Source organism: Balaenoptera musculus, chromosome 8, assembly GCF_009873245.2.
Source record: "Balaenoptera musculus isolate JJ_BM4_2016_0621 chromosome 8, mBalMus1.pri.v3, whole genome shotgun sequence".
Classification (NCBI taxonomy): Eukaryota; Metazoa; Chordata; class Mammalia; order Artiodactyla; family Balaenopteridae; genus Balaenoptera; species Balaenoptera musculus.
Genome location: NC_045792.1, coordinates 11,621,970 through 11,745,060, shown reverse-complemented (window position 1 = coordinate 11,745,060; position 123,091 = coordinate 11,621,970). Strand labels below are relative to the sequence as shown.

The window sequence follows — 123,091 nt, the reverse complement described above, 5'->3', positions numbered from 1 at the left end:
TCACTTAATAATCTCTAGTTGCATCCATGTTGCTGCAGTCATCAAAGGCATTTTAGAAGAGGCTCTGCTTGCCATAGCTTCTGGCAGCGTTGCTTCCTACAGTGGAAAGAAGAATGTTGTTGATGGGAATTCCCAAAGTTAGGCTAAAATGGGGGTGAAGTAACTTTTCTAGGTGAAGAGGTGATCTTTTTTTTTTTTTTTTTGATTTGTGTGTGTGTTTTATTATATATTAGTCTCTTAAATCAAATAGAAGAACAAAAAGTGGAGCTACAAACCAAAGTTACAACTAGTACTAGCTTTTCTCATCGCCCGTCTATCTACTTTTACCAGAGGTCTTTATTTCTTCATAAGGCTTTGAGCTACTGTCCTAGGGTCCTTGACTCAACCTGAAGAACTCCCTGTGGCAGGCAGGTCTGGTGGTTAAGAACTCTCTCAACTCTTGATTAACTGGGAATGTCTTCATTTCTCCCTCATTTTCGAAGGAAAGTTTTGCTAGGTCTAGGATTCTTGGTTGACGGTTTCTTTCCTTCAACACTTCAAGTACATTGAGCCATGCCATCTGGCCTCCGAGGCTCCTGATGAGAAATCTGCTCATGACCTACCTTCCTGGGAAATCTTCTCTCAGCTTCACAGACTTTCATAATGTACCTTATCGTGTCTTACGCAACAGAACATTTTGTATAGTATCATGAAGTCAGTTAAGTTGTAACATTATTTTGAGACCAGAATTTAAGGAAAAGGAATTGAATATTTCAAGTGTAGACATTATGAGGTCTTTAAAATTATTACACATTTTCAAACTAGAAATAAAAAGGCCACTGAAGTATCCTATAGATTTTAATTTATAACAAAGTGAATACCAATATCTAATAACACACGTAAAGAAAAATTTCTTTGGGATCCTTTTTCCTAAGTGTAAAGGGGCCTTGAACTCAAAAAGTGAGAAAACCACTGTGGTTTATCCCCAGCTGTGATGGGTCCATTTCTTGCTCTGACCTCATAGTGCACCACTGTGATGTACTTCACAAAGCCCTATAAAAGAGAAAGCTGGGCCCAGGTTTTGGTCCTTAGAGCCCAGGAAGCTGCTTTTGGTGACCTGACGGCCTTGGACCTACAGTTAGCTTGTTTTTGCCATTTTGTTGATTTTTTTTTTCTCTTTTCTCTACTCTTTTTTATTTGTCTCATTTTTCTCTCTACAGTTAGCATAGTCAGTATTGTTGGTATAGTTAGCACAGCTGGTATAGTTAATAGTTTATTAGCATAGTTAGTGTAGTTAGTACTAGTTAGCGCTGTTGGCATAGTGAGTATTGTTGGTATAGTTAATAGTTTATTAGCATAGTTAGTGTAGTTAGTACTAGTTAGCGCTGTTGGTACAGTTAGCATTGTTAGTTAGTGTTGCTAGGTAGTGCTGTCAGTCAGTGTAGTTAGCAGATCACCATGATGCCGGGCCTCACAGCCAACTCTGCTGACGAGGAGATTCATATTGATGACTTCGAGATCCTCCGCACCATTGGTGAAGGCACCTTTGGTAAAGTGAAGTTGGCCTGGCACATTCTGACCGGGACAGAGGTGGCTCTCAAGGTCGTTAAAAAAAGGTATCAGAGCTTCTCAAGTGCCCAGGCACTTTTCCGGGACGTGTACGGTCTGAAGGCTCTCGATCACCCCAATATTGTCAAACTGCTGGGGGTGATTGACACAGAGAAGACATTTTTCGTGGTGATGGAGTACCTCAGTGGGGGGAACATGTACCGCTATTTGAAGACCCATGGCCGTATGACAGAGTTGGAGGCCCGAGGCCTGTTCCGGCAGCTGCTCTCCGCCCTGCAGCACTGCCACCAGAGGGGCATCGTGCACCGGGACCTGAAGCCAATGAACCTCCTCTTTGATTCCCACATGAATATCAAACTTACAGACTTTGGCCTCAGCAGCAAGTGTGATGACACTGGCCAACTGGACATGCGCTGCGGCACAGCCCCTTATGCTGCCCCGGAACTCTTGCAGGGGCAGAGGCACAGCGGCCCTGCGATGGACGTGTGGAGCCTGGGAGTAGTGCTCTACGCCATGGTAACTGGGTCCCAGCCCTTTGTGGGAAAAGACTTCCAGGAGCTGCTGAAGCAAATGCTACGAGGGCGATACCCCATCCCACCTTATCTGTCTTTGGAGATAAGGGATCTATTACAAAAAATGATTGTCCTCAACCCCAGTGACAGAGGCACCTTACCTGACCTCATGAGGCATCCATGGGTCAACATGGGCCAGAAGGAGCCACTCCAGCCACCCTGTGCAGAGGACCGGGAGGTGACAACGGTGAGGACTCCGGGCTTGACTTGCGACCAGATCCAGGACACTGGGACAGGCAGTGTGAGCTCCAAGAAACCCAAGGTGGAGGTCTCCATCATAACTCTGAAGGCCTTCTCTTGCGGGAACCTCTGTGGCAGTGAACGTGAGCCTTCTCCAAGCCCTGTGGTGTCCTCCCTGCAAACCAGGTGGCTCTACCAGAGAAAAAATGTGCAGCTGCAGGAAGACCAGCAGGCAGGGCAGAAGACCGGTGAGTCTGCCTGTCCCCCACCCAGCCTGGAGTCGAGGACTGCCACCCCCAGCCCAGCCCCCCAGTGTGGCACTGGGACATCCACCTCCAGCAGCAGCAGGATTGGAGCCCCAGAGGGAACCAGCTGCCCCCTGGGTGTGTCCAACACTGGAAGGTCCTCCCACACTGGGCAGCCTGAGAGTGTGTCCTCATCCACTCTCTCTGGCCACAGCCAGAAAAAGCAAGGGGTGGCTGGGAGAATCTGGAACTTTATTTTGAAACATCTTTGTTGCAAGCTGCCCAGCATGAGGCGTCATAATAAAGTGAGCCCATGTGAACCCCATGGATGACCGAGGCAGGAAGGTCAGGCCGCCGCGCTCCCTGGGGCCCAGTCCAGTGGAAGATGAGTGTGTTCTCTGCACGGCCTTCAGAAGCATCGTATCCAAGACCCTGGCCAGCTCAGAGGATGGATGGTCCGGAGCAGCCCGGGCGACCGAAAGCGAGGCCGCCGTGGCTGCAGGTCTGCCCCTTAACCCCCACCTGGGTGAAACTTCAGAGACTGGGCTGTCATTCCCGGGGCACGTCTCCCCTCCCCTACTCTTCTGTCTTCCGTGTTGGTGGGGGAGGGGGATAGTTCTTGTTCCAAGAACTCCTTGGTTCTTCCAATTCTAGTTAATAAATTTGATGCTCCAGAAAGATGTATCACACTCTGCTTTGCGTCGTCCCTGCACAGAATTGGGGCTGTGCATTTTCCAGTTAGACAAGTGTGTAGCCATGTAGTGCCTGGAGTTAATCAGAACAACTGGTTCCCTGGTTCAATAAGCCCCTGAACACACGGGTGACGTAGGGCCCGGGAAGGTACATTTTAACCTGATTCTAAGATGATTTGTAGTCACACTTTTTTTTTTTAAGTTTTTTTGAGGGATAATTTACATACAATAAAATTCATCAATTTAAGTGTCCAATAAATACAATGGCATTTTGACAAGTGTGTCCAGTTGTATAACCATCACCATAATCAAAACATGGGACATTTCTATTACCCCCAAAATCTCCCTCATCTCACTTTGCATCAATACCCTCTCTCCACTTGCAGCTCCTGGCAACCACTGATCTGCTTTCGATCACTATAGTTTTTCCTTTTCTAGAATTTCATAAAAATGGAATCATAGAATATGTATGTAGTCTTTTCTAACTTCTTTTACTAAACATAATACCTTTGAGATTTATCCATGCTGTTGCATGTTTCAGTAAGTACTTAATTCCTTTTTGTTGCTGAGAAGTGTTCCATTTTCTGGATATACCAAATCTGTTTTTCCACTCAGTTGCTGATGGATGTTAGAGTTATTTCCACTTTTTAGCCATTTTTGACTATGAAAGTCTCTGTGTGGACATATGTTTCCTCTTCTCTTGGGTAAAGACTTAGAATTGGGATTGCTGGGTAGTATGGTATGTGCTAAGTTTTATAAACTGTCGAATTATTTTTCCCAAATGACTGTACCACTTTGTATTTCCATCAGCAGTGGAGTTCCAGTTGCTCCACAACCTCATCAACGTTTTTTTCTTTACGTCTTTATTGGAGTATAATTGCTTTACAATGTTGTATTAGTTTCTGCTGCATAACAAAGTGAATCAGCTATACATATACATATATCCCCATATTCCCTCCCTCTTGAGCCTCCCTCCCACCCTCCCTATCCCATCCCTCTAGGTGGTCACAAAGCACCAAGTCATCAACACTTGATGTTGGCAGTCTTTTTAATTTTAACCATTCTAGTGGGTGTATAGGGATATCTCAATATGCTCTTAATTTGCAGTTCCCTAATTAATTATGATGTTGAAGATATTTTCATGGTCTTATTTGCTGTTTGTATGCCTTCTTTGTAAAGTGTCTGTTCAAATATTTTGTCTGCTCTTTAAATCCAGATAGTTTTCTTCTTTTTATTAAATTATAAGAGTTCTTCATATATTCTGGAAACAGGTCCATTACCAGGTGTACATTTTATAAATATATTCTCCCAGTCTGTGGTTTGTCTTTTCATTTACTTAAACTGTCTTTTGAAGAACAAAATTTTGAAATTTTAATGATGTCCAATTTATCAGATTTCTTTCTCTTATTCTTCATGCTTTTTGTGTCCTAACTAAAACCTTTGCCTCACCTAAAGTCACGAGTATTTACTCTTATGTTTTCTCCCGGAAGTTTTATAGTTCTAGCTCTTTATTTAGATCAGTCTCATGGTGAGTTCAACAAGGTCCAGGTTATAAGGTCAATATGCAAAAGTCAATTCTATTTCTATTTACAAACAACAAATAATTAGTATTTGAAAACCTTTAAATAGAATTTTAAGAACCATGAAATACTTAAGGATAAATTTAGCAAAATGTGGGCAAGATCTGTATACTAAAAACTACAAAACATTTCTGAGAAACAGTTTTTTTATATTTCTTGTACTTGAAGTTCATCAAACTTCTTGGACATCTGGGCTTATAGTTACCATCAAATCTGGATAAATTTCAGCCATTCTCTCTTTACATATTTTTTTTCTGTCTCCACTTCTCCTTCCTGTCACTTCAATTACACAGATCTTAGACTGTTTGATATCTCACAGGTTATTGTGAGTATGGTTGTTGTTGGTTTTTCCTCTCAATCTGTGCCTCATTTCAGATAGTTTCTGTTGCTATGTCTTCAAGTTCACCCATCTTTTCTTCTGCAGTAACTTATCTATCCTTCCCATCCTAATAAAAGTCCCAGCAGGTTTTTAAAAATAGATATCAAGAAGCTTATTCTAAAATTTATAGGGAAAAACCAAAGGACCTAGAATAGCTATTAATCCTATCCATTGTAGTTTTCATTTCTCTTATTGTGTTGTTCTTCTCTAGAAGTTCCATTTGGGTATCTTTTATGCCTTCCATTCCTCTTCTCATCATAGCTGCTTTGTTTTGTTTTTACACTCTCAAGCACATTTATAATGTTTGCTGTAACATCTTTGTCTAAGTCCATCATCTCTGTCATTTCTGGGTCTGTTTCTAATTACTAATTTTCTCCTAGTTATGAATCATATGTTCCTGTTTCTTTACATGCTTGATAATCTTTTACTGGGTGGCAGGTACTGTGAATTGCATGTTGTGTTCTGGATTTTGTGGTATTTCTTTAAATAGTACTGTACTTTGCTCTGGTGCACAGTGACATTGTTTAGGATGATTTGGATACTTGCAAGACTTGCTTTTAACTTCTGTTAGGGTGAGTCCAGAGCAGCCTTTATTGTGGGGCTAATTCAGCCCCAGGGCTAAGGTGCTGCACCTCTGAGGACTCATCCTACTGCCTTGTATATTAGAAGGTCTCTGCACTCTTGATGGTGGAACACAAACTATTGCCAGCTCTGTTTGAGCTCCAGGTACTGTGAAGCCTCATGTTTTCTGGTAATTTTCTTTCACATGTGTACAGATTAACACGCAGCCAAAGACTGAGGGGGAACTTTATGCAGATTTCCAGAGCTAGTGAGCCCTCATCCTCCCTTCCTCTTTCTCTTCTTCCTTCAGTCTCTCTTCCTCTCTGCAGTTGCCCTTTTTCTAGTTTTGTGCCTGGCACGTTCTAGCTGTCCTGGCTCCCTGATCTCCAATTCCCATCTCCTCAATTCAGTGAGGCTGACACCAGGCAATTGTAAGGCTCACATCAGTGTTTCCTCCCTCAGTAATGACAGTCCTACATGACCTGTTGACCAATGTCTGGAAACCATTGTTTTATATATCTTGCTTATATTTCTAGTTGTTCAAGGTGAGAGAGTAATATGGTCCCTTTTACTCAAGCATAGATTTTTAACAGACGTAATCTGTAAGTAGAAACGAACATGTGAACAAACATATATATTTATTGGGGGGTGTGTGCTCAATATGTTTCCTGATGAGGTAGCAATCAAAAAGTTTAGAAAGTGGTCTAAGATAAAGATTATACAGCTTGGCATGTATGAATTCTTTTGCTGATGGTCCCTTCTTTTATGCGTTCGTTAAATTGGAATGTTTAAACATCCTCCCCCCAGTCCCTGCAGTCTCCCCTCCCCACCCAGCAAGTGTTGTCTCCTACATTTTTTACTAAGCATTGCATGATAACATGTTTCTCTGGGTTATTTACTAGTCCTCATGGGACATCTCTGTGGAATACTGAGGTTTTGTACTATGTTTAAAGTTAATCTGTTAGTCATTATTTTGTTTTGTTATGTTTTACTTGCGGAAGATCTTATATAAGGAGGAATACCTCTAGATATGTTTCTAACTTCAAGAGAATTGGTGAGGTTTTTTTCTACTGTTGAGTTCACTGGAACTAGATCTTATTTGGCTGGTTAATTATCACAAGGTTGCCATGAGTAAATTCAAATTCCTATGCTAAACATAGTTTATAAGTTCAAGTAATCAGACACAGTTTTCTACAAAAAACATTCAAACACATATAGTTTACTATAAGAAACATCCAAAGCCTTAAAGCACCAGTCAACAGTCTTTGGAAGAGAACAATTAAACCCTAGAATGTTGTAGTAAAGCTTCTTGCCCTTTCTTGTAAATAACGATTAAAGCAAATATTTATATAGCATTGACTTTGTTCTAAATGCTTTTAAGTAGATTAATTCATAAGAAACTTGCTTTTATGATGACAGCCTAAGGGAAAAGTTTAGATTTAATTTAAAGTTTCTAGTTACTGGTATATAAATATTTGCTGTTTGCTTCTTCCTAATCTGTGTAAGCAAAGGGTAACAGCTAACCCACTGCTTTGCCTTCTCAAAGCCACTTGAGTCAACAACTCTGTTACCTCAAATTTCTTCCAAGGTTTCTCATTGCAGCTGAAGCACACGGCCTCTGATTTCAACTTTAATCGTATACCGAGGTTTGAGTTAAAGAATTTGTGGTTTATAATTTTTAATTTCTATAGCTTAAGCTTCAATTGTGCTGTTTGAGTTGAGTCTTTTACTCTATCCCATAATAGCTATAGAACCTTGGGCACATTGCTTTGCTTCTATCTCCTCATCTGAAAAATATGGATACTACTAAGTGCCTACCTCATAGGATTGTTGTGAGGATTGGGTGAGAGATCATCTGTACAGCACTTAGAACAAGGGCTGGAGCTTAATAACTGCTCAGTAAATTTAGCAGTAGTAGAAGTCGTACTAATAGTAGTAGAGGTGGTAGTAGTGGTAGCAGTAGTAACTGCTCAATAAATTTCATAGTAGTAGCAGAAGTAGTAATAGTAGTAGTAGTAATTGCACCATAAATTTAATAGTAGTAGTAGTACCAGTACTAGTAGTATTTAATGGCTACGTAATGCATGGTACAGTGGTTTGCCGTAAATTATCTAACCATGCCCCTACTACCGGACATTTTGTTTATTCCCAATTCTCCACTATCATAAGTAAAGCCGCAATTAATATGCATGAGCACATAGTTTTGTTTTCCCCTTCCTTTGGATGATTTCCTTAAGAGAGTGTCCCAGAAATGGGAGGACTGTCTGGAACACGCTGTCTTGGAGAGAGCGAAAACCTCCACAGTGCCTCCTTCTCCCTCCCACTCTGATGTCTCGTTCTCTCCTTTCTTACCCCTGTGTGGGGGAAGGGGGGGGGGCAGTGACTCTGAGGAAGAAGGGCCAGGGCTCTCTCAGGTGGGCATCCCTTACGGAACCTCTCCTTCCCTCCTGCACCACCACACTACTCAAGTTCAGTGATGTGTGAAATAAAATGTGGTGTCCCTCCTAGGGCCATTTGCATTTTAACAGTGGCTGAGATCTTGAGCCAAAGGAAAAGTGGGCTAATTGTGGCATATGAAACAATAGAGAACAAGCTGGGATGGCCTGAATCCTTTAGGGACAGAGAATCCTTTAAGGATAAAGGATTGTCAGCTCATGAATCCAACATGGTAGATGAGGCCCCGCCGTTTCTGGCCTGCATTGTGGCAGGGGTGTGGGGCAGAGCTGGCCAGTCTTCTCCCCATCACGGCACACCGGGAAAATGACAACATTTTTTTGCCACCTCTGGGAGAATGGAGGAAACTTCTTGAGCACAGAGGTGCCCACCTGGATGTACCAATTGCCCTAGAGCTGGCGGGATCAGTATCTCACAAACCTGTCCCATTGCAGGCACAGAGCTGTGGACGCTCAGGCCTCATGGGTCTCCTAGATGCCAGTCTCTGCCCTGTCCCTTCAGTCCTCTGACTCCCCTCCCTGAAATGCTCTTTTCATCTCATCATGCCCTGCTCCAGTACCCTCTCCCTGCCCCCATTCCCTAGCTGGGCATTCCAGATTCTTCACATTCTGGCCTCAGTGCGTATCCAGTCCTACCCGCTGTTGCACCCATTCAAGGATGCTCTGCTCCAGCCGGGCAGTCACATCATGCCCCACAAACTCCAGCCTCCCACCTTTGTCTCATGCTACTCCCTTCTTAGGGTGACTTCCTTCACCTCCCCTTTGAGTCTCACCCCTCTTCCAAGACCTCGCCCAATCCCCACCGTCCCAGGAAGTGGCTCCGTGTGCTCCAGCCTTCCCTGTGTATCAGTAGCATTTGCCATCTGATCCACTCACTCAACCCTTGACTCTTTGGTCTCAGTGGTCTTTCCATGTGTGCATGGCTTGTGTCCCCAACTAGGCTGAGCAGACACCGTGAGGCACAGAAGGGCGTGAGTTCAGAGACCAAGGACAGCCATGCTGCCCTGGGATTCATTTACCTTCTGTAAAGATAAGGTCCAGCTCCTGGGGTGGTTGTGAGACTTACATTAGACGATGGCTATACGATAACTCGTCTATGCCGTGCACAGGGCCTACCCAGCTCGAGCAGCTCAAGATAGCCATCTTTCCTGTCTACGGCGCTGGTCAGATGGAGGTACTGGGTGAATACGGCTGGCTGACAGTGTGAGTGCCCCTTCAAGCCCCGGGACAAGGTGGCTGGCACCCTGCCCTGTCCCCATCGTGGGCGCTGGCCCCTCAACCCTGCCCTCTCCTCTGCTCGAGTCTGGGATTGTAGATTGCACCTTTCTTTTCTGTGGGTTGGAAGTACTTGGCGTAGAACAAGGTAAAGAAGCTGGTGACAACCATGATGGTGACACCCGTTATAAAGGGCTGGGCATCCAAGGGGGAGGGCGGCTGGGATGCAGCCGGTGAGGGGAGTGCAGAGGACGAGCAGAGAGGGCCCTTGGAGTCATCTTGCGGATGACAATGAAACAGAGTCGGTGGCAGAAGTTCTCTTCAAAAAGAAGCAGCAAGCAAAGGGGATGGTGGATGAGGATGTTGAAGTGCATCTTGGGGCAGAGGGTGCAACGCAGAGTGAGGACTGAGACAGAGAAAAGACGGGACACAGGACGTCGTATTCAAGATGTGGGAGGAGCAGGGGGAAGAATACAAGAGGAAGAGTGGGACCCAGCTGTCAGCTCTGGGGTGAAGGAGGCAACCACGTGCCGTATGGAGGGCAGGAGGACGGAGAACTGGGCTCAGGGAGCCTCTCCTGGGGCTGGGAGCCAGCATATCTGGGAGGCCTTGGGTTGGGGCACTTGTGCATGATCGTGTTTAATTTCCAACCAGCCTGGGATAGGCGCCCAACTCACGTGGAGAAACTCAGACCAAGAGAAGTTGTTACCAGCTTAACTGGCAACACTCTTGGAACCCATTTCCTCCTGTTGAGTGTGTGTTTTCCCCTCGTAATCAGACTTGGGAAGGCTTGGAAAAACAAAAACAAGAACAAGAACAAAAAACAACTGTCACTCTATGGAGGGTAGAGAGAGGTAAGCTAAGGGGTCCTGATGGGCTGGGGTATCTAAAGAGGATATAGCAAAGTCACGGGGGGAGTTGGCAGGGCAGAGTCTGTTTAGCACAGGACTTCACACACACACACACACACACACACACACACACACGTGACTCATTTTTGTGATCACTTGCTCTTGCCTTATTAACACTATTTGCAATCTGCATTTTCTCTGTAGGGAATCTTTTTAAGCTACTTGTCCCTTCTGAGGGGTGGTTAGCTTACTTAAGTTAAAAGCAGTTAATGTAATCTGCAAATGCACGTATCAGGGCATGCATAAATACATTGAAGTAAACGAGCAAGTGAGGGGACCTTCATCATAAACCCCTTGAAAAGCCCCAACTGCCCCCAGGACATCTCGAGAACCACATGTGACATGGTGCCAGTCTGACATATGACTAAATGAGGGCACCATGTCTACACAGATACTAAACATTAGTAAAAGCTTATGTGCTTCCCACGTGTTGAGATAAAAGTGATACCAGCAGACATTCTGTAACATTTTTTCTTCACCAATTCTGGAGATCCTACTTTGCAGACCCCCAGCTTTGGACCTAGGGGAACAGCGGAGGCTTGGGGGCAGGGGAGGTGGTGACAGGGCCCCGTTTAGGGAGCACAACAGGCTCAGGGTAGGGGAACAGCTGCTGGGGAGCAGAGGACAGGGCGGAGAGCGAGCCAGGTGGGGCTCGCTACCGCTTTGCCCGGCCAGGTGCTGATGCTTAGGCGCTGCCTCACGTGGCTGCGGGCCACGTGGCTGGCTCAGGTCCTGCCGCTGCACCACAACCTCCAGTTCCACCAGCTTATGGGCTACGTGGTGGTCGGGCTCTCCCTCGTCCACACCGTGGCCCATGTGGTGAACTTCGGTGAGTAGCCTGGGGCTGGGGGTGGGGACCTGGGCTTTCCCCAAACAACTCGGTTATCCTGCCCCTGTGTGTCCTGCCGGCCCGATGGGCAGAGAAGGGGGAGGGGTGGGAACCCCAAAGGGAAAGTGCAGTGGGCAGAGCTTGTCTTGTGCTCGTCTCCAGCACTCCGGGCTCAGTCCAAGGCCAGCCCCTTCCAGTTTTGGGAACTGCTGCTCACCACGAGGCCTGGCATTGGCTAGGTCCGCGGCTTGGCCTCCCTGGCCGGTGTGGCCCTGCTGCTACTGCTGCTTCTCATGTCCGCCTGCTCCAGCTCCTGTGTCCGCAGGAGCGGCCACTTTGAGGTGCCCCAGCCCTTGCCCCTTTGCCTGTCCCATGCTGGGCTCCCAACTTCATTTCAGACTGTGTTCCCTCTAAATTACTCCAGAGCCCAGGAAGCTCCAGACGGTCTACATACTATGGACATGTGATTTGGGGTTCTGCCATTGGGCTGTAGTTTATGTCTGCTGAGTGAAAATGTTCTGCTCTAGAAGATTCTCCTGGCTTTTTTGCTGGCTTATCCCCTTGCTCTAATTGGATTAAACTGGGCACAGGGAGGGGAAGGAACACAGGCTTTCGGGATCCTAATCCCCACCCCACTACTTGCGGGTCACTCACTGTCCTCATCTGTAAAACAGAGCTATAATTCTCTACCTTTGAAGTTATTAATATTTTAGGAAGTAAGTGAGATAATACATGTGAAGCCAATAACTACACACACCTGGCACATGGTCAGTCCAAAAGTATTAGGTCTAGCTTTGCTTTCCTCTCTCTAGCCTCCTCGAGATACAAGAGGTCACAGAGGATTTGGTTGGGAGACCAGAACTGTCCCTTGGACTGATCTGGTCACATCAGAAATAGACATATATATATATATATATATATACACGGCACCTACTTGGGGCCAGCAATGATCCTTTGAAGTCAGAATCAGCATCCTCATTTGACCCATGAGGAATCTGACTCTCAGAAAAGTAACTTACCAGGCCGAGGTCCCACAGCTAGTAGCAGAGCAGGCATTAAAACTCAGGGCTTTGCTTTCTCCTCCACTCCCAGAACACCATTGCTGTCTTTCCTTCCTTCCCCCTGAGAAAGGGTCCGTGGGCTGGGACATTGATGCTCATGAGCCCATCGGAGGGGGCAGTTCACTCTGCCCAGAACACCCCCAGGCAGATGTTCCAGATGTTTGCCACTAGCACCAAGAATCTTCCCTTACAGACTTTCTGGGCCAAGCCCCCAGAACAGAGAGGCAACGAAGCTTCCCACCCCCAACCTCCTACCCAAGCCTGTTCCCAGGAGAGGGTGTGTGTGGCCAAGGCTCTGGGCACAGTCCTGGCTTTAAGGATGGCCATGAACCTTGGCTCTGTTCCACCCCCAGGCCTTGACTCTGGCAACTTACTCCCCACCCCCACAGGTGTTCTATTGGACCCACCTGTCCTACCTCCCATGTCTGCACGGGCCCAACTTCTGGAAGTGGCTGCTGGTCCCTGGCACCTTGTTCTTCCTGGAGAAGGCCGTCGGCCTGGCCGCATCCCGCATGGAGGCCCTGTGCATCGTGGAAGTCAATCTCCTCCCTTCCAAGGTGCAAAGGGGGCCTGAGGAGCCAAGGGGAGTCACAGGTGGTGGGGTGCAGCAGCTGAGTACTCTGTTAGACCCCCGCCCCCAAGGAAATGGGGAGCCCCATCACAGTGGAGAAGATAAGCAAAGTGCAAGACTCGATCCAGCCCTCCGGGAGTGACACTTCTGGAAGGGGAATGACAGGTAGGCAGGGTACCACTAAAGGCCAGTGTGCACAGAATACCTTCAGTAAGTATATATTAGTGTCTACAAGGTGGCAGGCCCTGTGCTAGGTGACAGAGATGCAGAGAAGGCTCAGGCACTGTCCCACTCTCCACGGGCACACAGGCTAATAGGAGAGTCAGCCCTTCCGTTACAATGCAGGGCTGTGCTGGTAAGAGAAGAAGAATCCCAGGAGGTGTTAAAACTCTTTGTCTTTGAGAGATCAGAGAAGCTTCAGAATGAGAGGGGAGCTGCCTTTTCAGGGTTTTGAAAGATGAATAGGAGTTTGTTGGATAGACAAGATAGGGAAGGGTTTGCTTGGATAAGGAACAGCATGGGCAAAGGCACAGAGTTATGAAAGGGCATACTGTGCTTGGGGGGCTACAGGTAATTTGGCACAGCTGGAGCCAAGGTGCCTGGGAGAAGCTGGAGGGGTGGGCAGGGCCTAAGGGTGAGTGGCCTCACTCTGCAGGCCACAGGGAACCCTTGAGCAGAGTGGGGGCGGGCGGGCGGGCGGTGGTACTGAGCTGCTTTATACTCCAGCTGCATTTCTTTAGTCGCTCTGTAGAAGATGGCTTGGAGGGGACCACTGGGGAGGCTGTCGCACACATGTAGATGAGAGCTCACGAGATCCTTGACCTTGAACTGGGTGGGGAGGGGGCATGTCACAGAAAGACTCAAGAGGTAACTGGCTGCATTTGCGGTTGAGGTGGGGAAGGCGTCTAGGCTGTCTTGCAGGTGCCTGAGTAACTGGGGCCATTTTTGGAGAAAGGGAAGGCAGTTCTGGGTGGGTTTGACTCTGGACAGCTTGAGAGTGAGGACACGGAAGCTGACTAAGAGGCCGAGGTTTCTGTCTAGACCCTGGCATCAGACAGAGTGGTTGGATTCAAATCCCGTGGTTTCTTAGCTGGTGGCCTTGAGCAAGTCATTTAACCTCTCTGAGCCTCAGCCTCTCCTGCGTAAAGTGGAGAAAGAATGACACGCATCTCAGAGAGTCTCTGTGAGGACCAGAGATAGCACTAGAAGAGCTCCACACAGCTCTGGCACCAAGTAAGTGCTCAATAAACTGAAGCTACTATCCGGGAGGCTGTTGTATCCTGGAGAGATGCCCGTTCACGGTCGGAATACCACCCAAGTGCCACAGAAGTTCCAAGAAAGGGGCTGGAGCAGTCAGGGGCTTCACAGAGGTGGAGGGCCACTGAGAAGCAGTATTTATACCACAAGAAGTGGGATCACACCATGAGCCCCACTTCAGACACAGCCTGACTTCCCTTCTCTGATCACTGCCACCTCCTGGTTCACAGAGGTGCTGCAGGGGTGAGACCCCACTCACAGGCACAGAAGAGTCTCATGTCCGGGGCCGGCCTGGCTTATGGTGGAGAAAGACGGCCCAGCCTCCATCCTCTGGCACTGGGGCCCCTGGCAGCTCTGGGCCTGCACAGATGACCCTGGTCTCTTTCTTCTCTCCCCAGGTCACTCACTCACTTGTATCTGAACATCCCCACCATCGCGCACCACGAGTGGCACCCCTTCACCATCAGCAGCGCTCCTGAGCAGAAAGGTAGGCCTGCGCCAGCCCCACCGGTCACTCAGCAGGTATTACTGAGTCCTTGCCGTGTGCCAAGCAAGGCTGGGAACCAGGAACACAGAGGTGAACAAGACCAGACACACAAAGTCAACCTCCCAAAGCTCCCTCTGGAACACAGAGGCAGACGTGCAGATGCTGACTGAATGGGGTGTTTGGGGCTGTACCGGCTGCCGTGAGGGTCACAGGGGAGGGCCTGGCCTGGTGGGGGAAGTGGGCAGGGTGGCATTTCAGCTGAACTTTGAAGGGTTCGTAGGAGTTTCCTAGGTAGGGAAGGACGAGGGGGTGGAGGCGGAGGGAGAAGCATGAAAACGTGGAAACGTAGAAGGGTCTGATGTAGTTTGGGCTGAGGGTTAGGTGGAGTAGGGAGGAAGGAAGTAGGGGCAGGGGGGACGGGAGAGAGGGTCAGAGAAGGGACTGAAGGCAGACAACAGTGGCTGGCAAAGTCGACGGGAACCAGGGTGGGACTGGAAAGACTTCGAACGCAGAGTGGAACGCAGGATGGCGCAGGCGGTTGGGAGCCCGCAGGGGTCTTAAGCAGAGGAACAGCGGCTCAGAGGAGAGGGGACCAGGACGTTTCCCAGGGGGCTGTGACAGGAAGCCAGGCTTCCGCACTCCATGTGGCCATGAGCCCTGTGGGGAGCCAAGGCAGCAGAAGCCCTCGCACCCTTCTCCCCCATCCCTGGACCACCCCTATTCCCTCTGGATACCCAGCACCCATAGGACCGCTCAGCTGACCCTCCCTTTGCCCAGCTGTCCTCTGACTCGCAACCATGCGTGGGCCTGCCTTCTGGTCCTGAGCTGTTGGTCGGGCCACAAGCTGGACCTCTGACCTCCTGGCCGGGCATTGGCCTTCCCACCTCAAGCGGTGCTTCTGACAGAGGAGGCCTTGCGTGGCCTGTTACAGCGAGACCCTTGCTCAGCTTCATGAGGAGTAAAGGCTTCTGGTTGCCAGGGTTCTCTGACCCACCCCCACTAAAAGCTGTAGCTTCACTCAGGATGCCTCCCACCCCCTGGCCCAGCTCCCTCAGCTCAGGGCGCAGACCCAGGTCCAGGGTTCCCCACCCGAAGCTGCACAACACCTGCCCTGGAATCATGTGAGTGGTGGCCTGGATGTACAATGGGGTGAGGGTGTGGGTTAGAGAGGGTGGGTTATTTTCTTCCTATTTTTCTCTCCTTTGCTGTTTTGTAAAGAACAGAGATGCTTCCAGAAAATTCAGACAGTATAGAAACATGTCCCGAAGAAAATTAAAATCCCTCAAGTAATTCCACCCAAAGAAATCCATTGTCCCAAGGGGGAAAGGGGCGATGGGATGAATTGGGAGATTGGGATTGATATATATACACTCTTGATACTATGTATAAAATACATTCCATAATGAGAACCTACTGTATAGCACAGGGAACTCTACTCAATGCTCTGTGGTGACCTAAATGGGAAGGAAATCCAAAAAAGAGGGGATATATGTATACGTATAGTGATTCACTTTGCTGTACAGTAGAAACTAACACAACATTGTAAAGCAACTATACTCCAATAAAATTTTAAAAAGAAAAAAAAATAAAACCATTGCCTTCCAGATCTCAGTACATCTCCATGGATAATCAGAAGCAGAGATAATTCTGCATGCAAGGGATCACTGTTCACACTGTTTTAAAGCCCACTTTTTCTCCGTGAATAGTGTGTCATGAAAATCTTTGCATGTCAGTTCTTTTAAAAGAAGAACTTTTCCTTTTTGTGGCTGCATACTATTCCAGTGTATCAATACTAATATGATTATAATGACCATGTTTATTTTATGGATATGTTATTTATTTGACTAATTCTTGAAGGGGTTTCTTCAGGGTCTCAGCTTGGAATCTGCCCATCTCTTGGGCCCGAGTCCTCTACAGTGAGCTGAGTGAGTCCATACGGGGGCTGGTAAATCCTCCAACTTTGTTTGCAGAGCTGGCTTACAGGATTAGGAGTGGGACTCAGGCTGGCAAGTGCGGCTGATTGAATTCAGCTGACATGTAAGAGGCCTTCTCCATATGAGTCACTGTGTGAGGTAGTTCAGGGAGCATCTGTGCCACAGGGCATAGCCCAGCCCTCCTGCCTCTTTGTACCCTGAAGGGTGAGAAAGCGCCAGGTAGGCGCATGGGAGTAGGGATCCAAGCACCTGACTTTTCAGTCCCCTCCTCACAAAGCTGTGAGAGCGTGCCTCACCTCTCTGTAAACACAGGGTCCAACCAGTTTATTTAGGAACTTAGGTGGGCAAAAAAATGTGACATCTTTGTTTTTACTAACCGCTAACTAAAATTTAGCCTTTTCTTCAGGTATGAATGCAGGTAACAAACCATAGTAGCATTACCAATCCCTGTGCCTTTTTCGAAATGAAAACCATGGATTCTTCTTCATATCACGTTACGCTTGCTGTCCATACTTTGGGATATCATTCATGCTTATTGCTAATTCATGTTTCCAGTGGCCATGTGACTCCTGCTGCATCTCGTTATTTCATGTATTAACAAAAATGCACATGTATTCTTAAATCAAAATTTTAAAAAATATATTTTGATAACTGTCTCATTATCATTGGTTTCATCTGTAATTTCTACATATGTTATTCAATGTATTTAAAAACCTTACTCTGAGAAGGAGTCTATCCATTTCCTTCATAGGACTGCCAAAAGAGTCCGTGGTTTAAAATAAAAGAAAAAGGATGAGAACCCCAGACCAGGAGATCTCCTAGGGGCCTCCTTACTCTCATGTGGGTTCTTTCTGGTACCCCTCAATAGAGGGGTAGCCCCCCCAGGCTTGTCCATCAGTCATCCACTCAACAGGGAACCTTAGTAAGCACCCCCTGCATCCCAGACACTGGGGGCAATGCAAGCTGTTGTTCCCACCATTGATTGAGCACCTACTGTGTGCAGAGCCGTTGACAGACACCCGGTTGAATGTGGGAGGGAGAGGGTCCCCACCTTGGTGAGACCCTGGCTTGATGGAGGAGGCCTGGCCCCCACCCCTAGGGAGCTCCCAGTGTGCTCAGGGCCACTCTGACCCCTGCCTTGGCAAAGGAGACTGAACCCTTAGGTTGACCTCACCGAGCAAGATTGCCAGGTCTGCACAGAGAGCTCGGCTCTCCAAGTCCCATGACTGTGACTGCTAGTTTGGGCCTGAGGAAGGACATTCAAAGGAGGACTTAAGGGGCGGACGCCCAGTCCCAATCCCTCCAAGTGAGACGGGCCTGTCCCTGCTGGAGAACAGTGCTGAACCCTTTCCTCCCTCCCTGTCTCTTGCTCAGACACCATCTGGCTACACATCCAGTCCCAGGGCCAGTGGACAAACAGGCTGTATGAGTCCTTCAAGAAATCAGACCCAGTGGGCTGTGGTTCCGAGAGGCTCTCGAGGAGTTTGAAGATGAGAAGGAGTCAGAGGAAGCCGCAGGTAAGTAACTGCAGGGAAGTAAGGCTCCACCATGGTGACAAACCCATGGGGACCAAGTTGCCTTCTTAGTTGGCAACCACTGAGCAGCTGTCGTGTACACCGGCTGGACGGTGGCGCACAGGGCGAGGCAACTCCAGACGGTGTGGTCCAAGAGCCTCCTCGAAGCCTGACCACTCCAGACCCTCCCCGCTCCAATGTGCTCCGTTAGAAAGGAGGGGACAATGCAAAGAGGGGGAAATCGAGATGAGAAAAACCCACCCCCACCTCTCTGCTCTAACGCTTTCTAACTGTATGGCCTTGGCCACATCTTTTAGCCTTGCTGAGCCTCAAGTTGTTCATCTACGAACTGGACGTGCTTCCCACCGTTGGCTTTCCTTTTACACGTGATTCTTTTACGGACCAATGGAATGAATGCATGTCAAGTACTGAGTGAACTGAGCAACATGGTCCAGAGGGATCATTCATTATCACCATCACCATCATCACCGCCACCATCATTAGCATCATCACGTCACCATCATCATCACCGTCACCATCACTCTCACCATCATCATCACCATCACCATCAGCATTGTTCTCTTTTAAGCCCTGATGAACTGCACAAAATTGACAATCCGCCAGCGCCTGGAGTGAATACAGGTTCTGGGAGGTTTGGGAGGAATACAGAGAGATCAGAGCAGCACCTGAGGAAGCAGGGATAGATGTAGGAGGCTGAGGGTGCCTGAACACTTAGTAGGCTGTACCACTAAGCCGGGAGACTGGTTAATATGTGGGAACCCTGTTGAAGGTCAAAGGAAGAATCATGTCATGTGGAATCCTGCCTGGTCAGACCAGAGGGACCTTCTTGAACAGTGCCAAGAGCAAAGCTCTGGGAAATGGAGAGGTAGGTAGAAACAAGCGGAGTGTTCTCTCCTATTAATCAGGGGAAATCTCCCAAAGCAGAAAGCTGATTTTCAAAACTGGGTGAGTCTTGGCACCCTGAGATTGGTGGGTAGATACACTAAAAGTGGTGTTTCCTTGGGGTCTTAAGCACCGCTGCCAAAGAATAAATTGGCACAATCTTTCTGGTGGGCAGTCTGGCTATATGTGTCAGCATTTTAATATCTATACCCAATGGCCCAGCAATGCCATTTTTAGGGATTTAGCCTAAAAAGCTAATTGGACACGTACACAAGAAGTGCATTAACCACCTTGTTTATTCATTTAGCAAATATTTATTGAGCATAGGATCTACTGTTTTCCAGGTACTGTTTTAGATGCTAGAGATATGTCAATAAGCAAAATAGCCATTGGCACTGCTTCCCTTCTGGAGGGGGAGATAGACAGTAAATGCACAAATAGATATAAAATGTGTCACGTGGTAATAAATGCTATGAAGAAAATAAGTTAGGGTAAAGGGAAAGAGCTAATTTATATAATATACCGTAGTTGTTAACAAGAATGAGAAAAAGAGGATAACCAAAATGCCCAACAGTAGGGAAGCAGTTAAATAAATTACTAACCTCCCTTCTAATAGAATAGTAAGTTGCCTAAAAAAGACTATGTGAATGTATATGCATTAGCACGTAAAGCTGGTCAAGATGTAGTAAGTGGAAAAGGCAAGTTACAAAGCAGTACGTTCCATTTATGTAAAAGAGTGTGTGTGTGTGAAAAAGGTCTGGAAGGACAGAGAAAATGTTTAGGGAAGTTGTGTCTTCCAATTCAGGGTACTTTTTGACATTATTCTTTAAAGTTCTGTAGTTTCTGAATCTTTAAAAAAAACGAACACGTACTGATCTTGTGGTTTAAATCATAAAGCACTGTTTTTTTGGAAACCAAACAGGGTTTGCAGCCCCAGCCCATCCACACTGGAGCCTCGGCACAGGGCGCAATGGCCTCCAACAAGGATGTCTCTGTGGAGCTGATGTCCCACAGGCCCAAGGGAACTCCACAGCAGGGGGATGAAGGCCTGGTGTACGTGGGGACAAAGGACGGGGTTCAGGCACAGTGGGAAGCTGCAGCCGAGGACCTGGGCCGGGTAAGGCTGAGGAAGCTGGGGCTGGAGCCTGGAGAGCCAATGATTTTTCTTCCCAGGAACGGTGGGTGGGTCCTTGGAACTTGGAAGAGAAGGCCTCAAGGGCAGGCCACACTCAGGAAGGACCACACGCCATGTGGTGTTTCTGTAGCCAGTCACCTGCATGGCACCTTCATAACTTTTGCCATATTTACTTCCCACAGGTAATACTTCCTACTGAATCTCTCTCCTTACATCCCAACATTACTGTCAACTTAATCGTATTTTAAAAGGACTCTTTAGATTGCCATGTTTAATGAAGAACCAGTTATCACGTGCCATAAACAGAAGGTAACTCTGAAAGCAAAAACAATGTAATTAAATTCTTGCCAGATGTTGCTGCCTGCTAAGTGAGGCTCGGAGCCTGAGCTGCAGCCACTGCTTGTTCCCTCTCTCTCTGTCATGCTCTCCATCTCTTTCTTTCTCAGCTTGTTAAAAGAAAAAAAGGAGGAGGGATTAGTAAGTGTTAGAGAGATGTTAAAGATCTAATAACCATGATGTAAGGCTTTCTCCTTGCAATCAGAAGGATTTTAAAAAATTGTAAGAGAAGTATCCCTCTCACAGTGTACTTCCTAAAATAATCCTCACAAGTAGTTCACATCCAGCACTGTGGAGGACACAGAATTCAGTTGCCCCCAAAGAAGCAACGTGGTGTGACGCGGTGAGTGCAGGAGGGGCAGCTGGAGACCCGGGCTCCACCCCGAGCTCTATGGGAACTTGGGCGAGTCATTTCCACACTCTCGGGTGCGGCTTCTCTCTGTGAAATAAGGGATTTGCCTGGATGGTCGTGAAGGTCACTCCTCACCAGAGAGAAACGATCACAGGCCCCTGCAGCCCTTTCGGTGGGGGGGGGGGGGCTCTGTTTCCTTCATCTTCAGGAAGGAAGCACTTTGAACTCAGGGAATCTGGTCTGCCTGTCCTCGGGGCTGGAGGAGTTAGGCAGAGCAGAGGAGACCTGCTCCCTGCCCTCAGGCAGCTCCCTGTCAGCAAGCCCAGAGCAGGGTCCCAAGGGCAGGGGCGAACTCTGAGCCAGGCCCATGCGTGGCTTTTCTGCCTGGAGCAGCCGGGCAAAGCTTCCAGGAGGGGCAGCCGCTCCAAGTGAGCCGCACCCTGAAGGATGCACAGGAATTTGCCAGCTGCGCAAGAGGAGAGCGTGCTCTAGGCACAGGGAAAGAACGTTCAAGGCCGGGGCTGTGTCTAGAAACATGAAAGCTATCGGGAGCGGCTGAGCCCAAGAGGCGGCTGGGGAGAGTCTTCTCCCATCACACCCTGAAGCTGACTTGTGTTGGACCTCTAGAGCGATTGTTACATTTTCAGGAATTTTGAGAGCCAGTTGTTAAGCACGGTCATTGGTGGGAGCCATGATGGCAGTGTTTACACCGGAAATCTAGACACTGACAATCAGGAGTTCGTCGTTGCTGGTGGTGGTGCTTTCTTTTTCTGAAGAGTCCGTGTACCGGCACACCACTGATGTTCTCCGTGAAAAGTGCCCCATGCTCCCTGGAATGGTTGGGGCAGAAAAGGCAATTCCCTTTTGGTAAGGTTGCTCCGACTGGCAAGGGCGGGGAAGCCTCTGAGAAATGCCTGGCCCGCCCACTCCCAGAGACCCACCTTCTCTGCTCTACTCCCTGCAGGTCTCCGAGGTGTCCTCTGAGAACCACCGGTTCTGTAACATCAAGGTGAGAGGCTCAAGGGGGTGGCCCCAAGCAGAGGAATCGAAGCCTCTGCCCACGGGGAGGGCTTGCTGTGGCTCTTGGTACCCGGGTTCCACAGTCCCCACGGTCTGACTCCCAGGTCTCCAGATAATGGAACCAAACCCCTGCCCTCACAGGGCACACGGGGCGTGCTGGCTGGGCCCTGCTCTCACCAGCTCTGCACGCGAACATACTAGGGCTCTCCCAGACTCGGGCTCAGAGCACAGCGTGTAGAATGTGCTCTGAGTGGGAGCCACTTACTCCTGGGTTCCAACCCAGGAGATGACTGCCTGCATATAAAGGGAGGTCCTGAAGCGTCGGGGTCTGCTTCTCCCTCACCCACCGACCCTCTCTTTCCTCTAACCCCTCCTGCATGCAGTGCTACATCGATGGCCCTTCCGGGACCCCCAACCGCAGGATCTTCGCCTCCGAGCATGCCGTGCTCATCGGGGCGGGCGTCGGCATCACCCCCTTTGCTTCTATCCTGCAGAGCATCTTGTACAGGTGGGTGGACAGGCTGTGGCCCTGCCTGCATCCCGGGTCAGAGTCCTGAGAGACGGCCTCCCCTCCCCGCCCTGCCTTCTCCCTCCTGTCACCTGTCTCCCTCTCCCCTTTTCCCTCTTTCCTCTCCTGCTCTTTTTTGGGTCTCATCCCTCCCCCTCCTCATGGGGTGGGCCCTGCCACCCCACCTCCCTCCCTGTGCCCTGCACTGTTCTCTGGGGTCCTGAGAAATCTCATACTCACCCCAAACTCAAAAGCCCCTCCTCTCTTCTCCCCTCAGGCACCAGAAGAGAACGCACATCTGCCCCAACTGCCAGCACTCGGGGAGGGAGGGTGTGCCGGATGCTGACAGGAAGCTCCTCAAGGTGAGTGAGCACCGCCTCCTGCAGGAAGGACTGGGGAGCTCCCCAGACACCAGAGCTAGGTGCCCCCTGTGCAGAGGCAGGGGAAGGATAGATGACCTCTCCCCAGCTTGGATCCGCTGGTCTCTGTGTTCAGGGCTCCCCCAGAGAGACATTCTGGGCCCTAAAGGCGGGCATCTCGTTAAAGAACACGGAGTCTGAAAGTCAGGCAGCCGGGATTCAGTTACAGCCATGATGCTTGCTAGCCATGACCTGATGGTGGTTTTAAAAACGAAAACGTTTGCCGTTTCAAAATTTATTATTCTGTGTAGGCCACTTCAAAGTGTTTCTAAAAAAAAAATAATGAAGTAATGTTTTTCTGGCTGTCCTAAACTTAAGATCTCAGAATACTGCTTGCTGTAAACAATAGATTATTAGAGAAAATCCTGCCCTGGTTGTCAGGACCCCGAGTTCTGATCCCATGCTGCTCTGTGGCCTGGGCAACGTTCCTCACCTCTGCGAGCCTCGGTCTCCCCATCCCTTAAATGGGGGCGATAATGTGTGCCCTGCTAACAGCAGGGTGGTTACACCAGGGCCCTGGGGATCACAGATATGAGTGAATGAGGTAGGCCCCCCTCTGAACTGGGCCCTTCTCCATAGGTGGACTTCATCTGGGTAAACCGAGGCTAGCGGTCTTTCGAGTGGTTTGTGAGCCTGCTGACCAGACTGGAGATGGACCAGGCCGAGGAGACTCAGGAGGGTAGGAGAGGGGCGGGGCCTGAGGAGGATGGAGGTGCGGCCGCGGGGTTCAGGGGCTCTTTAAGAAAGTGTTTAGATTATTCTATTTCTATCAAAAATGTGGGGGAGAGGGGGCTGCTTTTCTCCCCCAACAAAATGTAAAATTTTGTGAAACTTAGAAGAGAGAAGAGAAAAAAAATTCATAATCCCATCTAGGTATCCAGGCATTTTAAAGGATTTCCTTCTGATATTTTCTCTTATTCACATTTTATAAAAATGTATAGCCTCCCCCACCCCATTTCTCTTTTTTATGACATTTCTTTTTATTCAAAATGAGCACTTAAAAAGTTAGATTACCATGGGCTTCCCTGGTGGCGCAGTGGTTGAGAATCCGCCTGCCAATGCAGGGGACACGGGTTCAAGCCCTGGTCTGGGAGGATCCCACATGCCGCGGAGCGACTAGGCCCGTGAGCCACAGCTACTGAGCCTGCGCATCTGGAGCCTGTGCTCCGCAACAAGAGGGGCCGCGATAGTGAGAGGCCCGCGCACCGCGACGAAGAGTGACCCCCCCCACTTGCCGCAACTGGAGAAAGCCCTCGCACAGAAACGAAGACCCAACACAGCCAAAAATAAATAAATTAATAAAAAAAAAAAAAAAAAAAAAAAAGTTAGATTACCAGACCTCATTCCAGACCTTCCAAGTCAGATTATCTGGGAGTAGGGCCCGGGAAGGTACATTTTTTTTTTTTTTGATTTGTATGTGTGTGTGTTTTATTATATATTAGTCTCTTAAATCAAACAGAGAACAAAAAGTGGAGCTACAAACCAAAGTTACAATAGTACTAGCTTTTCTCATCGCCCGTCTATCTACTTTTACCAGAGGTCTTTATTTCTTCATAAGGCTTTGAGTTACTGCCTAGGGTCCTTGACTCCAACCTGAAGAACTCCCTGTGGCAGGCAGGTCTGGTGGTTAAGAACTCTCTCGACTCTTGATTAACTGGGAATGTCTTCATTTCTCCCTCATTTTCGAAGGAAAGTTTTGCTAGGTCTAGGATTCTTGGTTGACGGTTTCTTTCCTTCAACACTTCAAGTACATTGAGCCATGCCATCTGGCCTCCGAGGCTCCTGATGAGAAATCTGCTCATGACCTACCTTCCTGGGAAATCTTCTCTCAGCTTCACAGACTTTCATAATGTACCTTATCGTGTCTTACGCAACAGAACATTTTGTATAGTATCATGAAGTCAGTTAAGTTGTAACATTATTTTGAGACCAGAATTTAAGGAAAAGGAATTGAATATTTCAAGTGTAGACATTATGAGGTCTTTAAAATTATTACACATTTTCAAACTAGAAATAAAAAGGCCACTGAAGTATCCTATAGATTTTAATTTATAACAAAGTGAATACCAATATCTAATAACACACGTAAAGAAAAATTTCTTTGGGATCCTTTTTCCTAAGTGTAAAGGGGCCTTGAACTCAAAAAGTGAGAAAACCACTGTGGTTTATCCCCAGCTGTGATGGGTCCATTTCTTGCTCTGACCTCATAGTGCACCACTGTGATGTACTTCACAAAGCCCTATAAAAGAGAAAGCTGGGCCCAGGTTTTTGGTCCTTAGAGCCCAGGAAGCTGCTTTTGGTGACCTGACGGCCTTGGACCTACAGTTAGCTTGTTTTTGCCATTTTGTTGATTTTTTTTTTCTCTTTTCTCTACTCTTTTTTATTTGTCTCATTTTTCTCTCTACAGTTAGCATAGTCAGTATTGTTGGTATAGTTAGCACAGCTGGTATAGTTAATAGTTTATTAGCATAGTTAGTGTAGTTAGTACTAGTTAGCGCTGTTGGCATAGTGAGTATTGTTGGTATAGTTAATAGTTTATTAGCATAGTTAGTGTAGTTAGTACTAGTTAGCGCTGTTGGTACAGTTAGCATTGTTAGTTAGTGTTGCTAGGTAGTGCTGTCAGTCAGTGGAGTTAGCAGATCACCATGATGCCGGGCCTCACAGCCAACTCTGCTGACGAGGAGATTCATATTGATGACTTCGAGATCCTCCGCACCATTGGTGAAGGCACCTTTGGTAAAGTGAAGTTGGCCTGGCACATTCTGACCGGGACACAGGTGGCTCTCAAGGTCGTTAAAAAAAGGTATCAGAGCTTCTCAAGTGCCCAGGCACTTTTCCGGGACGTGTGCGGTCTGAAGGCTCTCGATCACCCCAATATTGTCAAACTGCTGGGGGTGATTGACACAGAGAAGACATTTTTCGTGGTGATGGAGTACCTCAGTGGGGGGAACATGTACCGCTATTTGAAGACCCATGGCCGTATGACAGAGTTGGAGGCCCGAGGCCTGTTCCGGCAGCTGCTCTCCGCCCTGCAGCACTGCCACCAGAGGGGCATCGTGCACCGGGACCTGAAGCCAATGAACCTCCTCTTTGATTCCCACATGAATATCAAACTTACAGACTTTGGCCTCAGCAGCAAGTGTGATGACACTGGCCAACTGGACATGAGCTGCGGCACAGCCCCTTATGCTGCCCCGGAACTCTTGCTGGGGCAGAGGCACAGCGGCCCTGCGATGGACGTGTGGAGCCTGGGAGTAGTGCTCTACGCCATGGTAACTGGGTCCCAGCCCTTTGTGGGAAAAGACTTCCAGGAGCTGCTGAAGCAAATCCTACGAGGGCGATACCCCATCCCACCTTATCTGTCTTTGGAGATAAGGGATCTATTACAAAAAATGATTGTCCTCAACCCCAGTGACAGAGGCACCTTACCTGACCTCATGAGGCATCCATGGGTCAACATGGGCCAGAAGGAGCCACTCCAGCCACCCTGTGCAGAGGACCGGGAGGTGACAACGGTGAGGACTCCGGGCTTGACTTGCGACCAGATCCAGGACACTGGGACAGGCAGTGTGAGCTCCAAGAAACCCAAGGTGGAGGTCTCCATCATAACTCTGAAGCCCTTCTCTTGCGGGAACCTCTGTGGCAGTGAACTTGAGCCTTCTCCAAGCCCTGTGGTGTCCTCCCTGCAAACCAGGTGGCTCTACCAGAGAAAAAATGTGCAGCTGCAGGAAGACCAGCAGGCAGGGCAGAAGACCGGTGAGTCTGCCTGTCCCCCACCCAGCCTGGAGTCGAGGACTGCCACCCCCAGCCCAGTCCCCCAGTGTGGCACTGGGACATCCACCTCCAGCAGCAGCAGGATTGGAGCCCCAGAGGGAAGCAGCTGCCCCCTGGGTGTGTCCAACACTGGAAGGTCCTCCCACACTGGGCAGCCTGAGAGTGTGTCCTCATCCACTGTCTCTGGCCAGAGCCAGAAAAAGCAAGGGGTGGCTGGGAGAATCTGGAACTTTGTTTTGAAACATCTTTGTTGCAAGCTGCCCAGCATGAGGCGTCATAATAAAGTGAGCCCATGTGAACCCCATGGATGACCGAGGCAGGAAGGTCAGGCCGCCGCGCTCCCTGGGGCCCGGTGCAGGGGAAGAGGAGTGTGTTCTCTGCGTGGCCTTCAGAAGCATCGTATCCAAGACCCTGGCCAGCTCAGAGGATGGATGGTCCGGAGCAGCCCGGGCGACCGAAAGCGAGGCCGCTGTGGCTGCAGGTCTGCCCCTCAACCCCCACCTGGGTGAAACTTGAGAGACTGGACTGTCATTCCTGGGGCACGTCTCCCCTCCCCCACTCTTCTGTCTTCCGTGTTGGTGGGGGAGGGGGATAGTTCTTGTTCCAAGAACTCCTTGGTTCTTCCAATTCTAGTTAATAAACTTGATGCTCCAGAGAGATGCATCACACTCTGCTTTGCGTCGTCCCTGCACAGAATTGGGGCTGTGCATTTTCCAGTGAGACAAGCGTGCAGCCATGGAGCGCTTGGAGGTAGTCAGAACAACTAAAGGGAAAAATGACCTAAGAGAATTAGCACAGTGACTCCCAACAGCAACAACTGCTGCACTGCAGGGCAGAAATGCAGAAAGTGTGTATTACCTTCCTGCACTACCATTCCCGAACATTTTCAGAAGGGCCGAGGGGAACTTTTGGTCCCTGCGGCCTGTGTTAATTACAACAGAGAGGCCCATTAACAGGATCACAAGGTCCCGTGAACCAGCCTCTGCGCGGTGTGGTAAGGTCCCTGTGCAGCTGAGTTTCATGACTGTCGTGCAGCAATAAAGCAGTCTTTATTGAATTTGTTACCAAAAAAAAAAAAAAAAGAAATTGGAAACGTCATACACCGCTGTGGGGAGGTAAAATGGTGTAGTTCCTTTGGAAAACATTCTGGCAGTTCCTCAAAACGTTAAACATAGAGTTACCATAGGACCCGGCAATTCTGCTCCTAGGTATACATCCAAAAGAATTGAAAACACATGTCCACACAAAAACTTGTACACTAATGTTCATAGCAGTATTATTCATAATAGCCAAAAAGTGGAAACAACCCAAGTGTCCTTCCACTGATGAATAGAAAAATAAATATGGTATCTCCCTACAATGGAATATTATTCGGCAATCAAAAGGAATGAAGTACTTAAACATGCTGCAACATGGACATACCTTGAAAACATCATCAGTCACAAAAGGCTACATACTGTATAACTTCTTTAATGTGAAATGTTCAGAATAGTCAAATCTATAGAGACAAAAAGTAGAGTATTGGTTGTCTATGCTGAGGGAAAATGGGGACTGCCAATGGGTATAAGATTTAATTTTGAAGTGACGAAAATGTTCTAAAATTGAGTATGGTGATGATTGTACAACTCTGTGAATATATTAAGAACTACTGAATTGTATACTTTAAATAGGTGACTTGTATGGTGTGTGAATTATATCTCAATAAAGCAACAACAATAGATGAAATTGGGCAAAGGATGTAGGGATCTATTATCTTTTCAACTTTCCTATAAATCTAAGATTGCTAAACTAAAAAAGTATATTTAAAAAGATTATAAAAGTAATAAAACTATTTGTACGAACATTAGAAAATACAGTAAGAAAACATGAAGGAAAGAAATAATTTCCATACCTGGCCTTCACAAACAACTTTATTAATATTATTTTGATACATGTACTTCCAGATTTTTATCTTTGAATTTTTTAACAAGAATGATATTATAATATACATGATTTTTGTTCTTCTCTTTTTCTTTTTACTGAATAACTCTTCATCCTTATGACATACATCTATAATAACATTTATAATGGCTACTGAGCATTTTATTACCATAAGTTATCTAAGTAATCCCCTAATTTATACATTTAGGTTGTTTTAAATTTTATTATTTTATTTTATTTATTTATTTTTTTAACATCTTTATTGGAGTATAATTGCTTTACAATGGTGTGTTAGCTTCTGCTTTATAACAAAGTGAATCAGTTATACATATGTCCCCATATCTCTTCCCTCTTGCGTCTCCCTTCCTCCCACCCTCCCTATCCCACCCCTCTAGGTGGTCACAAAGCACCGAGCTGATCTCCCTGTGCTATGAGGCTGCTTCCCACTAGCTATCTATTTTACATTTGGTAGTGTATATGTCCATGCCACTCTCTTACTTTGTCCCAGCTTACCCTTCCCCCTCCCCGTATCCTCAAGTCCATTCTCTAGTAGGTCTGCATCTTTATTCCCGTCTTGCCCCTAGGTTCTTCGTGACCATTTTTTTTTTTTTTTTTAGATTCCATATATATGTGTTAGCATATGGTATTTGTTTTTCTCTTTCTGACTTACTTCACTCTGTATGACAGACTCTAGGTCCATCCACCTCACTACAAATAACTCAATTTCGTTTCTTTTTATGCCTGAGTAATATTCCATTGTATATATGTGCCACATCTTCTTTATCCATTCATCTGTTGGTGGACACTTAGGTTGCTTCCGTGTCCTGGCTATTGTAAATAGAGCTGCAATGAACATTTTGGTACATGACTTTTTTTGAATTATGGTTTTCTCAGGGTATATGCCTGGTAGTGGGATTGCTGGGTCATATGGTAGTTCTATTTTTAGTTTTTTAAGGAACCTCCATACTGTTCTCCATAGTGGCTGTATCAATTACATTCCCACCAACAGTGCAAGAGGGTACCCTTTTCTCCACACCCTCTCCAGCATTTATTGTTTGTAGATTTTTTGATGATGGCCATTCTGACCGGTGTGAGATGATATCTCATTGTAGTTTTGATTTGCATTTCTCTAACGATTAATGATGTTGAGCATTCTTTCATGTGTTTGTTGGCAATCTGTATATCTTCTTCAGAGAAATGTCTATTTAGGTCTTCTGCCCATTTTTGGATTGGGTTGTTTGTTTTTTTGATATTGAGCTGCATGAGCTGCTTGTAAATTTTGGAGATTAATCCTTTGTCAGTTGCTTCATTTGCAATAAATTTTATTATTTTAAACACTTTTAATGAATATTCTTGTAGATAAGTTACTGTATACACTTACGATTACTTACTCTGGATTAATTTCTAGAAAGGAAAGTGCTGGACAATAGGTATGTATATTTCTTCCAGAAAGACTTCTGCACCCACCAATCACGTATGTGACTGCCTGTTTCTTCACATAACTTCCCAAACTCCCCAGCTTACTATCATTTTTGAATCTTTGCAATTTGATGGGTGGAACACAGTAGCTTTTCTAATTTAATTATCTGACTGTTAATGACTGAACTACCTTCTTTTCTCCCTCCCTCCCTCCCTTCCTTCCTTCCTTCAGCTATATGTGTGTTTTCTTTTGTAAATTGGCTGCCTTTAACCAATTTCATAATTGGGAGCTTGTCTTTTACTATGGATTTACTGATATTGAGAATATATCTTAAATAGATATATAAATGTACATTGCAAAGTTTATTCTCAGGTCATTCATTTACTTTTTAATTTGTGTGGGGGGGGTTTAAAAAATCTATACAATTTAAAATTTTATAGTTCGGGACTTTCCTGGTGGTCCAGTGGTTAAGACTCCATGCTCCCAATGCAGGGTGCCCGGGTTCAATCCCTGGTCAGGGAACTAGATTCTGCATGCTGCAACTAAAAGATCCTGCGTACTGCAACTAAGACCCGGTGCAGCCAAATAAATAAATAAATATTTTTTAAAAAATTTATAGTCCAAGGTTTCTGTTTGATGTCATATTTAGAAATCCCCCCCATTACATAAATATTTACCCATCTTATGATTTTATCCATGCCTTTTTTTCATAAGGTGATTCTCCTTTTTTTTTTTTCTTTTGCTCAGTTTAGATTTATTTGTTTTTTCTTCTTATTATTTTTTTTTTTGGCTGCGCCACGCAGCATGCAGAGATCTTAGTTCCCCGACCAAGGATTGAACCCGTGCCCCCTGCAGTGGAAGCGTGGAGTCTTAAGCACTGGACCACCAGGGAAGTCCCTCTACTTTTTCTCTGGCACTATTTATAATGCTCTGTAGCTCTCTATGTTTACGTATCTTCAAACATATCCAGTGTCCCCCATTTCCATCAATGGTATCACCAGCAGTAGCCAAATTTGTCAATTCTTCCTTTAAAATTTAGCTCACATTTCTCCTTTCCTCTTCCATTTTTCTTAGTTAAGTCTCCCTGAGGTCACTCTGCTTCCAAATTGTCCTCCACGTAGAGTTCTCTTTCGAAATAATATTGCTGCACTGTTCAAAACCACCAATGACCTGTTTGCTGATATAAAATAACATCAAAATCCCTAGACCCTGTGCTCAATATCCTCCCCAGTCAGGTCATTCTAACTGCACATCCCTTGAAACACCTTCGCGAGGCTAGCTCGTCAAGGTACCTGTGCAAAATCAAGTGCAGGGCAGTGGGAGTGACACGCACCATGGAAACTGAAGCTGACCGTCCCCTCCCAGATACCACTTGTATTTTATTTTATTTTACATTTTTATTCTGGTTAAAAAAAAAAAAAACCCCACACATATCACAAAATTTGCTAAACATTTGTTTTGGACTAATTTCAGACTTATAGAAAGGTTTAAAAATAGTTCAAAGAATTTTCCGATATCTTAGAAGATAAATCTTATGCCTCTTCCCAGATTCCCCAAATGTTAACATACTTAACAAAGAAACCATGCTTGCTCTAGCATTCTCTTACTTTCTCTCTCTCCATGTTTGGACACAATGCTCCTTGTATTGTGGATACAGAGGAGGATGTGCCCGCACCCTCCCACCCTCTTACCGCCTGCTGTTGGCTGTGATTCATTTTTTCAGGGGTCTCTACCCAACTCGAATGAAAAGTCCCAACCTAGGGTTTTAGCATTGAAACTGAACTGAGAAAGAGTTCGGCCTCTCCTGTAGGAAAGGCATACTTGTCAAATGCTGGTGGCCTGTTTCCTGCCATGGAGGCGGGGACCATGGGGAGAGGTGGGTATGGGCTCAGCAAAGAGGGCAATTCCTCAGAGGAATTGGGACAGAGGGAGTCTGGGACGGAAATCCCCACACATGTTTACTCCTGCTGGAGTTCTTAGAGTTCTTAGAAATAACTTCATTAAAAAGCATGGGAGATTAATCCTTTGTCAGTTGCTTCATTTGCAAATATTTTCTCCCATTCTGAGGGTTGTCTTTTCGTCTTGTTTATGGTTTCCTTTGCTGTGCAAAAGCTTTTCATTAGGTCCCATTTGTTTATTTTTGTTTTTATTTCCATTTCTCTAGGAGGTGGGTCAAAAAAGGGTCTTGCTGTGATTTATGTCATCGAATGTTCTGCCTATGTTTTCCTCTAAGAGTTTTATAGTGTCTGGCCTTACATTTAGGTCTTTAATCCATTTTGAGTTTATTTTTGTATACAGGGATATATGTATACCTATAGCTAATTCACTTTGTTATAACAGCAGAAACTAACACAACATTGTAAAGCAATTATATTCCAATAAAGATGTTTAAAAAAAGAAAATTAAAATCACCTGTTTTCCCACCACCCAGAAAAAAAAGGAAAAAAAAAAAAAGCATGAGAATTAAAAGCTAAGTGCAGATGTTTGGATACAACGACACAGGAAAAACTGAGCAAGTGCACAGGTGTTTTAGGAAGATGACCTCTAGCAGTGATATTCAGAATGGTATGGAAGGAAAGGCCTGGTGACAGGAGCCCACCACCTAGGAGGCTGTTACTGTAGCCAGGCAACTAGTCAATCTGCTAAATGCTGAATATTTTTCCTTTGATATGGCTCTTGAGCTCACCACTTATTACGTAATTCGAGCCCTCCTCCTAGCACCCACTGTGGTCTTGTACCTGTTTGTTGAGAGGTCTACCTCCCTCCACTGGGTGATACCATTCATGGGGACCATTCACCTCTGCGTGTAGCAAGGATCGTTGTAGGGCAAATAGGACATAGTGTGCATGCAGAAACCTCAGAGTCAACTTCAGACTTTTGAACCCCACTTGTATTCAGTTTTAATAACTATGAGATCTTAGGCAAGAATTTTTGAACCATAATCTCTTCATCTTAGCTTTAACCCTTTATCTGGCTACTGTGAAGAGTAAATTAGATTACACAGTCAAAGCATAAATGCCTGGAACATAATAAGATTCAATTAATGTTAATATTGATATTAATATTATAGCTAGCCAAGTGTCTGGCACATGGTAGGTATTCAACACGGTAGGTAATTGTTTTTAATATATTTATTAATAATATATTTTTTAAATTTGAGTGATACCACAAGTAGAAATGAGGGTGCTGGGCACGAGTGTCTGCCCCACACAGTAAATGGGGTCTTGGCATAACTCTGAATAAAAATAGTTGGATCAGGCTTCCCTGGTGGGGCAGTGGTTGAGAATCCGCCTGCCGATGCAGGGGACATAGGTTCCATCCCTGGTCCAGGAAGATCCCACACACCACGGAGCAACTAAGCCCATGTACCACAACTACTGAGCCTGCGCTCTAGAGCCCGTGAGCCACAACTACTGAGCCCGCATGCCATAACTACTGAAGCCTGCGCACCTAGACCCCGTGCTCAGCAACAAGAGAAGTCACCAAAAAGAGAAGCCCGCTCACCGCAAAAAAGAGTAGCCCCTGCTCACCGCAACTAGAGAAAGCCCTTGTGCAGCAAAGAAGACCCAACGCAGCTAAAAATAAATTAATTAATTTAAAAAAAAGTTGGATCTTTGGGCCACATATAACATAGTTAATAAGGTTCAGCTGTTATTTAATCCCTTCAGTAGCAATTGCATTCACAGTGCTGTAAATGGCTGTTTGCATCAGGTTATCATCAAAAAAATCCTTCCAAACACTTTTAATCCCATCAGCAGAGAGCTCTCAAACTTTACTGATCCAGCAAAACATGATTAGGTGATTCAAGGTAGACTTGAAATCAATAAAATAGAGAGGAAAATTCAACACTTTAAGAATGTGTATACAATCTATTTTGTTTTCCTTCCTTCTCTCCACCTTCAAAACTATATAAAGGGGGAAATAGTATTTAGCGGTTCAGAATAAAGACAAGCCAGCCATCAGACTTCACAACTGCTCCCCTTCCGTGTGGTTGTCACCTACTGAGTCCTACTTGGTCACTCACTCTCATTTACTCGTACCTCTAGTCCTGGCTCACTTGCCCTCCTTTCTATCTCTACTCCTGTCATCATGCTTACTGATTTCAAATGCCTTGGACTTGTCAGGTCTCTGACTTCCACCTCCCCCTCAGCCATCATTTCCATTGTCATACCCTAACCCTCATCATCTAAAGAATTGAACCCAATCTCAAAGCTTGATTTCAAGCTTCACACTCCTGGACTACCATCTCTTAGCCTTTCAGCTCATTTACTCCCATTCTAGCAATTCTCTGATCCCGGCAGAGCCTGCAAGCTATTGATCTGACCACTTCTCCATCCATCACACCCTTCTTGCCATCATTCCCTTGTTACCTACCTTAGATTCTATGGTCCATTATATAACCACTCCCTTGCAACCACAGTAAAACCTCTGCCCAGCTTTTTCTGCATAATCACCTGCAAAGTGTCAACCTTAGTTCAGTGCAAGATTCTGTGTTCTACATGCCTGCAGCCCATAAGCTGAGCACTGCTAGAGAAAGCCACACACATTTGCTCATTGGTTTCCCTTTGAATGAATGATTAAAAATTCTCCAGTGGGCAGTCATCTCAACCAGTTGTGCTATATTTTCTAGTGAATTCTCTCTCTCTCTCCAGAGACTGTTTCCGACCTTAATCTCCCTCCTTAAGCCTCCACCTTCTACCCCACTCATTCTCATTCACTGAGAAAAACCAGCCATCAGATGAGCAATCCTTCACTCTCCCACCAGCAAATCTACCAATCTCCATGCATCTGTACCCACTTAACCTGCCTTCTCTCCTGTTACAGTGGACAGTGCACACCAGCTCCTATAAGAGGTAAGTATCTCCTCTTGTGCTTAATATCCCGCATGCTCTCGCCTTCTCAACAACTTTCTCCGGCAATACTTTCTTTTTCTCCTGTATCATCAATCTCACTCTCTTTACTGGATCATTCCCATCGGCATACAGTTACGCCTTAATAACTTTCCCTTGACTTTCTGCCCCAATCTTTCCCTTGACTCCCACATGCCTCTCAAGTACCACCCAATTTCTCTGCTTCCGTTCATAGCAAAAATCCTTGAAAGAATTATGTACAGCTGTATTTCCACTGTCTCAACCACCATTCTCTCTTCAACCTGCTTCAGTCAGGTTTTGGTCTTCATCCCTTCATTGAAACTATTCTTAATTAAGTCACCCATGACTTTTAATATTGCCATTTGCAATAGTCCCTTCTCTGTCCTTGACTTACCAAACTTCTCAATAGCAATGGACACACTTTTTAAAAATCAAATTTATTGATGTATAATTTACAGATAATAAAAGGTACACATCTTAAGTGTACAGTTTAATGAATTCTGACAAATATATACATCTCTGTAGCAACCACTACCACAAGTAAGATATAGAACATGTCCCTCACCCCCAAAGGTACCTTTATGCCCCTTCCAATCAATCCCCACAACCACCCTGATCCTAGACAACCACTGATACACTTTCTGTTATTATACTTTAAATTTTTCCTAGAGTTTTATATTAATGGGATTGTATATTATATTTTCTTTTTTTCTGACTTATTTTGCTCAGCATGCTTCTGAGATTTATCTATGTTATTTCATCTATCAGTGGTTCATTCCTTTTTATTAGTGAGCGGTATGGAAGCCATCTGCCTGTTGATAGACATTTGGGATGCTTCCAGTTTGGGGTTTCTACAAAGAAAACTGCTATGCACATTCATGTACCAGTCTTTGTGTGGACATATATTTTCATTTCACTTGGATAAATACTTCGGATTGAATTGCTGGGTCATAAAGTGGATCTTTAATGTATGAGAAATGCCAAGTTGTTTCCAAAGTGGTTGTACCATCTTACATTCTCCTCACCAGTCATCAGAGTTCTAGTCACTCCACACCTCACCACACTCGTCATTGCCCATCTTTTTTAGTCATTCTAATAGATGTTTTGTGATATCTCATTGTGGTTATAATTTTCATTTCCCTGATGACTAACGATGTTTAACATCTCATGTGTTCATGGGCCATTTGCATATAGTTTTTGTAAAGTGTTTGTTTAAATCTTTTGCTTATTTTTTATGGGCTGTTTTCTTATTACTGAGATACAAGAGTTCTCTATATTCTAGATAAGGCCTGGGTCACTTACATGTATTGTAAAATTTTTTCCCCACTTTACGGCTTGTCTTTCATTTTTTAAATGGTGCTCAAGAGAGCAGATTTTAATTTCAATGAAGTTCATTTTACGAATTTTTTTCTCTTATGATTCATGCTTTTGTGTCCTATCTAAGAATTATTTGCTGACTCCAAAATCTCAAAGATTATATTCTGTTTTTAGCTAGAAGTTTTGTAGTTTAAATGTTTACATTTTGGTCCATGATTTATTTTGAGTTAATTTTTATGTATGGTGTGAGGTAAAGGTTGAAATTCTTCCTTTCTATAAAAATACCGTGCTGTTCTAGTACCGTTTGTTGAAAAGACTGTCGTTTCTTCATTTAATTACCTTCTCTCTCTAATCAAAATCAGTTGACGATACATGCATGGGTCTACTTATGAACTCTATTCTGTTCTAAGGGCTTGATCAGAGGCTTCCCTCTTTTCTTCTGTCTATACCTTCTCCTTCCATCAGAGATTAGTAGGTGTTAATTAGAAAACATGAGTGGGAGCACAAGTGGGTAGAAGTAAGTGATGGAGAGGAAAAAGAATAATAATGTGTTAGAATGATCAGCATGGACAGAGTCCTGGAAGTGAGAGAGAACATGATACATGGAAACTGACTGAGTATGCCCTCAGTCTAGAACATAAAGGAGGAAAAAGAAGCATGAGACAAGGGAAGGGAAAGTTTAAGAACAGTCTCGTAGGCCATGCCAAGTTTGTACTTAAACCTGAGAGCAATGGGGAATTGACGTAATCAGATGTGTGTAAAAAATAATATTTAATGGTCGTATATAATAAATAAGTTTGCAGTCTTTAAAATAAAGTTTGTGAAGAACATTTTGCCACTTCAGAAAATTCACATTGTTTCATTTGAAAATTAAGATCTGTATGAACTACGTAAAATTTATATTTTAATATGAGCATTTAAAAAAGACTAAAAGGAAAGTGTACCGACTGGTTAACAGTAGTTATTTTTGAGTATTAAGATTGCAGATGGCTTCATTTTCTTCTTTTTACTTTTCTGTAGCTTTAAATTTCTTACAATTAGTCTGTATTAAATCTGTAATAAGATATTTTTAAAAGCATGCTAGAGTATGTGTCTTATTTTTAGAAGCGGTGCAAAATTACCGTTAAGAAAGATTATGCTGAGTGACATGACCATCGTGGCAGAGCAGGAGACACCACCCTCCAGCCCCCGACAAAGACCAACAATTAGACAGCTATCCACAAACAAAAATGGCTCTGAGAGAGTTCAGAGTCCACTTAAGAAACTTCAGCAACACAGTAGAACAAAACACCTGAGAATAACCACACAAAAAAGGAAGGAAGAACAGAATCATGTTGCCTGCATCATCCCAGCCCTCAGGCGAACCCTGCTCAGCACCAGGAGGGAGCTCCCCAGCTTGAAGAGCTCCCCTCGCTGGGAAAGGGAGAGTGAGAGCTTTATCAGCTGCTTAGGGCACCGCACAAGGGACTCACTTTGGTCTCACCCCACCCAGAAACTGAAAAAGCTGAGACATATAGAGATAGCTAGGGACAAGGAAGAAAAGCAGGGCTACCAGTATTAGCCACATAGCGGAGCGACCGTGGTTCCCAGTGACCTGCTCTGCAGAGGACACCAGCAGCTTTTGCCACTGAAGAAACCAATGCCCAGCAGAGCCAGCATGGACCCCCTACAGAGTCCACCATTGAGACTTCCTCCAAAGGTTTTCCTGATCACAGATGCCAGCCACCTGAGCATCCATCCTCAACTTCCCTCACCCCCAAAGCCGGGATCCATACTGGCAGCCAGCCCCAGCCTCTGTGGCTATATGAATACAAGATGCCAGCCTAGACCCAGGCAGCGGACCCCTCCACACACTCTGTGCACATCTGGGGCTAGCTAGCCCCTCCAGCTGTGCACCTGCACACGCTTGGCCTGACTTCCATCACTAGTCTCCACTGCTATGTGCACACCCTTGAGGAGATCCTGCAGGCACAGGAGTGAATGCCAATAGCCAGGGGCCCTACAGTGGCTTGTGGGCCTGGATCCAGCCCTGTCTCCTGACCCTGGCCTGTCCTGCTCAACTCACCTGCAGCTAGACCTTCCACCTATGCACTTGCCTGTCCCCAGGCCAACTCCTATTGCTGGCCTCCACAGCTATGCTGTGCCCATAGGGAGACCCTGTAGCCACAGAGTGGACACTGATGGCCAGGGCCCCTGCAGCTGCCAATGCACCCACAGTTGGCCCTGGCACCTTGCTGCTGACCCTGACCACCACCACTATGTGCTTTTCTGTACCTGGCCCGTGCCACTACAAGGCATCTGTACCCAGCCCCCACAGACAAGTGTCTGCACATCACCAGCTCTGGCCACCACCACTGCCTGCCCTGGTCCCTAGCCACTGGAACTGGAGGCACCAATGAGGACTCTAACAGGCCTTGCAGCCACTGCAGACCCTTGCAGTCCTTGTCTAGGACCACGCAGTTGTTGATGTCATGGACCCTAGCAGCCCAAGCTGATGAGACATCATAACCCCCCGACGTGGACCATCACAAGTTCCCACATGTGTAGACCTAGAGTCACAACATGCTCCAGCATGCTGTAGAGGTCCTTCCTTACCAAGGTCAGTCCATAAAATCTGAAAGGGACTGTTTCTTCACATACAAGGCTAGAGAGATCACAAAGAATCAGGGAACCATGACACCACTGAAGGAACACAGTAAACTTCCAGTAACCTCAAGAAAATGAAGATACATGAATGCCTGATAAAGAATTCAAAATAATTGTTCTCGAGATGCTCAGAGAGCCACAAGAGAACACAGATAAACAATTTAAGAAAATCAGGAAAACAATATGAAAAAAAATGAGAAGTTCAACAAAGAGAAAACACAAGAAAGAACTAAACAGAAATTTTGGAGATGAAGAATACAATGACTGACCTGAAGAATTCAACAGAGAAGTTCAATAGCAGACTGGATAAGCAGAAGAAAGCATCAATCAATAATTCAAAGACAGATCATTTGAAATTATCCAGTCAGAGGAACAAAAAGAAAACAAATTAAAAGGAATGAAACGAAGCCTACAGAACTTACGGGGCATCCTTAAAAGAAACAATTGATGCATTATTAGAGTCCCAGAAGGGGAAGAGAGGGAGAAAGGGAAAGAAAACTTACTTGTGCTCACTTTGGCAGCACATATACTAAAATTGGAACCATACAGAGAAGATTAGCATGGCCCCTGCGCAAGGATGACACGTAAATTTGTGAAGCGTTCCATATTTTCTGAATTGGGAGACTGGGATTGGCATATATACACTAATATGTATAAAATAGATAAGTAATAAGAACCTGATGTATAAAATAAATAAATAAATAAAATTCAAAGAAAAATAAAATAAACTGAGAGAACAAGGAAAAAAAAAAAAAAAAAAACTTACTTAAAGAATAATGGCTGAGAACTTCCCAAAACAGGAGGGAATTAGACATCCAAGTTCATGAAGCTAACTGGTCACCCCAAAATTTCAACCCCAAATGATTTCCCCAAGATATATTATAATAATGCTGTCTAAAATCAAAGACAAAGAGAGAATCTGGAGAGCAGCAAGAGAACAGAAGCTTGTCACTTACAAGGGAATCCTCATAAAGCTATCAGCTGCTTTCTCAGCAAAAACTTTATAGGCCACAAAAGAGTGGGATGATACTTTCAAAGTGCTGAAAGAAAAAAACCTGCCAGCCAAGAATACACTACCCAGCAAAGTCATCCTTCAGAAATAAAGGAAAGATAAAGACTCTTAGACACACAAAAGCTGAGGGAGTTCACCGTAACTACACCTTCCTTACAAGAAATGTGGAAAGGAGTTCTTCAAGAACTTCATGAAATGGAAGAATGTTAATTAGTAACATGAAAATATATATGAAAATACAAAACACACTAGAAAAATATATAATCAAATTCAGAATACTCCAATACTGTAACATGGTGGGTGCTAATATTAAACTCCAGCATAAAGGTAAAAGGGCAGAAGTATTAAAAATAGCTATAGCTACAATAATCTGTTAATGGATACACAGCATAAGAACATGTAAATTGTGACATAAAAATAATAAGATGTAGAGGAGGGAATAAAAGGGTAGAGTTTTTATATGCAATTGAAATTAAGTTGTTATCACTTAACATAGACTCTTAAACCTGTCTATAAGAAGTTTCATTTAGGGACTTCCCTGGTGGTCCAGCAGTTAAGATTCCATGCTACCAATGCAGGGGGCCCAGGTTCGACCCCTGGTCAGGGAACTAGATCCTGCATGCTGCAACTAAGAGCCCGCATGCCACAACTAAAGATTCCACATGCCACAACTAAAAAGATCCTGCAAGCTGCAATGAAGATCCCATCCCCTGCAATGAAGATCCCACATGCCCCAACTAAAGACCCAGTGCAGCCAAGTAAATAAATTAAAAAAAAATTTTTTTTAAATTAAAAAAAAAAGTTTCATGTAAGCATAAGGGTAGCCACAAAACCAAATCTATAATAGGTAAAGACAAACTAAAAAGCAGGAAATCAAAGTACACCACTACTGAAAATACTCAATGCACAAAGGAAAACAGCAAGAGATGAAGAAAGGAACAAAAGAACTATAAAACAGCCAGAAAACAATTAACAAGATGACATTAATAAGTCCTTATTGACCAATGATTAATTTAAATGTAAATGGATTAAATTGTCCAATCAAAGTATATAGAGTGACTGAATGGATAAAAAAACAAGACTCAACGACATGCTGTCTACCAGAGACTCACTTTGACTTTAAGGACACACTCAGGGTCAAAGTGAAGGAATGAAAAAAGATATTTGATGTAAATGGAAACTAAAAGAGAGCAGGGGTAGCTATACTTACATCAGACAAAATAGACTTAAAGTCAAAAACTGTATTAAGAGACAAAGAAGGTCATTATAAAATGATAAAGAGGTCAATGTATCAAGAGGATATAACAATTATAAATATACAGGTATGCAACATTGGTGCTCCTAAATATATTAAGCATACACCAACAGATACAAGGGAGAAATAGACAACAATACAATTATGGTAGGGAAATTAAATATCCAGTTTTCAGCAAAGGATAGATCATCAAGACAGAAAATTGATACAGAAACACTGGACTTGAACTATATTTTAGACCAAGTGGATCTAGCAGAAATATATAGAGTATTCCATCCAAAAGCAGCAGAAGACACATTCTTAAGTGCACATGGCACATTCTCTAGGATAGATTGTATGTTAGGCCACAAAACAAGACTTAGCAATTTTAAAAAGACTGAAATCATACCAAGTACCTTTTCCAACCACAATGGTATGAAATTAGAAATCAATAAAAAGAGAAAAACTTGACAATCCATAAAAATGTGGTTGTTCACTCCTGAACAACTAATGGGTCAAAGAAGAAATCAAAAGGGAAATAAAAAAATATCTTCAAACAAATGAAAATGGAAACAACATACCAAAACATATGAGATACAGCAAAAATTGTTCAGGTGGGAAGTTTATAGCAATAAATGTGTATATTAAGAAAAAAGAAAGATCTCAAATAAACTACCTAACTTTATGTCTCAAGGAACTAGAAAAAGAACAAACTAAGCCGAGTCCAGTGTTAACAGAAAATAAGGAAATAACAAAGATCTGAGCAGAAATAGAGAATGGAACAAAATGGTTTTATGAAAAGTTAAATAAAATTGAAAACTTCAACTAGACTTACTAAGAAAAAAAAGAGAGGGCTCAAATAAATAATATTATAAATGAAAGAGGGGACATTACAACCAATACATAGAAACCCAAAGGATTATAAAAGACAACTACGAACAATTATATGCCAACAAATTGGACAAACCTAGAAAAAATGGATTAATTCCTAGAACTTACAACCTACCAAAACTGACTCAGGAAAAAAACAGGAAAACTGAACAGACCAATAATGAATAAGGAGAGTGAATCGCTAAACAAAAACCTCCCAACATAGAAAAGCCCATAACAAGATGGTTTCGTGGATTAATCCTACGAAACATTTAAAGAGGAATTAATATCAATCCCTCTCAAACTCTTCCAAAAAGTTAAAGAGGTGGGAACACTCCCAAACTCATTTTATAAGGCCAGCATTACTCTGATACCAAAGCCAGATAATATCACTACAAGAAAAGAAAACCCTGATCAATATCAACAGGTCAATATCCCTGATACATAGAGAGGCGAAAAATCTCAACAAAATACTAGCAAACCAAATTCAGTAGCACATTAAAAGGATCATACATCATGAGCAAGTGAGGTTTATCTCTGGGATGCAAGGATGGTTCAACACATGCAAATTAATAATGTGAATCACATGATCATCTCAATAGATGCAGAAAAAGCATTCGACAAAAGTCAACATAGTTTCATGACAAAAACTCTCAACAAAGTGGGTACAGAAGGAACATACCTAAACATAATAAAGGCAATATATGGCAAGTCCACAGCTAACATCATACTCAACAGTGAAAGGTAGAAAGCTTCCCTCTAAGATCAGGAACAAGACAAGGGTGCCCACTATTACTGTTCCTATTTAGCATGGTACTAGAAGTCCTAGCCAGAGCAATTAGACAAGTAGAAGAAATAAAAGGCATCCAAATAAGAAAAGAAGAAGTAAAATTGTCTTGGTTTGCTGATGACATAATCTTGTATATAGAAAATCCTAAAGACACCATCAAAAAACCATTAGAGGGAATTCCCTGGCAATCCAGTGGTTAGGACTCAGTGCTTTCACTGCAGGGGCCCAGGTTCAATCCCTGGTCAGGGAACTAAGATCCTGCAAGCTGCATGGTGCAGACAAAACAAAATTAGAACCAAATGAGTCCAGTAAAGTTACAGGATGCAAAATCAATATACAAAAATCAGTTGCATTTCTGTACACTAACAATAACTATCTGAAAAAGAAATAAAACAATCCCATTTACAATAGTATCAAAAAGAATAAACTACTTAGGAATAAATTTAACCAGGAAGTGAAAACTGTAAGACATTGATGAAAGACATTGAAGATGACATAAATAAATGTAAAGATATTTCATGCTCATGAACTGGCAGAGTTGACATTGTTAAAATGTTTATACTACCCAAAGCCATCTAAGGACAGACTGCAAACTCCATCAAAGTTGTATTTTTTACGGAAATAGAAAAAACAACCCTAAAATTCATATGTAACTACAAAAGACCCCCAATAGACAAAGCAATCTTGAGAAAGAACAAAGGTGAAGACATCACACTTCTTGATTTCAAGGCAATTACTTCATGATACAGGCATAAAAAAAGACACAAAGACCAATGGAATAGAACAGAGAGCCCAGAAATAAATACACACATACACTGTCATCCAATATTTGACAACGGATCCAAGAATACTCAATGGGTAAAGGACAATCTCTTCAATAAATGGTGATGGGAAAACTGGATAATCACATGCAAATGAATGAAAATTGATCCCCTATCTAATACCACTCACAAAAATTATCTCGAAATGGATTAAGAGCTTAAATGTAATACCTGAAACCATAAAATTCCTAGAAGAAACCATAGATAAAAATCTCCTTGATACTGGTCTTAGCAAGGCTTTTTTGATATGACACTAAAAACACAAGCAGCAAAGGAAAATAATCAGTAAGTGGGAGTACATCAAAGTAAAAATCTTCTGCACAGCAAAAGAAACAATGAACAAGATGAAAGGCAACCTATGGAATAGTAGAAAATATTTGCAAACCATCTCTCTGACAGGAAGTTAATATCTAAAATATAAAAGGAGCTCATATAACTCAATAGCAAAATTAAAAACTCACAAATAGTCCTATTAAAAAATGAGCAATGGGCCTGAATAGATATTTTTCCAAATAAGACATACAAACGACCAACAGGCACATGAAAATGTGCTCAACATCACTAATCATCAGAGAAATGCAAATCCAAACCACAGTGAGATATCACCTCACACCTGTTAAAATGGTCATCATCAAAAAAGATAAGGGCTTCCCTGGTGGCGCAGTGGTTGAGAATCTGCCTGCCAATGCGAGGGACACGGGTTCAAGCCCTGGTCTGGGAAGATCCCACATGCCGCGGAGCAACTAGGCCCGTGAGCCACAATTATTGAGCTTGCGCATCTGGAGCCTGTGCTCCGCAACAAGAGAGGCCGCGATAGTGAGAGGCCCGCGCACCACGATGAAGAGGGGCCCCCACTTGCCGCAACTAGAGAAAGCCCTCCCACAGAAACGAAGACCCAACACAGCCAAAAATAAATAAATAAATAAATAAAATTTTAAAAACAAAAACAAATAAAAAAAAAAGATAAGAGATAACATGTGTTGGCAAGGATGTGAAGAAAAGGGAACACTTGTGCATTGTTGATGTAATGTAAATTGGTGCAACCACTGTGGAAAGCAGTATGGAGTTTCCTCAAAAAATTAAAAATACAACTACCATACGATCCAGCAATTCCACTTCTGCATATAAATCCAAAGGAAATGAAATCACTATTCTGTGTTACCGCAGCATTATTCACAATAGCCAAGACATGGAAACAACCTACATGTCTATAAATGGATGAATCTAGATTTAGATATAAATAGATATAGATATACACAGTGGAGTGTTTATTCAGCTTTTAAAAAAATGGAACTCTTGCCATTCTTGACAACATAAATGGACTTTGAGGGCATTATGCTAAATAGAATAAGTAGACAGAGAAAGACAAATGCTATATGATCTCACTTATAGTAAACTCTAAAAAAGCTGAACTCATAGAAGCAAAGAGTAGAAGTATGCTTACCAGGGGCTGGGGATGGGGGAAGAGGAGATGTTGGCCAAAGGGTACAAACTTCAAATTATAAGAGGAATAAGTTTGGGGGGGGCTAATGTACAGTATGGTGACTATAGTTAACAACATTGTATTGTATACTTGAAAGTTGCTATATATAAGGTTAGATTTTAAATGTTCTCACAATAACAACAATGGTAATTATGTGAGGTGAAGGATGTGCTAACTAACCTTACTGTGGTAAACATTTTGCAATATATACATGTATTAAATCATTACATTGTGCACCTTCAACTTATACCATATTATATGTCAATTATATCTCAATAAAGCTGGGTGGGGGGAGAATAATTAAGCTGTAAATTTCTTGGATTACAAAGTTTGAGTCTTACGGTTTTGTTTATTTCTAGTTCTGAGCTCAGTGTTTTGTAGATCTTAGGCACAGCAGATGAAGAAACACAACTTTATGGGATCTCAATCAGTTGGTAAAAAGCAACATTTCTGAATTTAAAGAAACATTCCCTAAGGGACATACAAATCACAACACCCATGTCTGGTTTAAACCAATGTAGACTGCTGGGTATACTTCTCACCAAATCATGCTTTTGAAATATTTATTTATACTTTCTCTGCTTTGAATAAATGGCTGTAAATGAATGAGAGAAAATTTTGATATGATCTGATCACTTAGGATAAATATTCTACTTATATAAATACAAACTGCTGTTATTATTTTTGCACCTCACTCTAGAGGCCTGAGCCAGCTTTTAAAATTTTACATATAAATTTGCTCACGAACTGGTTAGCCAAATGGATAAAGCAAAGGCAGTGAGCCAGGAAAATTTGCATCTGGATTCTCTGTAAGACTCTGGGAAAGTGTTGCCTTGCAGTCTCAGAGGCAAATTTATTTGTGTAGTACAGATGGTTGCCTCAGAACAGTTTGTAACACAAATTGCTATTATAGTGTGTCATTCTCATTAATTTAGAACCATATCAGTTTTGTCCCAGTTACAAATGGATAAAAAGTCTGTTGATTTCAAACTTTCAATTATATATACATATATATATAAATATAATAATATATATACACATATACATGTATGTATGTAGATATCTTAAAATATATCTACTTTAAGTCAGGAGGTAAGATAAGGATATGTGAATGATTCTAACCCAAGTGTCTGCCTCCCTTTTTTATTTATTTGTTTATTTATTTATTTGTTTGTTTGTTTGTTTTTGGCTGTTGTTGGGTCTTCGTTGCTGTGTGTGGGCTTTCTCTAGTTGCGGAGAGCAGGGGCTACTCTTCGCTGCAGTGCACAGGCTTCTCATTGCGGTGGCTTCTCTCGTTGCAGAGCACAGGCTCTAGGCGCATGGGCCTCAGTAGTTGTGGCACTTGGGCTCAATAGTTGTGGCTCGCGGGCTCTACAGCACAGGCTCAGTAGTTGTGGCGCATGGGCTTAGTTGCTGTGCAGCACCTGGGATCTTCCTGGACCAGGGCTCGAACCCGTGTCCCCTGCATTGGCAGGCGGATTCTTAACCACTGAGCCACCAAGGAAGTCCCTTTTTTTTTTTAATTTATTTTTTAAATTGAAGTATGGTGAATTTCCAATGTTGTGTTAATTTCTGCTGTACAGCAAAGTGATTCAGTTTTACATATATATACATTCTTTTTTATATTCTTTTCCATTACGGTTTATCCCAGGATATTGAGTATAGTTCCCTGTGCTGTATATACAGTAGGACCTTGTTGTTTATCCGTTCTATATATACTAGTTTGCACCTGCTAATGCCTCCCTTTCTTGAGGGAGCACTTTCCTCTAGCATATTTAGGGATTGGTATTAGGTTGGTTCCCGGGTCAGTCCTTGTAACATCTGCTACCTACTCCTCTCTTCTGTTTTCTGCTCGTTTTATATCTGATCATTACTCAGATTAACTTCTCCTGATGTGAAGCTGTTATATAGCCAAGAGGGTCTCCATGGAATCGTGCTTATGTGGATTCCGTTTGATGGAGAAGATCATGGGAAGCTCCTTAGAGGTACTTTCTCTTGAGCCAAGTCTTGTAGGATGCAAGGGAATAAGCTAGACAAGTGAAAATACTTTCCAGGAAGGGGACAGCATGATGTACTTATTCATTCAGGCGAAAGGGTGAATTTGGAGCTGAAAGGCAACATTGATCACCAGCACAGTATACCCGTAGACACGTGAATTGTTTGGCTTAGCTGGAGTTAAGAGATGAGCCTGCAGAAGTGACAAGATCATGAAGGGACTAGAGTATGTAATGAATATGATTATGCAGATACAGGCACTGTTTGCAGAATTTAGTGTGGTCGACAACTATTTCCCTTTACTTCATATTTTGATTACTTTTTTTCTGCCTGAGTTGAACCCACCTCAGTCTTTCTGGCATGGGTGACCTAGCAGTCTAGTTCTGTCTCACCTAGTTAGCAGTGCTCTTGAGAGTATTATTAAAAGCCCTCTGGCTTGTCTCACATTCTCCCAGCCTCTTTTCCCAACAACTGCCTGATTTGCTCCCTATTTCTAAAATTAAACCAACAAGAGTGAGAATTTAGATAATTCATCTCCTTTCTGGCAGAGCATTCCATGACAGACCATATCATGAGCTACTAGCCTGACTCTGGATTGGCTGCCCTTAGGTGAGGCCCCAGCCTCGGTGGTGGTAGGAGGGGTGGGTGGGGTAAAGATGCAGAAATCACATAGTACAGAATGTGCTACCAAAGGCTGTTCCCTCAGCAGGAATTGTGAGCCGGGCCTGTCCCCTTTGACCAGGCCCTGGGTGTGGCAGGCACTGTACTGGCATGGGATCAAGGCCCAGCTCCATCACTCACTAGCTATGCTGCCTTGAATAAGTGACTTAATATCACAGAGCAACTGGACCCAGATTCTTTAAACTGAGAATGAAAAGTACTTAACCTGCAGAGTGAATATGAGCTTTGGAAATAAATATATATAAAGTATCTGCTTCATAGCCAGTGCTCAATAAATGGTGATACACACACACCAAACTTTACTTTTTTAATTTTTAAGAAGCACATCATGCTTAACCCAGTTTATAGATGAGGCTTTTCCTAATCACTGCATTTATTGTTGAACAAGTTAAGTTTTTTCCAATTTCAACTTTATAATTTGACACTGTAGTAAACATCATCATGAATATAGTCTTATCTTTTGAATTATTTTAAGATAAATCCTTATGATATGCTTCATTAGAACAAAGGATATGAATTTCTATGGATTTTTAATGCATATTGTCAAATAGGGATTCAAAATGAATTAAAGAATAATTCTTAAAAATGTTGAGCTTAAAAATTATCTTGGAGACACACCTAAATAAATATTACACTTGCTTTTTTTACTTTTTTCTTATTTATAGATGTAAGTGGTATTTTATTGCTGTTTAGATTTGTGTTACTATGATTACCAATATTAGATTTAAAAATGTTTATTAGTTGATTTTCCTTTTGTGTAATTGGACTGTTCATGTACTATACTGATGAGATTTACAAAGTGTATATATTATATGCATATACTTATACACACACAAATACATATACACACATATTAATCTCATTTATGATACTCATTATAGATTAAATTTTTATGTGTAATTTCATATATTTATAGATTTTCCACTTTGCCATACTATTTGAAATTTCTGTTTTTATATCAGTGCTAGATTTAAAATGCATTCTAATATATGGAATGAATAGTCCCTTTTCCTTACTTTCTTTTCTCTTCTTTTTTTTTTTTTGATTATTTACCATCATCAAGATGGTTGCTTAGTGGGACTTCCCTGGTGGCACAGTGGTTAAGAATCCGCCTCCCAATGCAGGGTACACGGGTTTGAGCCCTGGTCCGGGAAGATCCCACGTGCCACGGAGCAACGAAGCCCATGCACCACAACTACTGAGCCTGCGTTCTACAGCCTGCGAGCCACAACTACTGAGCCTGTGTCCCACAACTACTGAAGCCTGTGTGCCTAGAGCCTGTGCTCTGCAACAAGAGAAGCCACCTCAATGAGAAGCCCGCGCACAACAACGAAGAGTATCCCCAGCTCGACACAGCTAGAGAAAGCCCGCACGCAGCAACGAAGACCAAATGCAGCTAAAAATAAATAAATAAATTTATAAATTAAAAAAAAAAAAAAAAAAAAGATGGTTGCTTAGTAAGACTAGTAAAGTGAGAGAAAATAACCCTGACATCATGACTAATAAAGAAAAAGTCAGGGAGAAAGTAGAAAATTGTTGGAATAAAAAAGGATATAACAAGTGCACCAGGGATTTTTAAAATAAAACAATATTGTGGATAACTTTCTGCCGATAAGTTAGAAAACATAGACAATTTCCTGCAAACACAAATGTTACTGACTAAAACTGACTTAAGGAAAAATGGAAAATTTCAATGTATCTAAAACCACGAAAGGAATTGAATTAGGAGTTTACAATCTACAATCAGCAGAGTATATAGATACATAAGTAAAAAGCCAACGAACTTATATGTAGCTTCTGAGTCACAGTGTTAGTTTCTAAATTAAGGATCAGGACATAATGAAACCTGATATAAGATTGATTTTATTAAAATTTGAAAGAGCCCTGTGATGCCCCTCTTTCTCTAGTGCCCTAATGCTATAGACTGGATATTTGTGCCCTCCCCCAAATTCATATGTTAAACCCTAATGTGATGATATTAAAAGGAGTGATTTGGGGGGAGGTGATTACATCATGAGGGTGGAGCCCTCATGAATGGAATTAGTGTCCTTATATAAAAGGCCCCGGAGAGATCTCTTACCTCTTTCTCTGTGTGAGGATACAGCAAAAGAAGATGGCCATCTACAAACCAGGAAGTGAATGTCTTCCATGTCTGTCTCACCAGACAGTGAATCTGCCGGAGCCTTGATCCTGGACTTCCCAGCCTCCAGAACTGTGAGAAATAAATGTTTGCTGTTTATAAGCCAACCAGTTTATGGTATTTTTGTCATAACAGCACAAATGAACTAAAACACCTGAACATGTGCTTATTTTGCTTAATGGTTAATCTAGGGTTCTTTCTCTGTCTCTAACAATAGAAGATTTATCTAGATTAGTGTTTAATACTATTCATGTTATACTCCATTCTATGCACTGAAAGTTTGTCTTTTCCAAATTCATATGTTGAAGCCCTAATCCCCACTGTGATGATATTTGGAGGCAGGACCTTTGGGAAGTAATTAGGTCATGAGGATGGAGCTCTCATGAATGAGATTAGTGCTCTTATAAAAAGAAACATGAGAGAGATTATCTCTCTCTCTCTGCCATGAGAGGATACAGCAAAAAGGTGGCCATTGTAAACCAGGAAGAAGGCTCTCACCAAGAACTTGACCATGATGACAAGTTGGACTTCCAGCCTCCAGAACCATGAGAAATACATGTTTGTTGCTTAAGCCACACAGTCTATGGTATTCTGTTCTAGCAGCCTGAACAGATAAAGACACTCTACCATACTAATACGAGAATGTAAAATCCAATCCTTCTTATGAATATCCATACTCTAAAATATATTTACACTTCTATAATTAAAATATTCAAGAAATTCATCCAGAGAAGGGTATTCAAGATCTAGCCTAGACATTGTGTAATTTATATATTGAGGGTTTTTCTTACTGTTCTATTGAAATATGCTCCACCATGCTTCCAGTTGGAAGAAATAGAAAAACCAACCAAGCGCATTTGACTCAAACACTCAAAAACTGACCAGCTGGCATTTACACAAAGTCCAGAGATGGGGCAGCCTGCAGGGTTGGTTGTTTGAGCAACTCACTTGTGTCATCAAGAACATAGGTTCTTTCTATCTCTTTGCTCTGTAACCACAGGGTTTGTATCATTCTACGACTGGTGACTGGTTCCCCTCTGGGTTGTAGGACAGCTGCTGGTTACAGTAAGGCCCGCTGACTTCTTTATTTACATCCAGCAGATGAGAGAAATTGCCTCTCCCTAAGACAACAAATGGAAAGTCTTTATCTTCAGCCTTTGGGGGCCAGTTTACATCCCCCCACACAACGGTAAGGCTAGGTCCTCGAAGTAATCCCTGGCTTCCTGACCAGAGGCCACCAATGGAGCTCAGCTCACTTCCTCAGAGCTCATTGCTGCCACACAATGGGAAGGGAGACGGAATGTTGAGGAAACAAGCATGCCACCCACTACAAAAGATCTGCTCAGAAAACACTCATGCTTTTGCTGAAGTGACACTTGATTGCATGTTCATTTGGGAGTTTGCTTTACAAAAGGAATTGTAGTGTTTCTTCCAATTAGAGTCCAAAGTAGATCGTGCAAAGGTCAAGTGCCGGTCAGAAATCGCTGTTAGATTTCAGGCAATTTATAAAGTATCAAGGCTCCAACATCAATGAAAAGCGTAAACTGATTTTTTTCAACCTAATTGGAAAAACATGTCAGTTGTCAGATAAATCATTTAAAGCTAAAGGTGCAGCTAAGTATTAAGGGCAATGAATATATCCAAAGACATGCAAGAGAGATTCTTTCAATCCAGGCAAGACCATTCCACTGACAATCTAAGGCTGCCTTATACCACAGCGTTGATGTATAACCACTAAGACATAACACCCATTAGAAAGCATCAATGCTCTTTATCTGTAGGAAGCTTATTTATCAGTGTGATAGCATCTACATATATAGAACACACTATTTTCTCTTTAACATTTGTATTAAGTCATACATGCACATTGTAACAAAACTCAATCAGCATCAATAAATGGTAAAAAATCAAATGTAAGTTTCTTTCTCACTTAATTTCCCCAGAGTGCCCTTCCCTAAAGGTTTATCAGTTTCTTGTGTGTCCTTCCCCAGATATTCTATATAGGTGACAACATATACATCCTTTTAAAAAATATGAATGGGAACACATGCTATGTGCAGTTCTGTCCCCTGCCCAATTTCATTTAACGATATGTTCGTACATATAGAGGGACCTAAATCTTGAATAGCTGCCTGAGTACACCCCATGACTCTAAAGCAGAGGTGAGAGCAGCACTGAGCTCAGATGAAGAATGGGGTAGGAAAGAGTCATCCAATGCTCAGGCAGGGAAGATGCAGTTACTGACAGGAGGTCTGGAGGAAAGCACCGCAGCACCTGAAGTGAGGGGGGAAACCTGCCAACAAGGGGCAAAAGTGATGCAGATAAAGGGGGTTGGGGTCTCACAAATTACCTGAGGTTGAGTTTTAGTCTTTCAACCAGTTAGAGACAAACCAAAGAATTTTACCATGCGTCTGGAGACAAAGAGTTCTTCACTCAATCAATCAAGATTTTTTTTCTATTTGTGTACGTGGTTTTTGAATGGGCTATTTTTTTTTTTTAATATCTGGGGAAAACTGTAATTCGAAAAGATACAGGGACTTCCCTGGCGGTCCAGTGGTTAAGATTCCGTGCTTCCAACGCAGGGGGTGCAGGTTTGATCCCTGGTCGGAGAACTAAGTTCCCGCATGCCGCGCGGTGTGGCCAAAAAAAAAAAGATACATGCACCCCAATGTTCACTGAATGGGCTATTTTTGAGTAAACGCCTTACATCCCAGTGTATTCCTTCAACTGGAGTATCCCTGTATTTGAGATTCTCTAATTCACCACTAGATGGACCTATTTGATATTTTGTCTTCCAAGAAAGAGAATGGTTTTTTTATTCAGTGAGATCTTCCTAGCAAGGATTTAGGCCACTGACCTTAACACAAGATTTATTTGAGTTTTTAAAAATATAAACAATTCATTCATACAAAATAATGAATAAACTGTACTCATATACTTAAGTGATGTTACTAAAAACAAATACCTCTATGTTAAACCTCCTGGTTTAAGAAATAAAACACAACCCAAATCTTTTAAGCCCACCATGCCCCCTCTCTGAGCTTTTCCCTCCCCTTTTCATCCATAGGAAACCAGCATTCTGAATTATAAATTACTAGCTACTTTAAAAAAGTTTTATTATGTATCCCTAAATAATATAATATCTAATTTTTACAGGTCTTGAAACTTATATAAAGAACTCATATGTATTTTTTAACATTTTTCTCACTCAACTTTCTATTTCTGAGATTCCCCCATCTTGATATGCGTATTTCTAGTGCATTTTTAAAAACTGCTCTATGATATTGTGTGGTATAAATGGATTAAAATTCATTTACCCATTTTACTGATTTGGGACTTGCTTTTATTTTCATTCAGTGCTATGATTTTAAGATTCTCATTTTCATTCATGCAGCTAAAATTTAGATAGATTAAACGTTCTTGCTGTGTAGTCTAATAATTCCAATATCAATCTTGGGAGTCTGACACTTTAGTTTCTTATATTTTTTTCTGCTGACTTTTGTTTATTTGGGCTTGTTTCTTCATGTGTTTCAGTAATTTTTTTTTTAATTGTGAGTGCATGTTCCTTTGGTGGTAATTCTCTGAAAATAATGTTTTCTTTTTGTTTTCTCCTCCATGCTAATACATCTTTAATTAGCCAAAGAAGCTCTCTACTTCTCTCCTCTGGAAATCATCTCACCCATTGCTCTGTTTGGCTAATAGTCTTTGTCTCTGTCTTCAGCAATACTGAGGCAAGTACTCTTTCTTTGGTGCAGGGAAATCCATTGTTTGCTGTTGTCTCCAATGATGAATATGCTGAGAAAGCCTGGTGGCAAAGCTATTGCCATTGGCTTCCTACACATGACTCAGGTCAAGAGTCAGGTTCTCTCTCTTTCTGTGTGTGTGTGTGTGTATGTGTGTGTGTGTTGGTGATACCATCAATCTGTCCCAGGTTAGCACTTTCCATCAATGTACATGGGTTAGCAGAACTTGATGAAATGGCTAATTGATTTGGCCAAAGTCCAAATCAATCCAGAAGATTTCCATCTGGATGGTGCCCACAAAGATCTTCCTCACTTCACAGAACTTATACTTGGCCTCCTCAGGCACAATTTGATGAACAACTTGGGTCACAGATCAGACGGAAATTCCCACCACTCTTGTCAATGTTGATGACACCCATGAAACTGGCAGGGTAGCTTATAGCAGGGTGCAGCCTGCCCTCAATCTTAAGGAACCATGGTGTGCAGATCTTCTTTACTTTCTCTCCTGTACTGACACACTTGAGTCCCTTCCTTAGTAAAATGATGAGAGGGCCCAGTTGATGCATGAATGGCAAAAACATCAGTTAGGATGTCCAGCATCGAATGATTTGGAACTGCTGTGTACTTCAGGACCATAGGTCATGACTATCCTAGGCATAGGAAGAGCTGAAATCAATGTTTCACATGAATTACACAGGGAAGAGTTGACCCATTAGTGCCAGGCATCTGGTATTCAGACCATGTAGGTAGCATGAATTATGTCCCCAAATCAGCACTGGTGTGAGCTTTCTTTTCTTTCTTTTCTTTTCTTCTTTCTTTCTCTTTCTTCCTTCCTTCCTCCCTCCCTCCCTCTTTCCTTCCTTCCTTCTCTTCTTCCTTCCTTCCCTTTCTTTCTTTTTCTTTCTCTTTCTTTCTTTCTTTCTTTCTCTCTCTCTCTCCCTCTCCCTCTCTCTCTCTCTCTCCCTCTCTCCCTCCCTCTCTCCCTCCCTCCCTCTTTCCTCCCTCCCTCCCTCCTTTCCCTTTCTTTCTTTTTCTTTCTTTTTTCTTTCTTTCTTTCTTTCTTTTCTTTCTTTCTTTCTTCCCTCCCTCCCTCCTTTCTTCCTTTCTTCCTTCCTTTCTTCCTTCCTTTCTTTCTTTCTTTCCCTTTCTTTCTTTCTTTCTTTCTTTCTTTCTTTCTTTCTTTCTTTCTTTCTCTTTCTTTCTTTCTTTCTTTCTTTCCCTGCTTATCCTAGAGCCACACACAAACAGACAAACCTCCCTTTGAAACATTATTTTCCACATCAACCCTTCTTACAGTTCTGGCTTATGCTAGAATCTTGGATTCTACTTCCCACCATTCTTTGGATCCAGACTTTGTCTCCTATTCATTAGAGGCCGTTAAAAGCTGAGGCCTTCTCAGTTCAAGTCACAAGGGTACCCTAACAATAACAACAAACCAGATAAGCTACAAAATCACAATTTTTTAAACCCACCAGAGATCTGAGGATAGAACGAAATCTAACCAAATGAAAATCTAGAAAGTAAAGAGGCCTTTCTTTAAGAGTAGAGACCTATAGGTGTTTTCATTCTAGCAGAGCAACTGAAAGAGGACAGAATACATCATAGTAGGTGATAAAGAGAAACCAGCCATATTTTAATGAATTTGTAAAGACCGCATGTGAGCTACCATGATGCATTAGAATCCCAAGGAACCCCAACCACAGAAAGAGTATGCACCTACCTGCCAACTATTTCCCACAGGCCTTCATCAAGGGCACATAGATAGTATGCTGAAGGCTGAAAGGAGAGCAAAAGAGCTTAGAGAGATCCCATATAAGGTGCTCAGACCTTTTCCAAGTTGAGACAATGGCCCATTGCAGAGAAGTAGCAAGGCAGAAAGAAGAGATGAGAAATCTCTCTGCAGCACTTGGGCTTTTACTGAGTGCAGAGCAGTAACTGCCAGACTGAAAGCAGGACAGTAGAGCATAGAGAGACCTCCTTAGGTACATAAAGGCAGGGATGGAACTGAAGGACAAAGAGATATTTCCAGTGACTTGAAAAGCTAGAATTCAGACTGTTAAGCAGAGAGGGAAATCACTCATGGTTCAGAAAGCTGTAAATTAACAAAGAAACATCTGATGTCTTACTGGTATTTATTTGGTGCTTCTACAGGGCTAGGGATTCTTAGCATCCTGACAGAATAAGGGATGAGCGATTTTCTGGAGGAAATATTATTTACTTCAGCCACTAATGCTCTCTTATACACTATGTCCAATGTACATTTAAGACTATGAGACACACAAAGAAGCAAGGAAATGGACCCCATGATCATGGGAGGAAAGAAGCAGACTGGGAGATGAATCAGATATTGGAATTATGAGAGAGGGACTTTAAAATAACTATAAAAATGTGTTAGAGGACCTACTAGAAAAGCTGGAGAACATTCACAAACATATGGGGAATGTCAGCAGAGAGATGGAAATGATAAAAATGGATCACATGGAAGTGCTAGAAATGAAAAATATGCTATTATAAGTGAAGAATTTATTTGATGGGATTAGAAGCAGCCTGGACACAAAGGAAGAAAAAGATCTACAAAGTTAAAGACAGTAGAAATTATATAAACTGAAATGAAAAAATAAAAATGAGAGAAAATACAATAAAGTATCTGAGATCTATGGGACACATAGATGTAATAATTAGAGTATGACAGGAAAAGGAGAAAGAATGGGGCCGAAGAAACCATTGAAGAGATAATGGCTAAGAATTTTCCAAAATTTTTTAAAGATTTCGATTAGCAAACTCTGAGCATGTGTGTGCGTGCACACGCACACACACACACACACACACACACACACATAGAACACCACACACCTAGGCACATCAGACTCAAACTGCTGAAAACCATGATAAAGAGGAAATCTCAATAGCAGCCATTACATATTACATACAAGGAAACAACAGTAAGAATGATTGCTGACTTCTTATTAGAAACAAGGTGGGCCAGAGACAATGAAAAGACAACTTTTAAGCACTTGAAGAAAAAAAAGACAACCTAGAATTCTACATACAGCAAAATATATCCTGCAAAAGCAAACGTAAAATAAAGACATTTTCAGATTGACAAAAGTGAAGCAATTTCATCTCCAGAAGAGCTGCACTACAAGAAATGCTAAAAGAGTTACTCAGGCTAAAGAGAAATGATGTCAAATGGAAATTTAGAGCTGAAGGAAGGAATGAAGAACACAAGAAAAGTATGTGGGTAAATAAAAAAAAGACCGATTTCATTATGTTTAAGAGATAGACATAGACTTATATCTAAACTGCTTTAAAAGACTATGGGCTACTTAAAGCAAAAACAATAACAATGTTTTGCGGTGTTTATAGCGTTTGTAGAGGTAAAACACATGACAGAGCACAAAGGAAGAGGAGAGAAATAGAACCATATTGTTGTAAGGTTCTTATACTGCTCACAAAGAAGTATAATACTATTTAAAAATAAACTATGATAAGTCAAAGATGTATATTGTAATCTTTAAAACACCACTAAAAAATTCTTCAAATAGGAATAGCTAGAGAAGGTAAAATGGAATTCCAAAGAATATTCAATTCATTTAAAACAGGGCAGAAAGGCCTGGACCAGCTTCAGAGCAATGAGTGGGTCAGTGGGTGATGAGTGGGGACTAGGTGCAGTGGCCAGGGGCTGGGGGTAGACAGCCTGCCCCTCACGCCCAAGATCCTCAACTTGTCATGAGGTAGCAGTGTGTTGGCAGACTGGTAGCACCTGGAGTGACTGTAACTGCAGAAGTTGAATATCCAGGACACGTTGAGGTCCTTCATCAGGAAGAGGAGCCCCCAGAACATCTAGCTTTGAAGGCTTGCATGTGGGAGAGTTGGAGAGCTGTAAGAAACAGAGACTCCACTCTTAAAAGGCTCATGCAAAAACTGATATGCTCCGAGACCCAGTACGGAGGCAGTTATTTGAAAGACGCCTAGGCCAGACCCACTTGCTGATCTTGGAGAGCTTCCTGGAGAAATAGGAGGCAACTGGGACTCCCCGTGGGGACACAGTTGCTGGCAGCAGCCATTTTGGGGAGGTCACTCTACCACAAGGACGTTGGTGCTGGCAAGTGCCATTTTGGAGTCCTCCCTCTAGCCTTAGTGCCAGGGGATTCCCTGCCCACCAGCCAGTCGGCACCAGTACTGGGACACCCCCAGGCTGCACAACCAGCCACCCCAAGACCTGGCCCCATCCACCCGCAGCTGGCAGGCTCCAAACCAGGCAGGGCTTGGCAGCCAACTGGGCCAGGGACCTGCCTCACTTACCAGTGTGTCCATAGTAGTTGGCTCCACCACATCAGAAGGGCACATGCAGCCCACATAGGGGGCACTCCTAGAGCACATAGCTCAAGGGACCAGAAGGGTGTGTGCTGCTGGACCCCATAGGACATCTCCTGCATAAACCCACTTCTCCAAGATCAGGAAATGTAACCAACCTATGCAATACCTACAAATAAACACAGAGAATTAGGTAAAATGAGGCAACACAGGAATATGTTGCAAACAAACAAACCAGATAAAATCCCAGAAGAACTAAGCAAAGTGAAGATAAGCAATCTACCCAATAAACAGTTCAAGATAATAATCATAAAGATGCTCAACAAACCTGGGAGAAGAAAAGATGTACACAGTGAGAAGTTTTACAAAGACTTAGAAAATATAAACAAGAAGAACCAAACAGAGCTGAAGAGTACAATGACTAAAAATTACACTAGAAGGAATCAACAGATTAGACGATACAGGGGAACAAATCAGTGAACTGGAAGACAGAGTAGTCGAAATTACCCAAGCAAAGCAGAAAAAAGAAGAAGAAATTGTTCTAAATGAGAATAGTTTAAGAGATTTCTATGACACCATCAAGCATACTAACATTCATATTACAGGGGTCCCAGAAGCCAAAGAGAGAGAGAAAGGGGCAGAGAATTTATTTGAAAAGATAAAAGCTGAAAACTTTCCTATCCTGGGAATGGAAACAGGCATCCAGGTCCAGGAAGCACAAAGAATTCCAAACAAGATCAATCCCAAAAGGAATGCACAAAGACACACTGTAATTAAAATGGTAAAACTTAAAGATCAAAAGAGAATCTTAAAAGCAGTAAAGGAAAAGCAACCAGTTACATAAAAGTGAATTCCCATAAGACTGTCACTGACTTTCAGTAGAAAGTTTCAGTAGAAACTGTGCAGGTCAGAAGTGAGTGACATGATATAATTAGAGTGATGAAAGGAAAAAACCTACAGCCAAGAATACTTGGCAAGGCTATCATTCAGATGAAGGAGAGATAGAGTTTTACAGGCAAGCAAAAACTGAGAGTCCAGCAGGACTAAATTGGCTTTACAAGAAATGCTAAAGGGACTTCTCTAAGTGGACAAGAAAAGACTACAACTAGAAATATGAAAATTACAAAAGGAAAAATCTCATTGGTAAAGGCAAATATATGGTAAATGTAATAGATGAGCCACTTTTAAAGCTTAAAGGTTAAAATAAAGATTAAAAGACAAAAGTAGTAAAATCATCTACAGCCACAATAAGTAGTTAAGATATACACAAAACAAAAAGATGTAAAATATGAAGTCAAAAACATTAAACTTGGGGGGGAGAGTAAACATGCAGGGTTTTTTTAATGCATTTGAATTTAAGAGATCAATTTTAAAAAATTTCTTGTATATAAACCACATGGTAACCACAAACCAACAACATATAACAGATACACACAAAAAAAGAAAGAGGAATCCAAACATAACACTAAAGACAGTCATCAGATCACAAGGGAAAAGAACGTAAGAAGAAAAAAGGAATACAAAACAAACAGAAAACAAGTAACAAAATGGTAATAGTACATACATATCAATAATTACTTTAAATGTAAATGGACCAAATGCTCCAATCAAAACACACAGTGACTGAATGGATACAAAAACAACACCCATATGTATGCTGCCTACAAGAAACTTGCTTGAGATGTACAGAAACACACATACTGAAAGTGGGGGGGATGGAAAAAGGTATCCATGCAACTGGAAACAAAATGAAAGCTGGGGTAGCAATACTTAGACAAAATAGACTTTCAAACAAAGACTATAATAAGTGACAAAGACATTACATAATGCTAAAGGGATCAATCCAACAAGAATATATAACAATTGTAAATATATATGCATCCAACCTAGGATCACCTAAATACATACAGCAAGTATTAACAAACATAAAGGGAGAAATTGACACAACACAATAAAGCCAGCCTCACCTGTATACCAAAACCAGACAAAAGTACCACAAAAGAAGAAAATTTCAGGCCAATATCACCGATGAACACAGGTGCACAAATCCTCAACAAAATATTAGCAAACCAAATTCAACAATACATTAAAAGGGTCATCCACCATGATCAACTGGGATTTAACCCAGGGGTGCAAGTATGGTTCAATATTTGCAAATCAATCAATGTGATACACCACATTAACAAATTGAAAAATATAAATCATATGATCGTCTCAATAGAAAAAGCGTTTGACAAAATTCAATGTCCATTTATTATATTGATAAAACCTCTCAACAAAGTGGGTATAGAGGGAACAAACCTCAACACAGTAAAGGCCACATACGACAAGCCCACAGCTGATATCATATTCAACTGTCTAAAGCTAAAAGCATTTCCTCTAAGATCAGGAACAAGACAAGGATGCCCACTCTCACCACTTTTGTTCCAACATGGTATTGGAAGTCCTAGACTTATCAACCAGAAAAGGAGAAGAAATTAGAGACATCAAATTGGAAAGGAAGAAGTAAAACCATCACTGTTTGCAGATGACAGGATACTATACATGAAAATCCTAAAGATGCCTCAAAAAAATCTATTAAAAATAATAAATAAACTCAGCAAAGTTGCAGGATACAAAATTAACAAACAGAAATCTGTTGCATTTCTATACACTAACAACAAACTATAAGGAAGATAATTTAAAAAAAAAAAAACTCATTTATATTGCATCAAAAAGGATAGAGTACCTAGGAATAAATCTAACCAAGGTGGTAAAAGACCTGTACTTGGAAAACTATAAGACATTCATGAAAGAAACTGTAGATGACACAAATAGATGGAAAGATATACCGTGCTCATAGACTGGAAGAATTAATGTCGGTAAAATGACCATATTCCCTAAGGCAATGTACAGATTCAGGTAATCCCTATCAAAATACCAATGGCATTTTTCACAGAACTAGAACAAATAATTCTAAAATTTGTATGGAAACACAAAAGACCCCAAATAATCTTGAGAAGGAAGAAAACAGCTGGAAAGTATCATGCTCCCTGATGTCAAACTATACTAAAAAGCCACAGTAATCAAAACAGTATGGTGTTGGCACAAAAACAGACACATAAATCAATGGAACAGAGTAAGAGAGCCCAGAAGTGAACCCACACTTATATGAGCAATTAATCTATGACAAAGGAGGCATCATACAATGGGGAAAAGACAGCCTCTTCAATAAATAGTATTGGGAAAACTGAACAGCCACATGCAAAAAAAATCTAACTGGACTACTTTCACACACCATATACAAAAATAAATTTTAAATGGATTAAAGACATAAAAGTAAGACCTGAAACCATAAAACTTCTAGAGAAAACACAGGCAGTATGCTCTTGACATCAGTCTTAGAAACATTTTTTTTGGATATGTCTCCTCAGGCAAGAGAAACAAACCCAAAAATAAACATTAAACTAAATGGGATTACATCAAACTAAAACTCTCCTGTACAGCAAAGAAAACCATTAGCAAAATGAAAAGACAACCTACTGAATAGGAGAAAATATTTGCAAATGATATATCCAATAAGGGGTTAATATCCAAAATATGTAAAGAACTTATACAACTCAACAACAACTTAAAAAATACAACCTGATTTAAAAATGGGCAGAGGAGTTGAAGAGACATTTTCCCAAAAAAGACATACAGATGGTCAACAGGCACATGAAAAGGTGTTCAACATCACTAATTATGAGGGAAATGCAAATTAAAACCACAATGAGATATAACTTCACACATGTTAGAATGGCTATTATCAAAAAGGCAAGAAATAACAAATGGTGACAAGGATGTGGAGAAAAGGGAACCCTCCTACACTGTTGGTGGGAATGTAAATTGGTGCAGCCACTATGGAGAACAGTATGGAGGTTCCTCAAAAAATTAAAAATGGAACTAACTACTATATGATCCAGTTATCCCATTTATGGGTATTTATCCAAAGAATATGAAAACACTAATTAGAAAAGATACATGCACCCCTATGTTCACCACAGCATTATTAACAAGAGCCAAAATATGGAAGAAACCTAAAGGCCCATCAGTGGATGAATAGATAAAAAAAGATGAAACCTTACCATTTGGACAACAAAGATGAACCTCAAGGTATTATGCTAAGAGAAATAAGTCAGACAGAGAAAGACAAATACTGTATGATTTCTCTTGTATGTAGAATCTAAAAAACAAACAAAGGAAAAAAACCAAAATAAATTAACAAACTAAACCAAACAAAAACAAATACATAGATACAGACAACAGAGTAGCGGTCACCAGAGAGGACGGGGCAAAATGGGCAAAGGGGAGCAACTGTATGGTGATGGATGAAAACTAAATTTTTGGTGGTGAGCACGCTGTAGGGTACACAGAAGTAGAAATATAATGTTGTACACATGAAACATATAATGTTATAAGCCAACGTTACCTAAATAAACAATAATTTTTAAAAAAAGCAGTAAAATGACAAGATCAGGGCTTTAAAATCTTGGGTCAAAGTACCAAGAGAGAACCATAGAACTTCTAGGAATCCCTTGAAAAAGTCTCTTATCTTTTGTAGTCTCAGGGGTTGATATGTCCAAAAAAACAAAAACAAAAACCCTAAAGCACATTTAAATTATTATACTGAGGATTGCAGAATTACGATATAAACAGGGGTCACTTCCTTGTCAAGTCTCTTATGTAAAACTTTGGATGTTAAATGAAAAAGAATGAGATCTTGAATACTGAAATGATGATATTTATGTGTGCATTCCAATGAACTGAGAAACTTGAACATCTGCATTCTTCTGTTCCAGTGAAATTAGCACTTCCTTCCTCCCAGGCTTAAAGACCCCACAATTTTTTCCCTTAAAGCAGATCCTGATTCTCCTCAAATGCACCTCCACCATCTCTCATTGCTTCTAGATATAAAACTAGAGTTATATTCTATTGTAATCTAGGGCAGGGATTGGCATTTTTTTCTTTAAAGAGCTGCATAGAAAATATTTTAAGTTTGCAGGTCATAGAATCTCCGTTACAACTATTCAACACTGTTGTTGCAAAAGCAAATATAAACAATACGTTAAAAAATGGGCATCACAGTATTCTGATAAAACTTTATTGACAAAAACAGGTTGTCATCTCACAAGCCAGAGTTTGCTAATCCTTGCTCTATGGGGATGTGTACAAGGACTGACCCAGGAAGGTCATCAAAAGGATTGCAATATTTTGCCAATTTATATGAACAAAAAGCTGAGACTGAATTTTAAGAGCACTAGACCAGGTAGGAATTTATTGATAAGGGTAAATATATCAGAGCTTCTGTTTTCAATGTTTAGCTTGAGCAGCTAGGAGTGGCACCTACTCCTGATGAATTGTCAGCTCTCCTTTAACTCATCCCTATCATCAGTTAGTTGAGGAAGGAAAAACGCAGAACTAGTTTGCAGATGATGATACACAATAAATTGCTATCAGCCAGAAGTGGACAGCTGTAGAGTTAATAGCTGCACTCAGGGTAGCCCTGAATGACAATGAGGAAAAGGGACACTCCCACTGGGAGCATTCATCTCATATAAGCAGTGCATCTAGTTGTTCAGTTTGCCCAGAAAGAGAGATCGCCAGATCTATACAGACCTATTTAGATTCGTGGGCAGGGGCTAACGCTTTGGCCACATTGTCAGGCACTTAGAGGGAACAAGATTGGAAAGCTGGTGACAAGGAGGTCTAGGGATCAACTTCTCACAATGGACACAGTGTACGAGGACATTTGAGTCTCAAGTGAATTCATAGATCATTCATTGCTGAGGCAGCTTTCAATAATTAGGTGATCAAGATGTGCTGTTCTGTAGGTCATTAGTAGCCTCTTTCCATGGCCATTCAAGTATTTGCTCCGCAAGTTCAAGTAAAGTGGGAGGATGGCACACACCGAGGTTTTGCTGGGATCACCGACATGCGTGTTCCTCACTAAGGTTCATCTATCTAAGCCGGTGTGAAGGCCCAACTGTTAACAGAAATAAATGCTGAGTTCCTAACATGGCACAATTCCTTTGAGGGAACAGTTATCCACAGGGTAACAGGTTGATTTCCTTAGAAATCATCATGGGAAGGGCAGCAATCTGTTTTCACTGGAATAGATACTTATACTGGATAGATGTACGCTTTCCCTGGCCATAGCTCTTCTGCTAGCAACACCACGCACAAACTTCCAGACGACAATTTACCATCATGGTATCTCACGCAACACAGCTTCTGACAATGGATTTCATTTTACAGTAAAAGAAGTGATCGTACCCACAGGATTCGCTTATTTTACCATGTATCCCATCAACACAAAGCAGCTGGCACTACAGAACAGTAGAATGGCCTGTTGAAGATTCAATTATAGCTGAATAAATTCAACTCAGTTCAGGTTCAGTGACAACATCATGAGGGGCTGACATGCCCTCATACAAAATATGGTATATGCTCTAAACCAGCAACAATCTATAATACTGTTTCTCCCATAGCCAGAGTATAATTTTTTCTCTCTCTCTCACTTTTACTACTCTTCTATATAAGTCATAATGGTGAATATTAAAATTTTAATTTGCAGTTACATATCAAAGGATGATTGTGATTGTATTAGAAAAGAATGATTATTACCCAGATATAGCTAGTGACTCATGGAACGCTGAGTCTTCACTTTTGGGGGAAGAGGGTGGATGTTTTTGTTTGAAGAAGTGATAACTGCATCATATTAGGCAGAAATGGGATGCTTTGTTATTACTTTTGTATGGAAGATAAATATGGACAGGAGGGGTTGTAAGAATGGTGAGTAACCCAATGGTTGGACGGTGCCATACTGTCTGCTGTTAACTCAGCACTATCCTCACCCCTTTCTATCCTTTCCTCTTTAAGGGGCTGGAAGGATAATGACATTGCCAAGAATTCCTTGCCAATAAGGTTCCAATTTATAGGCAATTAGGAAGATGGAAGAGAAGTATAAACTATCATTTCTCCTCTCAAGAAGGTAGATGTACTGGCAAAAGGCAGATGCGAAGTTTGCAACAGCTTTTGGATGAACTTCTGCAAATCACCCAATTCAGTGTTATGGGCAGCTGAGATCACTGGCAACTGTTATCACGATTCTCTACTTTCTGAGTATCTGAAAGGCAGCACCAGCTCTCCCTTGACTCTCACTTCCCCTCCCGCTTCGATGATTTTATAAGCATCAATTCACTGTACTAAAGCCCTTACTATTTAAATATCTAGAATGGTTTGTGTTTTCCTGAATGAACTGGGACATATATATGCAATAAAACATCCATGATATATATACATACATAACGATCATAATATCTGACTAAAATAATTTAATTTTCAGTTCAATTTTTCTAATACAAGCTTGTTTTCTAGTTCTTATACCTGCAATATGAGTCTGAAGAGCTAAGATGAATGACCTCATTCAAGGTTTCTCAATATCAGCACTACTGGCATAGTGGGCTGAATAGTTCTTTGTCAGGAGGGCCAGTCTTGTGTACTGTAGGAGGTTTAGCAGCACCTCTGGCCCCTGGCCTCTACCCATCAGATGCCATTAGCACTACCTCTCTCCGCTCCCAAATTGTGACAAAGTAAAATGTCTTCATATATTCACAAATGTCCTCTGGAGGGGCAAAATCACCCCCAGTTAAGAACTATTGGTATACAGGAACTATCTTCACTGTTTTTACAAATTTTTTGTAAGTCTAAAATCATTCCAAAATAAAAAGTTAACAAAAAAATCTTCCAGACACACGTTGATTAGCTAGTGAAGTCTTCAAGCTATTTAAGGAAAGAAACAATACCAATCTTACACAAACTCTTCAAAGACTAGTAAAATAAATAATATTTTTCAACTTATTTTGAGGCCAGCATAAGCTTCATACTCAAATCTGTCAGAAATATTCTAAGAAAGGAAAATTACAAGCTAATCTCACCCAAACACATAGACAACAAAAACCCTAAACAAATATTAGCAAAGATTATCTTGGCCAGATATAAAAGACTACATCAAGGCCCAGTTACGTTTACTTCAAGAATGCAAAGTTGGTTTAATACTTTAATGCAGTCAATGGAAATTCACTACATCAACATAACAAAGGTGAAAAATCATGTGGTTGTCTCAATAGATACAAAAAGAGGATCTGATAAAATTTTCAAAATTATTTCATAATAAAATATCTTAGCAAATCAGGAATAGAAAGAAACTTCCCTAATCTGATCATAGGTGTCAATAAAAAATTATAGCAAACATGGCATTTGAAGCAAAAGACTGGAAGCTTAATTCTTGAGAACAGGAACAAGACAGAGATATTCACTATCAACAATTCTATTTAATATTGTACCAGAGGCCCCCAGCCAATGTAATAAGGAAAGACAAAAAAATAAGTGGATTGGAAATATGAATATCATTATTCATATGACAAGATCACATATGGAAAGCCAACAGGTCTCTAGAAAACTATTAGAACTAATGAATAGATTTAGCAAGATTGCTGGATACGAGATCAGTATACAATAATAAATTGTATAAAATAAAAAAATTTAAATATAGTAATACAATTTGCCCTTGGTATTTATCCAAAGGAGTTGAAAACTTATATCCATACAAAAATCTGCACACAGATGTTTACAGCAGTTTTATTCATAACTGACAAAATGTGGATGCAACCAAGATATCCATCTTCAGTAGGTGAATGGATAAACTGTGGTACATACAGACAATGGAATATTATTTAGCACTAAAAAGAAATGAGCTATCAAGCCATGAAAAGACATGGGGGAACTTTAAATGCATATTATTAAGTGAAAGAAGTCAATCTGAGAAGGGATCTAACTGTATGATAATATGATATTCTGGAAAAGGAAATAATATGAAGACAGTAAAAAAAAAAATCAGTGGTTGCCAGGGGTCGTGGGGGGCAGGGGGGAATACAGTGGAGAGGGATGCATAGGTGAGCACAGAGGATTTGCTGGGGGGGGGGGGACAGTGAAAATACTCTGTATGATACTAAGATGATGGATACATGTCATTATACATTTGTCCAAAGCCATACAATGTACAACACCAAGAGTGAACCCTAGTGTAAACTATGGACTTTGGGTGATTATGACATGTAGGTCCATCAGTTGTAACAAATATACCACTCTCGCAGAGGATGTTGGTAATGCAGGAGGCTACGCATACTTAGGGGCAGGGTGCGTAAGAGAAATCTCTGTATCTTTCTCCTAATTTTGCTGTGAATCTAAAACTGCTCTTAAAAAATGTTTTTTAAAAAAGCAAAAAAATTTAAATAGCTTCAAAGGCATCAATCATCTAGGAAGGAATCTAATGAAAGCTGCAAGATTTCTACAAAAAAATTATTTAACATTATTGAAAGAAATTAAAGGACACCTTTAAAAAAATGGAAGGTCATACCATGTTCATGAGTCGAAAGACTCAATGTTGTGAAAGAATCAAGGCATCCCATAACAATCTATAGACCCAAGGCAATCACAATCAAAATGCCAGAGGACTTTTTTGTTAAAAATTGACAATCTGGGGAATTCCCTGGTGGACGAGTGGTTAGGACTCAGCGTTTTCACTGCCATGGCCTGGGTTTGATCCCTGGTCAGGGAACTAAGATCCCACAGGCCACATGGTGTAGCCAAAAAAATAAATAATAATAAAATAATAATAATAATATTGACAATCGGATAATAAAATTTACATGAAAATGCAGAAAGGCCAGAACAGCCAAGATGATCTTTAAAGAGAACAAAGTTAGAGAGTTTATACTACTGGATATCAAGTCTTATCATAAACCTTCAGGAATGAAGAAAATGTATTAGTGCAAGAATAGTTAGAAAAAGCAATCAAACAGATTCTAGAAACAGACCTTATATATATGGATACTTGGAGTGTTGACAAAGATGGCACTACAGAGTGATGAATAATAGACTTTATTTTTTTTCAGTAAATGGTGTTGGGTTAATTGGATAGTCATGGGTTGGGGTGGGTGGGGGATGAGTCTTGATTCTTATATCATACCGTACGTAAAAATTAATTTCAGGTGGATTGTAGATCTAAATGCAAAAACTAAGACAATGTTTTCAGAAGATAATTTAGAATGTCTTCGTGACTTTGGGGTAAGCAAAGATTTCTTAAATAGAATCCAAAGAACACCAAATATAAAAGAAAGATTGATAATTTGACATTAGAACTACATTAGAACTGAGAATCATCCTCAAAAAACTAAAAATAGAGTTGCCATATGATCCAGCAATCCCACTCCTGGACATACAACAGGACAAAACTCTAATTTGAAAAGATACATGCACCCCTATGTTCATAGCAGCACTACTTACAATAGCCAAGACATGGAAACAACCTAAATGTCCATTGACAGATGAGTGGATAAAGAAGATGTTGTATATATATATACAGTGGAATATTACTCAGCTATAAAAAAGAATGAAATAACGCCATTTGCAGCTACATGGATGGACCTAGAGATTATCATACTAAGCAAAGTAAGTCAGAAAGAGAAAGACAAATACCATATGATATCACTTATATGTGGAATCTAAAATATGACACAAATGAACTTATGTATGAAACAGAAACAGACTCACAGACATAGAGAACAGACTTGTTGTTGCCAAGTAGCGGTGGGAGGGTTGGATTGGGAGTTTGGGACTAGCAGATGCAAACTATTATATATAGAATGGATAAACGACAAGGTCCTATTGTATAGCACAGGGAACTATACTCAATATCCTGTAATAAACTATAGAGGAAAAGAATATGAAAAAGAATATATATATATATATATATATATATATATATATATGTATAACTGAATCACTTTGCTGTACACCAGAAACTAACACAACATTGTAAATCAACTATACTTCAATTTTAAAAAAAGAAGAAAAAAACTGAGCAACATATCATTTGAAATAGCATAAAAATCAAATACCTAGGAATAAATTGAACAAAAGATGTGTATCAAAAGATGTCATTAAGACAAACAAAACTCAAGCTACAGTTTGGGAGAAGATACCTGCAATACATATAATTGAAAAAGTATATATCCAGAATATATAAAGATTGGCTACAAAGTAATTTTTTTAATGTAGACAATTCGGTAGGTAAATATAGGGGTGAAATGTCAGAAGAGGCACATCAAAAAAGTAGATATTCAAATGGCCAATAAACATGAAAACATTAGTCAATGAGGCAGTTTAAATTAAAACCAGTATCTGTGTAAAATACCATTACATACCCAAAGAATAGTTATAATTTAACAAACTGATAGTATCCCATATTGGGTACTGCAAAAGAATCTGGAGCAACTGAAACTTTTATATGCTACTGTTGTTGGCACGAGGATAGACAAATGTATACCTCTGGACGAAATGTAAATTGCTACAAACATTGAAAACTTGTTTGACAGTAATGTACTCAAGCTAAATATATGTAAAATCTAAGATCCAGCTATTTACTCCTACAGATATACAAAACAGAAATGCATACTTACATGTATCAAAGATGTATGTAAGAAAGTCCTTGACAACATTATTTGTAAGAGTGCAAACTGAAAACAACCTAAATGTTTATCAACGGTGTAATGGATAAATAAATATCATATAGTCATACAATGGACTACTATGCAGAAAAGAAAATAAAGGATTGCTACACTGACAATTTGCATTAACCCACAAACATACTATCAAATAAACGACACAAAAGACAGAAGAATAGGAACAGAATTATTCTAATCATGTAAACTTCAAAAACAGGCAAAACAAATCTATAATATTAGAAATCAGGATGGTGACTACCTTTGGTTAGGAAGGAATGTAACTCGGAGGGGGCATGAGGAGGGTTCTGGGGTGCTGGTAATGTCTTCTTTTTTATCTGGGTGATGGTAACATGTGTGTGTTAATTTTGTGATCGTTCCTCAAGATGTACATTTGTAGTTTGTATGTTTTCATCTGTATGTATGCTATATGTCAATAATAGTTTACTTTAAACAATGACAAGTGCTATAACTGAGGCATATAAGATATGCATGGTGTGTATCGAGGAAGACAGAAGGGAGTGACCTAAAAGGCATGTGTTAGGAGTTGGATTGAGCTCCAAAAAAAGACAGGTGGAGTCCTAACTCCTAGTATTTCAGAATGTGACCTTATTTGGAAATAGGGTTGTTGCAGATAAATGTTAACTATTGATAAAATGAGGTCATGCTGGAGTAGGGTGGGCGCTTAATTCCATATGACTGATGTCCTTAATAAGAAAGGGGGAATTGGAGCAGACACAAGAGAGAACACCATGTAATACCAGAGGCAGACGGTGGAGTGAGGCAACTGCAAGGCAAGCAACAGCCAGGACTGATGGCCACCACCCGAAGCTAGGAAGAGGCATGGAAGGCTCTTCCCTAAAGGTTTCAGAGGGAGCATGGCCCTGCCAGCACCTTGATTGTGGACTTCTAGCCTCCAGAACTGTCAGACAATACATTTCTATTGTTTTAAGCCACCTAATGCGTGGTACTTTGTTAGGGCAGCTGTTGAAGATGAATACAGTATGCATTAGCGTTCTATTTTTACATAGGAGGCAACTGAAGTTCTATGTCACTGAACTAGGGACCAGACTAAAAATTAGCTCTGGCATTTAAAGTCCATCGGTGACAAGCAAAGCGGTGAGTAAATAAAAGATGTTTGGGGAAAAAAAACCCAGCTCTCTGACATTTGGACCAGCCATTCCATGTTCTTTCCTTTACCCAACATTTTCTAAAGCAAAGATTTTGGAAATAGTTTTCTCAGTAGAGAAAAATGCCGGTAAAGAAAATGCCAGCCTCTTTCATCAGAAAGATGACTTGCATTCTGTTTCTGATTATTTGGTGAGCTAGGTATCTGGGTAAACTTTTTCATGAAAATCTCTCTCCCCACCTCCCACCCCTCACCTCCAGCCCCAGGGGACTCCAAAGGAAAGAAACACACTCACAACATGAGTGCAGCAAAGGGAGGGAATCACTGGTGAGAATTTAGAACTGAAAGCCAGCTCTCAGGCCAAATCCTTGTCATCTTGGTGGTATTAAACACTTCAAAATGAGAGTTGAAATTAGAGTGATCTTGGATTAGCAGAATCCCCAGAAGCCTGACAGAAGCAAATTAAATTCCCCCATGGAGAAATTCATCTCAGACCTCAAAGAATTCCAACAAATAGAACTCAACGCACGCAGCCCATCCTCCTCTGTCTCGTTTATAAAACGATGCTCAGCTTTAGCCACATTATAGTCACATTTTCTCATCCCAGAACATGCTACATGCTTTGATTTGTCACCCATTGCAGAGGCAGCTCCTCTGACCTTCTAGTCACATCTATCACCTGACACGGGTGACTCCCATTTCTCCTTAAAGTCTTAACTTGAGCTGTGAAGCTGCTTTGAGTTCCTTAGACAAAGTCAATATTCTCTCTGTGCTCCAATTCTATTCAGTCAAATTTTGTATTTACAATTCAAATTTCCTCAGGCCCCACCAGTCCACGGTTATGAATGCCAACACCTCAACATGAATAGTTCAAATGTCACAGATTATTTGCTCCTTGACCGTAGGTCTCACCCAAAGTCTCCCTTAGTTATTTCTGGGAACTTATGGGTGTGATGTTATGTTCTGCTGTGGCACGGCCTAGCAGGTGTTTGTTTACCTAACATTTGCTTTTCCATGTCCATGTGAATTGCCTTCCTCTCCTTTGCAGTCCTAAAACCACTACCTCTAACATCTTTTGTCTTTGGCTGAGGATGGTATTTAAGGTGAGGACTTTGGCCATTTTGGTGAGTTATTCAGATTTCCTGGGTCTCTCCCATGTGTACATGTTATTAAACTTTTGTTTGATTTTTCCCTGTTAATCTGTTTCATGTCACTTTAATTCTTAGATCAGCCAAAGGAACCTAGGATAGAGGAAGATCTCTTCCTTCGCAACAGCCTCATTTTATCCCCTGGTTCTGAAGCAGCATTTCTTCCATTCCCTGTAATTCACAGGGTTCTTTATGGATACTGCTCCTTCAACTACTACCTTGTTAAAAAACACAATTCAATCTGGTACATTTGAAGATCCAGTTGGCTTATTAAACAATTCACGAATTTGGGCAGCATCTCATCTGGCCAGCTGAGAGATACTCACAGGAGTTGTACAAAATGGAAGGTTTTTCCTTTGCTTATTTCTTAAGAAGAATTGTGTTTAGTGATTATTTTATTTTTTTAATAAGTTTTTTAAAATATAAATTTATTTATTTGTTTTTATTTTTGGCTGTGCTGGGTCTTCGTTGCTGTGCACGGGCTTTCTCTAGTTGTGGCGAGGGGGGGCTACTCTTCGTTGTGGTGCACGGGCTTCTTGCAGTGGCTTCTCTTGTTGCGGAGCACGGGCTCTAGGCGCACAGGCTCAGCAGTTGTGGCTCATGGGCTCTAGAGCACAGGCTCAGTGGTTGTGGTGCAGGGGCTTAGTTGCTCTGCAGCATGTGGGATCTTCCCAGGCCAGGGATCAAACCCATGTCCCCTGCATTGGCAGGCGGATTCTTAACCACTGCACCACCTGGGAAGCCCCTATTTAGTGATTATTTTAGATGGTGATATTATAGCACTCATCCATGTGTAAATTATTTCACATAGGGAAGAGTTCTGACCTGTACCTATTATGGTTCTTATTGAAAACAAAACAGGATGTGCATTTCTGTCATGTTATGAATATATTTCTACTTTATTTTGAAACATTTGCCAAACTAATTACTATAACACTGTATAACATTAAAAATGTTCAAGGACTGCTTAGCATTAGAAGCAGACTATATCCCAAAATTCTAAAACAGCAGCAAGTGTTGTTGCTTGTATAAAGATAAATGATAATTTTTAGACTAATTTCCATAGTGCCCTGTTGGCATTAGCACTACCACTGTACCCTGCTGTATAATAAACAATCTTAGACATTTATCAACTGTTGATACAAATGTTAGTCCTGTCAAATACAAATTGGCAGGTGCCATCTACCTCTACAAGGATTAAATCATGTGCTGCTGCAGCGGCTGACTTTCAATACCCCCCCGAAAGGAGCTCAGGGTGGAGAGCAGAAATGAGGCATTCCGTGCTCTGGGAAAAACTGGCAGAACAGATCTTCAGATAGATATTTTCAGGAGACGATTTTATGAGCCCAATTCTTATATCTCCTCATATCTAGAAAAGCACTAAAATCTTTCATGGTCAGGTCTGCTCCTCATGACTAGCAGTACCTTCACAAGACTAGCAGAAACTTTTTGCAAAAAAATATGTGCTTGTTTGCATGTACTCCTGATTGACCAAAATCACATGTATACTGACCTTCCCCCCTACCTCTTTGGAGCAGTTTCTCAGAGCTATCTGAGATGCTATCTCCCGGGCTATAGTCCTCATTTTGCCCCAAATAAAACTTAACTCACAACTCTCACGTTGTGCATTTTTTTTAAGCTGGCAGTCCCTAACCACTTTTTATGTTTTAAATTTTTGAAATTCAAGTGTAACTGCCATAACATAAAATAAACACTAGACTGTAAAAAAACAACAAGAACAAAAAAACCAAAATGGAAGGTTTTTATAGGCAGAAAGAGGGTGGGACAAGGAAGTTAAAAGAGTGGGTTTTTTCAGGCAAGGTGACCTTCCCTTAGGGGAAGGAAGGGGTGGGGGGGGTGGTCTCAGGCAGATTAGCTCACCAGTGCTGACCAGGAAATTCCAGACTGATTGGTTTAAAATTCCACTCCTGGGAAGGGCTGCAACAGCAATTCCTTCTTGGTTTGCAATTTTAGGGCAAGTGACTCAACCTGAGCCTTTCATTTCTTTCGTAAAGAAAGAAGAACAAAGAGCATCTCTCACCACCCACATGGCAAGAAACCAATCTCTCTGACGATAGCCAATGAGAACCTAGCAGCTGCCAATGGCGGTGTGGGTGAGCTTAGAAGCAGAACTTTTGAGGTTGCTGACAGTCAACTGAGTGAGTTTGGAAGGGATTCTCCCCAAATACAGACTTGAGATGACTGCAGCCCTGGCTGATACCTTGACTGTAACCTCTGAGAGATCCAGAGCCAGAGGCTCCAGCTAGGCTGCAACCAGATTCTCCACCCACAGAAATTGTGAAGCAAATGGTTATTGTTCCATGCCCTTATGTTTTGGGGTAATTTATTACAAAGTAATAGATAACTATTACAGAAATGGAAACTCTGACTTTAGCTGAACAAATACACTACCAGAATAAAGACTACATTTCTCAGCCTCCCTAATAGTTAGATGTGGTCATGTGACCGAGCTGTGGCCAACAGAATGTGAGAGGTAACACGTGGAGTTTTTAGATTGGGTCTTTGAAAAGCTATGCATGCTTCATACCCTCTTTCCTATTTCTCTATTTAATATGCATAAAGTTATGATAATGACAAAGCTACAAGATGGAAAAGCCTAGATTCCTGAATCACCATGTGGAGGAGGGCTACCCACTGACCAGGATCATCCATTTGACCTGTTACGTGAGTGAAAAATAAATTTCCACTGTGTCTCAGTCATTACAATTTGAGGGTTTATTTGCTACCATAGATAACTATGCTAATTTACACCTTTATGTGAAAGGAAAATAAACTTTTCTCTGGAGTAAATCGCTAATATTTTGGGTGTCTGTCACATGAAGCCTAGCCTACATTCTTATCAATATGTATACCTTAAGAATTTTATTTTTAATCTAAATATTTATTCCCCAGTCATTAAAGCCTTCTTTTGAGTATGGTTCTTCTGACTGGAGTTCTGAGTAGTCTTTCTTGTATAGACTGTACCTCTAGTGCTTTGCATTGGATTTCCAGTTTCATTTTGTTCAAAGTGGAGACAAATAAAGACTCTTGCAAAGCAGATTGAATGCAGACTACTACTAGATTTGAAGGCTTTTAAACAATTCTCTAGTCTGCTCATCAGTGAATTCGGTACAGTTGCAGAATACAAAATTAATATACAGAAATCTGTTGCATCTCTATACACTAACAACAAACTATCAGAAAAAGAAATTAAGGAAACAATCCCATTTACAACCACATCAAAAAGAATAAAACATCTAGGAATAAATCTAACTAATGAGGTAAAAGACCTGTGCTTGGCAAACTATACGATGCTGATGAAAGAAACTGAAGATGACACAAACAGATGGAAAGATATACTGTGTTCATGAATTAGAAGAATTAATATTGCAGTATTAATAATACTACTCAAGGTAATCTACAAATTCAATGCAACCTCTATCAAAATACTAATGGCATTTTTCAAAGAACTAGAACAAATAATTTTAAAATTCGTGTAGAAACACAAAAGACCCCAAATAGCCAAAACAATCTTGAGAAAAAAGAACAGAGCTGGAGGTATCATGCTCCTTGACTTCAGGCTATACCACAAAGCTACAGTAATCAAAACCATATAATACTGGCACAAAAACAGACACATAGATCAATGGAACAGAATAGAGAGCCCAGAAATAAACCCACACACCAGTGGTCAATTAATATATGACAAAGGAGGAAAGAACATACAATGGAGGAAAGACAGCCTCTTCAATAAGTGGTGCTGGGAAAACTGGACAGCTACATGTAAAAGAATGAAATTAGAGCATTCTCTAACACTATATACAAAAATAAACTCAAAATGGATTAAATCCCTAAATGTAAGACCAGAAACCATAAAACTCCTAGAAGAAAACATTGTTAGAACACTCTTTGACATAAATCGTAGCAATATTTTTTTGGATCTGTCTCCTAAGGCAAAGGAGACAAAAGTAGAAATAAACAAACGGGACCTAATTAAACTTAAAAGATTTTGCACAGCAAAGGAAACCATCAACAAAATGAAAAGAAAACCTCCTGAACGGGAGAAAATACCTGCAAATGATACAACCAATAAGGGGTTAATATCCAAAATATATATACAGCTCAAACAACTCAATATCAAAAAACAAACAACCTGGTTAAAAAAAGAACAGAAGACCCTGTATAGACATTTTTCCCAAAAAGGCATACAGATGGCCAACAGGCACATGAAAAGATGCTTAACGTTGCTAATCATCAGAGAAATGCAAATCAAAACCACAGTGAGATATCACCTCACACCTGTCAGAATGGCTATCATCAAAAAGACCACAAATAACAAATGTTGGCAAGGATGTAGAGAAAGGGAACGCTTGTGCACTGCTGGCGGGAATGTAAATTGGTGCAGCCACTTGGAAACCAGTATGGAGGTTCCTCAAAAAACTAATAATAGAACCACCATACCATCCAGCAATTCTAGTCCTGGGCATAAATCTGAAGAAAACAAAAACACTAATTAGAAAAAATGCATGTATCCCAATGTTCACAGCAGCATTATTTACAACAGCCAAGATATGAAAGCAATCTAAGTGTCCATCAACAGATGAATGGATAAAGATGATACACACACACACACACACACACACACGCACACACACACACAATGGAATACTACTCAGCCATAAAAAAAAAGAAATTTTCCCATTTGCAACAACATGGATGGACCTGAAGGGTATTATGCTTAATGAAATAAGTCAGAAAAAGACAAATATTGTATGTTATCACTTATATATGGAATCTAAAAAATAAAACAAACTAGTGGATATCACAAAAAAGAAACAGACTGTTATAGGGAACAAACTAGAGGTTACCAATGGGGAGAAAAAAGAGGGGCAAGATAGCGGTATGGAATTAAGAGGTACAAACTACTATGTACAAAATAAAGAAGCTACAGGGATATATTGTACAGCACAGGTAATATAGCCAATATTTCTCATAACTTTAAATGGGGTATAATCTATAAAAACTTTGAATCGTCATGTTGTATACCTGAAGCTAATATAATAATATTGGGGCTCTTGCATGTTACCACTACACCAGCAGTGCTGATGTAAACCACTATAATATTATAAATCAACTGCATCGCAATTAAAAAAAAAAGAATTGACACAAGGGTTAGAATTAGCAAACAAGAATATTAAAGTAGTCATTATAACTATGACACACACACACACACACACACACACACACACACACAAAAGAAAGGTAGAGACATGGAAGATAAACAGTGCTGCCCGACAGAATTTTCAATGATGATGGAAATGTTCGATTCCTACAGGATCCAGTATGATAGCCAAGAGCCACAAGTGGCCAGTGAGCCCTCGAAATCTGCCTAGTGCAACTGAGGAACTGAATTTGTTATTTTTTAACTTATTTAAATTTAAGCACACATAGCTAGCCTCTACCATATTTGACATCACAACACTAGAAGGTCTAGGAAAAAAATATCATCATTAGGAGGCTCTCAGGGGAATAATGGTTCCTTTTCCTCTTAGATTAGGATGATCAAATCTTATCAAAACTAAGCTTGCACAACCAAAAGTAAACTTAACGTCACTGACTTTACTTCTTTACCAATCATTTTATCCATGTTTTTGTACTAAACAATTCTATACATATGCTTACTGCTGCTAATATTACTGTAATTGTTGTTGCTGCCGCTGTTCTTCTTCCTTTGCACCTTCTTCTTGGGCATAAGGGATACCACAGTGCAGAAATATGAGAAGCCATGGTACATATTATCCTAAGCATTCCAGAGCTTTCAATATGCTCTGCAGTAGTACTTCACAGAGCATTGAGTACTAAGGTCTTTTCTTAGCAGGCATGCAAGAAATGCTTTTGACAATAAAAATCTGAGAAGACAACACCTGAGAAAAAGATTGACTCAATAAGTAACTCTCTATTTTGTTTCTAATTAGGCAAAACCATTTCAGTAAAAAAACGAAATTGAGGCATGCTCTCCACTGTGGACAACAGAAGTCAGAGGGAAAAAAAAGTACAAGAAATGTCTTCCTAATATGATGAGATATTTCAGATACACAGAAGATATATGTTCTGTGTATCTGATGTTAAAAATTATGAGGTAGTAGAATTCCTATTATGGGAGATAATTTTTTTAAGGTCTAAATTTAGTTAATTTTAGTATTAATTTCTTGTCAACAGTTCTGGGTTACTTATAATTAATGTGATTCTATGCATATAATGTATTTATTTATTTTTTTAATTGAAGTACAGTTGATGTACAATATTATATGTTATAGGTGTACAATATTGTGATTCGTGATTTTTAAAGGTTATACTTCATTTATCGTTATTATAAATATTGGCTATATTCCTTGCATTGTACAATATATCCTTGTAGCTTATTTTATACATAATAATTTATACCTCTCAATCCCTTACATGGGAGATAATTTTTAAATACTTCATCAAAAAACCACTGTGGAATGTTTACCTTAACTATTAGTAAAGGAAGTAGCAGTAGTACGATCAGAAAACCAACAAGTATTTTACTGAGGAGGGGGAGATAAATACTTAATGTAAAATTTAAACATGCCTGGATAATGTGACGAAGACATTTCTAAAATTGAGAAGGAAATAAATATACAACAAAATGCACATATCTTTAAAATTTCTCTAGACTTTTATAACCACCTGACCCACACCCAATTCAATGTGTATTTTATTAGCATTCATCCTTATCTGGTCTTTCTGAAGAATTCTTCTTAGTTTTCATAGAAACAACAATTATTTTTCTTGGCAGACTCAAATTTTATCAATTTATGTAATTTAATTTCCCAACCTTTCATAAATCTATCAATTTTTGTAACATAATTTCCCAATCTTTCAAGAGAAGTCTGTTTTTTTTTTAATCTGAAGTTAATTCAAGTAAAGGGGATAAATATACTTGTAGACTAACCAACCACGCAGGCGAGCTTTACCCTACAGCAATCACAAATCTGGAAACTTTGTACTAGGTAAACACCTTTAAACCACATTTTAATTTTCCCCAGAAATGAACGTAAAAATCTTAATCTCAAAAATTAAAGGATGCAATAAGAACAATAACAAAGGAAACAAAAGTGAAGAAATGTGAATTAGAAAGTAGGAGGTAATTTTACAATACATACAAATATCAAGCCATTATATTGTACATCTGAAACTAATATGTTAATTTAAAAAAAGAAAATAGGAGGCAAGCCACAGATATTTAAAACAATACTCATATAAAAGGTTTTCATGATTAGAGTCTAATAATTTCTCCTCTTACACTGCAGCACTTTTGATGATCCTATAAGGAAACAAATAATCTTCTCTAAAGTTAGTCATCTCTCACTTTCCGGTATTTTCTTCTATCTATCACTCTGGAGGGAACAAAATCAAAGGACTTTCTTCAGATTTTCTTCTGATGGTCACATTCACTAGAACAGTGGTTCCCAAACTTTATCAAACATGGGAATCAAGCCAGGGTTTGTTAAACCCAGCTTCCTGGGGTCCTCCCAGAGCTTCTAATCTAGCAGGTCTGAGGTGGCTCCCAAGAACTTGTGTTTCCAGGAAACTCTAAATTTGTTGGACACTGCTGGTTGGACTTTGAGAACCACTCCTCTGAGGCTTCCAGAAAGGTTTATTTACAAGTGTGACCACTGCAATTCATATTTAGAAAAGCTAACAACGACAAAAATAAAAACCACACACGCGCGCAAAAGCAAACCTCTAGGAATCTACAGATACTCCCGTTTAGTCTGCATAGATCTGCTTTATCTGTACTACGAAAAGGTTTCTGGCATTTCAACACCTACCTAAACTGGTTCAGCCAAATTCTAGCCATTCAGTGTTACAGAAAAGAGCAGGCTGGGGTTGAGAAATACGTATTACCAAGTTGTCTAACAAGTATTTGCGCCTCCTTCTCTTAAGTAGAAAATGCTTCCAACATGCATTTCAAAAGAAGTATCATCTAGTTCCCTCAAGGCAGAGCAAGGATTGTTTGCATAAATAACGTAAACCTGCTCCGTACAAGACTTTGAGCTACACACACCAGCGCCAGTGAAAAAGCAAAGAAACAAATACAACCTGAAACTCCACCCTGCACCACCTTAGTACCTAAATCAGGTCCTCTCCTCCCTTCAGTCCCTGGGAACGAAGGGGGCGTGTTGGAGCGCGCGGCGCCCACGTGACCGCCGAGAGCCCCTCGCGGCCAAGTCACGCGATCTGCCGTCATATCGGCTTATGCCGCCGGCTTCTGATTGGTTGGCGGCGCCGGTCGCCCCGAGCGTGGGGTCAGGCTACGCCCTTCCAGACCTAGCCTGCTTGCTGACAGACGCGGTCCAGCAGCTGGAGCAGTCGGGGCCCCGCAGGAATCGAGTCGGCAGCCGGCGGCGGACCCTCTCTAGGTAGGGATGACAGGGGGGCGGGGAAAGGAGGGAATACACCTGAGCTGGAAGCGACAGAAGAGGAGGAAAAGGGGGTGGAGAGACTAAGGCAAGACGCAGGTGGGGAAGTTGAGAGTGCGTCTGTCCCCTTCTTCAGCTTCCCGCAGGCGTTCGTTGGCTGTCTCCTAGATGTAAGGCACTAGGCAGACTCTGGGGGTTCTGTCTGCGAAACTTGACCTGAGGACTCCTGCGCTGACCGTCAGCAGAGACGGCCAGGTAGCCGGGTGTCCTGAAAACAATTGGCTAGGCGGCGGCTGTGATGGGGACCGTGCGGGGCGCAGGGCACGCGCGCTGGCCGGGGCTGGCGGGAGGCTGGTTGCCGCCAGAGACCTCCAGATTAGGGGCCTCTGCCCGGACAGAGGCGGGGTATGTCAGGGCACAGGGAGAGGTGAAAGAAACAGACATGTGCATGGGCCTGAAAAAAATGAAATGTTTGATGTTGGCTATTGGGGATCTCTTATCCAAGGCAAGTTTGTCCACTGAACACTAATAAAGCATTTTGCGACGGATTTCCCTCTGTTCTTGGGGGGATTTTTTTTTTTCTTTCAAGCAGCAAAGGAATTAGGTTGAAGCAAGCCCCAGTTACAGCAGTGTAATTAGGATGGAGGGACAAGCCACGGTTTGAGAAGACAAGAAGGGAAGGGAAATAATCTATTAGTTTAGCATCCTAATAGGAAGAATCATGTCTGCTAGCATCCCTGTGTAACAGCAGAGCAAATTTGGAGGTGGTATAGGAGATAGTTTACAAACTGGAAAGTTTGTGGTAGCCAAACCACCTGTCTTTATATCACCTGTAGGTGATATAACTTTATAACTACCTGTAGGTTACCTGTCTTTATATCACCATTGATTTTTTTCTTTTTAAGTTTCTAATGATAGGCACCTAAAAATAAATACATGACCCTTGCTCGTTTACAGAGTGCTTTCCCATTCATTATGTAATATAATTAACATGGGATAATCAGAATTCCGCATCTGCATGCCTATACCTAGATATTACAATGTAGTAGCTAGGAGAACAGGCTCTGGAATATACATCCCAGCTGTTACTTGTTATTTGTTACTGTTACATTAGTTAACAACTTACTTAAATATTCCTGCCTTCATTTTCCCTATCTTTAAAATGGGGGTTATAGAAGTATCTACCTCATAGAGTTGTGAGAATCAAGCGAGGTGATACATAAAAAGTGCTTTTTAAGTAATACCTGGTTGTCAATAAATGTTAGCTATTATACTAACAGTATATTATCTATACTTTTAAAGTAAAGCAGAATGACTCAAGTCATTTTAAGCCTAATTGTATTTTGTTGATAACTATGTTTTAAGAAAAGGTTTCTTTGTTTCAGCCAAAGTAAAATAATGTTAAGTTTCTATTTGTTAGGGGTACTTAACTTAGGGTCTGTAGAGCCCCTGACTTTAGTGGATATAAACCCCTTAAAATTATATGCAAAATGGGCTTCCCTGGTGGCGCAGTGGTTGAGAATCCGCCTGCCAATGCAGGGGACACAGGTTCGAGCCCTGGTCCCAGAAGATCCCACATGCCGTGGAGCAACTAAGCCCATGTGCCACAACTACTGAGCCTGCGCTCTAGAGCCCACGAGCCACAACTACTGAGCCCACGTGCCTCAACTACTGAAGCCTGCATGCTCTAGGGCCTGTGTGCCGCAACTACTGAGCCCACATGCTGCAACTACTGAAGCCCGTGCACCTAGAGCCCGTGCTCCACAACCACAACAAGAGAAGCCACCACAATGCATAGCCCGAGCACTGCAACAAAGAGTAGCCCCCGCTCGCCACAACCAGAGAAAGCCCACGCGCAGCAACGAAGACCCAACGCAGCCAAAAAATTAAAAATTAAAAAAAAAATTCTGTGCAAAAGTATGTGAGCTTGTAGAGTCATTGAGAATTTAAAAATTTAAGGAGCTGAAGAGATACTAATGAAGAAGCAGTAGAACTTGGTTCAAGTCTGTGGATTTTGCAACCAGCCAGGGAGTGACTGAATCCCTTCTCCAGCATTTGTTTACTTGATGACTCTGGGGATTTTCTGTGTCCAGCTTTCTTATAAGACAAGAATAATACTAGTACCTGACTTTTAGGGTATATCTTGAGAGGGTTAAATGAGTTAATATTTACAGTACCTCATATACAGTAAATATTGATATTAGAAATGAACTTATTTCTTTAAAACATCAAATGACATCTTTTTCTACTATAGGTTAAAGTGATTTTGGCCCAGCTTTGGTTCCTGTAACAGTAGTAGTAATAGCTCCTATTTGTTGATGAGCTTCCCCGTGTCAGATAGTACCACACCACTATGTACTTCGTCTCTAAATCTTAGAACAATTCTATAAAGTAGATATGCTTTCTCCATTTCACAGATGTGGGTTTGAATATAAACTTCAAAATTGAATTCAAGTTTTGAGATCATAATTGTTAGTGATTTCAAACTTTTTTTATGTTAGATGTCAGAAATTACAGCAATATATTTGTGAATACCTAATTACTACATCCCACAAATAGAATTAATTGAAACCAAAATCTGAAAACACTTAAAAACAGGTTTCATCTCACAGTATTTCAACTGCCTCCAGATGGACAGAGGTTCATTCCCTCCTCCCTTCTAGGTGCTGGTTTACTGTCACAGCAGTTATGTACAGGGCATATGCAAATCAATACAACTCGCATGGTCTTCAGTTAAAAGCGAAATTAAAGAGTTTTTTTATGATTAAGGACTGAGATCTTATTAAAGTTTTCACTTACACCGGATATTAAAGGTTGAATAAAGAAGATTCATGGTTAATGTTTGAGTTATTTTTGGCTACACGGTGCTGTCCCAAATACTATATGGAATTATGGCTGTTGGCACTATAGGTAACATGCAAGACTAGTTCACCAACTCTTACCAACCTTTAGTGGTATAACAATATTCTTTTGAATTGTTGGGTTCTTCTTCATTGTTTATGTTTCTGGTATTACTTTATGTACTTGACCTGCTGCTCCATCCTTTATGGCTTCAACTGTTGCGATACTACTAGGCTCCCTTTTGAACTTCAGATTCATATTTGCATGTAGTCTACTGCTTTTGCCTAGGAGCCCAGATGAGCCACAGCAATTAGACTTAAGACCCAAACTAGGGACTTACCTGGTGGCACAGTGGTTAAGAATCCGCCTGCCAGTGCATGGGACATGGGTTTGAGCTCTGGTCAGGGAAGATCCCACAGGCCGCGGAGCAACTAAGCCTGTGCACCACAACTACTGAGCCCACGTGCCACAGCTGTTGAAGCCCACGCACCTATAGCCCCTGCTCCACAACAGGAGAAGCCACCGCAATGAGAAGCCCGTGCACCGCAATGAAGAGTAGCCCCTGCTCGCTGCAACTAAAGAAAGCCCGCGCGCAGCAACGAAGACCCAACTCAGCCAAAATAAATAAATTAATTAAATTTTTTTTAAAAAGACCCAAACTGAACCCATCATTCCTCGCACCCCCAAAGTCCCTGTTGCACCCAAGTCTGCTAGCTCCACAGTATTCCCTATTTTGATTATCATAGCATCACCATCCATTCAGGCAAGGTAAAATCTCACAATCAACATAGATTTCTTTCTTTTTTTTTTTTTAATTGAAGTATAGTTGATTTACAATGTTTTGTTAGTTTCTGGTGTACAGCAAAGTGATTTAGTTATACATATGTATATTCTTTTTCATATTCTTTTCCATTATGGTTTATTACAGGATATTGAATATAGTTCCCTGTGCTGTACAGTAGGAGCTTGTTGTTTATCCATTCTATATATAATAGTTTGCATCTGCTAGTACCAAATTCCCACTAGATTTTTTCTTCTTTCACACTCCAGTATCTAATCAGTTATCAAGTCCCATGGGTTATCTTACTTGCTAAGTCTCTGATGAATGTGTCTATTCTCACAGCTATTGCCTGAGGTCAGGCGGTCATCTTCTCTAGGTTAGTCTACCTCAGGAGCAACCTAGACTCCCTGCTTCCCATCAGTACGATATATTCCTAATGGGCCACATCCCCTGAACCATGAATGGACCATGACCTTTCCATGCCTTTGCAGTTGTTATTTCTACTTGAAATAGCTATTCCTAACCTTATTTTTTTTCTGGTAATGTCCTTCAAAGCCCAAATCAAAATTCTTCACTATACAGCCTTCTGTTGTAAGCTGAGGTAGTTGTGTTGTCTTTTCTGATTTTACACAATTTGCATATATATACCTTTATTATAGCACTTGTCATATTGATGTAACTATTGATTTCTGTAGTTGCCTTACCTTGAAGGTGGATTTAGACTATATCTTTTTAATCTTTGTATGCTCATCACCTAGTGCGGTGCTTGATACTTAATTGTTGTTTGAGTGAATTAGCAATATATGATGAAGGATGTATGTCAATATCTGCATTAGTTGATTAAAAATTTCTTTCGATGTCAATGTGAGAAAAAATGCTTGCAACTCATATCACAAACACGGGGCTAAACACCCTAATAAATAAAGAGCTTCTCGAATTTGATTTTAAGAGACTAAAAACCCAGTGGCAATTTTCAGACTGGTTTTTTGTTATTGTTGTTGTTCAAAAGTTTTAATTATAGATGAGAGGTGTTTGGAATACAGGACACATTTCCCACTACAAACAGTGCAGTGAAGAAGGAGGAAGTAGATCATAAATGATAAGAGTCAGTGGTCAGCTCACAGAAGCTGACCATGAAGTTGTGGAACTAGATTCAGGATCATGAATATAGAATCGACTAAAGTTTTTCAAAGTTTAAGCATCTGGAACAGGAGTTGGCAAACGTTCCTTTTAAAGGGCTAGATAAGAAACATTTTAGGCTTTGTGAGCCATGCTGTCTATTGCTGTGACTCAGCCTTGACTTTGTAGCACAGAGAAGCAGCCATAGACAACATAGACACATCTGGGCGTAGCTGTGTTCCAGCAAAGCTTCTTTACAGAAACAGGCCCTGGGTGCGGCCCGTGCGCCACAGTTTGCCAGCCCCTGACTGGGGTGGGGAGGAGGGGGCGGTGAGGAATAAATGTATTCTAGTTGTCACTGCCAAGAACACATCTCCCTTTGTTCTGTCATTGAGAGTTAGGGTTAGTCACGAGAATAGATAGTCCCTGACTTCTTTGGTTTCGGTCACAGAATAGATACGTTTTAGGGAATTCATCTTAAGTCTCAGCGTTGAAGCAAAAATCTCCGAAATATGAGTCCTTTTAGGAGAAAGATGCTGCTGAAACTTGCAGCTGAAGGAGTAAACCATTTGCCTGAGTACCTAGTGCCCTGTGTTCCACATCTTTACTATTTGCCATGTTTACTCTTGCCATGTCCTATGGCAATAGGACATGGTGGAAGAGAACACTAAGGTGCAATTAGATCTGGACTTATGCCACCTTTCAGCTTGTCCTTGGAGAAGAAACTTCCTGGGCCTCAGTTTCTCTAACTGAACTTCAGTGTCGCTATGTATTATATCAAGAGACTGAACTAGAGATGACATTGAAGATCCTTCTGGCTCTAGAGATGGCATTTAGTGAATTCTGGTAGCAGCAGACTTGTACTACATATACTTATGAAAGCAGGAACTTCATATATAGTTTTTCTGAAAATTTTTTGCTTTGAGAAATGTCAACATGGGTAAATAATTGTTGTACGTGTTTATCCTTTAGGGGCTAAGATGGATCTTGTACTCAATGCTGCAGATTATTATTTTTTTACACCATACATATATCCAGCCACATGGCCAGAGGACAGCATCTTCCGACAAGCTGTCAGTCTCCTGATTATAACGAATCTCGGTGCTTATATCCTTTATTTCTTATTCGCAACGCTGAGTTATTATTTTGTCTATGATCATTCATTAATGAAACACCCACAATTTTTAAAGGTAAGTGATTTTCTTACCTAGTTTTTAATTATTACAGTAAAAATAACAATGTGTATTTGTGAGATTTTCAGATTAAACTGGTTTTAATCTTTTTAGAGTTTCTGAAAACAGCCCCAAATGGGTTAGATATTTTTGGAAAGGCTAATCCCCTCTCTCTTTTCTTTAATTTAAACGGATAAGTAAGCTGTACTTTTTTTTTTTAAGTTTTTTTTGAGGGTTTTTTTTTTAATTTATTTATTTTTGGCTGCATTGGGTCTTCGTTGCTGCGCGCGGGCTTTCTCTAGTTGCGGCGAGCGGGGGCTACTGTTAGTTGTGGTGCGCTGGCTTCGCATTGTGGTGGCTTCTCTTGTTGCAGAGCACGGGCTCTAGGCACATGGGCTTCAGTAGTTGTGGCACACGGGCTCAGTAGTTGTGGCTTGCGGGCTCTAGAGCTCAGGCTCAGTAGTTGTGGCGCACGGGCTTAGTTGCTCTGCGGCGTGTGGGATCTTCCCGGACCAGGGCTCGAACCCGTGTCCCCTGCATTGGCAGGCGGATTCTTAACCACTGCGCCACCAGGGAAGCCCCTACTTTTTTTTTTTTTTTAACTGTAAGCCTGGTCTTGCTAGATACATAGACAAGAATTTCTTTGCTGATAGTGATGAATAAATAAATGTATACATTTGTGTAATTGTTTTGATATTTGACTTTCACAAACTGAAATTTGCTTTTACTATGTATGTATTTTTTGACCAGATAATCCAAACGCAGTAGATTCAGACTTGTGTACGATCACTTTTCTATTTCAGTTATTTGTATTTGTCAGTCACTACAAGGACTGAAAAAAAATAGAGAGGGTTGGGTATGAAAGTTAATTATGAAAGAGGTGATTATTCTCTAAATAGAACTTTGGAATAGAGATTTTGTGGGAAGGAAAAAAAGTTTCAGAATTCAAAATATTTGTTGCATTTGCTTCATACAAAAGAAATGTTTTTCTTACACACCCACGCCCACATAGTAACACTTCAGTAGAAGCAATTTGGAGGTAAGCTCCTTCATATAAAAGAGATTTTAAAAATCCAATCCAGAACAATTTTATGCTAGTTTTGTTTACCATAGATTTTATGGTTTGTAAGTATTGGAAACTTCATTTTCAGAACCAAGTCTATCGAGAGATTATGCATTCTGTCCAGTCAGTGCCATGGATAAGCATCCCCACGGTCTCAGTGTTCCTGCTAGAGGTGAGAGGTTACAGCAAACTATATGACAGCGTAGAGGAGTTTCCATACGGTGAGTATATAGTGTAAATGTCGGGAACAGATGGGTTTCTCTAAAGAACCAAATCTGCTTCTTTAAAGTCTTTGTTGTAGATGAAATTGTGCCCAGGGGAAGATTGGCATGATCAGAGCTAGAGCCTTGAATTTGTTTCCTATTATCTTTATTGAATTCAAACATCTGACAAAAAAGCTCAAGTAGTACATGATATTTATAAAAAATCAGAAAACACCGATTTTTTAAAAATAAATCCATCATTCTGCTACCTGGAAACTGTAACTCTTTTGATGTATATTCTTTCACTTTTCTATGCCTGTAATACTTAGTTATTTACATTACAAAATTGAAACCCTTACTATGCATACTGGTTTGAACTCTGATTTTTTTCTCTTAGCAGTGTTTATGCCCATATTTTCATGTCAATAAATATTGACATTATACAGTATATATTTATACTATTGCATTGTATAGCTATCCATAGTTTATTTAAATGATCCATAATTTTTAGACCTTTAGATTGTTCTTGGTTTTCTATTATAAACAGTACTACAGTAACTAAACTAAAATTTTGTGAAATTCTGGAATTATTTCATCAAGATACATTTCTAGTATCTAGTATTAGAAAGTAAGAATCATAGTTAACGTTTATTGTTGATATGTACCAGCTTCAGTTCTAAGCTTTTCACGTGTTACCAATCCGTTTTATTCTATTAATTCTATGAGGTAGGCACTATTACGATGCTCCTTTTATAGGTGAGTAAATTAAGTGTACAGAGAATTTCAGTAACTTGCCAAGCTCACTTAACAAATAAGTGGTGGATCTGGGACTGGAATCCAAGCTTGCTGGTGTCAGCACCCCTGCTCTCTAAGTAAGAGGTTAGCTATTTAAAGGAGGGAACAAAAATTACACACCAGGGTGCTGAATTGGCTCAGCGTTGGAAAGTGGATCAAAATATGAATAAAAATAAAAGGAGAGAGGGCATTCTAGATAGTTTGAGTAAAAGTACAGAGGTAAGACTTTGAAGATGTTGGGAGGATATTGAGTGAACCAGCCTGGTTAGTACACGAGCATATGAGGTTGGAAAGATCAGAAGGGGTTGGGTTATGGAGTAAATGCTAGGCTTACAGTATTTCAAGGGAAAATAAAATTCTAAGCAGGGGAGGTAATATGTAAAGATATGTTTTATGAAGATTAATATGAAGAAAAAATAAATAGCATTATTCTCCAGCATTTAAATGATAAAGATGCCATAGGGGTTTACTCTTTCTGTTTCATAAATATCCTCATAGTTTAATGAAGAAATATTGTAGGTGGGATGCTTCAAGTTTTTATGAGAGGGAAATGAGCAGATCCCAGAGAGTCAAGGGAGATGGAGGTTATGATGTACTGAATTAACCAAAGCAGATAGTTAACAGGGTTTAGGTCTAGGATCAAATTTTGTCTTCTTAGATGGACATGTCAAAAGTAAACTCTGATCCTTGGAGCTGAATCTTGATTCTGCCATATCCTGTTGTCTCTTGTAGGCTGGTTTCGGTTAATTGCTAGTGTACTGTCCTTTCTCTTTTTCACTGACATGCTGATCTACTGGATTCACAGAGGCCTTCATCATAGACTTGTATATAAGGTAATAAGGTAGAGTCATTTGTAGGGGAAGAGAGAAAATACACATTTCAGCAATGTATAATTATAAATCCTGTCTCTGTTTTCAAGAATTTCTTCTAACTTATTAAATACCTAAGTAGCCTTAGTCATGACAGGTACAAGGTACATTTTGTTTGTATCCTTCTTTATGGGTCTGGAGGGGCTGTGTTAAAATCTTACTGTCTTGGGGTAAAGAAGGGGAGGGAATTTTATAAAGTAATTGGCTAAATTCAAAGGGATTTTTTTAGTTAGGTCATTTCTCACACCATGAGCATGAAAAGCTAAGTCAGTTGTTGCACTGGGTAAAGCCTGTGGCATTAATGTGGTCTTCTTTTCTTCTGTAGCACTTACACAAACCTCATCATATCTGGAAGATTCCAACTCCATTTGCAAGTCATGCTTTTCATCCTCTGGATGGTTTCCTTCAGGGTCTACCTTACCACATATACCCATTTATCTTCCCATTACACAAGGTAGTTTATTTAGGTTTGTACGTCCTGGTCAATATCTGGACAATTTCTATTCATGATGGTGATTTTCGTGTTCCCCATATCTTCAGGCCATTTATTAATGGCTCAGCTCATCATACAGACCACCACATGCTCTTTGACTATAACTATGGACAGTATTTCACATTGTGGGATAGAATTGGAGGCTCATTCAAAAATCCCTCCTCCTTTGAAGGGAACGGACCACTTAATTATGTGAAGAAGATGACAGAAGAAAAGCGCAACAGCCATACAGTAAGTGGTCGTAACAATGAAAAATTATTCAATGGAGACTTTACAAAGGCTGAGTAGATTATTGCCCAATTATTAAATATTTTTAACCAAGGAAAATAATCTACAGCCAGGACGCATAGCAAGTGAAAATCAGTATTATGGGTACAGGTGAGGAACGACCATAATGGTAGAACAAGGGAACATGCCTTGAGCACCATGACTTTAACCTCGTGCTCAAAATACTGAATGTTGGTCTAAGGGAGAAGTTGTGTCTTTCCAGCCAGTAGATCTGTAATTTGTATAGCCTCAACAACAGTTTTTTAAAAGGTAGAGGATAAATTATTGAGGGGACTAGGTTATGTCCTTTTGCCTTAATTCATCCATATTCATTAAGTAAAATTCATTGTGCTTAATGATATCAAGACCAAACACCATAACAAAGAAGTACTAATATGAAGATGGTTCCTTGTTTCAGGAATGATTAAGTACTCAGAATTGGTATGGTAACATCTACTTGTACTTTGTGGAAGTGGAAAAATCAGTGTGAAAAAAAATCGTGATATAATGTATTAGTAGCTCAGTGACCTGATTAATAGCAGGTGTTATAAGATTATTGTCTTCCTACACATAGAAAACTTATTCTCTGGAGACATTGTCAACTGTTGCGTTTTACTGATGAACAAATAAATTGGAATTTTAGAAAATATTCATACTACCATGATTTAATACAGATCTGGGATTATTTAAAGATTTTGATGGTTATTGTTTTCAACCATTATTTAATAAGTGTAAAATTATATGACCCTGATTATATTTAGAAAGGGAAATTTGATGCCCAAATAATATATTAGACACCACTGGTTTTTTTAATTAAATTGATGCACTGCACTTTTGGTATGTTTCAAAGTTACAATCCTGTGATTTTCTATAAAAGGAAATAATTGCCAAATATTTAGGCCTATCACTGAAGATTAGTTTTGAAATCTTATTTCCCCTCCTCTTTCTTCATTTTTCCCCACTCCCTCTGCAAAAAGATTTAACAAATACTTTCATAAAGAAATGTCATGTGTTGTAACATAAATATGTTGGGAAAACATGGTTTCCAAAAGCATTCTCTAAGCTGTTTATGTAAAATCAATAAAAGTTGATTATGACTATTATTAAAGTGTATCAGTTAAATAATGTAGCAGCACAAAGTATTCTTTACAAATTTTATGTCAATCTGAAACCACAGAAATGATGTGGGTTGTCAAAACTTTTAGAATATCTCCAAATGTTTGATATCAAGGGGAGAAAGAGAGAAGGGAGTATCACTGTCTTTTTATATTTCACATCTTTTATTAGATTTGAGTGTTTTAGCAAGAGACCAGTCATAAAAGTTAATGCTTGGAATCCAGAAGAAAATGTTGTTTCTGTTTGAGTTCCTGTTACAGTGTTGCTTTACTTAAACATACCAGTATACCAGTTAGTATTTTGTAACTGGTTCAGTGCAGCTAAGTGCTTTTCACTAATCCCCCGTGGTCCCTGTGCTCCACTCTGCCCAAGAGAAAGAAGGAAATTAAGAAGTAAACTTTGTTTCCCATAAAAATGAAAGCTAATATTTATTGAGCTTTTACTCTTGGTCAGGCATTGTTGAAAGTCCTTGACATAAGGACAATGGGACCCAGTTGTGTAACTTTTCCGAGGTTATTTCTCTCTCATGTAAAGTCCAGTGTGGATGTTTAAGGTCAGTGGACAGTTTTCCACAGTCATCTGAGACCCAGGCTCCTTCCACCTGAGAGCTCTGCCGTTCTCGCAGTTTACAGCATCTTCTCTGTTGAAGGAGCCTGTAGGGGAAGAGGGGAAGGTGCATGTGGAAAATCTGTATGGGTCAGGCCAGGATAGTTGTACATATCCCTCGCCCATGTTCCTTTGGACAAAACTTAGTTGTATGGCCTATCTAACTGGAATAGATTCTGGGAAATGTGTCCAACTATGTCCCTGGGAGGACAGGGTAACCAGTTGCTTGACCAGCTAGCCATTTTGCCATTACTGTATAATTTATTTCCCTCTTTTTGAGGGTCCCAGTAAAGGTATTGAAGGGATGAATGAGCTCAAAAGTATTTCAAGTTATCCATGCACTGGATGTCTTAGTGCTCTTAATTCCATAACGTCGATTATGAGTGTTAAAGTTTCCTTAGATTCTTAATACTGTGTAGCTAATAGAAAAGAAAGGATATAATTGGGGTGAGGGAAGCTTCCTCAGAGGTCTTAGTAGTAATCAAACTAGTCTCTGTCCTCCCTCCTTTTTTAAGTGCTAATCTTATTAAGCAGTATTATGTTAAGTAGTCTGACCATCTTTTTGGTACCACCACATCGTCCTGTTCTCCATTAGAGGAATTCACAGCGTTTATGGAAGTGAGGACCTAAATTCCTTCCCACGGGAATATCAAGTGAAAGACGTTCCCCCTCGACATTCAGACCTCCTATAGTTATAGAAAGAGAAAATCAAGATTACATTTTCCACTGTTATGGTAGGAATTGGGAAATGGATGGAGGCAGTACAGAGCACATTTGAAAAACCCAAAGACTTGGGACCTTCAAGATGGCAGAGGAGTAAGACATGGAGATCATCTTCCTCCCCACAAATGCATCAAAACTACATCTACATGTGGAACAACTCCTACAGAACACCTGCTGAATGCTGGCAGAAGACCTCAGACTTCCCAAAAGGCAAGAAAATCCCCACGTACCTGAGTAGGGCAAAAGAAAAAAGAATAGGGATGGGACCTGCACCTCTGGGAGGGAACTGTGAAGGAGGAAAATTTTCCACACACTAGGAAGCCCCTTCACTGGTGGAGATGGGGGGAGGCGAGGGGGGGAAGCTTCAGAGCCACAAAGGAGAGCGCAGCAACAGGGGTGCAGAGGGCAAAGCAGAGAGATGCCCACACAGAGGATCAGTGCTGACCAGCACTCACCAGCCCAAGAGGCTTGTCTGCTCACCCACCGGGGCAGGTGGGGGCTGGGAGCTGAGGCTCAGGCTTTGGAGGTCAGATCCCAGGGAAAGGACTGGGGTTGGCTGTGTGAAGACAGCCTGAAGGGGGCTAGTGTACCACAGCTACCCGGGAGGGAGTCTGGGAAAAAGTCTGGACCTGCTGAAGAGGCAAGAGACCATTGTTCCGGGGTGCGTGAGGAGAGGGGGTTCCTGCACTGTGTGCCCACAGAAGGCAGAGCACTGCCTAAGCAAGCTCCAGAGAGGGGTGTGAGCCATGGCTATCAGCTCAGACCCCAGAGACAGGCATGAACCACTAATGCTGCTGCTGCTGCCACAAAGAATGCTGTGTGCAAGTACAGGTCACTACACACACACACACACAGACGCACACGCCCCCCCAGGAGCCTGTGAAGCATGCCACTGCCAGGGTCCCAAGATCCAGGGACAACTTCCCCAGGAGAACACACGGCGCGCCTCAGGCTGTTGCACAGTCACGCTGGCCTCTGCCACCGCAGGCTTGCGCTGCATTCCAATTATGACTACTGTACCCCTCCCTCTCTCTGGCCTGAGAGGGCAAGAGCCCCCTGATCAGCCACTGCTTTAACCCCCTCCTGTCTGGGCGGGGAACAGATGCCTGGGGGTGACCTACACGCAGAGGTGGGGCCAAAACAAAAGCTAAACCCCAGGAGCTGTGTGAACAAAGAAGAGAAAGGGAAATTTCTCCCAGCAGCCTCAGTAGCAGTGGATTACATCCCCACAATCAACTAGATAAACCCTGCATTTGTGGAATACCTGAATAGACAACGAATGTTCCCAAATTTGAGGCAGTGGATTTTGGGAGCAACTGTAGACTTGGGGTTTGCTGTCTGCAACTAATTTGTTTCTGATTTTTATGTTTATCTTTGTTTTTAATGCTTGTTAGCATTGGTGGATTTGTTTATCGGTTTGGCTGCTCTCTTCTTTAATTTAAAAAATATTTTATTTTATTTACTTTATTTTATTATTATTTTTCTTCTGAGCTGTGTGGCTGACAGGGTCTTGGTGCTCTGGCCCGGTGTCAGGCCTGAGCCTCCGAGGTGGGAGAGCCGAGTCCAGGACATTGGACCACCAGAGACCCCCCAGCCCCACGTAATATCAATCAACAAGAGCTCTCCCAGAGATCTCCGTCTCAAAACTAAGACTCACCTCCACCCGACGGCCAGCAAGCTCCAGTGCTGGATGCCCCATGCCAAACAGCTAGCAAGGCAGGAACACAACTGCACCCATTAGCAGAGAGGCTGCCTAAAATCATACTAAGTTCACAAACACCCCAAAACACACCACTGGACGTGGCCCTGCCAACCAGAAAGACAAGGTCCAGTCTCACCCAGCAGAACACAAGCACCAGTACCCTCCACCAGAAAGCCTACACAAGCCACTGAACCAACCTCAACCACTGGGGGCAGACACCAAAAACAATGGGAACTACGAACTTGCAGCCTGCGAAAAGGTGACCCCAAACACAGTAAGTTAAACAAACTGAGAAGACAGAGAAATATGCAGTAGATGAATGAGCAAGGTAAAAACCCACCAGTCTAAACAAATGAAGAGGTAATAAGCAGTCTACCTGAAAAAGAATTCAGAATAATGTTAGTAAAGATGATCCAAAATCTTGGAAATAGAATACAGAAAATACAAGAAACGTTTAACAAGGACCTAGAAGAACTAAAGAGCAAACAAACAGTGATGAACAACACAATAAGTGAAATTAAAATTTTTCTAGAAGGAATCAATAGCAGAATAACTGAGGCAGAAGAAAGGATAAGTGATCTGAAAGACATAATAGTGGAAATAACTGCCACACAGCAGAATAAAGAAAAAAGAATGAAAAGAATTGAGGACAGTCTCAGAGACCTCTGGGACAACATTAAACGCACCAACATTCAAATTATAGGGGTCCCAGAGAAGAAGAAAAAAAGAAAGTGTCTGAGAAAATACTTGAAGAGACTATAGTTGAAAACTTCCCTGACATGGGAAAGGAAATAATCAATCAAGTCCAGGAAGCACAGAGAGTTCCATACAGCATAAATCCAAGGAGAAACATGCCAAGACACATATCAAACTATCAAAAATTAAATACAAAGAAAAAAATATTAAAAGCAGCAAGGGGAAAGCAACAAATAACATACAAGGGAATCCCCATAAGGTTAACAGCTGATCTTTCAGCAGAAACTCTGCAAGCCAGAAGAGGGTGGCAGGACATATTTAAAGTGATGAAAAGGAAAAACCTACAACCAAGACTACTCTACCCAGCAAGGATCTCATTCAGATTTGACGGAGAAATTAAAACCTTTACAGACAAGCAAAAGCTAAGAGAATTCAGCACCACCAAACCAGCTTTACAACAAATGCTAAAGGAACTTCTCTAGGCAGGAAACACAAGAGAAGGAAACGACCTACAATAACAAACACAGAACAATTAAGAAAATGGTCATAGGAACCTACATATCGATAACTCTCTTAAATGTAAATGGATTAAGTGCTCCAACCAAAAGACATAGACTGGCTGAATGGATACAAAAACAAGACCCATATATATGCTGTCTACAAGAGACCCACTTCAGACCTAGGGACGCATACAGACAAAGTGCGGGGATGGAAAAAGATATTCCATGCAAATGGAAATCAAAAGAAAGCTGGAGTAGCAATTCTCATATCAGACAAAACAGACTTTAAAATAAAGACTATTACAAGTGACAAAGAAGGACACTACATAATGATCAAGGGATCAATCCAAGAAGAAGATATAACAATTTTAAATATTTATGCATCCAGCATAGGAGCACCTCAATATATGAGGCAAATGCTAACAGCCATAAAAGGGGAAATTGACAGTAACACAATCATAGTAGGGGACTTTAACACCCCACTTTCACCAATGGACAGATCATCCAAAATGAAAATAAATAAGGAAACACAAGCTTCAAATGACACATTAGATAAGATGGACTTAATTGATATTTATAGGACATTCCGTCCCAAAACAGCAGAATACACTTCCTTCTCAAGTGCTCAGGGAACATGCTCCAGGATAGATCATATCTTGGGTCACAAATCAAGCCTCGGTAAATTTAAGAAAATTGAAATATCAAGTATCTTTTCTGACCACAATGCTATGAGACTAGATATCAGGAAAAAATAGAAATATGAACAGACCAATCACAAGCATTGAAATTGAAACTGTGATTAAAAATCTTCCAACAAACAAAAGCCCAGGACCAGATGGCTTCACAGGCAAATTCTATCAAACATGTAGAGAAGAGCTAACACCTACCCTTCTCAAACTCTTCCAAAATGTAGCAGAGGGAGGAACACTCCCAAACTCATTCTACGAGGCCACCATCACCCTCATACCAAAACCAAAGAGGTCACAAAAAAAGAAATCTACAGGCCAATATCACTGATGAACATAGATGCAAAAATCCTCAACGAAATACTTGCAAACAGAATCCAATAGCACATTAAGAGGATTGTACACCATGATCAAGTGGGGTTTATCCCAGGAATGTAAGGATTCTTCAATATATGCAAATCAATCAATGTGCTACCCCATATTAACAAATTGAAGGATAAAAACTGTATGATAATCTCAGTAGATGCAGAAAAAGCTTTTGACAAAATTCAACACCCATTTATGATAAAAAAAACTCTCCAGAAAGTAGGCATAGAGGGAACCTACCTCAACGTAATAAAGGCCATATAAGACAAACCCACAGCAAACATCATTCTCAAAGCTGAAAAACCGAAACCATTTCCTCTAAGATCAGGTACAAGACAAGGTTGCCCACTCTCACCACTGGAAGTTTTAGCCACAGCAATCAGAGAAGAAAAATAAAAGGAATCCAAATAAGAAAAGAAGTAAAACTGTCACTGTTTGCAGATGACAGGATACTATACATAGAGAATCCTAAAGATGCTACCAGAAAACTCCTAGAGCTAATCAATGAATTTGGTAAAGTAGCAGGATACAAAATGAATGCACAGAAATCTCTTGCATTCCTATACACTAATGATGAAAAATCTCAAAGAGAAATTAAGGAAACACTCCCATTTACCACTGCAACAAAAAGAATAAAATACCTAGGAATAAACCTACTTAAGGAGACAAAAGACCTGTATGCAGAAAACTATAAGACACTGATGAAAGAAATTAAAGATCATACAAACAGATGGAGAGATATACTGTGTTCTTGGTTTGGAACAATCAACATTGTGAAAATGACTATACTGCCCAAAGCAATCTACAGATTCAGTGCAATCCCTATCAAACTACCAATGGCATTTTTCACAGAACTAGAACAAAAAATTTCACAATTTGTATGGAAACACAGAAGACCCTGAATAGCCAAAGCAATCTTGAGAAAGAAAAACGGAGCTGGAGGAATCAAGTTCCCTGACTTCAGACTATACTACGAAGCTACAGTAATCAAGACAATATGGTACTGGCACAAAAACAGAAAGATAGATTAATGGAACAGGATAGAAAGCCCAGAGATAAACCCATGCACATATGGTCACCTTATCTTTGATAAAGTAGACAAGAATATACAATGGAGAAAAGACAGCCCCTTCAATAAGTGGTGCTGGGAAAACTGGACAGCTACATGTAAAAGAATGAAATTGGAATACTCCCTAACACCATACACAAAAATAAACTCAAAATGGATTAAAGACCTAAATGTAAGGCCAGACACTATAAAACTCTTAGAGGAAAACATAGGCAGAACATTCGATGACATAAATCACAGCAAGATCCTTTTTGACCTACCTCCTAGAGAAATGGAAATAAAAACAAAAATAAACAAATGGGACCTAATGAAACTTAAAAGATTTTGCACAACAAAGGAAACCATAAACAAGACGAAAAGACAACCCTCAGAATGGGAGAAAATATTTGCAAATGAAGAAACTGACAAAGGATTAATCTCCAAAATTTATAAGCAGCTCATGCAGCTCAATATCAAAAAAACAAACAATCCAGTCCAAAAATGGGCAGAAGACCTAAATAGACATTTCTCCAAAGAAGATATACAGATTGCCAACAAACACATGAAATGATGCTCAACGTCACTAATCTTTAGAGAAATGCAAATCAAAACCACAATGAGATATCACCTCACACTGGTCAGAATGGCCATCATCAAAAAATCTCCAAGCAATAAATGTTGGAGAGGGTATGGAGAAAAGGTAACCCTCCTGGAGTGTTGGTGGGAATGTAAATTGGTACAGTTGCTATGGAGAACGGTATGGAGGTTCCTTAAAAAACTAAAAAAAGAACTACCATATGACCCAGCAATACCACTACTGGGCATATACCCAGAGAAAACCATGATTCAAAAAGAGACATGTACCACAATGTTCATTGCAGCTCCATTTACAATAGCCAGGACATGGAAGCAACCTAAGTGTCCATCAACAGATAAATGGATAAAGAAGATGTGGCACATATATACAATGGAATATTACTCAGCCATAAAAAGAAACGAAACTGAGTTATTTGTAGTAAGGTGGATGGACCTAGAGCCTGTCTTACAGAGTGAAGTAAGTCCAAAAGAGAAAAACAAATACCGTATGCTAACACATATATATGGAATCTAAAAAAAAAAATGGTCCTGATGAACCTAGGGGCAGGACAGGAATAAAGACACAGATGTAGAGAATGGACTTGAAGACAGGGGGAGTGGGAAGGGTAAGCTGGGACGAAGCTATTTTTGTTTGTATTATTGATTTTTAAGAATTCTTAATATATTGGCACAAATCCTTTGTCAGAGATATATAGATATATAGATATATAGATATAGATATAGATATATATATAGATATATATATATAGATATATACATATATGATGTTAATTCCCATCTGTGGCTTCCCTTTTCATTAATTGTGTTTTGATAAGGAAAATTATTTAATTTTGATTAAGACCAATTTTTCAGTTTTTGTCTTTCACAATATTACATTTTATGTCCTATCTAAGAAGTCTTTGCCTATCCCAATGCAAGACTGGAATTTGGGGGGGGGGTATTTTTGATAATAAATTCAAATTCTTAATAGACATAGGCTTTTCATTCTTCCTCTTCTGTTCTGATACACTGCTTTTCAAGAAATTTGTTCATTTCATTTATCAAATTTATTGCCATAAACATTGTTTGCGACGGTCCCCTATTACCCTTTCATTGCCAATAGGATGGGTAGTGATGTTTCTTTTTTAATTCCTGATATTGACAATTTGTGTTTTCTTCTTTTTCTTAATCAGTATTGCTGAGGGAATAAGAATCTTATCAATCTCCTTTAAAGAACCAACTTCTGACTTTGCTGATTTTTCTCCATTGCTTGTCTTCAATTTCATTAATTTCTGCCTCTATCTTTTTATTTCCTTTTCTTTATTTTGAGTTTATCTCTTTTCTACCCCCAGCTTCTTTCTTCTTTTAAGATTTTTTGATGTGGACCATTTTTAAAGTCTATATTGAATTTGTTACAATATTGCTTCTGTTTTATGTTTCGGTTTTTTGGCCACGAGGCATATGGGATCTCAACTCCCCGGCCAGGGATTGAACCCCCACCCCCTGTGTTGGAAGGAGAAGTCTTAACCACTGGACTGCCAGGGAAGTCCCATCCCCTAACTTCTTAATGTAGAAACTGACATCATTGGTTCATTTTTACCCTTTATGAACATAAACATTTAAATTCACAAAATTCCCTCTAAAGACTGCTGTGACTGTATCCCACAAATTTCGATATGTTGTGTTTTCATTATTACTCAGTTCAAAGTATTTTCTATTTTCAATGAGATTGAGTAACTGCTTTGTGCAATACCTGTGCACAGCCCTTTACATGCATTATCTCATTTAATTTTTGCCAGATTGGCACCAGTCCTGGAATGCCACAGGCCAGGCAGCTAGCTGGGTGGGGACACGACCCCACCTACCAGTAGGCCAGCTGCCTTAGAATCCCTTGAGCCGCCAGCTGCCCTGGGACCCAGCCCAGGGCTCCATGGGGCCCAGGACCTGGCCCCAACCACCAGCAGGCCAACACTAGCCCTGGGACCCAAACTCAACCACCAGTGGGTGGACACCAGCCCCAGAAGCCCCTGGGCCACACCTCCCCCCCAGCAGCAGGCCAACACTAGCTCTGGGACCACCGTGGCTCTGCCAGCTTTGTCAGGACCCAATGTACTCACTAATGGGCTGTCACTAGCCCCAGGACTCCCTGGTCTTAGCCCCACCCACTTGCAGCCAACTTCAACCCTGGGACTCCCCCAGGGCCCTGCAGCCAGAGACAGTGGAATCTGGTTCCACCCACCACAGGGTCAGCACTAACCCTGTGTCCCCCTGGGCCCCAGTGGGTGGACACCAGCTCTGGGTCCCCCACCCAGCAGCCAAAGACCCCAGGGCCCAACTCCACCCATCAGTAGGCAAGCACTAGCCTCTGGACCTAGCCGCACCCACTGAGTGAGGTGAGCACCAGCCTGGTGGGCACCAGCCTCAGGAGCATGGGGCTCTGGCCCTACCCACCAGTGGGCTGACACTCGACCCAGGACCATCATGGCACTGCAGCCAGCCACGTTAAGAATCAGGCCCATCCAGCAGCAGACCAGCAACAAAAGTGGGACTCCTTTGGCTGTGCAGGGTTGGGGTTAGGATCTGGCCACACCCCACAGAGACCAGCAGCCTCCACACAAGGCAAAGCCTGGAAACCAACCAGACCGGGGCCAGCAACACCTGCCAGTGTGGCCGCAGTAGTCAGCCAGTCACAACAGCAGGACCCAAGCAGCCCTCATAGATGGCACCTCTAAAGCATATGGCTCTGGTGACCAGAGGGGAGTGTACTGCTGGGCCTCATAGGACGTTTCCTACAGAGGTGACTTCTCCAAGACTAGGGAAATGCAACCCACCTACCAAATACATAGAAACAAAGACAGTGAATTAGGCAAAATATGATGACAGATGAATATGTTCCAAACAAAAGAACAAGATAAAACCACAGAAGAAGGACTAAGTGAAGTAGAGATAAGCAATCTACCTGACAAAGAGTTTAAGGTAATGATGAAAAAGATGCTCAAAGAATCGGGAGATGAATGCATGAACAGGGTGAGAAGTTAGAAGTTTTTAACAAAGAGTTAGAAAATATAAAGAAGACCCAAACAGAACTGAACAATACAATAACTGAAATTAAAAATACACTAGAAGGAATCAACAGTAGATTAGATGATACAGAGGAATGGATCAGTGAACTGGAAGACAGAATAGTGAAAATCACTGAAGCTAAACAAAAAAAAGAAAAAAGAATAAAAAAACTTGAGGACAGTCTAATTAAAGAGACTAGGACAACATCAAGAGTATGAACATTCACATTATGTGAGGTCCCAGAAGGAGAAGAGAGAGAGAAAGGGGCAGAGAACATATATTGAAGACTTCCCTCACCCGGGAAAGGAAACATCCAGGTCCAGGAAGCACAAAGTGACCCAAACAAGATCACCTCAAAGAGGAACACACCAAGACACATTGTAATTAAAATGGCAAAAATTAAAGCTAAAGAGAGAATATTAAAAGCAGCAAGGGGAAAGCAATGAGTTATATACAAGGGAACACCCATAGGGCTATCAGCTGACTTTTCAGCAGAAACTCTGCAGGCCACAAGGGAGTGGCATGATATATTTAAAGTGATAAAAAGGAAAAAGCTACAACTAAGAATACTCTACATGGCAAGGCTTTCAATCAGATTTGAAGGAGAGATCAAAAGTTTTACTGATAAGCAAAAGCTGAAAGAGTTCAGCACCACCAAACCAGCTCTACAAGAAATGTTAAAGGGACTTACCTAAGTGGAAAATAAAAGGCCACACCTAGAAATACGAAAAATACAAAGAGATAAGATAACTTATTCAATGTCACATTGAGAGTTTGTAGGCTGGAATGATAACTCTGGTGAGAAGGTTAAGAGAAAGACAAAATATCATAAATTGGGTGTTCAAATTCCCTCTAAAGCAACTATGCTAATGATATCATGTAGGGCAACTCCAATTGTAAACTTTTTTTACGGTGCTGCAGTTGTGGGAAAAGTAATGCCTTGATTTATTTATTGGGCTGTTATGGGTAGTTCTTACAAAATTCTATTGTTTGAAGTCCCATTCTACAGGAAATTAAGGCATTTGCTCATCAGACTTCTGGATTAAGAGCTGACCTGGGAAGTTTCCACCCCCTTAGGGGTGCCAAGCTTCCAGCTGCTTGAGTAGCAATTAGAAATTAGGTGCTTCTTCTCCTGTACCCATAGTAGCACTATTCACAATAGCCAGGACATGGAAACAACCTGAATGTTCATTGACAGGTGAATGGATAAAGAAGATGTGGTACATATATACAATGGAATACTACTCAGCCATAAAAAGGAATGAAATAATGCCATTTGCAGCAACCTGGATGGACCTAGAGATGATCATACTAAATTAAGTAAGTCAGAGGGAAAAAGACAAGTACCGTGTGATGTCACTTATATGTGGAATCTAAAATATGACACAAATGAACTTATGTATGAAACAGAGGCAGACTCACAGACATGGAGAACAGACATATGGTTGCCAGTGGGGAGACAGGGTAGAAGAGGGATGGATTGGGAGTTTGGGGTTGACAGATGCAAACTAGTATATATAGAATGGATAAACAAGGTCTTACTGTATAGCACAGGGAAATATATTCAATATCCTGTGATAAATCATAATGGAAGAGAATATAAAAAAGAATGTATATATATGTATAACTGAATCACTTTCTTGTACAGCAGAAATTAACACAATGTAAATCAACTATACTTCAATTAAAAAATAAGTAAATAAAAACTAAAAAATAAAATAAAATGAGGAATAGAAAAAAAAAGAAATTAGGTGCTTCTTGATAGAGAAAGGTCTATGGGGCCAACCTTAGAACTTGGTCAGGATGAAGGATGAGGATTCAAAGGGTTAAGGAAATGTTTTCTCTCTTCCTCCTCCTGTTTCTCAGCAATTCAGTCCTGCAGGTCAGGTAGGGTCGAGGAGGGAAGACCCCATGTCGGGGACAGTCTGGTTGCAGGCACTGGAGTTCCAGAAGGTTGAGGAGTGCTTTGTGGTCCCTGCGTGGTTCAGTATATGCATTACACTTCAAAATAAGGTTTCAGAAGATATTTGATGGATGTTTTTTTAATAAAAATAGTGAATGAAGAACTCACGGGGTGTTGTTTTAGAGAAGGTGGTCGAGGAAGCCCTCTCTGAGGAGATGACATTTGAGCAGAGACCTGGATGTAGAGAGAGAACGAGCAAAGCCATGTGGTGTCTGGAGAAGAGCCTTCAGGGCAGGTCTTTGGTGTGACCTGAGCCTGGTGAGAGGTGGCAAGTTTATAGAACTGGGAAGAAGTTTATAAGGGCAGAGGTAAGGAAGTGAGGAGGCCAGAAGAGGGACAAGGTGCATCCAGGTGGTCTGTAATACATAGGAGTGAGGACCAGGGCCTGTGAGCGAAAGGAGAAAGAATTTGAGGTATAATGTTTGATGACAGCACTGCAGGGTTGGATCAGTCTCAGAAGTAGAGAAATCTTCACACCTCTGTCTTATCGGTAGTCAAACACCTTGGTCTTGGCTTGGGTCACTGAATAACCATGGTCAGCTAACTCACCTGTCCAGGTCTTTGTTCCTCACTTGTCAAAGGAAGGGACAAACCTTCAAATCTCTTCCTTTTCTCATGAAATAGTCTTACCTAATACACATTAAATATATGAATGAATGTTGATAACTGTGCAAAACACAGATATGAAAGTTACAGTTGCTTTGAAAGGCTGGACTAAATGTAAATATAATTTGGGGAGAATTTTCTTTGTCACAGACTCTGCAATTATGTTCTTTCCAGTGGGTTTTTTCTCCCCTATTTTGTTCTGTTGTTTTTTCTGGCTGAGGCTGAACAGTTGCTGGGATCTGACTGTAGGTGGAGCAGTTATACTTCTCCCCATGTTACAGCAGGAAAAGCAGGCAGGAGCACCCACCCTTCGTGTCTAGACAGAGGACGTGCATGGAATCATAAAATCTCTGGACAAGAGGGCTCTTGAAAGGTCATCTACTCCCTCATGTCTTTAGAAAATCCTGCTGCTCAACCAGCCAGGTGATGATGCACCCTCCCTGCTGTGTTCCGTTTAACTGCATTTAAAGCTCCACTGTTCCATTCCCAGCCATGTATTTTAGGATCAACAACAAAACACACCAAAAACAACCTCTAATTAAAATCCAGCGTGTACCTGTGCACACGTCCCTTCCCAGTGGGACTACGTACCCCTCTTAGTGCTGCTGGAGATCAGGGTGGCTCTCTCCATTCTGATGGTTTACTAAGTGTCATCTCTGGATTCTCATGAAACAGTTTGTTTATCTTAGATTGAGATTTCCCAGTATTTTGGGTCCTGCTATAGAAAGGGAAAAATTCAGGCAAATATATGTACAAAATGGTAAAATCTGAAAATCAGTGGGGCAAGATCTGGACAGAAGCAACATCCCCACAGGGCCCCAGGAAGACCCCATCCCATCACTTGTCACTCACCCAGAAGCAGGCATATGAAAAGATTTTTTTTCAACTCTGTGAAACTACTGTGGTCCTAGAAGTGTTTCTATGAAGTTAATGTCTGCGTATCTAATCCTGTTTCTCCATTAGAAATCACAGGGTTTCCCCCTCTTTTGAAAAAATCTAGGTCTAAGAGTTAATACAGCCACATTTAAGGGTATCTTAAATATTTTTTTAAATATTTAAGGGACAATGTTTTCATGATCAGCTATTAATCATAATACTCCAAGTAGGTTACAGAGAATATGTGCAAACCACCCAGCAAGACTAAAGGGAAAGAAAGCCAGTAGTTATTTAAATCAGATGTTAGACACCTTCTCAGTTAAACTCTCACCAAGTCTTCTACAGCAGGAGAGTAGCACAGCTGCCTTGGGTGTTGCCACCTTTTCCTCCCCAGTTTTATTCAAGTGCTTAATTGTTTTGCATGAACAGATTGCTTTAGGAGCACAGTTGATTTGCAGATGGGAGAACACAAGGCCCATCTTCCTGAAGGGATGTGAAAAGTCTCAAATATGTTCAGATAATGCTATTATCATTTAGGTAAATTTGTTCATTCAACTAGAACATAGTTGTGAGCACCTAATGTATATTGGGCATTGGGCTAAGAGGTGGGATAGAGCAGTGAACAATTAAACACGAACGTCATAAAGATATAGTGAATATTTTTATAGGAAATGTACAGAAGTCAGCAGGACCTAACCTAGCCTGGAGGTGAGGACAGGTCTCCCAAAAGGATGCCGCACTTAACCAGAGACCTGAAGGTGACAGGTGGGTGGACCATTAGAGAAGGGCTCCAAGTAGAAAGAACTGGATGGAGGAAGGTTGAGAGTTGAAAGAGCATGGACCATTAGAAACTGTGAAGATGGTCTAGCATAGCCAGAATGTAGAATTCCAGGAGGACACTGGAAAGAGACTGAGGCTGGAGTATAAGGTAAGACCAAATCCTGGGGGGCTTTTCTGACCAGCAAAGAGTTTTGATTTTATCCTAAAAGCAATGGAACACATTGATGAGTGTATTCAGTGAAGTGATAGGATAAGATCTGTGTATGACAAATATGCTGCCTGCTGTGTGAATGAAAGGGTGACAGGGGGATATAGATTTGAAAACAGCATAGAGATGTTAATAAAAGCCATGAGAGAGATGGCCCAGAGAGTGGGTGTTGAGTGAGAAAACGGCCAAGGACGGGATCCTAAAGGATATTTGAAGGACAAGCAGAAGAAGCAGCAGAAGCAGAAGCAGGAACGGGAGTGGGAGCAGGGGGTGGAGGAGGGGAAAGAGGAGAAGGAGGGGGAGGAGGAGGAGGGGGAGGAGAAAGAGGGGGGAGGGGGAGGAGGGAGAGGAGGAGAAGGAGGAGAAGGAGGGGGAGGGGGAGGAGAAGGAGGGGGGAGGGGGAGGAGGGGGAGGGGGAGGAGAAAGAAGGGGAGGGGAGGGGGAGGAGTGGGAGCAGGGGGCGGAGGAGGAGAAAGAAGAGAAGGAGGGGGAGGAGGAGGAGGGGGAGGGGGAGGGGAGAGGGAGGGGAAGGAGGGGGAGGAGGGAAGGGGAGGAGGGGGAGGAGGGGGAGGAGGGGGAGGAGGAGGGGAGCGACCAATAAAGGAACTTGGAAGGAGCCAGAGACCTGAGGTTATCCAGGAGAATGTTGCTTTGTAGGAGCCAAGGTAAGAGACTGCTTCAAAAAGGAGGGAACATTCTGACTTACTTCACTCTGTATGACAGTCTCTAGGTCCATCCACCTCACTAAAAATAACTCAGTTTCGTTCCCTTTTATGGCTGAGTAATATTCCATTGTATATATGTGCCACATCTTCTTTATCCATTCATCTGTCAATGGACACTTAGGTTGCTTCCGTGTCCTGGCTATTGTAAATAGAGCTGCAATGAACATTTTGGTACATGACTCTTTCTGAATTATGGTTTTCTCAGGGTATATGCCCAGTAGTGGGACTGCTGGGTCATATGGTAGTTCTATTTTTAGTTTTTTAAGGAACCTCCATACTGTTCTCCATAGTGGCTGTATCCATTTACATTCCCACCAACAGTGCAAGAGGGTTCCCTTTTCTCCACACACTCTCCAGCATTTATTGTTTGTAGATTTTTTGATGATGGGCATTCTGACTGGTGTGAGATGATATCTCATTGTAGTTTTGATTTGCATTTCTCTAATAATTAATTGAGAGCATTTCTCTAATGATTAATTGAGAGCATAATGATTAGTGTTGAGCATTCTATCATGTGTTTGTTGGTAATCTGTATATCTTCTTTGGAGAAATGTCTAATACCGTATGCTAACACATATATATGGAATCTAAAAAAAAAAAGAAAGAAAGAAAAAAATTATCAGAAGAACCTAGGGGCAAGATGGGAATAAAGATGCAGACCTACTAGAGAATGGACTTGAGGATACGGGGAGGGGGAAGGGTAAGCTGGGACAAAGTGAGAGAGTGGCATGGACATATATACACTACCAAACGTAAAATAGATAGCTAGTGGGAAGCAGCCGCATAGCACAGGGAGATCAGCTCGGTGCTTTGTGACCTAGAGGGGTGGGATAGGGAGGGTGGGAGGGAGGGAGATGCAAGAGGGAAGAGATATGGGGACATATGTATATGTATAACTGATTCACTTTGTTATAAAGCAGAAACTGACACACCATTGTAAAGCAATTATACTGTAATAAAGATGTTAAAAAAAGACAAAAAAATAAAACTAAAAAAAAAAGGAAAGGAGGGAACAGTCGGTGGTGACCATGCTGCCCGGCAGCCAAGCGAAGTAAGGCCCGATGAGCATCTAGAACAGGGAGGGCGTAGGTAAGCTCGTGGCGCCAGTCTCTGGAGGATGGTGGGGGCGGGAGCTCGACTACAGTGGGTACAAAACGAACGGTTGGCGAAGACATGCACTTCACGAAGTAAAGCTCCAATTCTGGGGATAAAATAGAGCCCGTAGTGGATGGTAGGGGATTAGGTCAGGTGGGGGGTGTTTTATAAGTATGAGTAATTTGGAGGATATTTAAGTACCAAAGGAAGCGAAAGATTGAGCAGATGGAGGTTATTGAGAAGGCTGGAGAGGCTGAGATTCAGGGAACGAGTAAGGCAGTAGCTGAGGATGGGAGGAGGAAGGACCCTCTGCTGTCACAGGAGGGAAGGGGACAGAATGGGCAGGGACCCTGGGACGTTTGTGGGTTTCATGGCAAGAATTTGAGAGTGTTCAGGTCTGATGATTCATCTGCTCAGTGAGGGAAAAAAGGAATAAGAGTACCTTTTTTGACATAGCCGTTGTGAAAGTTTAAAATCCTAGCTGAAGAGGACATTTTTAAAAAGTATTCTTGATGTTGAGAGAGAGAGAGAATTCCTAAAAAACAAACTTAGTATTATTTATTTAGTATTGTATTTTTAAAAACAAATTTAGACACACGTAATTCACAGTCAAGACAGAGTTTGAAACTAAGAAACATTGTGAAATTCTGCTTATAACAGTTGATGGTGGGTGCCCTAAAAATATGAAGTCCAACTAAAATTGTATATCTTACTCTAATAAACATTTTATGATCAAACCTAATGGTTAGATGAATTCAAGAAATTCACCTTACATGTCTGTATTTAATGTGTTTTTTTGGATCAGATGAACAAATACATAATCACTAGTTGCAGTAGGATTGCATTAAAATCAGATAGCTTGATAAACTTTATAGAACTGGATGATAACACAAGAACCTGAACTTAATTAGATACACGTATAAAATGCTGGTGATAAGCAAGTGCCTCCTTTATAAATTTTTAAAAATATTTTATTTTATTTATTTATTTTTATTTATTTTATTTTTTGGCTGCGTTGGGTCTTCGTTACTGTGCGTGAGCTTTTCTCTTGTGCGGCGAGCGGGGGCTACTCTTCGTTGCAGTGCGCGGGCTTCTCATTGCAGTGGCTTCTCTTGTTGCAGAGCACGGGCTCTAGGCGCACGGGCTTCAGTAGTTGTGGCACACGGGCTCAGTAGTTGTGGTGCACGGGCTTAGTTGCTCTGCGGCATGTGGGATCTTCCTAGACCAGGGCTTGAACCCATGTCCCCTGAATTGGCAGGTGGATTCTTAACCACTGCACCACCGGGGAAGCCCCCGTGCCTCCTTTAATAGCCACTAAAATGCACTTTAAATGCATACTAAATAGCACAGCATGGTCCAAGAAGAATAAACACAAACAGAGTCAATGAAGTTTGAAGAAATTAGAATAAATGAATCATACTTTTATCCACAGGGAGCCCACCCTGAGGGAGGAGGGAGAGGCTGTAGAGAGGCCTCAAAATTTTTTTGTTTCCTTGTCTTATCATTACGCAGAATCCACTGTTCCAAACCTTTAAAGAGTTAATCCTCCTAAATGAAGCTGAGATCTTCTTTGTGGTATCATTTTTAAGAGGAGGAAGGCTTTGTCCTCTAGAAAGGACCTATATAGCATTAGGAGGTCTCCTGAACAGCAGGAACCAATGTTCCTTTTGTTATAACTCAACCTATAATTTTCTCTATTTTCTTTTTTTAAAATTAATTAATTAATTTATTTATTTTTGGCTGCGTTAGGTCTTCGTTGCTGCGCGTGGGCTTTCTCTAGTTGTGGAGAGCGGGGGCTACTCTTCATTGCGGGGCGCTGGCTTCTCACTGTGGTGGCTTCTCTTGTTGCAGAGCACGGGCTCTAGGCGCACGGGCTTCAGTAGTTGTGGCATATGGGCTCAGTAGTTGTGGCTCACAGGCTCTAGAGCACAGGCTCAGTAGTTGTGACGCATGGGCTTAGTTGCTCCGCAGCATGTGGGACCTTCCCGGACCAGGGCTCGAACCCGTGTCCCCTGTATTGGCAGGCAGATTCTTAACCATTGCGCCACCAGGGAAGTCCCAACTTTCTCTATTTTCGACCCAGGTACATAGTCAGGAAGAGTCCCCATGATGATTACAGGAAGTAATCATTATGATACTTCCGATCTGAGCTCCTTGGGCCTCTTCTCTGAAAAAAGTAACCTGGTATTAATTGTCCTCTATAATAAGATGGGAAGGTTAACTTGAAACCCAGTTGTACAAGAGCACAGAAGCTGTCTGTCCCATTCTAAATAAATTATAATGACTTCAGATTTGGTGCAGCCATACTGGAAGCCGTACTCTCATGGGTCCTACTCCAGCGAACGTGCCAGGAACTACTGATGTCAGCCCCATGTCCGTTTGTCACACTGGAGTTTGTCACACTGTTTATTCACAACAGCAGAGAGGAAACAAAGATTAACTCATTTCCTGAAAGTCACCACCCCGGTTCCTCAAGAATCTCAAAGCAACTTGTAGGTGCCTCAAATCCCTAAGCCAATAGTGGCTATGCTAAGACATGCGATATCTTGGTCATCCTTCTCATCCTTCCTGGCTCTATTTCAAGCCGGAACCCAAAGGCCATACAGCTAATGGTGTTGAAGGGGCCAGGAGTGACCACCAGGGAAGCCCCACTCATATGCTTCCTTCCTCTATCCCTCTCTCTCTAGTTAAAATCTACTGAACTACATGCATCTTCTTGAAAGGCTTTCCAATCAGCCCTGCCTACCCCTGTCATCTCATTCTTCTCTCCTCCATATATTTAATCACTTGGAAATGTCAGGCTTGCCTTTGCTTGTTGCATTTTAGAGATTTTTTTGTATGTGTTGTGATGATGTGTCCCAAGGAAGGGATCCTGGGCAACTCTCCTTCTCTTCTTATTTCCTAGGATGCTTATTCCAGGTTCTTCGTGGTGCAGGCTCAGACAATGCTATTCACAATTGGACTCTTCATTTGTAGCAGGGTTGAGTATATGAGTTCTGGCATTGAACAGACCTGGCTTTGGATCCTGCCTCTTGCTACTTGCTAAGTTTGGAGCCTGGGGAAAGTTATTTAACTTCTCTGGGCCCCACTTTCATCATTAGTAAAATGAGAATCATTATGGCAAGTACTACTGTAGTGTTATCACAGTATCCAGCAGACAGTGGGTTTTAATCCAGCTGTTATTAACAGTCTGAGATTTGACCTTTACTATTCACAGTTTTGTAAGGAAAGGAAAGAGACTGTAGTTTTTTGGTTCCCATGCTGGATAAGATATTGCTTTTGTAGATACTAGGGGCCCAAGGTGAAGGCATTTTCATTTCTCTTTTAAATAGTAAGAAGAACCGTCACCAACTACTCAAATGGAGATGAGCCTTAAATCAAACTGTATTAACCTGAATAATACATTATGACAATCTTATTCTGGGTCTCGAGTAACCCAAGGTCAAATGGCACCCAGCCTCAGCTAAATAAGCTGCATGAATTTCCTACAGAGATCTTACGACACAGCTGAGAAAGGACCCATGCTTTAGTACATTTTCCATGAGTGTGTGATAAATGAAAAGGAAATAGTAACTTTCATTCCTCTCACGTAACCAATGTTTATTGGGCTTCTTCATGTTAGGTGAGAGTAACTGTGCTAGACGCTAGTGCCAGGGAACTTCCCTGGTGGGTCAGTGGGTAAGACTCCACGCTCCCAATGCAGAGGGCCTGGGTTCAATCCCTGGTCGGGGAACTAGATCCCACATGCATGCTGCAACTAAGAGGTCTGCATGCTGCAACTAAACAAGCCCACATGCCACAACTAAAGATCCCGCGTGCCACAAGGCACATGGCACAAGGAAGATCCCGCATGCTGCAACTAAGACACGGTGCAGCCAAAATAAATAAATAAATAAATATTTAGATGCTAGCGCCAGGATGACCCTGTCCACCTGCCCTTGTGGACCTTAGAGTCATAGGTGATCCCACTGACAAGAAAACGAACAAATAAAAGAAGCTAATGTGGCCATGGAACAACCGGCCCACTGTAAGCTGGAGTCATAGCAGGGGCTCCACACTGGTCAGTAAAGGCCTGTAGAGGGGTGATAATTAATCCTGAACTTAAAGGATAAGAAGCCAACAACCAAGAGAATGGGGAAGAGGAAACAACAGGTGGGAGAGTCTAAGGTTAGAAAATCCTGGCTGTGGCTTTAGGAGCCAAAGGTATAAAAGAGTCAGGAGCTTGAGGTGGGAGGGGACTTTCTCAGAACTGATCCTGTTCCCCCTGCTGCCTCTCTGAGTATTTCAGGAACCCATTCAAAAATGTCCTCAGTGAAATGCAAATCAAAACTACAATGAGATACCACCTCATTTGGTCAGAATGGCCATCATCAAAAAGTCTACAAATAATGTTGGAGAGGGTGTGCAGAAAAGGGAACCCTCCTGGACTGTTGGTGGGAATGTAAATTGGTGCAGCCACTATGGAGAACAGTATGGAGGTTGCTTAAAAAACTAAAAATAGAGCTACCATATGACCCAGCAATCCCATTCTTGGGCATATATCTGGAAAAGCTGAAAACTCTAATTTGAAAAGATACATGCCCCCCAAAGTTCATAGAGGTACTATTTACTATAGCCAAGACATGGAAGCAACCTAAATGTTTACCTGCAGAGGAATGGATAAAAAGATGTGGTATATACATATACAATGGAATATTACTGAGCCATAAAAAAGAATGAAATAACGCCATTTGCAGCAACATGGATGGACCTAGAGATGATCATACTAAGTGAAGTAAGCCAGACAAAGACAAATATTACATGATATCACTTATATGTGGAGTCTAAAAAATAGTACAAATGAACTTATTTACAAAACAGAAACAGACTGACAGACATCGAAAGCAAACTTTAACAGATACACACTATTATATTATATATAAAATAGATAAACAACAAGGATTTACTGTATAGCACAGGGAACTATATTTAATATCTTGTAATAAACTAAAATGGAATAGAATTTTTAAAAGAATATAGATATATACATATATAGGTGTAACAAAATCACTTTGCTGTACACCTGAAGCTAGCACAATATTGTAAATCAACTATACTTCAATAAAAAGAAAAAAAAATGCTCTCAGAAAGCACCTACCTACATATTTCACAAGTTAAAAATATGTTATTAAAACAAATTGAAAGTTTCAATAGAGCGTCACAATTTATGGAAAGACGTTTCAGGCTGGGGAACCTGAACTGGTAACAGGAATTGCATTATTATTTTTAAATGGTCCATCTCCACCTTTTAGTATAAGAAATGATTACGCCTCAGATCCTTCTGTGTCAGGGATCATCTGGATATTTAGCTGCTAGAGACAGCTATCATGTGTAACAGGCTTTCTCTTTTATGATGAATTGCAATACACTTGTGACTCCAAATTTTTCTCCTGTTCAGTTTTCTTTAATGTTTTTGAAAACAATCATTCTACATTTCTTTTTCTTCCAATTAAATAAAACTGAGAACTAAATGAAAACGTTTTGGGAGCACTCTGACAAGACTTTTAACACCATCGTTAGGCTCTCATCAAGCTTCTTCTTGGTTGGGTCAGTTTGACCTGCTGTGGGGTTTTTGCAGATTGAAAGTCCACAACCCCTCCTCCCTCCCACTTTCACTCCTGGAGAGATGTGTTCTCACAAATCACAGAAACTGAGAGACATTGCCCCAAAGTTGCACGCCTCCCATGCCACACCTCCCCAGGCGGTGCCACCGCCCTGCTCCGCTCAGGCCTGAGCCGCAACCCAGGGCCCAGCACTCAGGCAGCGAGAATGGCCCCACTCACTCACCGCCCCCCCCCATCATTCCTCTCTCAGCCCATTTCTCCTTCCTCTTTAGCTGCGTGAACTTCAGCCACTCGCACTGTCTTAGAAGCATCTCACTGACTTCAACAACAAATAATAGATCCTTCAAGAAGAAAGAAACCAGTCACCTTCCTTCATGGGCCTTTAAAACGATCATCATGGGACTTCCCTGGTGGTCCAGTGGTTGGGACTCCATGCTTCCACTGCAAGGGGCATGGGTTCGATCCCTGGTCCGAGAACTAAGATCCTGCATGCCATGGGGCCAAAAAATATAAATAAATAAATAAATAAAAAATAAAAATAAAACAATCATCATAATGATAACGAAAGCAACAACTCCATGATTTACTATTAAATGAACTAACATATGTAAAGTACTTCTTAATGCCTGACATATATTCAATGAGCAATACATATTAAATATTAGCTATTATCATTATTATCATTTTCATGGATTAACATACTAAGTTTCAGGGGACTTCCCTGGAGGTCCAGTGGGTAAGACTCCATGCTCCCAATGCAGGGGGCCGGGGTTTGATTCCCTGGTCGGGGAACTAGATCCCTCATGCATGCCGCAACTAAGAGTCCGCATGCTGCAACTAAAAGATCCCGCACACGGCAATGAAGATTCCGTATGCCACCACTAAGACCCAGCACAGCCAAAATAAATAAATAATGTCTAATATTATATAAATTACAGGTATACAATATAGTGAGTCACAATTTTTAAAGGTTATACTCCATTTATAGTTATTATAAAATATTTACTATATTCCCTGTGTTTAAAATATATCTTTGTAGTTTATTTTATACCTAATAGTTTGTACCTCTTAATCCTCTAACCCTATATTGTCCCTCCCCCTTTCCTTCTCCCCACTGGTAACCACTACTTTGTTCTCTATATATGTGAGTCTGCTTCTTTTTTGTTATATTCACTAGTTCATTGTATTTTTAAGATTCCACATATAAATGATATCATACAGTATTTGTCTTTCTCTGTCTGACTTATTTCACTTAGCATAATGCCCTCCAAGTCCATCCATGTTGCTGCAAATCACAAAATTTCATTCTTTTTTATGGTTGAGCAGTATTCCATTATATATATCTCACATCTTTTTTTATCCATTTATCGTTAATGGACACTTAGGTCACTTCCATACCTTGGCAATTTTACACCCGTTTTACAGATGAGGAAACAAAGACGGTAAGAAGTCAAGTGCCCAAATTCACACTGCTGATTCATTTTGGAGCTGGAGTCAAAGCCAGTCTCCATAGACTGTGATGTCTATCCTCTAAGTCGACTGTAGTTATGTTCAGGTGGGAATGATTTAGGGACAGTCTTTGAAAAAGTTTAGGGGGATCATCAGGCTGAAAGGTTCTCTTGGATTTGAAAATTTTATAATGAAGACTTAGATGATTCATTAAACATGGAATGCATCTGGGTGGGGTGGGGAGAGGAATAGAAGAAAGGAAGAAGAAAAGAATCATTAACTGAGTGTATATTTGTACATTTACATTTATTGTGCTCCAATTCCATAACTCTATTGCACTGCAAGTGCTTTAATAATAATTTCATGTTTTCCACTAAGACACTAAAACATCTTATTGAAGGAGGTCAGGGAAGTAGCTTCCTCAGAGTGCAGTCAGAGAAAAATTAGACAGTTGCATTTGGGGGACGGTTTTTCAATACAGAACGACACAGAGGTGTGAAGATGAATGAGCTGACCTCTTAGGTCCTTTCCAGTCCCGGAGCTCCAGAATTTATTTGCCAATGAAAATGTCAGGCTTTTTCTTGCATAAAATGATGTATGATGGTCTGAGTACCTTCCCCACTCCCACCCCCACCTCCTCATATCTGATTAAAAAGCAAAGATTAAATCAGCAGAAGCGATGGAAAGGAAGATTTTCCCCAGGAGTGATGAGGTTTTCCTGAGACAAGGTAACAGGAGGAGTAGAGGGAGTTAAAAGGAAAGCATAGTGGTCTGGGAGGGACGAGCTGAGCCAGGCCTCAGCTGGGTGAAAGGATGGATCCAGGCACAGAGCAGGAGGATGGGCCCAGGCATAGAGTGGGAGGATGGGACAAAGGACAGATGCAGTTGAGTTATGAGGGCCACGACTTTGCATTAATCAACAGGCATAAAGTGTAAACCAGGTCTCTACTTTTGAAAAGAATATACTCTAGTTAAACAAACCAAATTAATGCATATGAAACAATTTGAGAACCATCCATTTTTAACCAGGAGATAAGAGGTCAGCCTTGAATCAGAACTCATTCATTCAACAAATATTCCTTGCCTCCTCTGTGCCAGACACCATTCGGGGTACAGGGGATACAGAAATGACCCAAGCAGTCCTAATTCACTGTCCTACTGGGAGAGACAGAAAATAAACAAGATCAGTAAGTAAGACACGTATTATTCTAGTCAGTGTTAGTGCTAAGTAAAAAATAAAGCAGGGAGGGACTTCCCTGGAGGTTCAGTGGTTAGGACTCTGCACTTCCACTGCCGGGGGCCGCATCGATCCCTGGTCGGGGAGCTAAAATCCTGCAAGCTGCGTGGTGCTGCCAAAAATAAAAATAAAAGCTTTATAAAAAGTTTTATGAAGAGGGATGTAGCTGAGTAAGAGAGCTAAGGGCGGAAAGGAGAGGGTGATGATGAAATCTGGTGGAGGACTCCAGGCAAGGGAATGGCAACGCAAGGTCCTGGGGTGTGTGGACCTGGTGGGTAAGAAACAGTGAGGACACCAAGGTAGCTAAGTAGAAGGTGGAGTCAAAAAGTTCACAGGGGCCAGGGACTTCCCTGGTGGTCCAGTGGGTAAGACTCCACGCTCCCAACTCAGGGGGCCGGGATTTGAGTCCCTGGTCGGGGAACTAGATCCCACATGCTGCAACTAAGAAGTCCATATGCTGCAATTAAGAAGCCCACATGCCGCAACTAAAAGATCCCCTGGGACTTCTCTGGTGGCACAGTGGTTAAGAATCCGCCTGCCAATGCAGGGGACACAGGTTCAAGCCCTGGTCCAGGAAGATCCCGCATGCTGCGGAGCAACTAAGCCCATGCGCCACAACTACTGAGCCTGTGCTCTAGAGCCTGCGAGCCACAGCTACTGAGCCCAAGTGCCATGACTACTGAAGTCTGTGCGCCTAGAGCCTGTGCTCCGCAACAAGAGAAGCCACTTCAATAAGAAGCCCACGCTCCCACCCTTCTGCAACTAGAGAAAGCTCATGCGCAGCAACGAAGACTCAACGCAGCCAAAAATAAAATAAAATAAAATAAAATATCCCCCATGCTGCAACGAAGATCCTGCATGCCTGCAACAAAGGATCTCACATGCCACAAGGAAGATCCCGCGTGCCACAACGAAGACCCGGCGCAGCCTAAATAAATAAATAAATAAATAAATAAATAAATAAATAAATAAAATTTTAAAAGAAAAACATTCACAGGGGCCAGATCATGTGGGACACTGAACAAATTTGAAAAGACGTGGGCTTTCCCGTTTGGTGAACTGAGAGCCACTGGAGGCTGCTGAGCAGAGGAGGGACACGACCTGACCTACACGGTAACAGGATCCCTCTGGCGCTGTGCTGGAAATGGGCTGCACCCCATGAAGGGTAAAGCAGGGAGACCAGTTAGGACGCTGTTGTAATAATCCAGGCAAGAGATGATGTTGGCTGGGACCAGCAGTAGTAGTAGTAGAGGTGGGGGAAAGTAGTCAATTTCTGGATCTGCTGAAATGCTAGACCATTAGAGGACAAAAGGAAGACAAGTCTCAGTGGAAGGAAGGAAAGCTCTTGCTAATGATCTGCCCCTCAATACTTCTGTCACATCTTGTCATCTCAGCCAAAGAAGGGTGAGGCTGTGTTCAGACTGACCATGTGATGGCCTAACTCGTGCTCTTAGTTGGTTTCCACTGAGAGTTGTGCCAAAGGGTCATATTTTCAATATTTGCAGGTGACTGACCCTTATTTGCACCAAGGGCTGTGCTGGGCACTTTGTATGGAGCTGCAAAGAGACATGAGACACAGTTCTTGGTTTCAAGGTGCTCTTAGTCTAGTGAGGGAGACAGGTGTACAGGCAGCAATTTCAATGTGATGGAATAAAGGAAGAGGCCAGGGTACAATCAAGGGCACAAAATAGGGCATTTGGCTCAGCCTTCAGGGAGAAAGGTGGGGGGGGGCGGGTTTTGCAAGATGTAGGAGTTAGCCAGGAGACAACCACGGGGAGGATATGTTAGGCAGAAGGGCAGCAAGTACAGAAGCACGGAGATGTGAACTCGGACAAGGCATGCGTGGACCTCTGTAGGCTGTGTGGGTCAATTAGCCCGGTAAAGCCAAGACTCACCTTGATAGTGAGCCATTTGGCTGCCCTGTGCTTAGGATCACGAGTAGAGGAGAAAAGATTCACCGTTCCTCCTAGAAAAATCAACCCAAGGCATATATTTTATCCCTGACTTGGATCACCAATGCCTTTAAATATCAAATTAATACTTGATATCTGTGTGAAGCCTGGAGACCAAATATCTAGTTTCAAGTCCTGCCTTTACTACTCGTCTGACCTTGAGTAAGTCACTATTTCTGTGACTCTACATTTCTGCAGAATAGGAAAGCAATAACATATGCCTCATAGTGCTGCTGTGAAAACAAATGAAATAGGTCTGCAAAAACATTTCCTGAAATGTAGAGAGCTGTTCAAATATTAGTTACTGTGTTAGAACTGAGTAACTGAAAACTACCGCTATCTGCTGATGCCCACTTCTCTTTCATGCCCTCATTGCCACCACTAGTATTTCATAGACCACTGAGTTCCTTGCTTTTTCCATTTTCACCCAGTTTGCAGGAGCCTCTGGTCTTCTCTTTCTTCTCTAACCCCGCCAATTCCAGGGTAGGTCACCATTTCCGTAGTTATTGTGTCCTCTCCCATTCTGCCTGGTGTTCATGCCAAACCTTCACTCCATTCTCAAGCCCCAACATTTTCTCAGCACATGACCTTGCCTCCTATTTCATCAAGAAAGCGAAGGCCACCAGCATGAACTTCTGCTTCCTCCGTCTCCTCCAGTCTCCACCCAAAACATCAACACAACGTTTATCTCATTTATAAACACGCTTCACCCTTTTTCAGGTCTCAGGGAAGAAGGTATCTCTTCTCCTGTTCAAGATAATCCCCACCCCCCTCTGCACACACACACACACCCTCCTCCCTACCCCCATCTCAGCTTTTTATTCATGATCTCCTTCACCCTGAGATAGATCTCTTTCCATCCATACTCCCCTTTCTTCTATAAATCTACTCTCTTGCTTTCTATTAGCTCATTGCCCTCAGCCTATAAATACAACAAGATTCACCTTTTGAGGAGCAAGTCTCTCTTGACCTCCCCTTGACCTCTCAGCCAAGCATCTTGAAAATAGCCCCAATAATTGGGGTCTTCATTTCTTCAACCCACTGCCACCTGGCGTCTGATCAGACCACTCAACTCAAACTGCTTTCAAGAACATCACCTCCAAATTGCCAAAGCCACTGGACACTCCCAGTCTAAGTCTACTTGGGCCTTTCTACTGTGTTTGACACTATTTCTCATTCAATTCTTCTTGAAATTCTCTACTTCTTTGACATCTCTTATGAGTCTCCTTCTACATCTCTGATGATTGCTTTTTGTCCTATTTCACAGAGTCTTCCTCATCTGCCAACTTCTTAAATATTTGAACCCCCCCCAAAGGGTTGCTTTCTGCCCCACTCTTTCATCTTCCTACACTATCCCACGTGTGCTGGATCTTCTCCCCTGAAGTAGCTCAGGACTCACCTTTCTCGGGTAGATTGCCTATCTCCACTTCACTTAGATGTTCTTCTGGGTTTTATCTTGTTCCTTCATCTGGAACACACTTCTTTGCTGTCTCATTTTGTTTAAATTTCTATTTGTATTTTCATGTATGTAGTAGCTTAGTTACTTTTCTTGACCTTGAAGAAGTGGCCCTCTGTAGGGGATGTCCTATGTGTCCCAGCAGTACACGACCCTCTTGTCACCCAAGGGCCAGAGACCAGTTGGTCCCAGGGTAGGTTCTGACCTGTGTTTGCAGACTCAGTTCCCCAGGCTGCAAGATGGTAGTTTTCTTGCTTCTGGTGTCTGCCCCCTGGTGGGTGAGGCTGGTCTAGAGGCTTGTGCAAGGCTTCCTGGTAGGAGGGGCCGGTGCCTGCCCACTGGTGGGTGGAGCTGGATCTTGGCCCTCTGGTGGGCAGGGCCATGTCTACGGGGGTGTGTAGAGGGGCTGTGGGCTCAGGAAGCTTTAGGCAGCCTGCCTGCTGATGGGTGGCACTGTGTTCCCGCCCTGCTGGTTGTTTGGCCTGAGGTGTCCCAGCACTGGAGCTCACAGGATGTTGGGTGGGACCAGGTCTGGTGCTAATGACCCAAGCAATTTGTCTGCCGCCAGGTATAGGTGAACACTCCCCAATATGTCTGCCACCAGCTTTTATGACCCCAGAGAGAGCCACTGCCACCGCCCCCCCCCCCCAGAAGACCCTCCAAGACCAGCAGGTAGGTCTGGCCCAGGCTCCTATGAAGTCACTGCTTTTGCTCTGGGTCCCGGTGCACATGAGACCTTGTGTGCACCCTCCAAGAGTGGAGTCTCTGTTTCCCCCAGTCCTGTGGAGCTCCTGCAATCAAGCCCCGCTGGCCTTCAGAGCCAAATGTTCTGGGGGCTCCTCCTCCTGATGCCAGATCCCCAGCCTGACGTGGGGCTCAGAGCTCTCATTCCTGTGGGAGAACTTCTGTGGTACAATTATTCTCCAGTTTGTGGGTCACCCATCCAGGGGGTATGGGATTTGATTGTATTGTGAGTGCACCCCTTCTACTGTCTCGTGTTTTCTTCATTATATCTTTGGATGTACAATATCTCTTTTTGGTAGGTTCCAGTCTTTTTTCTCAGTTCTTCTCAGATATACTCCTCAGCATTCACTCCAATTTCAGAACTCTCCAATTCTCCCTGAGGAGAAGTAAAGGGTGAGAGAGTGGGCAGGAAGGGATAGGGGAGTGCCCTCCATATGGGAACAAGCCACAGGAATGGAGAAGGCGTGTCCCCTTCCTGTCACCTCACATTGTGTGCCTTTTCTCATTCTGTTTTGACTCCCCAGAATACTGTCCCCATTTTTCACCTGCCTACCTTATACTCATCCTCCAAGATTCAGGTCAGATTTGACCTCCTTCAGAAACCCTCTGTGAATCCCCAGGATGTGCCGCATCTCCTCTGGGCTCACATGTCTTTCAGAGCACTCATCTTAGTGCAGGGAATGTCTATTAAGTTGCCTGTTTTCCTTATGGGGAACATCATGCCTTTCAACCTTGTATTCCTAGCGCTCAGCACTGGTATATAGTAAGTACTCAACAAGTGCTCCACGGACTGGGCCAAGATCATCTAGACAAACCTCTTCATTTGATAAGTGACCTTGAAAAGCTCCATGTTGTATATTGAGGGTATCGGTAGCAAAAAAGATAAGACTTGGAGTCAGGTAGATTCAGTTTCCAATGCTAGACCTACCACTTATTAGCTGTGTGCCCTTACACCAATTACTTGTCCTCTCTAAATCCCAGTTTTCTAATCTGGAAATAAGGATAATACTACCTTCCTTACCAGGTTGGTATGATAATTAAATACGTTAAGATAAATCAATCACCAGCTCACTAGTGCTTGGCATCGCTTACACACTAAAGAAACAATAACTGCATTCTTTTATTGCTACTTTCATTAGTAAATTGTGTTTTATTTGAAAAAAAAAGCTTAGTTGAATGAATTTAGCAATAAAGGTACAATTCCCACCCTCAAGGAACTAAGAGTCTAGAGAAAGTGCTCGCAATGGGGATTCTGTATTTCTACAGAATTCTGTAGACCTCTGCGGATGATTTTGTATTTCCAGATTTATGAGTCAGCGTTCTCCAGAAAAACAGAATAGATAGGATCTATATAAAGAGGTTTATTATGAAGAATTAGCTCAGACCGTTTTGGAGGCTGAGAAGTATCATGATCTACTGTCTGCAAGTTGGAGGCCCAGGAAAACTGGTGGTTTGATTCTAGCCCAAATGGGAAGGCCTGAGAACTAGGAGTGCCCATAGTGTAAGTCCCAGTCCAAGAGCAGGAAAAGACAGATGTTCCAGATAAGCAGTCAGGCAAAGAAAGAGAATCTCCCTTCTGCCACATTTTTGCTGTATCCAGGCCTCAGGGCTTGGAGGATGCCATTTCATATTGAGTGGGGCAATTGGCTTTACTCAATCAGATCCAAATGCTAATCTCTCCGAGAAACACCCTCACAGACACATCCAGAAATAACGTTTAACCAGATATCTGGGCACCCCATGCCCCAGTCAAATTGACACATAAGATTATCTATCACACTGGATAAACTTCTGTAGTTTTAAAAGATAAACTTTATCACCTGAGAGAATCTTATTTATATTACTTATTTGGTTGTGCTGGGTCTTAGTTGTGGCTGGTGGGCTCCTTAGTTGTGGCACGCGAACTCTTGGTTGCAGCATGCATGTGGGATCTAGTTCCCTGACCAGGGATTGAACCCAGGCCCCCTGCATTGGGAGTGTGAAGTCTTTTTTCTTTCTAACATCTTTATTGGAGTATAATTGCTTTACAATGTTAGTTTCTGCTGTATAACAAAGTGAATCAGCTATATGTATACATATATCCCCATATCCCCTCCCTCTTGCGTCTCCCTCCCACCATCCCTATCCCACCCCTCTAGGTGGTCACAAAGCACTGAGCTGATCTCCCTGTGTTATGCAGCGGCTTCCCACTAGCTATCTATTTTACATTTGGTAGTGTATATATGTCAATGTTACTCTCTCACTTCATCCCAGCTTACCCTTCCCCCTCCCTGTGTCCTCAAGTCCATTCTCTACGTCTGCGTCTTTATGCCTGTCCTGCTCCTAGGTTCATCAGAACCAATTTTTTTTTTTAGATTACATATATATGTGTTAGCCTAGGGTATTTGTTTTTCTCTTTCTGACTTACTTCACTCTGTATGACAGACTCTAGGTCCATCCCCCTCACTACAAATAATTCAGTTTTGTTTCTTTCATGGCTGAGTAATATTCCATTGTATATATGTGCCACATCTTCTTTATCCATTCATCTGTCAATGGACACTTAGGTTGCTTCCGTGTCCTGGCTATTGTAAATAGAGCTGCAATGAACATTTTGGTACATGACTCTTTTTGAATTATGGTTTTCTCAGGGTATATGCCCAGTAGTGGGATTGCTGGGTCATCTGGTAGTTCTATTTTTAGTTTTTTAAGGACCCTCCATACTGTTCTCCATAGTGGCTGTATCAATTTACATTCCCACCAACAGTGCAAGAGGGTTCCCTTTTCTGGGAGTGTGGAATCTTAACCACTGCAAGGCCTCATCTCTCTTTATTGATTTACAGCAAGTCTTTATCTAACCCACTATTATACTGCCCATGTATATAATAGGGCCTGGCAGGTAAGAGAGGCACAATGCATTTATTTAATGAATAAATAAATGAATGAAAAATAGGTCTTCGATAACTACTTTAGAAACAAATTGATACGATTTTGATCATTATCTTCACAGTGTAGTCCAAGGACTCACCTCATTGCTTATGAGTCCTCACCCTCAGCCCCACCATCCACTCTGCTCCACATGGCCCTCTTGCTGCTTCTCACTTATGCCAGCAGCACCCCCACCCCTGCTCAGAGCCTCTGGACTCAGCTGCTCCCTCTGCTTGGAACATTCTTCACCTCAAGGATAGCCCTGAATCACTCCCACACCTCCATCAGGCCTGTGCTGAAAGGTCACCTTTTAAGTGAGCCATCCCCAACTGTTCTATTTTAAATTGAAATTTCTACTCTCCACACTCCCTACCCCCCTGCCCTGCCTTTGATTTCCTTCTGTCACATATATCAGCATCTGAGAAATCATCTATTTAATTTATTTATTTATTTAGCATTCATTCATTTATTCATATGTTTACCCCTCTCTACCCTCCACAGAAAAAAACCTTGTCTATTTTGTTCACTGCTGCATCCCCAGTGCCTAGAACAATGTCTAGCATATAGTAGGCAACCAAAAATATTTTATAAATGAATGTGATGGAGATTACATTTCCCAGTCTCCCTTGCAGCTTATTTGGCTCTGTGACTGGGCCATGGGTGTAAGCAGAAGTGATGGCACAACTTCCAGTTTATTTCTAATTTAAAAGATAAGCAGGGACTTCCCTGGCGGTCCAGTGGTTGGGACTTCACCCTCCAATGCAGGGAGTATGGGTTTGATCCCTGGTCGGGGACCTAAG

General features: G+C 41.7%; 3 protein-coding genes, 1 long non-coding RNA gene and 1 other non-coding gene across 6 annotated transcripts; 4 read left to right on the top strand and 1 right to left on the bottom strand.

Annotated features, from left to right (window-relative positions):
• The first annotated feature begins 1,437 nt into the window (after positions 1–1,437).
• On the top strand, positions 1,438–25,199 carry LOC118899026 (NADPH oxidase 5-like). The gene is given in 13 exon segments (XM_036859938.1): positions 1,438–2,064; positions 2,338–2,443; positions 9,320–9,384; positions 10,913–11,165; positions 11,328–11,506; positions 12,616–12,848; positions 14,453–14,541; positions 17,850–17,992; positions 21,680–21,724; positions 22,119–22,243; positions 22,521–22,605; positions 23,242–23,341; positions 25,070–25,199. Coding segments are annotated over 13 exon segments (2,115 nt in total). The 3' UTR covers positions 25,135–25,199.
• A 111-nt stretch (positions 25,200–25,310) lies between these two features.
• On the top strand, positions 25,311–37,525 carry LOC118899020 (serine/threonine-protein kinase MARK2-like). Its single transcript, XM_036859916.1, has 3 exons — positions 25,311–25,934; positions 34,601–34,629; positions 37,069–37,525. Exons 1-3 carry the CDS (start codon positions 25,311–25,313, stop codon positions 37,523–37,525), a joined length of 1,110 nt encoding a protein of 369 aa, XP_036715811.1.
• Positions 37,526–39,115: 1,590 nt separating this feature from the next.
• LOC118900323 lies at positions 39,116–39,222 on the top strand. The gene has a single exon (XR_005021102.1). It is a non-coding gene; the product is annotated as a U6 spliceosomal RNA (small nuclear RNA).
• A 10,354-nt stretch (positions 39,223–49,576) lies between these two features.
• On the bottom strand, positions 49,577–79,757 carry LOC118899459. 2 transcript variants are annotated; one of them, XR_005020955.1, is made up of 3 exons: positions 79,686–79,757; positions 57,685–57,865; positions 49,577–49,708 (listed from the first exon to the last, which is right to left on the bottom strand). It is a non-coding gene; the product is annotated as an uncharacterized LOC118899459 (long non-coding RNA). The 2 variants fall into 2 exon arrangements; XR_005020956.1 differs by lacking the exon at positions 79,686–79,757 and adding an exon at positions 79,415–79,671.
• A 154-nt stretch (positions 79,758–79,911) lies between these two features.
• On the top strand, positions 79,912–90,733 carry SC5D (sterol-C5-desaturase). Its single transcript, XM_036862037.1, has 5 exons — positions 79,912–80,005; positions 85,719–85,936; positions 87,070–87,202; positions 88,712–88,812; positions 89,174–90,733. The coding sequence occupies exons 2-5, from the start codon at positions 85,727–85,729 to the stop codon at positions 89,627–89,629; spliced, it is 900 nt and encodes a 299-aa protein (XP_036717932.1). The 5' UTR covers positions 79,912–80,005; positions 85,719–85,726; the 3' UTR covers positions 89,630–90,733.
• Positions 90,734–123,091: the final 32,358 nt, after the last annotated feature.

Bases quoted from the DNA above. Each gene is read 5' to 3' on its own strand.
- SC5D (XM_036862037.1), top strand. From the start codon at position 85,727: ATGGATCTTGTACTCAATGCTGCAGATTATTATTTTTTTACACCATAC. The intron at 85,937-87,069 runs GTAAGTGATTTT...CTTCATTTTCAG, and splicing joins AACACCCACAATTTTTAAAG to AACCAAGTCTATCGAGAGAT. The intron at 88,813-89,173 runs GTAATAAGGTAG...TTTCTTCTGTAG, and splicing joins ATCATAGACTTGTATATAAG to CACTTACACAAACCTCATCA.
- LOC118899020 (XM_036859916.1), top strand. From the start codon at position 25,311: ATGCCGGGCCTCACAGCCAACTCTGCTGACGAGGAGATTCATATTGAT. The intron at 25,935-34,600 runs GTAACTGGGTCC...CTCCTGTTACAG, and splicing joins GAGTAGTGCTCTACGCCATG to TGGACAGTGCACACCAGCTC. The intron at 34,630-37,068 runs GTAAGTATCTCC...TCTTATTTTTAG, and splicing joins CACACCAGCTCCTATAAGAG to AAGCGGTGCAAAATTACCGT.